Source organism: Capra hircus, assembly GCF_001704415.2.
Source record: "Capra hircus breed San Clemente chromosome X unlocalized genomic scaffold, ASM170441v1, whole genome shotgun sequence".
In the NCBI taxonomy this organism is placed as follows: Eukaryota; Metazoa; Chordata; class Mammalia; order Artiodactyla; family Bovidae; genus Capra; species Capra hircus.
The window spans coordinates 24,308,755-24,452,933 of record NW_017189517.1 but is presented as its reverse complement, the minus strand read 5'-3'; the positions used below and the strand labels follow the sequence as shown (position 1 = coordinate 24,452,933).

General features: G+C 46.3%; 1 protein-coding gene and 1 non-coding gene across 4 annotated transcripts; both read right to left on the bottom strand.

Moving 5' to 3' along the window:
* Nucleotides 1-24,564: 24,564 nt before the first annotated feature.
* TRNAC-GCA lies at nucleotides 24,565-24,636 on the bottom strand. Its single transcript has one exon. It is a non-coding gene; the product is annotated as a tRNA-Cys (tRNA).
* Nucleotides 24,637-55,313: 30,677 nt separating this feature from the next.
* On the bottom strand, nucleotides 55,314-114,503 carry BCORL1 (BCL6 corepressor-like 1). Of its 3 annotated transcripts, none has more exons than XM_018044196.1 (15): nucleotides 114,408-114,503; nucleotides 113,045-113,124; nucleotides 95,404-95,533; nucleotides 90,565-90,652; nucleotides 87,021-90,296; nucleotides 83,096-83,261; nucleotides 81,751-81,831; nucleotides 79,281-79,670; nucleotides 75,141-75,364; nucleotides 70,463-70,684; nucleotides 68,204-68,370; nucleotides 67,311-67,456; nucleotides 60,547-60,624; nucleotides 59,391-59,544; nucleotides 55,314-56,049 (listed from the first exon to the last, which is right to left on the bottom strand). In XM_018044196.1, the coding sequence occupies exons 3-15, from the start codon at nucleotides 95,487-95,489 to the stop codon at nucleotides 55,767-55,769; spliced, it is 5,361 nt and encodes a 1,786-aa protein (XP_017899685.1). In that variant the 5' UTR covers nucleotides 95,490-95,533; nucleotides 113,045-113,124; nucleotides 114,408-114,503; the 3' UTR covers nucleotides 55,314-55,766. The 3 variants fall into 3 exon arrangements, with proteins under 3 accessions (XP_017899685.1, XP_017899684.1, XP_017899686.1); XM_018044195.1 differs by lacking the exon at nucleotides 114,408-114,503 and adding an exon at nucleotides 113,686-113,877; XM_018044197.1 differs by lacking the exons at nucleotides 113,045-113,124; nucleotides 114,408-114,503 and adding an exon at nucleotides 112,045-112,597.
* Between the last annotated feature and the right edge of the window lie 29,676 nt (nucleotides 114,504-144,179).

Sequence of the window (144,179 nt, the reverse complement as noted above, 5' to 3'; positions counted from 1 at the left end):
GACCAGGTGCAAGCAAATAAGTAAAATTAAAAAAAAAATAAGATCTTGGAATTTTGATTGTCAGGCACTTCTGATTTAGACCTCCAAGGTTCTCATTATATTTGTTTGAATCAAGATCCAGTTTACATGAATCTGGTTTTTTAAAAAAGTTTTTCCCCTCAAACAGTTCATGTTGTTTCCATGCTAAGTCACTTCAGTTGTGTCCAACTCTGAGTGACCCCATGGACTGTAGCCCACCAGCTTTCTCTGTCCATGGGATTCTCCAGGCAAGAATACTGGAGTGGGTTGCTGTGCCCTTTTCCAGGGGATCTTCCTGACCCAGGGATTGAACCATGTCTCCTTCACTGGCAGGTGGATTCTTCCACTGAGCCACCGGGGAAGCCCCCTAGCCAGTTCATAATGTGAATGAGAAATGTCGCCTGCCATATCACTAAACGAAGGAGGTTGCAGTCATCAAGCTGACAGCCACTGCAGCCCTCCTGCGACAGTGCACCCTGAGGGGGTTCAGGACTGAGAAAAGCTGGACACTGGCCCAGATGGCTGAGGTGCCTTTCAAAGGAGTGATTTCCATAATCCAGGCTTCCCTGGTGGCTCAGATGGTAAAGCATCTGCCTACAAGGTAGGAGACCTGGGTTCAATCCCTGGTTGGGGAAGATCTCCTGGAGAAGGAAATGGCAACCCACTCCAGTATTCTTGCCTGGAAAATCCCTTGGACGAAGGAATCTGGTAGGCTAAAGTCCATGGGGTCGCAAAGAGTCGGACACGACTGAGTGACCTCGCTTTTCAGACTCTTGCATCGTCCCATACACAGAAAAGTGCTAAATACTTCGTTTTCTTGAATTAACAGTAATCTTTTGATATTCCAACTACCTGTTTTTTTATGTAGCTTGGCTCCTCCTTTACCTGTTTGGAGCCATCCCTCAGAGCTGTCTGAGAGACTTTCTGGCCTAAAGTCCTCAGTTTTGTCCACCAAATAAAACATTATTCCCAACTTTTAGGTTGTGCATTTTTTTAGTTGACAGTACCTTATTTCTGGGTTTCCTTGATGGCTCGGATTGTAAAGAGTCTGCCTGTGATGTGGGAGACCTGGGTTCAATCTCTGGGTTGGGAAGATCCCCTGAACAAGGGAACAGCTACCCGCTCCAGTATTCTGGCCTGGAGAATTCCGTGGACAGAGGAGCCTTGTGGGATACAGTCCATGGGGTCACAAAGAATTGAACACGACTGAGTGACTCTCACTTTTATTTGATCACCAACCTTACTATTTTGAAAGTTCACTGGCATGTATTCTTCATTGTGGAAAATTTTAGAAAGCAACACTACATCTAGAACTATTACTATTGTAATAGGCTGAATCTACTGCACTCCTTTATAAGATGATGCTTATATACAACTTTTTAGCCAAAATGAACATCTGCAAAGACAACCTACCTCAGTTCTCTGTAGTTGCTAGTAGCCAGTTTCTAAATATTTTTTTTAATTAATCCAGATTATTTCTTATGTCAGAATAATTGATTTCTGATCTATGTCTTTGGGATATTTGAAATGTACCTTGAGAGAAGTTCTCTTTGGGGCACTAATTAAATTGGGGGGTTAATTTTAGAAGACCTATCTCTTGGCAAACCTAGACTAAGGGTAAATTATTAGCTACAGCAATGTTTTGCTTATTTCTTTTCTTTTTAAAGACATATTTATTTATTTGGCTGCACCAGCTCTTAGTTTTGGCACGTGGAATCTTTAGTGGTGGCATGCGAACTGTTAGTTGGGGCATGTGGGATCTAGTTCCCCGACCAGGATCGAAGCTGGGGCCTCCTGCACCAGGAGCTCAGAATCTTAGCCAGTGGACCACCAGGGAAGTCCCTGTTTTGTTGATTTCTTATGCCTCATGCCACCTCTCTGCCTTAATTCATCTGGCATCTGAGAGAAGTAGAGACATGTTTTAAAAAAGAATGGAGACTTCACTGGCTGTTCATTGGTTAAGACTCCACACTTCTACTACTACAGGGGGCATGGATTCGATCCTTGGTAATGGAACTAAGATCCTGTGTGCTCCATTGCCCTCCCCAAAATAATAATAAAACTGTATGATAAAGATACCAGCGCTTACAGGATAGATATCCCCCCCCCTTTTTCTTTGTTTCTCCCAGGCAGCCTGAGCATTAAAAAAAAAAAGTGTTCTTCGTTAGTGTGTATCAGACTTGCTGTGAGTGTTGACTGGAGGATTTGTGCTGAGTATTCTCTGGCTTTCAGTCGCAGGTTGGAAAGGCTGAATGTGGTCCTTTCCACTGTAGCCAGAGTGGAGAAGGGCTTAGGAGTGGGTCTGACAGTGTCCTGAAGCTTTCTTGTACAGGCCCTGTAGTTTGAGGGTCCTTAAAGTACTGAGAAACCTAATGTTGAAAAAAGGACAGTGGTGGAACTTCCCTGGCGGTCTGATGACCAAGACTCCACATTCCCAGTGCAGGGAGCTGGGGTTCGATCCCTGGTCAGGGATCCGAGATCCAGCAGGCTGCAACTAAGACCTGGTGCAGCCAAATAAATATAAATAATAAAAAATAAAAAAAAAGGATAGTGGTCAATACTAGGAAATAAGAATTTTGGATTTCAAAATCATCTGGTGAGAATGACAGTGGGTATACATGGGAACATTCTCATAATTTCTCCCACTCCCAACAAGTCCTGATGTCTCTGGGTAGCAGTAACATCTTCTCTCTGTGGAGGCCTGACATGACAACCACTTTGTGACATTTGACACTCACAAGTGAGAAAAATGGTAAGACGGAATAAAAATTAGAGCTTGTTTAGTCACTCAGTCATGTCTTGTACAGCTCGTTCGTGTCCTTACAGCTCAGTCATGAACTGTAGCCTGCCAGGCTTCTCTGCCCACGGGATTCTGCAGGCAAGAATACTGGAGTGCGCTGACATTTCCTTCTCCAGGGGATCTTCCCGACCCAGAGATTGAATCCACTTCTTTTGCATCTCCTGCATTGGTAGGTGGATTCTTTACCACTGAGCCACCTGGGAAGCCCAAAAAATTAGTGGACACTGTGGCAAAGAGTGTACGCTTTCCTGAGAAAACAGTCTCCATGTGTGAGCACAGAAGTGCTGTGAAACTGGTCTTTGATTAACTTCCATGAGAGGAAATTCTGATGTAACCATAGCACCTTATCTGTAGTCACTGCAATCTTTAATCACTTTTAATATCAAACTTCATTTAAGGAGCCTCACATTACTAACGATTACTCAACAAGAAGGGTTCAGCTGAGAGGAAATTAATGCTTTTTGAAAAGTAGGCCTGGTTTTCACTCTCCTAAATTTACTTTCTTTCTTACCCTGGTCATTTCACACAAAGGAAACAATATGAATAAATTGAAGGCATGACCGCTTCTTTGCAAAGAGTGATTATTGTGGAGCACTGCTTAGGAAAACATCTCCTTATTCTTGCTTGGAGCACCATTAAACCGAGAGGTTCCCTTTTAGTGTTTAAGAGCAGAAATTGGATGTTGAAGGTGACAAAATAAATTTGAGGTTGTAATAGTACATCATGAGAAACGCTGGGCTGGAGGAAGCACAAGCTGGAATCAAGAGTGAGGGAGAAATATCAGTAACCACTCTTATGGCAGAAAGTGAAAAAGAACTAAAGAGCCTCTTGATGAAAGTGAGAGGAGAGTGAAAAAGTTGGCTTAAAGTTCAACATTCAGAAACCTAAGATCATGGCATCTGGTCCCATCAATTCATGGCAAATAGATGGGGAAACAGTGGAAACAATGGCTGACTTTGTTTTTTTGGGCTCCAAAATCACTGCAGATGGTGATTGCAGTCATGAAATTAAAAGACACTTATTCCTGGAAGGAAAGTTATGACCAACCTAGATAGCATATTAAAAAGCAGAGACGTTACTTTGTCAACAAAGGTCTGTCTAGTCAAGGCTATGGTTTTTCTAGTGGTCATGATGGATGTGAGTTGGACTATAAAGAAAGCTGAGCGCCAAAGAATTGATGCTTTTGAACTGTGGTGTTGGAGAAGACTCTTGAGTCCCTTGGACTGCAAGGAGATCCAACCAGTCCATCTTAAAGATCAGTCCTGGGTGTTCATTGGAAGGACTGATGGTGAAGATGAAACTCCAATACCTTGGCCACCTGATGCAAAGAGCTGACTCATTTGAAAAGACCTGATGCTGGGAAAGATTGAGGGCAGGAGGAGAAGGGGACGACAAAGGATGAGATGGTTGGATGGCATCACTGACTCAATGGACATGGGTTAGGGTGAACTCCAGGAGTTGGTGATGGACAGTGAGGCCTGGCTGCTGCGATTCATGGGATTGCAAAGGATCAGACATGACTGAGCGACTGAACTGAACGGAGCTGGGAAAGAGTGAAGAATATGCTTTCCCAGGGTGGTGGGGAGGGGAAAAAGAAGTGCCTTTTTCTGGCCTGATGAAGTCTGTTATGTTTCTTTTGAAGCAGCAGAACCTGTGTGCCAAAAGGACTCCTATTCCCCCATCTTCTTCCCAGAGAGGACAGTGAACAGAATTTGGAGCGCGTGGGATGAATGCTCGGCTATTACCTTCCAACAAATCCTTGTGAGCAGCCTCCTAAGGGAAGATGGCCTTAGGATTCCAGTGTTCAGCTTGAACTTGTCAGCATGAACAGAGCTCATCCCTGTCTGGAAACACCCTGTTCTCACACTAGGAACTCATCCCATTGTGCATATGTATGTGGTCCCAAAGGGGCAGGGTGGGGATAAGGATGAGGGTGATGAGAGAGATGGAGGAGAATATATGGGTCAGGGAAAACTCATCATGGGTGCTTGGGAAACTTCTGCAGCATACACAGGACCTACTAGTAGTGATTCCAGGATGTCACCTCATGGAAGGAGGCTGCCTTATCATTCTGTTGAAATGGCATTTCCTTAACAATTTTCACACATAACCCACTGGCCCCATTTGATACACAGAGTCAAATATATTGAGAATTTGTCTCTTTATTGCTAATACAAGTACAGAGGAGGTATGGGTGGCATGGGCAGCACAGGCAGCCCAGGTGTCAGTGGCACCAGAAGAACCCATCCCCAATATGGCTCCAGAACTAGGACGGGATCTTAGGACCCATCCAACAGGATGAGGTAAAGGCGCCTCATGGCAGCAGGTGCTGGAGCTTGAACCACGGCTGCTCTCTCATTTCTCCGACTCTTGGCTCTCCTGTTCTTAAACCAAACCTAGAATCAGAGGGGAGAAAATATTGGTTTAGGGTATTGAACAGTTAATGTTATAATACAAAAAGCATAGCTTGCAACTTTATATGACATTGAGATTTCCAAGGGCATCAGGAGATGCTATTTCCTTCTTGCTGAAGTACCTCAGGAAAATTAAACCACCACCCCCCGCCCCTTTTCAGCTCACTCTTAATGAGCTCTGCTGTGGGCCCAGTTCTGGCATAAGCTTATTATTTTTATCTCTCTTGACGAGATTTTCATATTCTAATTTTTTTCCCAAGTATTGGATGCAGGTTTAATTTATAAATCATTGTACTGGGTCCTTGCTATTGATAAAATGCCCAGTAACAAGATAAAGAATGGCCTCTATTCTGATGGCTGATCATCAGCCATCTGGCTACCTCCTGCCCTGTCCTCACTAGGGAGAGGGTCATCTTGTTGGGGGTGGATTTAGGCATGATAAGTAGTGGATCTATTTAAGGTCATACTGAGGGGAATGGCTCCCTATTTGAAAAGCCTATCTTTGGTGTGAAGTAAATAATTAATAGGAAGGAACTTGTTGGATTTTTAAACAGAAGGATGTCTAAGGGGTCATTAGTCCTCTGAAAGGTCTTGAGAGTTAGAAAGGTGGTCTGGCAAAGGAGCCTAGGGTGGGTTGTGACTTGTCTCACTGGGAAATGAGAGTTGCTGAAGCTCTGGACACTGCCTTGATATTTTAGCCTGTAGTGTTAAGTTGAGATCAACTCAACCCAAGTTAACAAAGACTCTTGAAAACCTTAGGCCACCCAAGAGTGTAGAGGAAAGAGGCATACCACGGTCACCACTGTCAATCCTGCATGTTCTAACCTACCCCACCCTACAAACCTTCCTGGGCTCGGGACCAGGGCAGCTCACTCTGCTCTGGCTAGAGTTCCAGGATCCTGGACTGGAGCCGCTGGTGTCCAGCATGGCAGGTTATCCTAGGCGCTGCAACTCAACCAGGAGGTCCCAATCCCATCCTTTATTCTTAAGGCAAGAAGGTGGAACAGGCATTTTTGGAAGATAGTGGACAACAATGAGAGCAAGGGATCATTAAATGGGTCCTCCCTAAATATCTGCCCATTATATATTAATATAGATTTTTTTTAATCAACATGGAATGCTCTTTAAACAAGCTATATTATTTAGGTGAAGAACAGTGTGTGTATAGGATACTATCATTTATGTTTTTTTTTTTAATTTTTATTTTTACTTTATTTTACTTTACAATACTGTATTGGTTTTGGCATACACTGACATAAATCCACCATGGGTGTACATGCGTCATTTATGTTTTTTAAAGAATATACACATAATTGCCTTTATATGCATTGAGTACTTCTGTTAAGATTTATACAAAACCACTTTGCTGTACACCTGAAACTAACACAATGTAAATCAACTATACTCCAATAAAAACTAGTGGACAACAATGAGAGCAAGGGATCATTAAATGGGTCCTCCCTAAATATCTGCCTATTATATATTAATATAGTTATTTTTAATCAACATGGAACGCTCTCTAAACAAGCTATATTATTAAGGTGAAGAACAGTGTGTGTATAGGATACTATCATTTATGTTTTTTAAAGAATATACACATAATTGCCTTTATATGCATTGAGTACTTCTGTTAAGATTTATACAAAATCACTTTGCTGTACACCTGAAACTAACACAACAATGTAAATCAACTATACTCCAATAAAAACTAAAAAATAAGATTTATATGAAGCAAAGAATGGTTGCTTTGGGGAGGAGAACTATAGTTGGAGGGCAGGGTTGAAACTTAAGTCTGTCCACTATTTTTGCAAACAAACCAACAAAACTGTCAGACTTCACTGTCTCTCAATGTCCTAGTTAATGGGGGTTGACACTGTATTTCAATCCTTTTGAAAGTTCCCAAACTGTAAAGTTTAAGTGACCCAAAGGGCCCTCTTTCCCTACCTGAGACCTCACTTTCATTCTTCTCTCTTAGGATTTGTAGTCTCTCTGCTGCACGGATAGTCTAAACCAGGCTGGTGTAACAGGGCTCATTTTAGGGGATGGGGCTCTAAATGTACCACCAGTGGTCAAATCTCTGTAAACAGAATCAAAGCCCAAAGCTGGTTGTGCCCTAGGCTCACATTAGGTCTGTCTTTCCAATACTGGTTTCACAAAATAGCTCTATTTGCAAGTGAAAGGTGGAAAATCGTGTATTACTGAAAATTCATGCTGTACGGTTTGGGAATACATGAGAATACTAAGTTTTCCCCTGATTTGTTTCCTGTGGCTCATATTCTCTTCAGAATACCACCAAAAGAGGACCATGTAAACCTAGGGAGGGAGAAAGCAAGTCACTAAACTTTTTTTCTTCTGCAAATGCCTGGGCAGCTTGAGAAAGTCTTACTAACCTCCTAACCTTTCTGACCTGAGCCAAGCCTGTGGGCCCAGGTTGGGGCGGTAGGATGCCAATACTCAAGAGGCTGACCGGTGGGCTGCTTTTCAGACACCCTGCCACTGGCTCCGCAGCGCTGGTCCCTGGCTCACGCATGCACTCTGTGGCAAAGTTAATAAACTCTCGTCCTGATTTTCTTTTCTTTTCAGGCAAATAAAGCTTTGATAAAAATTATGGTGTTTTTTGGTCACCTTTTGATTTCAAGACCCACAAATTAGTTATCACTGCCTGAGGGAATGAATAGTGTTTGAAATTAACATAGCTAGGAATCTACCGACAGGAGGGCCACCCACTCCTCACCAAACAAATTCCATAAAACACCTCTTCACCAAGGAGAAGGCGAGTGCAGGATGATATGAGAGAATAGCATTGAAACATTTGTATTACCATATGCAAAAGAGATGACCAGTGCAAGTTTGATGCATGAAGCAGGGCACTCAAAGCAGGTGCTCTGGGACAATCCAGAGGGGTGGGGTGGGGAGGGAGGTGGGGGGGTTTCAGGATGGTGGAACACATGTACACTCATGGCTGATTCATGTTGATGTGTGGCAAAAACCACCACACTACTGTAAAGTAATTAGCCTCCAATTAAAATAAATTAATTAAAAAAATAGTCCTACCAAAATGGGAAAAACATCCTTAGATGTTAGAAATTCCTCAAGAGAATACTCACTTATACATTTAGTAGATTCATAATGTTGAATTTGTGTAGTATCTGTAATTCTTCTCTAACCTTTTCATACTTCTTGGGTCAATTAATATTAATTCAATATTATTCTTTTTGCTGTTTTATTCTTTAGACAAATTTCCAAAGTTTGCAAACTTTCCCCCCATTCTCACCATAATGTGACTGAATAGCAATGTTTTCAGATTGATACATCCAAGTATTCTAGAAAATTAAAATTTAGGGCCGCCGCTCTCTATACTGCCATCCCAAACACTTAAAAACAAAAGAAGGAGGGCCAGGCAATTAGACTTTTAAACTATCTTCCCCTATCAGTCTCAGCTTAACTAAACATTTAATAGTCACTCACATAGTGTGCTCTGTGGATAAATTACTCCCTCACCCTGATATTTATCAATTCACTCATTTAGCAAAGAGTTTTAAATAATTTAGTACAGTTGACCCCTTTTACAACCTGCTCCTCTGTATATTAATTTAAATACTTCCAAAGTCAGGCTGAGCCCCAACATGACTCCACACAGAAGTGCTCCCTAGAGGATACCACTGTTAGAAGGACTTGAACCCTATTGAATATACACATATACATGTATGCTGCTGCTGCTGCTGCTGCTAAGTCGCTTCAGTTGTGTCCAACTCTGTGCGACCCCATGGACTGCAGCCCACCAGGCTCCTCCGTCCATGGGATTTTCCAGGCAAGAGTACTGGAGTAGGGTGCCACTGCCTTCTCCAATGTATACAGATAAACATATCTATGTTTGTAAATATATATATATTTAAATTTTATACACAGATTAGGGAAAGCATTTCATTTTTTCTCTTCCTTTAGGACATCATGTTCCCTCTGGTAAGACTACTAAAATCAAAACTTATTTGCCAACATAAAAAAGACAACATGAGAGTATTGAGAGTATCCAGGACAAGGTGTTCAAATCCCCAATTCAGTTTTAGAATGGCTGCCTTGCCAAGTTTTTTTCAAGCTTACTGACCTGCACTCTGGCATCGGTCACACCCAAGCGTCTCGCAATCTCCCTTCTGAGGAAAGAAAACCACAAGTGTTTAGTATTTGAGTTGTAGATAAAATGAAATATATAGATATATGTTTTATGCTTGTTTTAAAATTTGTATTCTCCCCTCTGAAAGAAGAATAGCAGTTATCAGGGACTGGGAGAAGGGGGAAACAGGCTGTTCCTATGTAATGGGTTCAGAGTTCCAGTTTTGCAAGAGGAAAAGAATTCTGGAGGTGGTTTGGTGGTGATAGTTGCACAATAAGAATGTACTTAATATCATGGAAATGTACGCTTAAAAATGGTAAAGGGGTTTCCTTGGTGTTTCAGTGGTAAAGACTCCGCCTGCCAATGCAGGAAAAACGGGTTTGATCCCTGATCAGGGAAGATCCCACGTGCCACGGAGCAACCAAGCTCGGCTCGAAAGCCTGGGAGCTGAAGGAACTGAAGCGCAGGTGCTGCAAACTACTGAAGCCAGGGGGCGCTCTAGCCCACGCTCCGCAGCAGAAGAAGCCACGTAATGAAAAGCCCGCCAAACGAAAAGCCCGCGAACTGCAACTGGAGAGTAGTGCGCTCCCCCACCCTGCCTGCCTCCGCCTCTAGAGAAAAGTCCTATGCAACTAAGACCAAGTTCAAAGATATATAAATGAAAAAAAATTTTAATGGTAAAGATAGCAAATTTTATATTATGTGTACTTTACTACAATAAAAATTCAGAAAAAATAAATATATTAGTTTTATAAAGCATAAAATGGGCAAAGGATTTGAATAAGCACATTAGAGGATGTTCAACATCACTAAACAGGGAAATACAGATCAACATCACAATGAGATACCACTTCACATTCATTAAGACGACTAATAATCAAAAAACAAACAAAAAAGCATTGGCAAGAATGTACAGAAATTAGAATTCTTGTACACTCCGAGTGGGAATGTAAAATGGTGGGGCCACTATGGAAAAGAGAACAATAGCTCAAAAGAAAACAAGAAAGCACACCCTAAAATCGGAATTACCATATGATTCAGCAATTCTATTTCTGGGTATAAACTTCAAAGAATTGAAAACAGTGAGTCGGTTATTTGCACACCCATGCTCATAGCAGCGTTATTCACAATAGCCAAAAGGTAAAAGCAACCCAAGTGCTCATTAGTGAAGGAACAGATAAACAGCAGTATCCACGTATAATGGAATATTACTCAGCCCTAAAAAGGAAGAAAATTCGACGTGTGCTCCAACATGGATGAATACTGAGGACATTATACTAAGTGAAATAAAGCAGTTACAACAAGACAAACACTGTACAACTCCACTTATACAAAGCACCCAGAGTAGTGAAATTCATATAAAGAGAAAGTAGAAAGAAACGCGGTCCTCGGGCTTGAGGGGTGGGGGAGGCAAATGGTGGCTTGCCTTCTACATCCAGTTTTAGTTTTGCAAGATAAAAAATCCTGCAGCTTGCTTGCCCAACGATATTAATATCCTTAACACTACTGAACTGGACACTTAAAATGTTAAAACAGTAAGTCATATGTTTACATACATTTTACCACAGTTTTTTTAAAAAACCACCATGGACCACTTTCCAGACTGGATCCATGTAACTAAAGCATTCCTACCCCCACCCCCATCCTGGGGTACAGGTTGATTTTTCCCTTTGGAAGGGAAGGAACAGTCCCGGCAGAGGGATAGAAGGGCTTGGAAATGAGCCCGAACCTACTGGGATCCAGCGCCCCCAGAGCCCGCCACGTACCTGGTGAGTATGTCCGGGTACTCAGTCTCCTGGAAGAGGTCCTCCAACTCCCGCAGCTGCGGGGCCGTGAACTTCCTGCGCCGCCTGCGACAGTGCGGCGGGCTCTCCCGCTGCTCGGCCTGGGCGACAGCCGCCGCCAAGCCTGGCTCCTCAGCTGGCTCCTCAGCTGGCTTCTTAGCTGGCTCCTCAGCTGGTTCCTCAGCTAGCTCCTCAGCTGGCTCCTGCTTTGGCTCCTGGCGGCCATTGTGATGCTGGTGGTTCCAGACGCCTCCTTGGTTCCAGTAGCTTAGGTTGAGGAGGTTCATGTAATTCATGTTACCCACGAAGCTCAGACCTCCTTCCACCGAGGAGCCTTCTCTGCCTTCTGGCACTAGATCCTCCACAAATGCAGGTCTTACATCCAAAGTGCAAGCTCTCAGGCAGTAGGGGCCACACTGGTGGTCCCCGGCCAGAGGCTCCATGGCTGGTGCGCCGTGGAAGCTCGGTGCCTCTACGAGCTCTGCTGAAGGCAAAGAGCTCGAGCGCCTCGGGCCTGTGCCTGGTACAGTATATAAAGGTCTGGGCTGGGGTCACCCCCCCACTCCGCACTCCGCCTTGAACGATCGCTATTGGCTCTCTTTTTACCGCTAGCCACTAGGGGTGAGACTTGCTTAGGCGCGAAAGCGGCTGGGGCGTGGCCCGCAAATGGGGACACCCAGGAATAGCAGTGTGCTGGTGGGAGCACGGGTGTTGTGGAATTGAGGCTTTGGTTTACAGTTCAGTTCACTACTCCCCACTTGCAGAGTGTCCACCCTGAGGAAGGGGCTATCCTGGGTAATGCAAGCTGATTTTGAGGGGAGGAGTAGGGGAAGGGTGGGAGCCATGAGACCTCACAGTAATAGCAGGAGCTCTTGTGGGAAAGTTTGCAGTCTGTTACCTTTAATATTTGGAAGCCTGCACATGGCATGGGCTAGTGATGAAGGTAAAACAATTAACTAGGGTACTGCTTGCTCTGAGTTTCTCCAGAGCACACCATGTTCCTCCCGTTGCTGGGAGCAAGATCTCACAGCTGGACTGCAAAGGATTCCAGGACAGATAAGCTCTGCAAGAAACTCCCTATAGTTGAGAAAATTTAAGCACTCCAGGGTTTTAGCAATGTATGTACATCAGAGTGCAGGTGTGCACCACAGCCCTGGGCTTAGTGTATCCAAGAACGTTTGCCTTGCACGGGCTCAGGACAGCACAGTGCAGTTAGCATCTGCTGCTGTGCTCCAGCCCAGCATCTCTGGTGCAGGTCTTCTGCTCAAGTTCAGTCTGTCCTGTGCTGAGCTCCTACTGGGAACCCAGGTGAATTTCCCCCTTTCCCCCTCCCTTTTGCTAGGAATAGCATTCCAATCTCTTGCTTAGGACAAAATTACATTTTATTTATTGTCAAATAAAAGAGATCCAGGCCAGACTGAGAACTCTATGATTTCCCCTTCAAGTTGTGTTTTGTAGATGCTCTGGGAGGTGTTAATATCCTGAATATTCAAAATAGCTTCTCATAATGGGCCCTATGCTTAGTGTCATATATGATTCATCCTCTTTTTACCATGACAACCACCATTGTCTTCAGCATCCTTTTATGAAAGAAATTTAATTATTTTTGTGGGATCACAGGGCTTAAGCACCTCATTTACTGTGCCTGATAGATAAGTGTCCCCTGCCTCATCTTTCTGAAGAATGTCTAAGAAATCATCTAAAAGAGGGCGAGTGAACAATTTACTTTAAAAAAGACGTCAAAGGATGGCAATCCTACAACCTCCCTGACTTTAACCAAGATATTCCATCCTCAGACTAACTCTTGCTGGATTATGCAGGCCTCCTCATCTCTTGGCTAGACTCTCTGTGATGAATTTTTGGCCTTGGAGCAGTTATTACGTGAGAGACCTACACAGCTTCTCCTCATGGTTTGCATTAGACTAGCTAGGACATCTATGACACTTCAGGGGGTGTGCATGCATGCATGCTAAGTCCCTTCAGTCGTGTCTGCCTCTTTGTGACCCTATGGACTGTAGCCCTGCCAGGCTTCTCTGTTAATGGGATTATCCAGGCAAGAATACTGGAGTGGGTTACCATGCCCTCCTCCAGGGCCAAAGGTGTCCTCCAGTGTTATCTAATCTCCAGTCACCCATGTATCCCAGGTAACTATTGCTCTGCTACTGCTGCAGCCCAACAGGCTCCTCTGTCCCTGGGATTCTCCAGGCAAGAATGCTGGAGTGGGTTGCCATTTCCTTCTCCAATGCATGAAAGTGAAAAGTGACAGTGAAGTCGCTCAGTCATGTCCGACTCTTAGGGACCCCATGGACTATTGCCCTACAGTCATGGTAATATTTTTATTTAAAAATTTTAAGTTAAATTTAATATAATGTTAATTTTAAAATTAAAAATTAGAAATGGAGCCACATTCTAAGTAAACGTAGATGGGAATCATGATCTGATGGAACCAATTTATGAAAGCAACGGCTCTGGAGCCAGAATGACCGCATGCATCTAAACTGTGGCTTTGTTCATTCACAGGCAAGCTGGGTAATCTGGTGAGCTGCTTATTCTTTGCCTTGGTTCAATTATCTTTAAAATGAGGATAACAGTTATAACTACCAAGTGAAATGAGGTGTTGTGAGGATCAATAGAGGCGGGAATAGTAAAACTTCACAAATGACCACACATTTCCTACTTCAATCACTTTTATATGTTTTTAACGAGTGCCCCACATAGGAGGTTAGGTGAAGAAGCTAAGAGTCAGGCAGGTTCATGCCTGGCCCACAGCACATGGCAAGTCAGGCTTTGGCCCTGCTCTCCTGATTGCCTCTGTTCCATTATTGGTGGTGTTTTTTTCTCCCTATAATGTGTATTTCTTCCTGTTTTCTTCCCCCCCCCCATCTCATTATTTTTTTTTCCTCCTTCCTCTTTCTTAACTGAGGATAGAACCCAAGGATCGCATTTAGCCCAGTGGGTGTCAGTCAGTTAAAGGGGCAAGTGGTCAAGTCCTGTTGTGCTGATGCCCTGGATGCTGCAAAGGGCAGGGGCCTTTCTCTGCTCTGGATCACCATGAAAACCGCGGTCTCCAGCATTGTCTCTGGTGAGCAACTGACTCAACTTGTCTGCCTCTCTATTTATTTTTTATTTCTTAAAACACTATTTTATTTTTTAAAAAATATTTATTTATTTGGCTGCACTGGGTCTTAGTTGCCACACTCAGGATTCTCCATCTTCATTGCAGCATGCGGGATCTTTTAGTTTCGGCATACAAACTCTTAGCTGCAGCATGTGGGATCTATTGATCATTTCCCCACCAGGGATCCGAACCTGAGCCTCCTGCCTTAGGAGCACAAAGTCTTAGCCACTGGACCACTAGGGAAGTCCCTGCTTCTCCATTTAATGTGCCAAAAACTTAAAAAACACAAACAAATAACTAATATCTGTAAATATATGCTGCTGCTGCTGCTGCTGCTAAGTTGCTTCAGTCGTGTCCGACTCTGTGCGACCCCATAGACGGCAGCCCACCAGGCTCCCCCATCCCTGGGATTCTCTAGGCAAGAATACTGGAATGGGTCGCCATTTCCTTCTCCAGATAAGAAGTGCATATCTGTTTAATTTTGGGGCCACACTGCCCAGCTTGTGGGATCTTAGTTCCCCCACCAGGGGCTGAACCTAAGCCCTCTGCAATGAGAATGTGGAATCTTAACCACCAGGGACTTCCCAAGAAATGCTTTAAAGAGAATGTCTTTAATAAATCTTGTCAGCCTCAAAAGAATTTAAAAATATTTTAAATAAATTATGTAAATTTTATATAAAAATTGTCATTGGGCACCAGAGTGGAGGCAATTCTTCCTGGCACCAGGGTAGATATTTTCACGCAGCATTGCAATGAATCAAGTGGCCAAAATTTGGCTTGATGCTAAATTTTTGTAAACAGTGTCTGATTCAAACCAAGGTCCTGATCAGGGCGAGGAGAGTAAGGCATGGCCAGTTGTCAAGTGAAGGGTCAGATCCTGTCCTGATTCAAAATTTTGATAATTTGTTCATTATAATTTTGATTTTTTAAAAATTGCAGAAGTATTTTTCCCAGCAGATATCATTATCCTCATTTTCTTTATTTTTTGAAATTTTTTTACTGAAGTATAGTTGATTTACAATGCTGTGATACAACAAACAAAAATATCATTTATCTGGAATCCTGAGTTTTGGGGTCCTTGAAATTTACTTATTTATCTGGGATCTTTAGTTCCTCGACCAGGGATCAGACCCATGCCCCCTGCAGTGGAAGCATGGAATCTTAACCACTGGACTGCCAGGGAAGTCCCTGGTCCCTTGAAATTTAATGTGGAGATACAAACATTACTAAAGCAAGGCCACGATCTGGATATTACAGAACAATGTAGTGGGGGTGAAGAGTTGTGGGACAGATATTTGAAAGTAAGCATGAGGATTTCCCTGGGGTCTGGTGGTTAAGACTGTGCTTCTACTGCAGGGGGCCGGCCAGATTCAATCCCTCGTCCGGGAACTAAGATCTTGCTTTGCTTCCCACCCTCCAAAAAGCAAACGTGAATGGAACATGGTGTATTTCATTTCATCTACAACTTCAAACACTGGATATTTGTGGTTTTCTTCCCTCAGAAAGGAATTTGCAAGATGCATGTGTGTGCGTGAAGCCAGAATATAGGTCAGTAAACTTGAAAAAATTGTTGAGACAGCCATTCTAAAACCTGCATCTGGACTTGCACACCTTTGTTCTAGACATTCTGAAATTGTGTGTTTTTGCTACCTTTTCCATGTTTGGAGAATAAGTTTCGAATTTTGGGTCTTTGTGAGTGGAAAGTGGTATATGTAAACTCAGCTTCTGGAAATTTCCTACTGCCACAGGGAACATGATTTTCCAAAGGAAAAAAAATAGAACTGAATCACTTCTTCTAGTCTATGTATACAATTAAATGTATATATATGGATAATTTATGAATAACATATAAATGTCTCATATATAATATAAATAAATATGTGCATAGGTATATGTATGCATATATATGAGGGAGAACTTCTGTGTGGAGACCATAAGATAGGAGTAATAGTGATATCTTTATCATAGAATTGAAGAGAGGAATAAATGACATAATGTACACAAGTACATAGCACAATGTCTAGCCACAGAAGAAGCCCTTCGAAATGTTCATTACTGTTACTCCATAATATATCCTCATTCCCTCCGTATATTACCTGTGGAATAGGTGGCATAATGGAAAGAGGTCCAATTAGGAATCACACATTCTGGTTCTTTCAGAGACACACACTGAAATATTTACAGATGAGATGATGTGATGTCTAGATTTGCCTTTAAATAATTCCAGGGCTGATGCAAGTGTGTTGGAGAATTGATTAAGGTGTTGATGAAACAACATTGGCTATGAATAATTGTTGACACCAAGTGATGAGTACTTGGGATTCATCCTAAGATTCTTTCTGCTTTTATGTATGTTTGACATTTTGCATAATAAAAAAACATGTTTTTGAATGATCAGAGTTACAAACTCAAATGCTGACAAAGCCAGGCTGGTACTATTAATATAACAGCAAGGAGCATAGGGACTGGCAAATGGGAGAAGACTGTTTTCCAAAGAAGGTGGTCAGTAGTTAGCACCAGCTCAGTGTTGCTGGGGAGAAGGCAATGGCACCCCACTCCAGTACTCTTGCCTGGAAAATCCCATGGACGGAGGAGCCTGATAGGCTGCAGTCCATGGGGTCGCGAAGAGTCAGACACGACTAAGCGACTTCACTTTCACTTTTCACTTTCATGCATTGGAGAAGGAAATGGCAACCCGCTCCAGTGTTCTTGCCTGGAGAATCCCAGGGATGGGGGACCCTCGTGGGCTGCCATCTGTGGGGTCGCACAGAGTCGGACACGACTAAAGCGACTTAGCAGCAGTGTTGCTTGGCAGGAATGTTGGGTCAGGACTGCTGTATTTTCCAGTTTTTCAATATTGGCCCCAAATTTTAAAAATTTTGATAGGTTTTTTTTTTTCAATTTTTTGGCTGAGCCACGTGGCATGTGGGCTCTTAGCTCCCTGTCCAGGGATCGAACTCGAGCCTTCTGCATTAGAAGAGCAGAGTCTCAACCATTGGATCACCAGAGTTGTCCCTCAAAATATTTATATGAATCCTTCCATTTTTAAAATGTTGGCAACTAACTGAAATATATTTTCTCGAAAAGTGTGCTGGCTAGCCAAAGTAGGTCTGCAGAATAGACTTGGGCTGCAGTTGCCAATTTGCCATCTTTGCTTGAGAAGCTAACATTAAAACAGTTTTCATTTTTCTGGAGCAGAAGAATATAACTGAAAACACACCTAAAGCTAACAACCACAGGATGCCACTGTTCTGCTCTGTTATTTCTCATTGTAAGTCCTGCTCCCAGACATGCTTTGGTCTCTCCTCTCTATCCCTGCCTGGGAGTTTCTCTAAGTTGATACTTCACTCTGCTTACCTAGTTCTGATCTCAAATTTATGACAAGTGAGGACTAAGACATCATGAGTGGCCAGGACAGGAAGTCTCATGGTAATGAACCAGGTTCCACTGACATGGTCATACTTGCTGTCACATCTTGTAGCTGTTAACCATGCATCTTGGGAGAGTTTTAAGAAACATTATGCCTCAGGGACGAGGTAACAACAGGCTGGAGAAGCAAAAGGGAATTTTATGAAACCCCTTTGGTCCCTCATGTGGTCAAGAACATTTTCCTGAAGTTCAGTAGTTCTTTCCATCTCCTTTGCTTCTTTTTCTTCTGTTAAATGAAGTAGAATTTAAATATAATACTCTTTATTTTGTATGTGGTATAATTCCAGTCTTAATAGATTCTCCTGCAACATACACAACCCCCTTCACCCTTTCTTCATCTTTGTGTGTACAGGGATGTCGGAGGGAAGGTTCATCAATATCATCAGCACTGATTATTTCATCTTCATGACATATGAGTAACTTTGTTCTTTTTATTTTGGACTTTTATGAATTCCTTGAATTTTCAAAATGCCAATCATCATTTTATGACTAAAACAAAGCATTACATAAAAGAACAAATATACAGAAATTTGAAATTTAAAAAATGCATCAACATTTTAATCTTGTTGATTTTGAACAATGGAAAATAAACTTACATTGGCAGATAAAATGCAGAACCTTGGCTTATATTTGAATTTTTTTTTCATCCTGGTTTTCTATTTTTATTTTATATTGGAATATAGTTGATCTACAATGCTGTGTTGGTTTCAGATGTTTAGCACAGTGGATCAGTTATACATATACATACAGCCACTCTTTCTCAAACTCTTTTCCCATATAAAATATTATATACTATTGAGTAGAGTCCATTGAGATATACAGTATATCCGTGTCATTTTTTTAAATTTAATTAATTTATTTATTTTACTTTACAATATTGTATTGGTTTTGCCATACATTGACATGAATCTGGCCCGGGTGTACATGTGTTCCCCATCCTGAACAACTCTCCCACCTCCCTCCCCATCCCATCCCGCTGGGTCATCTCAGTGTACCAGCCCCAAGCACCCTGTATCATGCATCAAACATGGACTGGCGGTTCGTTTCACGTAAAATAATATACATGTCTCAATGCCATTCTCCCAAATAATCCCACCCTTGCCCTCTCCCACAGAGTCCAAAAGACTGTTCTTTACATCTGTGTCTCTTTTGCTGTCTCACATACAGGGTTATCATTACCTTCTTTCTAAATTCCATATATATGCGTTAGTATACTGTATTGGTGTTTTTCTTTCTGGCTTACTTCACTCTGTATAATAGGGTCCAGTTTCATCCATCTCATTAGAACTGATTCAAATGTATTCTTTTTAATGGCTGAGTAATACTCCATTGTGTATATGTACCACAGCTTTCTTATCCATTCATCTGCTGATGGACATCTGGGTTGCTTCCATGTACTGGCTATTATAAACAGTGCTGCGATGAACATTGGGGTACATGTGTCTTTTTCCATTCTGGTTTCCTCAGTGTGTATGCCTAGCAGTGGGATTGCTGGGTCATATGGCAGTTCTATTTCCAGTTTTTTAAGGAATCTCCACACTGTTCTCCATAGTGGCTGTACTAGTTTGCACTCCCACCAACAGTGTAAGAGGGTTCCCTTTTCTCCACACCCTCTCCAGCATTTTTTGTTTGTAGACTTTTGGATCGCAGCCATTCTGACTGGTGTGAGATGGTACCTCATTGTGGTTTTGATTTGCATTTCTCTGAAAATGATTGATGTTGAGCATCTTTTCATATGTTTGTTAGCCATCTGTATGTCTTCTTTGGGGAAATGTCTGTTTAGTTTTTGGGCCCATTTTTTGATTGGGTCCTTTTCTTGTGGAATTGAGCTGCAGGAATTGCTTGTATATTTCTGAGGTTAATTCTTTGTCAGTTGCTTCATTGGCTATTATTTTCTCCCATTCTGAAGGCTGTCTTTTCACCTTGCTTACAGTTTCCTTTTTTGTGCAGAAGCTTTTAATTTTAATTAGGTCCTATTTGTTTATTTTTGCTTTTATTTCCAACATTCTGGGAGGTGGATCATAGAGGATCCTGCTGTGATTTATGTTGGAGCGTGTTTTGCCTATATTCTCCTCTAGGAGTTTTATAGTTTCTGTTCTTACGTTTAGATCTTTAATCAATTTTGAGTTTATTATTTTTTATATAAATTCATTTATTTTAATTAGAGGCTAATTACTTTACAATATTGTAAAATCCTGAACTAGGGGCTTCTCCTGATTGTTCGAGCTGAGTTAGGATGGGAGAGGGGATTGGGAATGAGACCTCAATGAGGCGTCCTGGTAGCCTGGGAGAAATGTTGGGAGAACGTCTCTCCGCCTGGCCCTCGATGAGCTCAGGCTTGTTGCCACTAGTTTCTCCCCACCCCCAATCCCCCGCCCCGGAGCGGGAGACGCAGAGATGGGACTGGAGAAACCGTGGGGCCCCAGCAACCCCAGCCGGCTGAGACGACAATCGTCCCCCCTTGTCGCGTGAGCTCTGAGAACGACTCCCCTCTGAGAAGTCGGTAATTAGTGGATGGGACTGTGATTCTGTTCCATTCGGTCTCAAAGTCCATGAAACGGGCTAGTGATAAAGACGGAAAGATTAGGTGGGAGCCTACTTGCTGGGTTTTTGCAATAAGGCACTAAAAGCAGAGCCCGTCTCGTTCCCTGGGAGGTACTGGGGGCAGGAAATTGGGGCTGTATTTGCAGAGCACACAGTGTCCTCGGATGCCTGCTGCGAGAAATCCAGCCTGTTCCTTGCAAATGCAACAAGTAATCCAAATTTGTACTAACCTACGTCAGAGGGCACGTGTAGAACACTGCGCGCGGCCCTTGCTTTGGCCCTGGACGCGATTATGGAGGATACAGCATCTGCTTTGCTGTGCTCCGCTACCGCGTCTGGGGCTGCGGGCCCTCTGCAAAAGTGCACGGGGTTCTTATGCCGGGCGCTGTGTGCACTGGGTTGCTGTTGTTTGGTCGCTCAGTCGTGTCCCACTCTGCAACCCCCTGGACTATAGGCCGCCAGACTCGTCTGTCCGTGGGATTCTCCAGGCAAGAAGACTGGCGTGGGTTGCCATTCCCTTCTCCGGGGGAATCTTCCCGACCCAGGGATGGAACTGCGTCTCCTGCATTGACAGGCGGATTCCTTACCGCCGAGCCACCTGGAAAGCCCCTGGACTTGGGTTAAATGCCTCTTTTTCTTCTTTGCCTCCTCTAAGGGTCGGACACGACTGAGCGACTTCACTTTCACTTTTCACTTTCATGCATTAGAGAAGGAAATGGCAACCCACTCCAGTGTTCTTGCCTGGAGAATCCCAGGGACGAGGGAGCCTGGTGGGCTGCCATCTATGGGGTCGCACAGAGTCGAACACGACTGAAGCGACTTAGCAGCAGCAGCAGCAGCAGCAGCAGTCCCCTCCTTGGCGCCCACCTTTCCCCTGCTCACCCTCCTCTTTCCCCTCGTCTCGCTCCCTTTGTTTGGGACCATCTTCCAGAACTCTTGTTCTCCACCCTACTCACCTCACCTACAATGAACGGTTTGGGCTTGGGATTAGTTATAACCGGAGAAACCTCTAACGGTTGTGATCCTGGTGTTCCTTAGCCTAGCTAGGATATCCGTTACAATTCAGGTCGTGTGACAGCTTTTTGTAATGTGGAAGCAGCCCTCCAAATAAACTCACCTAAGTAGGTGAAGGCAGGAAGCTGGAAAACTCTTTTTTGTCGAACTCAAAATCATATTTCTAATAGAATTAATAAGTTAGGACTATAGACAATTTGTGGTACCTAGGTAGCTACCTATCTAGGAATAACTGGAGACAACTAGAAACCTACTTGAAGTCAGGATGCTGAAAATATTCTTAAATTAATATTTCTTCTGGAAGAAATTATTTAAATGTAGGTAATTAGTGGTACCTATGTAAATATGTAACGAGAGAGCTATAAACAACTAAAAACCTACTTAAGACTTCAAAACTGAAAACTTTCATGCCTAAAATCTTTGTTTTTCTTGGAGGAATGTGCTATTACTATAAGTAAATAGTGGTAACTAGGTGTATAGTTAACTATGGATAACTAGAGAGAAGTAGAATAAGTTGTTAAAGGTGAGACCTGGAAAACGCCTTGGGGAATTTGAGAAAATTCCTTCTCAGTTATAAATGATTATTTTAGATAATGACATAGATATTTCAATAGTACTATAAGTCGTGAACTGAGATAACTGTGGAACTTTTGAACTGTGGTGCTATAGAAGACTCTTGGGAGACCCTGGGGATGGCAAGGAGATCAAACTAGTCAATCCTAAAAGAAATCAACCCTGAATATTCATTGGAATATATAACTTTTAAATAAATTAAATATTTATTTCTTTGGTATCTCTAATTTTCTTGAAGAGATCTCTAGTCTTTCCCATTCTATTGTTTTCCTCTATTTCTTTGCATTGATTGCTGAGGAAGGCTTTCTTGTCTCTTCTTGCTATTCTCTGGAACTCTGCATTCAGATGCTTATATCTTTCCTTTTCTCCTTTGCTTTTCACTTCTCTTCTTTTCACAGCTATTTGTAAGTCCTCCCCAGACAGCCATTTTGCTTTTTTGCATTTCTTTTCCATGAGGATGGTCTTGATCCCTGTCTCCTGTACAATGTCACGAACCTCATTCCATAGTTCATCAGGCACTCTATCTATCAGATCTCAGCCCTTAAATCTATTTCTCACTTCCACTGTATAATCATAAGGGATTTGATTTAGGTCATACCTGAATGGTCTAGTGGTTTTTCATACTTTTTTCAATTTGAGTCTGAATTTGGTAAAAGGGAGTTCATGATCTGAGCCACAGTCAGCTCCCGGTCTTGTTTTTGCGGACTGTATAGAGCTTCTCCATCTTTGGCTGCAAAGAATAGAATCAATCTGATTTCAGTGTTGACCATCTGGTGATGTCCATGTGTAGAGTCTTCTCTTGTGTTGTTGGAAGAGGGTGTTTGCTTAGATCTATGAAGCATGTCCTGGGTGCTTTCCATGCTCTGTTTAATTTACTTTAGAAAATCTATGAGGAAGGTGTTATCAACATTCGCATTTATACTTGAGGAAACTGAGGCACAGAAGCATTAATGAATTTAGTAGTAAGTGACAGACATGGTTCTTGGTGAGTGTACTTATCTGTACTTAGTAAACTTTGTGGGAAAGAGCATTGTCTATCTAGATTGTTGGGTAAATATACTTGATTTCAATTACGTATTTTTAAAAAATCAAAATTCAGTATGGTTACTTAGATCTATGAAGCAATGTCCTGTGTGTTTGTGTTTTACATGCTCTGGTTCATAAAATTAAATAAATATAGACAAGGTAGACACTATCAACATTCCCATTTCATAGATGAGGAAACTGAGGCGTAGAGGCATTAACGAAGTTGCCAAAGTGAATGAGATGCTTTTTGGTGAGCATATTTATCGGAACTTTGTAAACTTTGTTGGAAAGGGCATTAACTATCTAGATTGCGGGTGATATAAAACTCAATTTCAATTCTCTGTTAAAAAAAAACAAACTAAATGAAATGTATTGCTTAGCTCTACTAAGCAATGTCCTGGATGTTTTACATGCTCTGCTTCATTTAACTGAAAGGAAAAAAATCTACAAGTAAAGTCTCTTCAAAATGCACATTTTAAAGAAGACGGAACTGAGGCACAGAGACATTAATTAAGTTAATAGTGCTTCAGAGAGATGCTTTTTAGTAAGCGTATTTATCTATAGTTAGAAAACTTCATGGGAAAGGGCATTTTCTGTCTAGATTGTTGGGGGCAAAACCCAATTTCAATTCTATTTTTAAAATTAAATATGTTATTTACATCTACTAAGCAATGTCCTGGGTGTTTTACATGCTCTGCTTCATTTAATTAAAAAAAATCAACTAGGAATGTGTTATCAACATTCCCAAATTATAGATGAGGAAACTGAGGCAAAGGAGCATTAATGAATATACTAATAAGTGAAAGAGATGTTATTTGGTGAAGGTATTTATGGGGATTTAGTAAAATTTTCACAAAATATCACTGACTCTCTAGATTGTTGGTGAAAAAAACAAAATTTCAATTCAATGTAAAAAAATAAATAAGCTACATCAATCTACTATGCAACGTCCTAGTGTTTCACATGACTGGGTCCATTTAATTTAAAAATATATGTGAGGAAGGTGTTATCAACAGTCCCATTTGATAGATGAGGAAACTGAGACACAGAGGGATTAAAAAGCTAATAAGAAGTGAAAGAGGTTCTTTTGGTCAGCGAATTTATGTATACATTGTAAGGATTGTGGAAAGGGCATTGGCTATCTAGATGATTGGGGAAAAAAACTCGATTTCCAATCTGCCTGTTAAAAAAAAAAAGCAGAATTAAGTATGTTACTTGGAGAAGACAATGGCAACCCACTCCAGTACTCTTGCCTGGAAAATCCCATGGGCAGAGGAGCCTGGCAGGCTGCAGTCCATGGGGTCGCTAAGAGCTGGACACGACTGAGCGACTTCCCTTACACTTTTCACTTTCCTGCATTGGAGAAGGAAATGGCAACCCACTCCAGTGTTCTTGCCTGGAGAATCTCAGGGATGGGGGAGCCTGGTGGGAGGCTGTCTATGGGGTCGCACAGAGTCAGACACGACTGAAGCGACTCAGCAGCAAGTATGTTACTTAGATCTACAAAGCAATGTCCTGGATGTTTTCCATGCTCTGTTTAACTTAGTTTAAAAATTCTGCGAGGAAGGTGCCATCAACATTCCCATTTTATAGATGAGAAAGTGCAAGTGAGGTAGCTCAGTTGTGTCCATCTCTTTGCGACCCCATGGATTGTAGCCTACCAGGCTCCTTCCTCCATGGGATTCTCCAGGCAAGAATACTGGAGTGGGATGCCGTTTCTTCTCCAGGGGATCTTCCCAAACCAGGGATCGAACCTGGGTCTTCTGCATTGCAGGCAGACACTTTAACCTCTGAGCCACCAGGGAAGCCCTGGTAGATGAGAAAACTGAGGCACAAATGCATGAATGAAGTTACTAGTAAGTGAAAGAGAAACGTTTTGCTGAGCATACTCATAAAAACAAGTAAATGTTATGGGAAGACCATTCAGTTCAGTTCAGTTGCTCAGTCTGACTCTTTGCAACTCCATGAACCGCAGCACGACAGGCCTCCCTGTCCATCACCAACACCTGGAGTTCACGAAAACCCATGTCCATCGAGTCGGTGATGCCATCCAACCATCTCATCCTCTGTCGTCCCCTTCTCCTCCTGCCCTCAATCTTTCCCAGCATCAGGGTCTTTCCCAATGAGTCAGCTCTTTGCATCAGGTGGCCAAAGTATTGGAGTTTCATCTTCACCACCAGTCCTTCCAATGAACACCCAGGACTGATCTCCTTTAGGATGGACTGGTTGGATCTCCTTGCAGTCCAAGGGACTCTCAAGAGTCTTCTCCAACACCACAGTTCAAAAGCATCAATTCTTTGGCGCTCAGCTTTCTTATAATCCAACTCTCACATCCATACATGACCACTGGAAAAACCATAGCTTTGACTAGATGGACCTTTGTTGGCAAAGTAATGTCTCTGCTTTTTATTTTTTGATTTTTTTTGAAGCATCAACCAAGCATTTATTTTTTTACTTTACAATATTGTATTGGTTCTGCCACACATCAACATGATATGCTGTCTAGGTTGGTCATAACTTTCCTTCCAAGGAGCAAGCATCTTTTAATTTCATGGCTGCAATCACCATCTGAAGTGATTTTGAAGCCCAGAACAATAGTCAGCCACTGTTTCCCCATCTATTTGCCATGAAGTGATGGGACCAGATGCCATGATCTTTGTTTTCTGAATGTTGAGCTTTAGGCCAACATTTTAACACTCCTCTTTCACTTTCATCAAGAGGCTCTTTAGTTCTTCACTTTCTGCCATAAGGGTGGTGTCATCTGCATATCTGAGGTTATTGATATTTCTCCTAGCAATCTTGATTCCAGCCTGTGCTTCATCCAGCCCAGCGTTTCTCATGGCATACACTGCATATCAGTTAAATAAGCAGGGTAACAATATACAGCCTTGATATACTCCTTTTCCTATTTGGAACCAATCTATTGTTCCATGTCCAGTTCTAACTCTTGCTTCCTGAACTGCATACAGATTTCTCAAGAGGTAGGTCAGGTGGTCTGGTATTCCCATCTCTCTTAGAATTTTCCACAGTTTATTGTGATCCACACAGTCAAAGGCTTTGGCATAGTCAGTAAAGCAGAAGTAGATGTTTTTCTGAAACTCTCTTGCTTTTTCGATGATCCAGCGGATGTTGGCAATTTGATCTCTGGTTCCTAAGTATTTACTAAGTATTTATCAATACTTAGTAAAATGCGTGGCTTTGACTATCTATATTGTAAGCAAAATAAATCATGGTTTCAATTTCAATTCTCTCTGTTTAAAAAAAAAATTAAGTGTCTTAGTTAGATCTAAGAATGCCCTGTCCTGGATATTCTACATTCTCTGCTTCATTTAAATGAAAAAAAAAAAATCTACGAGTAAGGAGTTTTCAACATTCTCATTTTAAAGATGAGGAAACTGAGGCACAGAGGCATTAATGAAGTTAATAGCAAGTGAACGAGATGCTTTTTGGTGAGCGTATTTATCTATATAGAAAACTTGGTTGGAAAGAGCATTTTCTATCTAGATTGTTTGGGGAAATAACCCACTTTCAATTTTTTTTTTTTAGGTCCCAGCTAAACCTCTGATTTTATCTACTATTTCTTCATTCCCTTCAGCCTAAGCTGGCTTCTTTACTATACAGCAGACACACTAAGCCCCCTTGCCATCTTAAGCCTTGCTGTGCACACTGACTTAACTCTGTTTCCTGTTTTGGTTTTTTGTTTTAGTTTTTCAATTGAAGGATAATTCTTTTTTTTAACAGGATTTTCTATTTCAATGCTATCTATTTGAAAAAATTAAATATGTTACTTAGATCTACTAAGAAATGTCTTAGGTGTTTTACATGCTCTGGTTTATTTAATTAAAAAAATTCAACTAGGAAGGTGTTATCAACATTCCCATTTTATAGATTAAAAAACTGAGGCACAGAGGGATTAAAAAGGTAATCATAAGTGAAAGAGATTCATTTTGGTCAGAGAATTTATGTATACTTAGTAAAGCTTGTGGAAAGGGCATTGTCTATCTACATTGTTGGGGAAAAAAACCCTCAATTTCCAACCTATCAATTAAAAAAAACTGAATTAAGTATGTTACTTAGATCTATGAAGCAATGTTCTGGGTGTTTTGAATGCTGTGCTTAATTTAGTTTGAAAAATACTACAAGGAAGTTGTATATCAACATTCCCATTTTATAGATGTAGACATTGAGGCAGAGATGCATGAATGAAGTTACAAGTAAGTGAAAGAGATACATTTTGGTCAGCAAATTCATATATACAAGTAAACACTGAGGGAAAAGCATTATCTATCTAGACTGTTGCTGTGTGTGGGGGAATTTATTTCTACACTCTATTTAAAAAAGCAAAATTAGTATCTTGCTTAGTTCTACTAATCAATATTCTCGGTGTTTTCCATGCTCTGCTTTACTCAATTAAAAAGAAAATCTACCAGGAATGTATTATCAACATTCCCATTTTATAGATGAGGAAAGTGAGGCACAGAGGCATTAATGAAGTTACTAGAACTTGAAGAGATGCTTTTTTGTGAGCCCATTTATCTATACTTAGTAAACTTTGTGGGAAACGGTATTCTCTATCCAAATTGTTGGGGGAAAAAACTCATTTTCAGTTTTATTTATTAACAAAAATGAAGTATGTTCAGTTCAGTTGCTGAGTCGTGGCCAACTCTTTGTGACCCCATGGACTCTCAAGAGTCTTCTCCAACACCACAGTTCAAAAGCATCAATTCTTCGCACTCAGCTTTCTTCACAGTCCAACTCTTACATCCATACATGACCACTGGAAAAACCATAGCCTTGACTAGACGGACCTTTGTTGGCAAAGTAATGTCTCTGCTTTCTAATATGCTGTCTAGGTTGGTCATAACTTTCCTTCCAAGGAGTAAGCGTCTTTTAATTTCATGGCTGCAGTCACCATTTGCAGTTATTTTGGAGCCCCCAAAAATAAAGTCTGCAAACTGAAAGTGGTCAAACAGGAGATGGCAAGAGGCCTTGCTTTTAGTGAGCGTATTTAGCTGTAAAAGGGTAGGTCTGTCTAGATTGTTGGGGGAAACAGGCTAAAGGCATTAATGAAGTTATTAGTGAGTGAAAGAGATGCGTTTTGGTGAGGTATTGATTGACACTTTACAAAATTCATGAGAATGGGCTTTGACAATCTAGATTGTGAGGAAATAAATCTAGATTTCAATTTTCTCTATTAAAACAAAAAATTAAGTATATTACTTAGATTTACTAAGCTATACCCTGGGTGTTTTACATGTTCTTCTTCATTTAATGAAAATCTATGAGGAAGGTGTTATCAACATTCTCATTTTACAGATGGGGAAACTGAGGCACAGAGGGAGTAATGAAGTTACAAGGAATGAAACAGATGATTTCTTTGAGAGAATATTTATTTACACTCAATAAACTTTGTGGAAAAGGGCATTGTCTATCTAGATTGTTGGAGAAAAAAAATCAATTTCAACTTTCTCTTATAAAAAAAAGAAATGAAGTAATTTACTTAGATCTACTAAGTGACATCCTGCATGTGTCATATGCTCTGTTTCATTTCATTAAAAAAAAAAGAGCACTCCCAATTTATAGATGAGTAAAAAAAAATCAAAGAGGACGGTTACTTTGGCCACCTCATGCGAAGAGTTGACTCATTGGAAAAGACCCTGATGCTGGGAGGGATTGGGGGCAGGAGGAGAAGGGGACGACAGAGGATGAGATGGCTGGATGGCATCATGGACTCAATAGACATGAGTTTGAGTGGACTCCGGGAGTTGGTGATGGACAGGGAGGCCAGGCCTGCTGCGATTCATGGGGTCGCAAAGAGTTGGACATGACTGAGCAACTGAACTGAACTGAACTGAACGGAAGTAAACTTTCTGGGAGAGGACTATCCATATTGTTGGGGGAAAATACTTGTTTTCAATTCCATATATGAAAAAAGTAAACAAAATTAAGTTTGTTCCTTAGATCTACTAAGCAATGTCCTGGGTGTTGTACATGCTCTGCTTCATTTAATTCAAAATAAAATCTACAAGGAAGGTGTTAGCAACATTCCCATTTTACAGATGGGGAAACAGGCTTAATGAAGTTATTAGTGGATTAATGAAGTTATTAGTGAGTGAAAGAGATGCATTTTGGTGAGGTATTGATTGACACTTTGCAAAATTCATGAGAATGGGCTTTGCCAATCTAGATTGTGAGGAAATCAATCTAGATTTCAATTAACTCTATTAAAAAAAAACACAAAATTAAGTAGGTTACTTAGATCTACTAAGCAATGTCCTGGGTTTTGTACACATTCTACTTCATTGAAATAAAAACTATGAGGAATATGTTATCAACATTTCAATTTTATAGATGAGAAAATTGAGATCCAGAGGCATCGATGAAGTTACTAGTGAGTGAGAGATCCTTTTTTTTGAGAGCATATTTACCTACACTCAGTAAATTTTGTGGAAAGTGCACTGTCTATCTAGAATGTTGCGGGGGGGGGAATCAATTTCAGTTATCTCTATTAATAAGAAAAAATAAAAATTAAGTATGTTACTTAGACTACTAAGCAATGTCCTCGGTATTTTACACAGTCTGCTTCATTTCAAGGAAAACAAAATCTACGAGGAAATTGTTGTCCATCTTCCCGATTATACTTCGGGAAGCTGAGACATTAATGAAATTGCTAGAAAGTGAAAGATGCTTTTGCTAACCATATATATCTATACTTGGTAAACTTTGTGGGAAAGGGCATCGCCTACCTAGAATGTTTAAGAAAAAAACTTGATTTCAATTCTATTAAAAAACAAAATTAAGTATGTTACTTAAGGCTACTAAGCATGTCCTCAGTGTTTTACATGCTTTGCTTCATTTAATTCCAAATAAAATGTACCAGGAAGGTGTTATCAACATTCCCATTTTATAGATGAGCAAACTGAGACACAGAGACATTACTGTCGTTACAAGTGAGGGAAATACAGTCTTTTTGCTGAGCGTATTTATCTATTTAGTAAACTGTGTGGGAAAGGGCATTGTCTGGCTAAATTGTTGGGGAAAAAACCCAATTTCAATTCTATTAAAAACAAAATTAAGTGAGTTGCTTAGATCTTCTGAGCAATGTCTTGGCTGTTTTGCACGATCTTCTTCATTTAATCAAAAAGAAAATCTATGAGTAAGGTGTTATCAATATTCCCATTTTGTAGATGAGGAAACAGAGGCCCAGAGGCTTTAAGAAAGTAAGTAGTAGGTGAAAGATGATGTATTGGTGAGCCTATTTATCTATACCTAATAAACTTTTTTGATAAGGGCACTGTCTATTAGATTTTGGGGGGAAAATCTCAATTTCAGTGCTATTAAAAATTTAAGAATGTCACTTAGCTCTACTAAGCATGTCCTGGGTATTTGCCATGCTCTATTTTATTTAATTAAAAACAAAAATCAGTAAGGTCAAAGAAAATCTGCAGGATATGGGATAAAACTAAAGATTTTAACACTCTTAGTAAAAAACAATATTATGTATGTGAGATCTCCTAAGCAATGGTGGGTGTTTTACATTTTAAGCTTCATTTAATTTGAAAGAAACTCTACGAGGAAGGTGTTGTCCATATTCCCATTTTACAGATGAGGAAACTGAGTCACAGAGGCAGTAATGAAGTTACAAGAAGTAAAACAGATGATTTCTTTGATAGTGTATTTATCTACACTCAAACTTTGTGGAAAAGGGCACTGTCTATCTAGATTGTTGGAGAGAAAAACTCAAGTTCAACTCTCTTGTCAAAAAAAGAAATGAAGTATTTGACTTAGATCTACTAAGTAACATCCTGGATGGATCATATCCTCTGTTTCATTTAATTAAAACAAATCAAAGAGGAAGGTGTTATCAACACTCCCATTTTATAGATGAGTAAACTGAGGCACAGAGGCATTAATGAAGTTGCTAACAAGTGAAAGAGATGCTTTATGGTCAGTGTATTGATGGACACAGTAAACTGTGCAGAAATGGCACTGTCTCTAGAATGTTGGTGGAAAAAGCTCAATGTCAACTCCATCTATTAGAAACAAAACAAAATTAAGGATGATACTTAGATCTACCAAGCAAAGTCCGTCTTGTTTTACCTGCTTGTCTGCATTTAACTCAAAAGAAAAACTACAGAGAAGGTGTAATCAACGTTCCCATTTATAGATGAGGAAACTGAGGCACAGAGGTATTAAGTTACTAGAAAGTGAAAGAGATACTTTCTGGTGAGTGTATGGTCTATACCTAGTGAACTTGGTGGGAAAGTGCATTGTCGTTCCAGATTATTGGGGAAAAAACTCGATTTCAACTCTTTCTTCTAAAAAAAAAAAAAAGATTAAGTATGTGACTTACATTTCTAACCATGTCCTTGTTGTTTTACAGAATCTCCTTCATTTAATTAAAAAAATCTCCAAAGAAGAAGGTGTTTTCAACATTCCCATTTTATACATGAGGGCACCGAAAATCAGAGGTATTAATGAAGTTCCTAGTAAGTGAAAGAGATGCTTTTTGGTGAGCATCTTTATCTATAGTTAGTAAACTTTGAATGGATGTGAGAGTTGGACTGTGAAGAAAGCTGAGCACTGAAGAATTGATGCTTTTGACCTGTGGTGTTGGAGAAGATGCTTGAGAGTCCCTTGGACTGCAAGCAGATCCAACCAGTCCATTCTACAGGAGATCAGTCCTGGGTGTTCATTGGAAGGACTGATGCTGAAGCTGAAACACCAATACTTTGGCCACCTCATGCGAAGAGTTGACTCATTGGAAAAGACCCTGATGCTGGGAGGGATCAGGGGCAGGAGGAGAAGGGGACGACAGAGGATGAGATGGCTGGATGGCATCACTGACTCGATGGACATGAGTCTGAGTGAACTCCGGGAGATGGTGATGGACAGGGAGGCCTGGCGTGCTGCGATTCATGGGGTCTCAGAGTCGGACACGACTGAGCGACCGAACTGAACTGAACTGAACGGAAGTAAACTTTCTGGGAGAAGACTATCCATATTGTCAGGGGAAAATACTCGTTTTCAATTCCATATATGAAAAAAGTAAACAAAATTAAGTTTGTTCCTTAGATCTACTAAGCAATGTCCTGGGTGTTGTACATGCTCTGCTTCATTTAATTCAAAATAAAATCTACAAGGAAGATGTAAGCAGCATTCCCATTTGACAGATGGGGCAACAGGCTGGAGGCATGAATGAAGTTATTAGTGAGTGAAAGAGATGCGTTTTGCTGAGGTATTTATTGACAGTTTGCAAAATTCATGAGAATGGGCTTTGGCTATCTAGATTGTGAGGAAATCAGTCTAGATTTCAATTCTCTCTATTAAAAAAACACAAAATTAAATGTGATACTTAGATCTACTAAGCAATGTCCTGGGTTTTGTACACGCTCTTCTTCATTTAATTAAAAAGAAAATCTACAAGGAATATGGTATCAACATTCCCATTTTATAGATGAGAAATATGAGGTCCAGAGGCATCAATGAAGTTACTAGTGAGTGAAAGAGATCCCCTTTTTTGAGAGCATATATATGTACACTCAGTAAATTTTGTGGAAAGTGCACTGTCTATCTAGACTGTTGTGGGGGGAGAATCAATTTCAGTTATCTCTATTAAACAGAAAAACCAAAATTCAGGATGTTACTTAGACTACCAAGCAATGTCCTTGGTGTTTTACACGGTCTTCTTCATTTCATGGAAAACAGAATCTACGAGAAAACTATTGTCCATATTCCTGTTTATACTGCAGGAAGCTGAGACATTAATGAAATTGCTAGAAAGTGAAAGAGATGCTTTTGCTAACCGTACTTATCTATACTTGCTAAACTTTGTGGTAAAGGACATCGTCTATCTAGAATGTTTCCGAAAAAATCTTGATTTCAATCCTATTAAAAAAAAAACAAAATTAAGTATGTTACTTAAGGCTACTAAGCATGTCCTCAGTGTTTTACATGCTTTGCTTCATTTAATTCCAAATAAAATGTACCAGGAAGGTGTTATCAACATTCCCATTTTATAGATGAGCAAACTGAGACACAGAGACATTACTGTCGTTACAAGTGAGGGAAATACAGTCTTTTTGCTGAGCGTATTTATCTATTTAGTAAACTTTGTGGGAAAGGGCAAGGTCTGGATAAATTGTTGGGAAAAAACCCAATTTCAATTCTCTCTATTAGAAAAAAAAATAAGTGAGTTGCTTAGATCTTCTGAGCAATGTCCTGGCTGTTTTGCACGCTCTTCTTCATTTAATCAAAAAGAAAATCTATGAGTAAGGTGTTATCAACATTCCCGTTTTATAGATGAGGAAACAGAGCCCCAAAAGCTTTAAGAAAGTAAGTAGTAGGTGAAAGATGATGTATTGGTGAACCTATTTATCTATACTTAATAAACTTTTTTGATAAGGGCACTGTCTATTAGATTTTGGGGGAAAAAACTGAATTTCAATGCTATTAAGAATTTAAGAATTTCACTTAGCTCTACTAAGCATGTCCTGGGTATTTGCCATGCTCTATTTCGTTTAATTAAAAACAAAAAACAGTAAGGTCAAAGAAAATCTGCAGGATATGGGATAAAACTAAAGATTTTAACACTCTTAGTAAAAAACAATATTATGTATGTGAGATCTCCTAAGCAATGGTGGGTGTTTTACATTTTATGCTTCATTTATTTCGAAAGAAACTCTACGAGGAAGGTGTTGTCCATATTCCCATTTTACAGATGAGGAAACTGAGTCACAGAGGCAGTAATGAAGTTACAAGAGGTGAAATGGATGATTTCTTTGAGAGTGTATTTATCTACACTCAATAAACTTTGTGGAAAAGGGCATTGTCTATCTAGATTGTTGGAGGAAAAAACCTCAATTTCAATTCTCTCTTATAGAAAGCAGAAATGAAGTATTTGACTTAGATCTACTAAGTAACATCCTCGATGTGTCATATGCTGTGTTTCATTTAGTAAAAAAAAAAACAACGACCACTCCCAATTTATAGATGAGTAAACTGAGGCACAGAGGCATTAAGGAAGTTTCTAATAAGTGAAAGAGATGCTTTATGGTGGGCATATTTACGGACACAGTAAAATTTGCAGAAATGGCACTGTAGATTTTTGGTGAAAAAAGTTCAATGTCAACTCCATCTATTAGAAAAAAAACAAAATTAGGTATGAAACTTAAATCTACCAAGCAGAGTTTGTCTTGTTTTCCCTGCTTGCCTGCATTTAATTCAAAAGAAAACCCAATACAATATTTTAAAGTAATTAACCTCCAATTAAAAAAAAAAGAAAAAGAAAAATTACAGAGAAGGTGTAATCACTGCCCTCCTTTTATAGATGAAGAAACTGAGGCCTAGCGGCATTAATGAAGTTACTAGAAAGTGAAAGAGATGCTTTTTGGTGAGTGTACTGATCTATACTGAGTAAACGTTGTGGGAAAGTGCATTATTGCTCCAGATTATTGGGGAAAAAACTCGATTTCAACTCATTCTGCTAAAAAAACCCACAAAATTAAATGTTACTTAGACTGTTAGGCAATGTCCTCCGTGTTTTAGATGGTATGCTTCATTTAATTGAAAACAAAATCTACGAGGAAATTGTTGTCAATATTTCCATTTCTACTTCAGGAAGCTGAGGCATTAATCAAATTGGCTGTAAGTGAAAGAGATGCTTTTCCTAACCGTGTTTATCTATACGTAGCAAACTTTGCAGGAAAGGGCATCGTCCATCTAGAATGTTCGGGGGAAAAACTTCATTTCAGTTCTATTAAAAAAGAAACCTCAAATTAAGTATTAAATGAAACAGAGCATATGACACATCCAGGATTTTACTTAGTAGATCTAAGTAAAATACTTCCTTTCTTCTTTTTATAAGAGAGAGTTGAAATTGTGTTTGCTTCAACAACCTAGATAGACAATGCTCTTTTCCATCAAGTTTATTGAGGGTAGATAAAGACACTGGCAAAGAAATCATCTGTTCCACTGCTTGTAACTTCATTACTGCCTCTGTGCCTCAGTTTCCTCAGCTGTAAAATGGGAATATTAACAACACATTCGTCGTAGATTTTCTTTTGAATTAAATGAAGCTTAACCTGTAAAACACCCACCATTGCTTAGGAGATCTAACTAACATATATAATATTGTTTATTTAAGAGTGTTAAAATCTTTATTTTTACCACACAGCCTTCTAAATTTTCTTTTAACTTACTGGTTCTTATTTTCATGAAAAGAAACAGAGCATGTAAAATATCCAGGACATGCTTAGTAGAGTTAAGTACCATACTTAATTTCTTTAAGAGAATGGAAATTGAGTTTTTTTCCCCAAAAATCTAATACACATTGCCCTTATCAACAAAGTTTATTAAGTATAGATAAATAGGCTCACCAATACATCAACTTTCACCTACTAATTTCCTTCTTAAAGCCTCTGTGCCTCAGTTTCCTCATATATAAAATGGGAATTTTCAAAATCCTTTACTTGTAGATTTTCTGTTGAATTAAATGAAGAGGAGCGTGCAAGACAACAAGGACATTGCATAGAAGACCTAAGCAACTCGCTTAATTTTGTTTTTAATACGGAGAATTGAAATTGGGTATTTTCCCCAACAATCTAGCCCCACAATGCCCTTTCTCACCCAGATTACTAAATAGATAAATACGTTCAACAAAAAAGCATGTATTTCCCTAACTGGTAACGACAGTAATGTCTCTGTGTCTCAGTTTGCTCATCTGTGAAATGGGAATGTTAATAACACCTTCCTCATACATGTTCTTTGTAATTAAATGAAGCAGAGCATGTAAAACACTAAGGACATGCTCAGTAGAGTTAAATAACATACTTCATTTGGGCTTTCTTTTTAAATAGAATTGAAATCAAGTTTTTCCCCCAAAACATTCTAGATAGACAATGCCCTTTCCCACAAAGTTTACTAAGTACAGATAGCAAAAGCATCTCTTTCACTTACTAGCAATGTCTTTAATGCCTGAGCTTTCAGAAGTATAAATGGGGAAATATTGACACCAATTTCCGTGTAGATGTTGATTTCAATTAAGTGAAGCAGACCGTCTAAAACACCTAGGACATTGCTAAGCAGTCTAAGTAACAAACTTAATCGAGTGTTTTTTCTAGTAGAATGAGTTGAAATCGAGATTTTTTCCCCAATAATCTGGACCGACAATGCACTTTCCCACAAAGTTTACAAGTATAGATCTGTTACCTGAATAGAAAGCATCCCTTTCACTTTCTAGTACTTCATTAATACCTCTAGGCCTCAGTGTTCTCACTTATAAAATGGGAGCATTGATTACAGCTTCTGTGTAGTTTTTCTTTTGAATTAAATGCAGGCAAGCAGGTAAAACAAGACAGACTCTGCTTGGTAGATTTAAGTATCATACCTAATGTTACTTTTTTTCTAATAGATGGAGTTGACATTGAGCTTTTTTCACCAACAATCTAGAGACAGAGCCATTTCTGCAGATTTTACTGTGTCCATGAATACGCTCACCATAAAGCATCTCTTTCACTTATTAGCAACTTCCTTAATGTCTCTGTGCCTCAGTTTACTCATCTATAAATTTGGAGTGCTTTTTTTTTTAAGTAAGTGAAACACAGCGTATGACACACCCAGGATATTAGTTAGTAGATCTAAGTAAAATTTTTCATTTCTTCTTTTTATAAGAGAGATTTGAAATTGCATTTTTTCCCAACAATCTAGATAGACTATGCCCTATTCCACAACATTTATAGAGGGTAGATAAATACAGTGTCAAAGAAATCATCCATTCCACTGCTTGTAACTTCATTACTACCTCTGTGCCTCAGTTTCCTCATCTGTAAAATGGGAATATTGACAACAATTTCCTCGTAGAATTTCCTTTGAATTAAATGAAGCTTAACATGTAAAACACCCACCATTGCTTAGGAGGTCTTACTAACCTACATAATATTGTATTTTTTAAGAGTGTTAAAATCTTTATTCTTACCACACAGCCTTGTAGATATTCTTTTCCCTTACTGGTTCATATTTTTCATGAAATGAAACAGAGCAAGGAAAATACGGAGCACATAGTGAGTAGAGTTAAGTAACATACTCAGTCTTTGTAAGACAATGGAAATTGAGATCTTTTCCCAAAAAATCCAATAGATGGTGCCCTTATAAACACATTTTATTCAGTATAGATAAATAGGCTCATGAATATGTCCTTCACCTACTAATTTATTTCTTAAAGCCTCTGCACCTCAGTTTCCTCATATATAGAATGGGAATGTTCAAAACCATTTACTGGTAGATTTTCTTTTTGATTAAATGAAGCGGTGCGTGCAAAAGAACCAGGACATTGCTTAGAAGATCTAAGCAACTCGCTTAATTTTGTTTTTAATACAGAGAATTGAAATTGGCATTTTTCCCCTACAATCTAGCCAGACAATGCCCTTTCGCACACAGTTTATTAAATAGATAAAAGTACTCACCTAAAAGCATGTATTTCCCTAACTGGTAATGACAGTAATATCTCTGTGTCTCAGTTTCCTCATCTATAATATGGAAATGTTGAGAACACCATCCTCAAACTTGTTCTTCGTAATTAAATGAAGCTGAGCATGTAAAACACTGAGGACATGCTCAGTAGAGCTAAGTAACATACTTCATTTGGGGTTTCATTTTTTAATAGAATTGAAATCAAGTTTTTTCCCCCAAACATTCTAGATAGAAGATGCCCTTTCCCACAAAGTTTACTAAGTACAGATCAATATGGCTAGCAAAAGTATCTCTTTCACTTACTAGCAATGTCCTTAATGCCTGAGTTCGAGAAATATAAATGGGGAAATAAAGACAACAATTACCATGTAGATGTTGATTTCAATTAGAGAAGCACACTGTCTAAAACACTGAGGACGTTGCTTAGCAGTCTAAGTAACATGCTTAATTTGGTGGTTCTTTTTTCTGGAGAATGAGTTGAAATCGAGTTTTTTCCCCAATCATCTAGACCGACAATGCACTTTCCCACAAAGTTTCCTAAGTATAGATCTGTACGCTCACCCAAAAGCATCTCTTTCACTTTCTGGTAACTTCATTACCACCGCTGGGCCTCAGTTTCCTCATCCATAAAATGGGAACGTTGATGAACAGCTTCTGCGTAGCTTTTCTTTTGAGTTAAATGCAGGCAAGCAGGGAAATCAAGACAGCCTCTGCTTGGTCGATTTAAGTATCATACCTAACGTTGTTTATGTTTTCTCATCAATGGAGTTGTCATTGAGCTTTTTTCTCCCACGATCTACAACAGTGCCATTTCTGCAAATTTTACTGTGTCCATAAATATGCCCACCATAAAGCATCTCTTTCACTAATTCGAGACTTCCTGAATGCCTCCGTGCCTCAGTTTACTCATCGATAAATTGGGAGTGCTCTTTTTTTTAAATTAAATGAAACAGAGCATTCGCGACCTCCAGGATGCTCCTTGGTAGATCTAAGTCGAATACGTCATTTCTTCTTGCAGTAAGAGAGAGTTGAAACTGAGTTTGCTTCTCCACCGTTCTAGATAGACGATGCCCTTTTCCACAAAATTTACTGAGGGTAGGTAAATACAGCGTCAGAGAGATCACCCGTTCCACTGCTTGTAACTTCATTACTGCCTCTGGGCCTCAGTTTCCTCAACTGTAAAATGGGAATATTGACACCACCTTCATCGTAGAGTTTCTTTTGAATTAAATGACGCTTAACATGTAAAAGAGCCACCATTGCTTAGGAGGTCTCGCTAACATACGTCATATTGTATTTTTTAAGAGTGTTAAAATCTTTATTTTTACCCCAGAGCCTTGTCGATTTTCTTTTACCTTACTGGTTCTGAGTTTTCATGAAATGAAACCGAGCAAGTCCAATACGGAGCACATGGTGAGTAGAGTTAAGTAGGACACTTAGTCTTTGTAAGACAACGGAAATGGAGATATTTTTCCCCCCAAATCCAATCGACGGTGCCCTTCTAAGCACATTTTATTCCGTCGAGATAAATAGGCTCACGAATACATCATCTTTGCCCGACTAATTTCTTTCTTAAAGCCTCTGCGCCTCAGTTTCCTCATATATAGAATGGGAATGTTCATAACCCTTTACTTGTCGATTTTCTTTTTGATTAAATGAAGCGGTGCGTGCAAAAGAACCAGGACATTGCTTAGAAGACCTAAGCAACTCGCTTAATTTTGTTTTCAGTACAGAGAATTTGAATTCGGATTTTTCCCCAACAATCGAGCCAGGTAACGCCCTTTCCCACACAGTTTACTAAATAAATAAATACGCTCACCAAAAAGCATGTATCCATAGCTAGTAAGGACAGTAATGTCTCTGTGTTTCAGTTTCCTCATCTGGAAAACGGGAATGTTGAGAACTGCTTCGTCATACATGATCTTTGTCATTAAATGAAGCAGAGTATGTAAAACACTGAGGACATGCTCCGTAGAGTTAAGTAACATGCTTCATTTGGGGTTTCTTGTTTTTCAGTTTTTTTTCTTTAAGCCGAAAATATATTGTTCTTTTTTTTTTAAATTTTTAGTTTTACTTTCTTTTACTTTAGACTACTGTATTGGTTTTTCCGCAGGTTCTTTTTTCATAGAACGGAAATCAAGTTTTCCCCCCCAAATTCTAGATAGACGAAGCCCCTGGCCACAAAGTTTACTAAGTACAGATCAATATGGCTAGCAACAGCATCTCTTTCACGTCCTAGCAATGTCTTTAATGCCTGAGCTTCCAGAAGTATACATGGGGAAATACTGACAACAATTTCCCCGCAGATTTTGATTTCAATTAAGTGAAGCAGACCGTCTAAAACACTGAGGACGTTGCTTAGCAGTCTATGTAACATACTAATTCCGTGTTGTTTTCTGTTTTTTTTTGCTTTTTTTTTTTTTTGGAGAATGAGTTGAAATCGAGTTTTTTTCCCCAGGAACCTGGACCGAAAATGCACTTTCCCACAAAGTTTCCTAAGTATAGATCTGTACGCTCACCCAAAAGCATCTCTTTCACTTTCTGGTAACTTCATTAGCACCGCTGGGCCTCAGTTTCCTCATCCATAAAATGGGAACGTTGATGAACAGCTTCTGCGTAGCTTTTCTTTTGAGTTAAATGCAGGCAAGCAGGGAAATCAAGACAGACTCTGCTTGGTCGATTTAAGCATCATACCTAACGTTGTTCATGTTTTCTCATCAATGGAGCTGACATTGAGCATTTTTCTCCCATGATCTACAACAGTGCCATTTCTGCAAATTTTACTGTGTCCATAAATATGCCCACCATAAAGCAACTCTTTCACTAATTCGAGACTTCCTGAATGCCTCCGTGCCTCAGTTTACTCATCGGTAAATTGGGAGTGCTCTTTTTTTTAAATTAAATGAAACAGAGCATACGCCACATCCAGGATGTTCCTTGGTAGATCTAAGTCGAATACGTCATTTCTTCTTTCAGTAAGAGAGAGTTGAAACTGAGTTTGCTTCTCCACCGTTCTAGATAGACGATGCCCTTTTCCACAAAATTTACTGAGGGTAGGTAAATACAGCGTCAGAGAGATCACCCGTTCCACTGCTCGTAACTTCATTACTGCCTCTGGGCCTCAGTTTCCTCAACTGTAAAATGGGAATATTGACACCACCTTCATCGTAGAGTTTCTTTTGAATTAAATGACGCTTAACATGTAAAAGAGCCACCATTGCTTAGGAGGTCTCGCTAACAAACGTCATATTGTATTTTTTAAGAGTGTTAAAATCTTTATTTTTACCCCAGAGCCTTGTCGATTTTCTTTTTACCTTACTGGTTCTGATGTTTCATGAAATGAAACCGAGCAAGTCCAATACGGAGCACATGGTGAGTAGAGTTAAGTAGGACACTTAGTCTTTGTAAGACAACGGAAATTGAGATATTTTTCCCCCCCAAATCCAATCGACGGTGCCCTTCTAAGCACATTTTATTCCGTCGAGATAAATAGGCTCACGAATACATCATCTTTGCCCGACTAATTTCTTTCTTAAAGCCTCTGCGCCTCAATTTCCTCATATATAGAATGGGAATGTTCATAACCCTTTACTTGTCGATTTTCTTTTTGATTAAATGAAGCAGGTGCGTGCAAAAGAACCAGGACATTGCTTAGAAGATCTAAGCAACTCGCTTAATTTTGTTTTCAGTACAGAGAATTTTGAATTCGGATTTTTCCCCAACAATCGAGCCAGGTAACGCCCTTTCCCACACAGTTTACTAATAGATAAATACGCTCACCAAAAAGCATGTATTTCCATAGCTAGTAAGGACAGTAATGTCTCTGTGTTTCAGTTTCCTCATCTGGAAAACGGGAATGTTGAGAACTGCTTCGTCATACATGATCTTTGTCATTAAATGAAGCAGAGTATGTAAAACACTGAGGACATGCTCCGTAGAGTTAAGTAACATACTTCATTTGGGGTTTCTTGTTTTTCAATTGTTTTTCTTTAAGCCGATAATATATCGTTCTTTTTTTTTTTAATTTTTAGTTTTACTTTCTTTTACTTTAGACTACTGTATTGGTTTTTCCCGCAGGTTCTTTTTTCATAGAACGGAAATCAAGTTTTCCCCCCCAAATTCTAGATAGACGAAGCCCCTGGCCACAAAGTTTACTAAGTACAGATCAATATGGCTAGCAACAGCATCTCTTTCACGTCCTAGCAATGTCTTTAATGCCTGAGCTTCCAGAAGTATACATGGAGAAATACTGACAACAATTTCCCCGCAGATTTTGATTTCAATTAAGTGAAGCAGACCGTCTAAAACACTGAGGACGTTGCTTAGCAGTCTATGTAACATACTAATTCCGTGTTGTTTTCTGTTTTTTTTTGCTTTTTTTTTTTTTTTTGGAGAATGAGTTGAAATCGAGTTTTTTTCCCCAGGAACCTGGACCGAAAATGCACTTTCCCACAAAGTTTCCTAAGTATAGATCTGTACGCTCACCCAAAAGCATCTCTTTCACTTTCTGGTAACTTCATTAGCACCGCTGGGCCTCAGTTTCCTCATCCATAAAATGGGAACGTTGATGAACAGCTTCTGCGTAGCTTTTCTTTTGAGTTAAATGCAGGCAAGCAGGGAAATCAAGACAGACTCTGCTTGGTCGATTTAAGTATCATACCTAACGTTGTTCATGTTTTCTCATCAATGGAGCTGACATTGAGCATTTTTCTCCCATGATCTACAACAGTGCCATTTCTGCAAATTTTACTGTGTCCATAAATATGCCCACCATAAAGCAACTCTTTCACTAATTCGAGACTTCCTGAATGCCTCCGTGCCTCAGTTTACTCATCGGATAAATTGGGAGTGCTCTTTTTTTTAAATTAAATGAAACAGAGCATTCGCCGACCTCCAGGATGCTCATTGGTAGATCTAAGTCGAATACGTCATTTCTTCTTGCAGTAAGAGAGAGTTGAAACTGAGTTTGCTTCTCCACCGTTCTAGATAGACGATGCCCTTTTCCACAAAATTTACTGAGGGTAGGTAAATACAGCGTCAGAGAGATCACCCGTTCCACTGCTTGTAACTTCATTACTGCCTCTGGGCCTCAGTTTCCTCAACTGTAAAATGGGAATATTGACACCACCTTCATCGTAGAGTTTCTTTTGAATTAAATGACGCTTAACATGTAAAAGAGCCACCATTGCTTAGGAGGTCTCGCTAACATACGTCATATTGTATTTTTTAAGAGTGTTAAAATCTTTATTTTTACCCCAGAGCCTTGTCGATTTTCTTTTACCTTACTGGTTCTGAGTTTTCATGAAATGAAACCGAGCAAGTCCAATACGGAGCACATGGTAAGTAGAGTTAAGTAGGACACTTAGTCTTTGTAAGACAACGGAAATGGAGATATTTTTCCCCCCAAATCCAATCGACGGTGCCCTTCTAAGCACATTTTATTCCGTCGAGATAAATAGGCTCACGAATACATCATCTTTGCCCGACTAATTTCTTTCTTAAAGCCTCTGCGCCTCAATTTCCTCATATATAGAATGGGAATGTTCATAACCCTTTACTTGTCGATTTTCTTTTTGATTAAATGAAGCGGTGCGTGCAAAAGAACCAGGACATTGCTTAGAAGACCTAAGCAACTCGCTTAATTTTGTTTTCAGTACAGAGAATTTGAATTCGGATTTTTCCCCCAACAATCGAGCCAGGTAACGCCCTTTCCCACACAGTTTACTAAATAGATAAATACGCTCACCAAAAAGCATGTATCCATAAGCTAGTAAGGACAGTAATGTCTCTGTGTTTTCAGTTTCCTCATCTGGAAAACGGGAATGTTGAGAACTGCTTCGTCATACATGATCTTTGTCATTAAATGAAGCAGAGTATGTAAAACACTGAGGACATGCTCCGTAGAGTTAAGTAAGATGCTTCATTTGGGGTTTCTTGTTTTTCAGTTTTTTTCTTTAAGCCGAAAATATATTGTTCTTTTTTTTTAAATTTTTAGTTTTACTTTCCTTTTACTTTAGACTACTGTATTGGTTTTTCCGCAGGTTCTTTTTTCATAGAACGAAATCAAGTTTTCCCCCCCAAATTCTAGATAGACGAAGCCCCTGGCCACAAAGTTTACTAAGTACAGATCAATATGGCTAGCAACAGCATCTCTTTCACGTCCTAGCAATGTCTTTAATGCCTGAGCTTCCAGAAGTATACATGGGGAAATACTGACAACAATTTCCCCGCAGATTTTGATTTCAATTAAGTGAAGCAGACCGTCTAAAACACTGAGGACGTTGCTTAGCAGTCTATGTAACATACTAATTCCGTGTTGTTTTCTGTTTTTTTTTTTGCTTTGTTTTTTTTTTTTTTTGGAGAATGAGTTGAAATCGAGTTTTTTTCCCCAGGAACCTGGACCGAAAATGCACTTTCCCACAATGTTTCCTAAGTATAGGATCTGTACGCTCAACCCAAAAGCATCTCTTTCACTTTCTGGTAACTTCATTACCAGCGCTGGGCCTCAGTTTCCTCATCCATAAAATGGGAACGTTGATGAACAGCTTCTGCGTAGCTTTTCTTTTGAGTTAAATGCAGGCAAGCAGGGAAATCAAGACAGACTCTGCTTGGTCCGATTTAAGTATCATACCTAACGTTGTTCATGTTTTCTCATCAATGGAGCTGACATTGAGCATTTTTCTCCCATGAATCTACAACAGTGCCATTTCTGGCAAATTTTACTGTGTCCATAAATATGCCCACCATAAAGCAACTCTTTCACTAATTCGAGACTTCCTGAATGCCTCCGTGCCTCAGTTTACTCATCGGTAAATTGGGAGTGCTCTTTTTTTTTAAATTAAATGAAACAGAGCATACGCCACATCCAGGATGTTCCTTGGTAGATCTAAGTCGAATACGTCATTTCTTCTTTCAGTAAGAGAGAGTTGAAACTGAGTTTGCTTCTCCACCGTTCTAGATAGACGATGCCCTTTTCCACAAAATTTACTGAGGGTAGGTAAATACAGCGTCAGAGAGATCACCCGTTCCACTGCTCGTAACTTCATTACTGCCTCTGGGCCTCAGTTTCCTCAACTGTAAAATGGGAATATTGACACCACCTTCATCGTAGAGTTTCTTTTGAATTAAATGACGCTTAACATGTAAAAGAGCCACCATTGCTTAGGAGGTCTCGCTAACATACGTCATATTGTATTTTTTAAGAGTGTTAAAATCTTTATTTTTACCCCAGAGCCTTGTCGATTTTTCTTTTACCTTACTGGTTCTGATGTTTCATGAAATGAAACCGAGCAAGTCCAATACGGAGCACATGGTGAGTAGAGTTAAGTAGGACACTTAGTCTTTGTAAGACAACGGAAATTGAGATATTTTTCCCCCAAATCCAATCGACGGTGCCCTTCTAAGCACATTTTATTCCGTCGAGATAAATAGGCTCACGAATACATCATCTTTGCCGACTAATTTCTTTCTTAAAGCCCTCTGCGCCTCAGTTTCCTCATATATAGAATGGGAATGTTCATAACCCTTTACTTGTCGATTTTCTTTTTGATTAAATGAAGCAGTGCGTGCAAAAGAACGCAGCTTAATTTTGTTTTCAGTACAGAGAATTTGAATTCGGATTTTTCCCCAACAATCGAGCCAGGTAACGCCCTTTCCCACACAGTTTACTAAATAGATAAATACGCTCACCAAAAAGCATGTATTTCCATAGCTAGTAAGGACAGTAATGTCTCTGTGTTTCAGTTTCCTCATCTGGAAAACGGGAATGTTGAGAACTGCTTCGTCATACATGATCTTTGTCATTAAATGAAGCAGAGTATGTAAAACACTGAGGACATGCTCCGTAGAGTTAAGTAACATGCTTCATTTGGGGTTTCTTGTTTTTCAATTTTTTTCTTTAAGCCGAAAATATATTGTTCTTTTTTTTTTAATTTTTAGTTTTACTTTCTTTTACTTTAGACTACTGTATTGGTTTTTCCGCAGGTTCTTTTTTCATAGAACGGAAATCAAGTTTTCCCCCCCAAATTCTAGATAGACGAAGCCCCTGGCCACAAAGTTTACTAAGTACAGATCAATATGGCTAGCAACAGCATCTCTTTCACGTCCTAGCAATGTCTTTAATGCCTGAGCTTCCAGAAGTATACATGGGGAAATACTGACAACAATTTCCCCGCAGATTTTGATTTCAATTAAGTGAAGCAGACCGTCTAAAACACTGAGGACGTTGCTTAGCAGTCTATGTAACATACTAATTCCGTGTTGTTTTCTGTTTTTTTTGCTTTTTTTTTTTTTTTGGAGAATGAGTTGAAATCGAGTTTTTTTCCCCAGGAACCTGGACCGAAAATGCACTTTCCCACAAAGTTTCCTAAGTATAGATCTGTACGCTCACCCAAAAGCATCTCTTTCACTTTCTGGTAACTTCATTAGCACCGCTGGGCCTCAGTTTCCTCATCCATAAAATGGGAACGTTGATGAACAGCTTCTGCGTAGCTTTTCTTTTGAGTTAAATGCAGGCAAGCAGGGAAATCAAGACAGACTCTGCTTGGTCGATTTAAGTATCATACCTAACGTTGTTCATGTTTTCTCATCAATGGAGCTGACATTGAGCATTTTCTCCCATGATCTACAACAGTGCCATTTCTGCAAATTTTACTGTGTCCATAAATATGCCCACCATAAAGCAACTCTTTCACTAATTCGAGACTTCCTGAATGCCTCCGTGCCTCAGTTTACTCATCGGTAAATTGGGAGTGCTCTTTTTTTAAATTAAATGAAACAGAGCATACGCCACATCCAGGATGTTCCTTGGTAGATCTAAGTCGAATACGTCATTTCTTCTTTCAGTAAGAGAGAGTTGAAACTGAGTTTGCTTCTCCACCGTTCTAGATAGACGATGCCCTTTTCCACAAAATTTACTGAGGGTAGGTAAATACAGCGTCAGAGAGATCACCCGTTCCACTGCTCGTAACTTCATTACTGCCTCTGGGCCTCAGTTTCCTCAACTGTAAAATGGGAATATTGACACCACCTTCATCGTAGAGTTTCTTTTGAATTAAATGACGCTTAACATGTAAAAGAGCCACCATTGCTTAGGAGGTCTCGCTAACAAACGTCATATTGTATTTTTTAAGAGTGTTAAAATCTTTATTTTTACCCCAGAGCCTTGTCGATTTTCTTTTACCTTACTGGTTCTGATGTTTCATGAAATGAAACCGAGCAAGTCCAATACGGAGCACATGGTGAGTAGAGTTAAGTAGGACACTTAGTCTTTGTAAGACAACGGAAATGGAGATATTTTTCCCCCCAAATCCAATCGACGGTGCCCTTCTAAGCACATTTTATTCCGTCGAGATAAATAGGCTCACGAATACATCATCTTTGCCCGACTAATTTCTTTCTTAAAGCCTCTGCGCCTCAATTTCCTCATATATAGAATGGGAATGTTCATAACCCTTTACTTGTCGATTTTCTTTTTGATTAAATGAAGCAGTGCGTGCAAAAGAACCAGGACATTGCTTAGAAGATCTAAGCAACTCGCTTAATTTTGTTTTCAGTACAGAAAATTTGAATTCGGATTTTTCCCCAACAATCGAGCCAGGTAACGCCCTTTCCCACACAGTTTACTAAATAGATAAATACGCTCACCAAAAAGCATGTATTTCCATAGCTAGTAAGGACAGTAATGTCTCTGTGTTTCAGTTTCCTCATCTGGAAAACGGGAATGTTGAGAACTGCTTCGTCATACATGATCTTTGTCATTAAATGAAGCAGAGTATGTAAAACACTGAGGACATGCTCCGTAGAGTTAAGTAACATGCTTCATTTGGGTTTCTTGTTTTTCAGTTTTTTTCTTTAAGCCGAAATATATATTGTTCTTTTTTTTTAATTTTTAGTTTTACTTTCTTTTACTTTAGACTACTGTATTGGTTTTTTCCGCAGGTTCTTTTTTCATAGAACGGAAATCAAGTTTTCCCCCCCAAATTCTAGATAGACGAAGCCCCTGGCCACAAAGTTTACTAAGTACAGATCAATATGGCTAGCAACAGCATCTCTTTCACGTCCTAGCAATGTCTTTAATGCCTGAGCTTCCAGAAGTATACATGGGGAAATACTGACAACAATTTCCCCGCAGATTTTGATTTCAATTAAGTGAAGCAGACCGTCTAAAACACTGAGGACGTTGCTTAGCAGTCTATGTAACATACTAATTCCGTGTTGTTTTCTGTTTTTTTTTGCTTTTTTTTTTTTTTTTTTTGGAGAATGAGTTGAAATCGAGTTTTTTTCCCCAGGAACCTGGACCGAAAATGCACTTTCCCACAAAGTTTCCTAAGTATAGATCTGTACGCTCACCCAAAAGCATCTCTTTCACTTTCTGGTAACTTCATTACCACCGCTGGGCCTCAGTTTCCTCATCCATAAAATGGGAACGTTGATGAACAGCTTCTGCGTAGCTTTTCTTTTGAGTTAAATGCAGGCAAGCAGGGAAATCAAGACAGACTCTGCTTGGTCGATTTAAGTATCATACCTAACGTTGTTCATGTTTTCTCATCAATGGAGCTGACATTGAGCATTTTTCTCCCATGATCTACAACAGTGCCATTTCTGCAAATTTTACTGTGTCCATAAATATGCCCACCATAAAGCAACTCTTTCACTAATTCGAGACTTCCTGAATGCCTCCGTGCCTCAGTTTACTCATCGGTAAATTGGGAGTGCTCTTTTTTTAAATTAAATGAAACAGAGCATACGCCACATCCAGGATGTTCCTTGGTAGATCTAAGTCGAATACGTCATTTCTTCTTTCAGTAAGAGAGAGTTGAAACTGAGTTTGCTTCTCCACCGTTCTAGATAGACGATGCCCTTTTCCACAAAATTTACTGAGGGTAGGTAAATACAGCGTCAGAGAGATCACCCGTTCCACTGCTCGTAACTTCATTACTGCCTCTGGGCCTCAGTTTCCTCAACTGTAAAATGGGAATATTGACACCACCTTCATCGTAGAGTTTCTTTTGAATTAAATGACGCTTAACATGTAAAAGAGCCACCATTGCTTAGGAGGTCTCGCTAACAAACGTCATATTGTATTTTTTAAGAGTGTTAAAATCTTTATTTTACCCCAGAGCCTTGTCGATTTTCTTTTACCTTACTGGTTCTGATGTTTCATGAAATGAAACCGAGCAAGTCCAATACGGAGCACATGGTGAGTAGAGTTAAGTAGGACACTTAGTCTTTGTAAGACAACGGAAATTGAGATATTTTTCCCCCAAATCCAATCGACGGTGCCCTTCTAAGCACATTTTATTCCGTCGAGATAAATAGGCTCACGAATACATCATCTTTGCCCGACTAATTTCTTTCTTAAAGCCTCTGCGCCTCAGTTTCCTCATATATAGAATGGGAATGTTCATAACCCTTTACTTGTCGATTTTCTTTTTGATTAAATGAAGCGGTGCGTTCAAAAGAACCAGGACATTGCTTAGAAGATCTAAGCAACTCGCTTAATTTTGTTTTCAGTACAGAGAATTTGAATTCGGATTTTTCCCCAACAATCGAGCCAGGTAACGCCCTTTCCCACACAGTTTACTAAATAGATAAATACGCTCACCAAAAAGCATGTATTTCCATAGCTAGTAAGGACAGTAATGTCTCTGTGTTTCAGTTTCCTCATCTGGAAAACGGGAATGTTGAGAACTGCTTCGTCATACATGATCTTTGTCATTAAATGAAGCAGAGTATGTAAAACACTGAGGACATGCTCCGTAGAGTTAAGTAACATACTTCATTTGGGGTTTCTTGTTTTTCAGTTTTTTTCTTTAAGCCGAAATATATTGTTCTTTTTTTTTAATTTTAGTTTTACTTTCTTTTACTTTAGACTACTGTATTTGGTTTTGCCGCAGGTTCTTTTTTCATAGAACGGAAATCAAGTTTTCCCCCCCAAATTCTAGATAGACGAAGCCCCTGGCCACAAAGTTTACTAAGTACAGATCAATATGGCTAGCAACAGCATCTCTTTCACGTCCTAGCAATGTCTTTAATGCCTGAGCTTCCAGAAGTATACATGGGGAAATACTGACAACAATTTCCCCGCAGATTTTGATTTCAATTAAGTGAAGCAGACCGTCTAAAACACTGAGGACGTTGCTTAGCAGTCTATGTAACATACTAATTCCGTGTTGTTTTCTGTTTTTTTTTTGCTTTTTTTTTTTTGGAGAATGAGTTGAAATCGAGTTTTTTTCCCAGGAACCTGGACCGAAAATGCACTTTCCCACAAAGTTTCCTAAGTATAGATCTGTACGCTAAGAGAATCTGTACGCTCACCCAAAAGCATCTCTTTCACTTTCTGGTAACTGTTTCTTTCCTACTCAAAGTGTTAAATTAGCTAAGCTGATAAACTAACCTGTGCTGATGTAGTTATGGGAGAGGGCTAGAGGAGAGCCTCAGGAGATAGGTTCATTTCAACCAGGGTCATGTAGCAACAGCATCCCTGCCTTTGCAATAGTTTGATGGAGTCAAGAGACTGGCTCCTTACCCCCAACAGCTGATGCATTACGCCCTCCTCTGAGCTCCCACAGCACTTTGTATATACCTCTTATTGTAGCACTTAGCACATGGTAGCGCCTTAGCTATGTGTTTATGTATGTTTCCCCTCCGATAGACTGTGAGCTCCTCAAGGACAGGGACTGTGTGTTAGTCACTGATGTATCCCCAGCGCCTAGCACAGTGCCTGGCACACAGTAGGTGCTCAATAAACATTTATTAAAAGAATGAATGAGTCCTGTTTCTAATCATGGAGATTTCAGTGCTATACTAAGGCAGGCCAGAGAGACCAGGAAAGGACTCCCACACTTGGGGCCTACCATGGCTTTCGACCGCTAATAGAGCATGGCAAGCAGCAGCCTCCCTTGCCCGTGTCTGCGGCCACCCCAGGACAATAGGGTCCACGAGGAGCCCAGGGCTGCTTCCAGCAGTGCCTTGCTGTCACTAGGCGCCCGGGGTGACTCTGAACTCCTGCCCTTCGCTGCTGCCCCCTTCCTGGGACAGACTCATCGCTATTTCCTCATACCTGGGTGGAAATGTCAGGCCCGGTGGGAAGGACGGAACAAGAAGTGATCCTCACTATCGTCGTTCCTCTGACCCCATCATGTATTTTTAAAGAGGCGGTTGCCTCCGGCTCCAAAGCCGCTGGATCCGAGGTGAGTGAACTCATTCCCCAGCCGCTCCCAGGCCAGGCAGGCCAACGCGGTCGCTCCTTGAGAGCCTCGGCTTCGGCACGCCAGGCGTGCGGCCGGCGTCCAGCAGGTGGCGCTATGGAGCCGGCGCAGGCGGGCGTGTGGCTCAGCGGAGCCCGGGAAGGGAGAGGCGGTCAGGGCGGGGCCTGCCGCTCCCGGTGGAGGCGGCCACAGCCGGCATCTTCCTGTCCCTCTGTCCTGACTCTGCGCCCCAAACTGTCCCTGGGCGGCTCTGGTTCCCAAGCAGGCCTTCCATTGCTCCGGAGCTTGGAACTTTACCCCCAGCCCCCGCCCCCTCCACTTTCCAGGGGGGGATTTAACAGTCGAATAGCCTCTCCCCATTGGCCGGTCGCGCCCTGGCCCCGCCCCCGTCGCCCCCCCACCCGTATCCTCCGGGACTAGCAGGTGAGCACGCGGCGGGTCTGGCCTCGGTTGCCGGCCTCCACTCTCTCCCAGGCGGCGGGAGTGAGCCCGAGCCGCAGCCGCCTGCCGCAGGGCTCCCGGTCTGGCCCACCTCCCACCGCAGACTGCCTTTAGCTACAGTTGCACGCAGCACCGCTTTCAACCTTGAAATCGGAGAGCAACTGAGGCTCCCGCGACAGCCTTCTGCCCGCGGAGGGCCCCAACCGCCCGCGGCGAGACCCCGAGCTACCGGGGTGCCGGCGCGCGGCCGAGGAGGCATCCGAGTCCGGTTGCCCAACGCTGCGGCTTTGCCAGTCCGCCTCGCCGGGGAAACCAGTGGTCTAGGGGAACACGTGGAGCACGCCCCGCCCCGCCCCGTGGCGGGGTCCAGAAGGCCCGAGCACTTGGCGCCTCCCGCTGGCTGCTAAGCAGACTGCCCTTGGGGCGGACTCCATCCTCCCTAAACACACACACGCACTTGTCTTAGCAGGGAACGTGAACGTGAAGTCGCTCAGTCGTGTCCGACTCTTTGTGACCCTATGGACTGTAGCCTACCAGGCTCCTCCGCCCATGGGGTTTTCCAGGCAAGAATACTGGAGTGGGTTGCCATTTCCTTCTCCAGATCTTCCCGACCCAGGGATTGAACCCGGGTCTCCCGCATTGTAGGCAGATGCTTTACCATCTGAGCCACCAGAGCAGGGATGGGACACAATAAAATGCCCAGCAGTCTTCCCCATCGTGGGTTAAAGTATGCAAGGGGCAGGAGTTTGCCGCCCAATTCGCCGCCCTCCCCCAACCCAAATAGGGCTGCTGTGAAAACGGATCATCCTTTCTCGGAGTATGGAGACTCCGAGAGTCTCCCTCTTAACCCAGCACCTCAAAGAGGAGCACTCTGGTAAGACCATCAACTGTAGGCTCGTGACCTTGGCAGTCGGAGGAACTAACTTCAGCTAAACAGCTATGGTTACTCAGTATGTTTTTCTTCCATTGGCGGTAAATTGGGCCCCATTTGGCAGATGGAATAATGAAGGCTCGAAATACTAGGTTCTCTCTCACCGGCTATCAGCCTAGGTGGGAAGTGGCAGGCTGGCTCTTTCCCTGAGACCGCACTGAAAAGGACTAGATCCTTTAATAAGAGGCGATCGTCCTCTCCCCAGTCCAAACCAGGGAATGCACACTCACCTCTTGCTTTATGGGATTCACAGCCCATTCCTCCATTTTTGGTCTTCCCACTCTGGCAGAAGAGCAGTGAGAGGGCTCCAGGAAAAGTGTGGAGAAGGGAGCCCAAAAGCAAGGAAATAAGAAACTGCTGTTTGGTGTGGCTTTCAACTCTCTTCCTTTCTCCAGATAAATAAAGGGGTGTGTGCATGCCCACACACTCAAATGGCCAGGGCTGTCCAGGAGTCGCAAAGGACCATCACCTATTCCTTTGCCCACTGCGTCTCCATCCTGCCCTAATTGGAAATCTTTATACCCCCTAAGGCTCTCCCTTCATCTTTTGTTCTGAATCAGGCAATCACCTTTTTTCCCTCCCTCTGCCTGTCCTACCTCCAACATATTTTACCAGTGTATTAAAAGAAAAAGGAAAAACCTGTCACTCCCTGGCTTAGAGTTTCCCTGGTTCCCCATCATCTCAGGCAAGAGTCAAAGCCACACTCCTTGGCATGGCTGGCAGGGCTCCTCCACTCTCCTTCCCCACCTGTACCTTCCAGCTGCAGTGACACTGAAGTGGGCTGTAGTTTCCTGCACTTACTACCCTTCTTCTTTGTCTCCAAGCCTGTGCTCAGAGGTCCCCTTATTTCAAGGGTTCCTCCCTGCCACCCCAATTCCCATTTTCCTACTTGTCAACTAGGCGTCACTTCCGACCACCCCTGTGCCCTTGCCCATCCAGCTGAGCTCCCAAAGCATCCTGGGCTTAGCTGGATCCTCACATTCACCACATGGCCTCAGGTGTTGTTTGGGAAGCCTTGAGGCCTCAGGATCAGGAGGTGGGGAATGAAAGCCAATTGGGAGGATTAATGCTGCTCCTCCATCTAAGCAACTCAAGGGTCACTCCTGGGGCAGGATGGCTGGATTCCTGTTGGCCAGACAGACAGGCCCCCTGGCTGGTACATGACACAGCTCTCCAGACACGGCAGCCACAGTGAGAGATCCTAAGAGCATAGCTTACAAGGGCCTCATCCCAGACCTACAGACATCCCTTCCCTTCAAACAGTAACAGGCTCATTCTGGAGCCAGCAGTCACCATGTCACAATCATACTTTCTACTGCTGGTTTTCAGAAGTGAGAAAAGTTGTAAAGTCTAGGATGGGCATCTTGCCTCCAAAGCTGGTGGGTCTTAGGAAAGCAGATCCATGGAAGGTCTGTACTATGTAGGGGGGCAGAGGGGACACCGGCAAGACAGTGAGGGCAGTGAGTGACAAGACCATGAAGTCTGCGGCTCACACAGGGCAGGAAGCAGTGCTGACAGGCAGGTGATTTCCTTGAGTTAAAGAGGCTCATCCCTCACAGCCACCTCAGAGGGCCTCTCCCTCTGACCATACTCCTCTGGGGATCGAGGAATGTGTGCACACGTGCGGGGACACGCCCACGCAGCCTACCAACCGGATGCAGGTACTCAATTCTCCCCAGGATTTGTCCCTGCCTTTCCCTTTCTTTCCAGATCTTGCCAAACTGACCCAAATCCTCACTGGTCACTCTACCTGTTCTCAATTGCTATGCCGATAGGGACCCCAAACTGCAAAGGAGGGTGAGGGCTTTCCCCACTGACTTCATAGGGATACCCATCAGTTTTTAACTACAGAAAAGCCAATACGGGGAGCAGAGAAAAGAGACAGGAGACAGAAGCCCTGACACAGGTTTTTCAGTATGCAAGTGTTTTTGACTCCACAGCCAGTTGCTTAAATGAAACATAAAGGGCAGCCAAAATACACACCCAAATGCAAAAAAGTAAAGGCAAACATAAAATAAACCACACAATACCATGAACCCCAACAAAACCAGAAAATTAAACCCAAAAAAACCCCTCAACTTTATATATATATATATATATATATTTTTTTTTTTTAAAAAGGGAGAACAACTGTTCAAAACCAACTGGGCAGTATGGTGGAGGTGGGCAGCAGTCCTACAGAAGGGGGCCTAGAACTTCCCCCTGGGAACAAAGAACAAACACAATACAAAGAAAATAACCAACGATCCTCCTGCGAGGGTCAGGAGTCTCCAGAGAACAGATTGTCCCATCCTCAAACTGGCTTTTTTTTTTTTTTTGCCTTTTTTTTGTCTTTTTTTTTTCCATTTTCTTCTTTTGTTGTTGTTGTTTTAGCACCTGTACAATAAAACTGTACCATCTCCAACCAGAGCTGGCCGTAGGGAGGCCCTCCTGCTTTTGGATGGTACATACTCTCTACAAGGATTGTTCGGAAAAATAGCAATTGGTAGAAAAATAAGAACAAGAGTGGGAAAGACAATGCCACAGAGGGGGCTGGGGCAAGGAAGCAGCCCAAACCCCTCCTTCTCTCTCTCCACCAACAAACCCAGCGCTGAGAGGGAGACCTGGTAGGGCCGGGCCCGCAGCCCCCCCCCGTCCCCAAGCAGGAGTGGGGCCTGGCGGGAGACCAGTCTCCTGCCCTCACCTACAAAACAGCTGAGGCCTGGGTTCAACATCTGGCAGGAAATCCCAGAGCCCTCTGGGAATACCAAAGAAGAATTGGGGGAGTGGGCAGAGGGAGAAGGAGCTGAGGACAGAGAGAAGAGAAAGGGATGCTTCAAAGGCAAGAAGGAGAGATGGGGACAAGCGCAAGAGGGAGCTGAGAGGCTCAGTATCCAGGGAGGGCAAGGCCCGGGTCGGGTAGGGTGGCCAGGGGTGCAGGGGAAGAAACTGTGGAACAAACCTATATTGTGCACTCTGAGGGCAGTGAGGACGGTGAGGAGGAGGCGACCTTCAAGACCCATTCTCAACTCTCCATTAGAGTAACCTATTAATAACCCCTTACTCCCACAATCCTCCCCTCCCCCAGTAAACAAGCATCTCCAAACAGCAGGGCTGCTGCAAAGGGCAGGGGGGATGAACGGGGGTCGGGGGGTGGGATTGGGGGGGTGAGCACCAAAGCCTCAGGATTCACCCCCAAGCCCCCACACCTGGGCCAGCACCAACCACCTTCATTAGTTTTACAAGTCAATGGCCCCCACCCTTCCCTGCCTCCTCCCCAGTGGTGGAAAAAAACCTGGGAGTAACTTTTTCAGAGGGAGGAAACAGCTTCAGAGCTTGATCAAGAAAGACAAAGAAAGGAGGTGAAGAAAGTCCCTCAATACAACAAGTTGTCTCAAATCGTCACAGTGATACAGACTTATCAGAAACCAATGAAACAATACAAATTAAATACTAATAAAATAAATACTATGGAAGACAAAAGAACACAGGGGAACAGAGGGGGCGCTCAGAGATTTGGGCTTTTCTCATTTCTCTTCCGGACAGGCCGTGGCCACCCAGGGCCCTGGGTTTGGTCTTGGTCACACGCAAGGAGGCCAGTCCAAGGGACCCTGGCGCCACCTCCCACCACCCCTGGGACCTCTTGTCCTCAGACGTGGAGTTCAACTTTCCACCCCCATCACCAACCACAACAACAATGACGATGACAGGGAGATGAGAACTAACTGTAACCAAAAAAAAAAAAAATCCAGTCACTAATGCTGGCATCGATAAGGCGGCTTCTTGTTGGTCCGTATTATTGCCTCTTTCTGCAGTCTGGTGCTCGGTGGGGGAAAAACATGGGAGGTGGGGGAGGGGTGAACTTGGGAGGAGAAAGAAGAAAAGGGAGGGGCTATTTTCCGGGTCAACTGTTCCAAGGCTGGAACTCTACCTCGGACCCTAGGAGCCGAAGCAGCTCCACCTCGTACCGCACCAGCTCCACAGTCTCAGAGGAGCCCGGGGCAGAGGTGCCATCCATGCCTCCAGGCCTCTCGGCGGGGGTCAGCAGCTGACTGGAGGCCACTTGCCGGTAGAACTCAGCCTTGGGCAAGGTGGCGATTTCAAAGTGCGGGAACCGAGCCTGAAAGATCCTCGAGGAAAGCTTCAGCCTCTTCAGGACGTCGGTAAAGAGAAACCAGTTGCAGGGCCTGGAAAAGGCAAGAATGAGAGTTAAGGGAGGGGACAGAAAGGACAGGGTGGGGGGTGGGCACTGGGCGCTGGCCTGGCTACCCCTCCGCTAAGCCCCTGACTGCTTGGGTGTCGCAGAGCTGACAATTTTCTCCTGTCCCCTATGCTGGCAGGCCCCGGGCTTTTAGCTCAATGGCAAGCACTCAACCCGTGCCTGATCCCTTCCAAAAAATGGGAATAGGGGGTAAGTGGACCTTCCAGAACCATAAACCCTGAGCAGGCGCCCCAGCCCTCGCAGCCCAGGTGACCTGGGATTTACCCTCTGTGGGGACCAGTTCTGCCCCCCAGCAAGCCCTGCCAGCCTGTCTGCTTTCCCTTTGCTTGCTCACCCCTGCTTCCCCTGCCTCCTTCTTCTCCAAGATCTTCCCCAGCAGAGGGGGAGCCGTGGAGAAAGGCCTAAACTGCGGGTAATCCAAAAGGCATTTCTCTTTGGCTCTGGAATGCATTAGACAAGTTTTTTCTCCAGCAGCAGCACCAACGTTTCTGCAGGGCTGCAGCTCACGTTACAGCTACAGCTAGTCTGACTTTGCTGAGCACACCCGACTGGGCGGCAGCCTGGGGACAGCTGGGAGGGGGGCTGCGAGGCCGCCCAGGGCCAAACGCTAGCTTTGACTAAACCAGGAAGAAATGCTGTGTCCCCATGTTAGTGGCCCCTGTTTCCAAGGCTGTCTTTCCTCGCCATCCGCCATTCCACTGTCCCACTTCCAGCCTTTGCCACTTTTAGCCTGGACTATATTGCATCAGCCTTCTAACTGGTTTCCCTCTGCCAAGAGTCACTCTTCCACACCCCCCACCCACCCTCACTGGATCCTCAGTTACTCTTCGTTTTCTAAAAAGAAAATCAGACCTTTTCACTCGGTCACTAAACCACTTTTAACAGATCCCTAGTATCTCCAGCAAAAAACTCTTCAAACTCTTTAGCATGATTATTATGCAAGACCTTCCAAACAAACCTCACTCAACCCCTTTGGCCTTATCTCCACCCAAGCTCTCTCTCTTACTCACACACAGACACACACACACAGGCTGTATACCCCCACCCCACCAAGTACCAGCCATTTAATGCAGGACTAGCCCTGTTTTCTGAACTTGAATGTCTCAGTGCCTTTGCTCATGCCATACCCTCCATCCTTGTCTCCTCGGCAGCCCAGTGCAGACACCCTGTCACCCGTGAAGCCTTTCTCTGATGGAACTGGTTGCTTGTCCCATCTTCCACAGTCTCCTGGCACTTGATTTGTACCCCTATTATAATCCGGTAACAGAGCCCATTTCAGAAAGAATATAAAAGAAATGCAAACTGTGGTTCTCTCTGTGGTCCAGGAAGGGGAATTTGGGGGTGGACTGGAACTTATATTTTTCCCTTGACACCTTTCTGAACTGTTGTATTATTAACAATAATAAATCTGCTTAGGAATGTGGTCTTTTATTAGAGTTCATGGTATGCTTGTCTGTGCCCTATACCAGACTGGAGAGTCTTTGAAGGCCAGAGCTATATTCCAGCACTCTGGGTTTGACCTGGTGCAACTGCTTAAGACATGATTCTGGATTGACTATTCTGTACACACCTAAAAATTATCCTCAGACCCACAGTCCTAATCTTAAAAGGCAGCATTTCTTCCAAATGACAGTGACCTCTATCATCTCACACAAGGAGGGAATGGGGTGTTCTGGGTTAAGAGAAAGGGGGTTCAGATGCCAGATCCTTGGACGTCGCTTTCAAAGAATGGAGGAAAACCCCCTCAGAACACTGACAGTGGTGATCAGAATTCAGTCTTGCTTTGATGAGCCAGCAGGCACTTCTGAAGCCCACAGGGCCTCAGAGTCATCAGTATATAACACCCCCCCGCTTTGAAGACCATTAATTCTTACACGGTGCCACATTTGTGTGGAAGGGCAGATTCAGAAGCAGTGCTCGAGAATGTAGCATCAAGAAAACCAGCTCTACTGGGACCAAGCTCTCAACCAAATACCCACCTGCCACCCAGTTTGCTTACTGACGCTCAGCCCCTGGTTGCCCCTGTTCTGTCTGCACCTAAAGCACACTACCCTGGTCCTTTTACCGCCTGCGGCCCAAGATCCTATTTCAGAGAAGGAGGTGCTGAATATGTTGGAGGAATTAATTAACTGTGCAATACTATATCCCAGAGGCCCCGCCCCGCCCTCAGGGATCAGCTTATGCCCAGAAGAATAAGGACCAAAAGCCCCTGAAACTTGAGCCCTACTAGTGTCATCATAGAGGCTATTTTTATTCTTATCAGGCCAGGGGGGAAGGGATGCAAAGAAACTGTGGTCTAGTGGTTAGAGTCGCCAAGTGAGGGGCTCCCTCAAAGGGTTCCTATTTCATTGCCCACCGCCCCCATTGTGTGCACTTCATGTGCTTTCACTTAAAAAAACACAGGGTCTGATATTTCAAAAACAGATATCAAAGAAAAAGCCTACTTAAAAGTGTTTGCAAAGGTTTTGAAATATGTGAAGACACCAAGAAGAGGACACTTAATGATGGAGGCCAAGATCCCTGGAGGAGGGCATGGCAACCCACTCCAGTATTCTTGCCTGGAGAATTCCATGGACAGAGGAGCCTGGTGGGTTACAGTCCATAGCGTTCCACGGAGTCAGACACAACCGAAGCGACTTAGCACTAGCACAAGAACAAAAGGACAGTGTATTCTGTATCCTCCTAACCAGCACAGCCATGGCCCTGCAGGCTGCTGAGCTTTCTTCTGAATCATCAAATAAAGGTGACACTGGGTCCACTCTAATGCTAAGTACCACATATATTCCAGTCTCTGAAAATGGGTGATCCTCATTATAATATGTGTGGTAATCTGAGAGGACAGCAGCAATGCCATCACCTCACCACTGTTAAGGCAATGAGCAACCAGCCTGTGGATTACTTAAGGACCCCAGTGGCCCCACAGCTATGGCAAGCATATGTCCTGGCTTTTCCAAGAATCTCAATTTCAAATATTCTGTCTGGCTGTCCCCAGAAACCACAAAAATGTTTCAGAGATTCTAATAGTTCACCAGCCCAAATGTCTCCCAGATCATCTGTTATACCCAGAAACAGCACAAAAATTCTTCAGAGTGAATCTAGATTTTGGTTTTGGAAAACACACATAGTCAATGCACCTAGAGCTATTCTGAACATATCTAATCTGGGCTGGAGAGTCAGGCTGGACTGGTCATATTTTCTCCTTCCTGTGCTCTAGCATTCGTTCTCCAGGTCTCAGCTTCCTGCAGGAGAACTCCATCCTTCCCAGGATCCTAGCACTCGGTCCCCATAGACCACTCAAACACTTACCCGCGGGACACTGACACTTGGAGGTTGTAGCAAGGGAGAAGAGGCTTATCTGAGAGCTCAAACATAAAATTATCCTCTTCCACATCATCTCCTTCTTGATCAGAGCTCCCAGGAGGATTATGGAGGAGGTCACAGGCAAACCCGTCTTTTTCCTCTGTAAAGACATCATATAGGGAATTAGTACTTAGCTACATGCATGATACCACAGAAAAGAAAAGCTCAACAAGATACAGATCCCTGGGTGGGGCCAAATGTCTCTGATCCTTGGGAGGGCATGTGAATGTTCTAGACCCGGGAGGTAGTGCTTAGTGGCCACAGATTCATTACACTCCTCCACTTTTCAACTGGGAAAAAAGCAAGGAGGTGTGAAGGATTTGCTGCCCAACTGCTGGAGACAGAAGCCTGAAGATACCATCAGCAGTCAGAGGCAAAGGAAAATACTTGCCCTTCAAACTGCAGCTTTGAAAGCTGCCCGCCTGCCTGCATGGGTCCCCAGAAACCCAGTGGCAGGGACTAGGCCTCTGACCTTTCCTAGCTGCACATTCGGGTGTGCCCTGTTCTCCTGCTCCAGCTTCCCCCAAACTTAGGAGTGGGCACCTTCCTCAATCTGGGTGAGCGCTGGATGACAGCCACGGGGAAAGGCTCACTACTCTTTTGACAGAGGAGGGCTCAGGCCAGAGCTAAGGACTTGGGAGCTGGCAGCTCTCTCAGAAACTCTGTGTGCATCCTGGGGAGAGGGTAGGGAGGGATGGTAGCTGCCAGATTGGGGGCTGGGTCCCTTTTGAGTGTGAGCAATACCAGAAGAGGCGACAGTGCACATGGGGGCTTCCAGCAGGGTTAGGACAAGCAACGGAGGAGAAAGGGAGCTTGGGAGAGAGAGAATTTACAAAGTACCCAGGGTGGGGAGTGGTAGAGGGCTAATGACGGATGGCTTTGTCCAAATCAATGGCATCTCTTGATTTTGGCCACCAAGTTCTGAGTCTGAGAGAAGCATGGGCTGGAGTTGGGGGTGAAAGGGTCTGTAAGCTACTAGCAGGTGAAGAAGGGCTACCTCCATTGGGTCACTCCTGTCTTTGAGAAGAATCAGTGATACCCAAAGCAGATCCCATACATCTGAGACATAGACCAGGGTGGGAAGCATCCACTTAAAGCTTACCCAACACAGAACTGCTGTAGAAGTCCCAGGAAACGCCAGGATCACCCTCTGCCCGGCCCTGGAGATCTGAGAGGTGATCTGATGAAAGAAGAAAGGGCAGTGAGAACAGGGGGTAGACTAAAAGAGGAATCTAGAAGCAAAGTATATTCATCTGGCATTAGGAGAATGGGCGATGGGAAGGAAGAACCACAAGAGGGCCAGGAGCGACCCCAGAGAGATCTGCTATCCATCAGAGGCTACAAACTAGTGCCAAGAGCCAAATCTAGCCCAGTGACCACCTGGGTTTTGGCCCAGTGTTTTAAACCTCCACAATTTAATTTAACTTCTAACATTTTAAAGTTGGGAGATTTCACTTAAAAATTCGGATTTCCAAGTTTCCTTGGGAAAAAATCAAGAGCTCTGGCAACATTGTATCTACATTACTGCATGTCATCAGCTGGCTGGAGGGAGAGGGGACATGTGTGTTCTCCAGTTCAGCAGGCCCCACCCAGCCTGCCTGCTCTCTAACATGATCAGTCTGAAGGCATTTAGGCCTGGGACCCCTTCTTCAAATGATGTAGGGCATTACTCTGCAAGCAGAATCCTAGATCCATCCCAAGATTTAAGTCCCCTGCTGGTCACAATGTTCATATATCCAATCGTCATCTTGCCAATTCAAAGGAAAATAAAGGAAGCATAATTCCTTCTGTCTCATCCTTGAAAACATGGAATGGTGGGGGGGGATGACCAAGTTTATCCTCATGAAAACCTATTGCTTCCACAGCAATACCCAAAAGAATTAACAACAGGTATTGAAACAAAAACTTGTACATGAATGTTCCAGAGCAGCTCTATTCACAATCTCCAAAAAGTGGAAACAACTCAAATGTCATTCAACTGATGAAGTGAGAAACAAAATGAAAATTAACACAATGGGATAGTAATTAGCCATTAGGAGAAATGAAGTACTGAGACATGTTACCTACAACATGGATGAAACTAGGAAACAAGGAGACTAAGGGGTTAGGACTTAGCGCCTTTTCTTTTTTGGGGGTTCGTGGCTTACAGGATCTTAGTTCCCCAATCAGGGATTGAACCCAGACCCTGGCCTAAGTTGGGTTAAGCTCCAAGTTCTAACCACTGGACTGCTGAATTCCCTCTCCCTAAAAAACCATTTCAAACAACCTTTTGCTTACACAATCTGAGAACTGACATGAGGCTACCTCTTAGACTCCCTGTTTCCTAGCTAAGCATCTAGATGAATTGTTTCACCTCTTGGCTCCATGTGGACAAAAAGCAGGATTCCATGACAAATTTAACTGTATCATCTGTGGGCACATGGCCCAGTGGTTGCCAATGTGCCACACAGTACAGGTGGCAAGTTGATTTAGCTGTGTATGGTTGCCACCTGCCCTCAAGTGACACCTGAGCAATAGGACAGGAGAGAGTCCAAAGGGCACAGGTTGGGTGAGGTGTCCCCTGAAAAGCAAAGCCCAGGAGGAAGTTGGTAGCTACTCTTAAAGGAGCAGAGCTAAGTCCCTGGATAGAAGGCACCACCACATTCCAGGATACCTTCCCTTTGGGTCACACATTCTATCAGCAAAAGTGCCCATCAGCTGTTGTGAGCTACTGAAAGAAGTTTGTTTTTTGGCAACCCCCTAGGAGATGAGGAGTTTCTTCTGAGAGGAAAAGACAGTCAGAGAGAAGCTTCAAAGTAATCGCTGAGGAGCCAGAGTAGAAAATCTTTCATCACATATATGAGATCTTTTGAGTATTCCATGAAAAACTCTTGAGGTCCCAGATGCCAGCTTATCTCCTCTTCTGTACCCTGTGCCATTTGCGAGTTGGAAGTAATTTCTTCCAAAGGCATCTGTCAAGTAGGTGACTATATTTGGTGCCTTGCCCTGCACTAGGTGTCCTGGAGACAAAGGAATGAGATTGTAAGTTCCCCAAAGTCAGGGACTACGTCTATCCTGCTCATCACTGTCTCCCCAGTTCCAAAGCGCAGGTGCCTGCACAGTAAGAGCATAATAAACACCATGGGGGAAGTAAGAGCGGGGAGAAACTACTACAAGGCGAGACTAGAAAGTCAAGGGCTTGTTTAGCCTGCGTGCTGGCACATAAGCATTCAAGTGACTGCGGTCACCAGAGGACTCCAGCAGAGCAGCCCTCGCTCACCATACTCCCAGGGCTCCTCTCTCGGACCTGCCTTTGGAGGCCCCCAGAAACTCATCTAATTCTCCTCACATTTGCCGGTGAATGTGCCTTTTGAGATAGCCCGAAGTCAACTGGCACAGACAAAGATGCCAAAGTCAGAACTGGCCCACAAGTGGTGCACAAAAGGAGCCGTCGCAGTCTGCTTGACAGGGCAGCTTCGAGGCACGTTTCCACATGTGTCTCCATGTACAGTCAGGATGAAGAGGGAGTCCTTTTCCTTGATTTTCCCTTGTCCTCCCTGTAACTCTGAGTTCTTTTCTCTTATCCTTGCCTTCAAACAGTACCCTCAGCCCAGCAATCCTGCTTCTAGGTATATACCCCAAAGAATTGAAAACTTGTATTCAAATATTTGTTCACGTGTGTTCACAGCAGCACTAGGCACAGTTGCCAAAAGGTGGACACAACCCAAATGTCCCTCAACTGATGAATGGATAAAAGAAAATGTGATCTATCCAGAGAGGGGATAGTATTCACCATTAAAAAGATGCCACTAGGTGGACAGACCTTGAAAATATGATGCTACATGGAGAAAGTGAGCCTCAAAAGGCCTCATATTGTGTGATTCACTTTTATACGAAATGTGCAGAGTGGGCAAATCCAAAGAGACAAAGTAGACATGTAGTTGCCAGGGGCTGGGGTTGGGTGTGGAAAACAACTGCTCAATGGGTATGGGGTTTCATTTGCTAACTGCTAAGCCCCTTCAGTCGTGTCCGACTCTGTGCAACCCATAGATGGCAGCCCACCAGGCTCCCCCGTCCCTGGGATTCTGCAGGCAAGAACACTGGAGTGGGTTGCCATTTCCTTTTCCAATGCATGAACGTGAAAAGTGAAAGTGAAGTCGCTCAGTCGTGTCCGACTCTTAGCAACCCCACGGGCTGCAGCCCACCAGGCTCCTCCGCCCATGGGATTTTCCAGGCAAGAGTACTGGAGTGGGGTGCCATTGCCTTCTCTGGGGGCTTCATTTCAGGGGGATGAAAATGTTTTGGAGCTAGACAGAGGTAGTAGTTGTCCAACATGATGAACACACTAAATGCCACTGAACTGTTCACTTTTAAATGGTTAATTTTATCTTACATGAATTTGGCCTTGATTAAAAAAATATTTTTAAGTATTCAATGTGAGTGGTGGCCCTGGCAATAGAAGTTTCTGTATTTCCTAGGGTCCCATTGTACCCCTGCCCATCTCCTACAACCAAGTCACCAGCTGAGGGACATGAAAGGGGAGAAAACAAAAAAACAAACACTCATCGACAGGGGGTCATATGGCCAAGGTCTCTGGCAGGAAAAACAAAAACCTGTGATTCAGTGACCTCAAGTGGTAAACTACTAACCCTTTCATTGGTGGAAGGAAAAGCAGTCCTGAGAGTTCCTCCAATGCCCCAACCCAAACTGCAACAACTCCCCCCAGCTCCCACATTCTTTCCGACAGAGGATGAAAAACCAGTCTGTTTTCCCTTGGTTAGGCTGCATATTATTCTTTTCTTCAAAGGGTCAAAGGGAAATCAGCCACATGCCTGCCTGTAATCTGGCCCAAGAAGGAGCTCTTCCAAAGGCCTCTTGGAAGGTTTGGATGGCTTGGTTCTCCAAGGACAAGGATGAGAGACAAAGGGTTCACTGTCTGACCTCTAGTACCCAGAACTGTACCTGAAACTTAACAGGTGCTCTATAGACACATGGGTGAATAAACACATGAAGAAGCTGCACTATACCCTTCAGGGTCTCAGGAGACGTGGGCCTCATGCTAAGCAAAGGCAATGGAGGAATATCCACATTGTCAACCCACACGAATCACCAGCATCTTCTGCTTTACAAAAGAATTCACTACAGGATACCACTCCTCTGTGTATTTAAATGAGGATTTGATTCCTCGAGTTTTCCAGGAGAGGAGACTTGCACAAAACGAGAGATGCTCTACATGAGGCACAACCCTGATGCTGGCACCGTTTCCGCCCTTGACACCCTACAGGGATTCGCCTTCATCTGCTGCCCCGTGGGATCCCCACTAGGGGAGGAAGAAGACAATGAATCTGTGGGGAATTTGGTCAGGCAAATGCTTGGGGATGAACAGCAAAGAGCTTTTTAACTACCTCAGCCAGACAGGCAAGGTAAAAAGAAATCCAGAAGTCCACACTGGTGTGTTGAGGTGTAGCAGTTGGGGAGGTAGGCCAGAGGAGGGAACCGCCTCCCCAACCTTCAACCTCATGGCGCTTCCAGCAGCCACTCTACCCAGTCATTTCCTGAGATTCGGGGCAGGGGAGAGGTAGGGAGCTGATACGAAACAAGAGAGACACTCCATTGGAAGAACTGAAAAAGCTCCTGGTGATGGTTACTCAACACTGTGAATGTAGGAAAAGCCACTGAATTGTTCACTTCAAAATGGTTCTGTTAGGTGAGTTTTCCTCAACCTTAAAAACCCTAAGTGTTAACCTCTTATCCCCTCACAACAGCCTTTTAGCTCAAGTCCCCCCTCCCGGAGCCTACTGACTGCTGCCAGTGCCTGCTTCCCTGGCTGCCAAGGTCCTAACCAGCTTGAGCACTTTCCCTAATGGCCAGTCAGAGCTCTGCCTTTAACTGGCACTCAGTACTTGCATGGAAAAGAGGTGGCCCAGTTTTAACACTCCTTTCAGCTCCTGGCCCCCATTATGAAGTTATAGCTCCATGCCCATAAAGTTGAGAAACAATGTCAAGAATTGAATGAAGGTGTTCAGCCTGGAGAGGCTAGAAGTGCCAGAATTCAGGAAAGTCTTCTCTTGCGTCCACAGCACAGACTAGAACTCGAGTTAGTTTAAGGAGGCATCAAAGGCTTTCCAGTATTTGGGATTAGCTAACAGACATGAGAAAAGAGAAAACTGTGTTTACTTCTCATTTTTTAACTACTTCAAATGGTTTCAACATTCAAACTCTTTGGGGATTTTGGAGAAGGAGTCCACGAAGAAAAGACTTTGTGTCCACGGAGGTTAGAGACAGCCCTCAGGAGAGTGGTCTCCAGCCCAAAGAAGCCTCTGGATGAGACCTGCTGGTCAGAGGAGTGCTTCACGAGGCGCTTTTATCATGTTGAGATGCTCTGGGTGTTCCTGCGTGCCAGCTTTCCCTGGGAAGTAAGTGGAGTGCAGACAACACACGTTCGTGTGGAGGAGAGTGCAGAGCGGTGTGTGGGAAGAAGCCACAGAGGGTGGCCTGCTCCGAGCCTCACGCAGCCCAGTGATGGTCCAGCTAATCTGAACAAGAGTCCTCGCTGGCCCAGAGCAAATGCCTGAAGGAGTGTCCCACGTGGCTCTGCCCTCACAGACAGGCCTGGGCCCCAGAGCCGGTGGAGGAAGGAGGCAGTCCTCCTGCCTCAGCCGGAGAGGCTGAGTCCGGCTGTGGGGCGGAAGCCTGGCTGTGGACTGGATGGGGGCAGCCAGGCAGAGGTCAGGGCCTCCCTCACAGTGTCCCATCACTCCCCTTCCTTCAATACCTAGAAGGCCCTTCCCACCTAGTCCTCCTTCCACGGGGACCTTCGGCTCAGGCTACTACTTTGTTTCCTCCTCCATCATCAGCTGCCTGGTTAACCTGTATTCCATAAACAAATGAGCTTCTGCTTGGGAGCCTAGGACTGTACCTGATGGTGGGGGTGGGGGCGGGGTATGAACTGAGGTCACAGTCTTGGAGAGAGGAAACAGCCTTGGGCAAACCCTTGGTCCTGCCAGCTTCCAGCATAAGAGGGGCTCTATCATCAACATCGAAGCCTCTGAAGAGGATCAGTGACACAACCTCCAGCTGCTCCATCCACCCAACTGCACTTAGGCAGGCTGAAGAAGTCACTGCTGGAGCAACAGCCAAGCTGTAATATCACACAGGAGGTGGGGTTCCTTTATTCAGAGGTCAAGTCTGAGGAGATTTCCACTGAGCATGCCCAAGCCAGACTTCCCTCCTCCCACTGCCCAACTCCGTAGAGCTATCTAACTGCAGACAAACACCTGTCACCCACTAACGAGAAAACAAATGCAAGTTGGTTTGTGGTGCTTGCCATGGGCCTTAACACTACTTTTCCAGAGGGGGCAAGTGAGGGAGGAAGAGCAAAGAACAGGAGGATGCACAGGGAACATCACAGTTACCACAGGGTGTGAGGAATAAAGCTTGTGGAGGGGTCCCAAGGGTTGAACTTTGATCACCAACAGAGATAAAGTGCAAGTGCAAAAACAAAAGCAAACTGTTAAGTGTCACCTCTTTGCAACTGGCAGACCATTCAAAGCACAGGTCCACACATTTTGCCCCAAACTCAAACTTCTAGTGGGGCCACTGTCCCACAGAGGGGCCTACCTCACACACGGAGCGGGAAAAGGGGTCCCCAAGGGCAACCAGGGCCCTGAAGAGGATGCATGCAATGACACTCACAGTATGGGGACAAGAGGAAGCTGCCTGCTGACTTTTCAAAGTTCATAGAGATTTCTGAGTTGCCAAAAAGGAACATGTGAGGAGAGCCGATGCCCCTTGTAGGAGCTGCTTGAAATGAGTTAGATGAAGGGTATCTCGGGAACTCAGAGTCAGAGCCCCGGTAATGAGGTTTTGAGTCTGGGTCATACTCACCACTGAGAAAGCGCTTCATGGTGTCACTGCTGGCCAGCTTCATGGCTGTCTGTCCTGAGTAGGTAGCCAGCGTGGGGTCAGCCCCATAGGACAGCAAAAGCCAGATGGTCTCCAGGTTGTCATTGACCACTGCATCGTGAACTGGCCTGCAAGGTGACACAGGTGAGAGCAGCAGGGCCCAAGTGGGAACCGGGGTGTCTAGGCCTCAGGCCACCTTGGCAGGGAAAGCAAGTGAGAGGAGCCCAGCGTAACATGGGGAAGAGGGCAGGGAGCCACTGCTGGCCTGCCCTGCCCTCCATATTTCCCTGCCTCTTTCTCCTCCCTCCCAGTTCTCTCTCTTACGTTCCCCAATGGCGCTCTGCTGGTTGTTCTGGAGCTCAGGGGAGAATAGGCCCCTAACTGAGGATAAACTTAGAGAAGATTCTGGGGGATATGACTGGAAAACCCAGATGACTGCCCCAGAGCTGCTTCGCACACCCAGCAGGTAGCCCAGCAGAGCCCACAGCCTCTGATCCAAGCACCCCACCACCACTTGGTATGCAGCTCAGGGGTCAGTTTCGCCCAGGAAGCAGGCCCTCGCATACAGCACAGGAGAATGGGTGCGGTTTCTTTAAGACATGGCAGGTGTCCCTTTTTTAAGTATATAGAGATCAACTCAAGAATCAAATCTGGGATGTTACCTCAAGATCAGCCTTCCGATTCCTAAAGCCTGAGATTCTGCCTGAAGACAGTGCCAGGGATGATCCCCAGAGAACCCCAGCCTCCCATCAGTGGGCAACGTGGACTGGCCAACCAAGGACTCATCCAGCCTGGCCTGAAGTGGGGTGGATTCTCTTGAGGGAGGGGCTGAGCAGGGGAGAGGGGTGGGGGAGACGGGAGGGCAGCCTTCTTGCCTGGTGCCATCCTGTGCGCTACAGTTCACATTGGCCCCGTGCTCCAGCAGGATGTTCAGGATGTCAGTCCAGCCCCGGGAGCAAGCCTCATGCAGGGCCGTGTAGCCTGCATTGTCGCGGTGATTCACATCTTCACTGTCTTTCTGGAGGCAGTAGAGGACAACGTCCTGTGGGGATAAGGAGGGTGCCGTGAGCAAAGAGAGGCCGAACTCTTTCAGTCACCTGAAGCTGGGTTAGGTTTGAAGCTCTCCACGTGTCCGAAGAGTCTCAGAACATGCTCTTTAGTCCAGGGACTGATGGGCAGATCTCAGAATCTACTGTCAACTAAATCAGTCCTGAGGTGCCAGCTTTGGGCAGTGTCCTCAGCAGAGCGGAGACACTTCTAATGGCTGACAACACTGATCAGGGTGTGGGCTGTGGGTGTAAGCCCCTCAGAGAGGCTCACCTGCCCACCCAGAGCTCACACCCTCAGGCCTCCATGGTCTGACTGCCCGTTCCCTCGTCCGGGGCTTTGTGAGACGGCCCCAGACCAGAGAAATGAGACTTGTGCTGGCAAACACCACCTCTGGCAGTTATTTGAGAACAAGGAAGAAAGAACTGGTGTAAGTACCATCCCTGGATGTGTATCCCAGGGCAGTCAGTTCCAGCCCTCCCCTCAAATGAAGACTGTTCTGAGCATCATCCAGGGTGGTCAGTCATCCATAGTAATGATCAGTGTCCCTGGGCTGAGATGACAGGACGATAAGTGGGACTCCAGGCTGAGAAGCAGCCTAGCTAGCTGTGGTGGATAAGCTGAGGCAGAAGGAAGAGGCAGTCCCTCTTCTGAGGGAAAGAGGCTGACAGCAGCTACCAGCAGCTTCTCGTCAGCTCCTCCAGGCCCCGGTGAGATGGGACTCAGCCGTCCTGACTGACAGCTAGCACACCGGCTGGCTGGCTCGAGCCTGTGTGCCTGCGTGGGGGTGCTGCCTTCTGGACACGGAACTTCACACTGTCTCTACCCAGGGGGTCACGAAGCCCCCACCCTTCCCACCACTGCAGATATCACCTCTTTGTCCTGGCCTCAGACGCCTCCTCCTTCCCTTCCTCCTGTCACAGGCTGTCCAACCTGCCCTTGCCCTGTCCTGATTGGTTCACCTATGGTCTCCTGCTACCTGCTTTGGCCCCAGGTAAAAGAAACTCACTTAAAGGGCAAGGGTTGGTCATCATTTTTTCTTTAGATCTCCCTTGGCAGCTATCCAGGCCCCCACACCAGGTGCTTAAGACAGATAGGTGGCTTGCCAGTGAGACAGTGTCAAGGTGGCTCTCTTATGCCAACCCACCTGGCTGGGAGTGCAGCTGTCTTTAAATGAGTCAGTTATGGGTACTGGAAGCCTTAAAAGAAAAGGAAAAAAAAAAAGGAAGACCTACTCTATAGCCCAGCATTTCCACACTTCAGAGCAAATCCTGGGGAAATAACTGGTGTGGCTGGCAAAGGCACATGGTCAAGGAGCTCATATCCACAAAATACGCTCATATCAACAAAAATGTCCAGCAATGTCATTGAATGAATCTGGCTTCTGCCCCTACCCTTTAGGAATCAGAAAGACGCTGGTGTGAATTCAGACTCACATATACATAGCGCTTGAGTGACTGTGGACACATCACTTAACATGGCTAACCCCTGATTTTCTCACCTGTAAAACAGGGTTAATCAAACCTACCTCCATAGGCTTACAGTGAAGATGAAAGGATATGAGGCAACGAGAGCTCTTAACATGACCAAAGAGGTGCTCAACAAACACCAGCTTCCTTTCCAGTCCATAGGGAAGCAGCAAAAGGTGAGGGTGAGCGCAACTCTGCCCCTCCAATGTACTCGACCCCTCCACTACTGGAGGCCAATAGGAGGGGAAGCTGGAGGGAGATATAAAGAGTGAGCGATGATCACCCCCATTCCTCTCTGAGTGGGGAGCCATGGCACAGGGAAATTCAAGATGACATAAAAACCCCCAAATCCCATCTCTGGCCTATGAAGGTACTGGATGATATTGTCTTACCATTTCAGTGCTATTCATCCTCAGTTGACATCCAATCGGGTTTGCAAGCTCACACAGCACGTCGTGATGAGGCAGCCCCATAGGCCATATACACAGTAGGAGGGGGCATCCTGCACTTAGGCCCCAAACAAAGGCCTGGCCAGGCCACAGAAGAGCCAAGGGGGAGAAGGTTATCCACAGATGCTGGGGCAACAATATCCTGTGGAAATGAGGGGGTGTTCCTTACCTTATACCCAAGGCGGGCCGCCCGCTGTAGGAGGGTCTCGCCAGCATTTTTGTTCACTATGAGACGACGAGCCTCTGGGGGAATCTGCCGGGCTGTGGGTGACTCGGAGGCCTCCTCTGGGCCAGCACTTCGGGACTTAGAGGGTGTGCATGGTTCTGTGGGCTTTGCTGGGGTGGGAGATTTGGGAGGGCGTGTCTTCTGCTGGCTCCAACGCCCTTTGCTCTGGAAAGCAGAGACACAGATCAGGACAACTCACCTCCACATTTCTACCCAGCGAGCAGATGCAGAATGGCTCAAGTCCTCAACCCCGAAAACCAAGCAACAATGAAGGGATTGCTCACAGAGCTCGAGGGGATATGCCAGCTTCTCTCATACACTCTGCATGCCTCTTTACCTGCCTTGATCCCCATGTGTTGAAGTTTTTAACTAGTCACCTCAATAAATAAGCAGAAGCAAATTCTCAGGGTGAAGAGAGGTGGAGACAGCTCACTGTGATGGAAGAGGCACAGCTGTGGAAGTCTTCACTCTGTTGCAAAAACCTTCCCCCAACATCCAACCCTCACCAGGCTTTCCCTACCTCCTAGCACACTGTCCCCCTGGATCACACTCATGCCCACCTGGGCTGGTGGAAAGTGCTCAGGCTCTCGAATCGAACAGACCAGCTTTTGAATCCTGCCTCTGCCAGCTACTAGCTGCAAGACCTGGGGCAAGACCCAACTTCTCAGAGCCTCACTTTCTCCCCAACAGGGTCTTTGAGATAATGAGCTAGAGCAGCAACAGAACAATGCACACAGTGGGTGCTCACGAAACATTACAGTCCTTTCCTCATGAATGACCCGTGCTTGTCTCCTTTCTTCTCCCATTTTGAACTGGAATGTCCAGAACAGGTTCTCGTGTCTGGCACACCATGGTTTACTGAGTCCATAGGGGCAGGTTATTTATCTCTTTCAGATGAGAGGAAGGAACTTCAGACAGAGAGGAACTGTGTTTGAGGAGCTGTACGCAAGGAACCAGACCCAAGGTGCTTCATGTTCACCTGGACCTAAGTTTGATGATGAGATTCTAAACTTGGAGTTAATGCTGTAAGTGGACAAGACTTTGGGGGAGCCATGGCAGAGGAGGGTGTGACTTGCACGTGGAAGAACATGAATCACCGGGGGGTCAGAGGACAAGAATGCCTCCATCAGACTCTAAGATGACTGTATTGATCCCCACCTCCTGATATTCATGCTCTCGTGTAGTCCCTTCTGCACAGGAGAAGGCAGAGATGATGGTGTGTGGCCTCCAAGGCCACGGCCTAAAAGATAATGTGGCTTCTGCTTTGCTCTCTTTTGAATCACTCATTCAGGAGGAAGCCAGCTGCCAGGTCATGAGGATAGTCAAGCATCCCTTAAGAGGCCCAAGGGACAAGCAAAGGAGGTCCCCCACCAACAGCAAGCCTCGACTTGCCACCTATGTGAGGGAGCCACTCAAGAAGCTCCTCCAGCCCCAGTCGAGTCTTTGCATGAATGGAGCCCTGGCTGACACCATGACGGCAACCTCATGCATGGGAGACCCCAAGTCAGACACAGCAAAGCTGCTCTTGAATTCCTGACCCCGGAAACTATGAAATAATACATGCTTATTGTTGGGTTAAACTGCTAAATCTTAGGGTAGTTTGTTGTGAAGTGCAATAGATAACTAGGAGGGCTTCCCAGGTGGGTCACTGGTAAAGAATCTGCCTTCCAATGCACGAGACCCACGTTTGATCCCTGGGTCAGAAAGATCCCCTGGAGATCTCCCCTGGCTACCCACTCTAGTATTCTTGCCTGGAAAAATCCCATGTATAGAGGAGCCTGGTGGGCTACAGTCCATAGGGTGGCAAAGAGTCGGACACGACTGAGCAACTGAACACAACAGATAATGAATACATCCTACTTACCCAAATCCCCGAGAGCATCAAGGGCTCCCTTAAATCCTGTTGTCTACAACACTGTGGTTCCCACTGCCCTTTTTCTACACACCCAGAACACCTAGTCTGAATCACATAATCCAACGCCTTATGTCTGACTGTCAACTTCCTTCTGTTGTTTCATGGGCAAGTCTGGCCTCCCCTGCTACATTTTAAGCTCCCTGGGGTTAGGGTTCATATTGTCGTCATCTCTTTTGTTCCTTACAGCAATTAATTTGGGGTTGGGCATGTCACTGCAACAAACATTTGTTGACTTGATTCAAGCCAGCTATACATAGAGCCCTGGGCAGCCAAAAGAGTTGCCTAGAAAGACACGAAGCTGGGAAAGAAATGGCACCAGGGAAAAGACATTGACCCAGGGCATTTGTTTCCTCTGGTAAATTGCAAGAAAAGAGCTGCTCTCTATCCACATCCAAAAGGGCAGAGAGGTATACCAGCTAGCAGGAAGGCCCTGGCTATGAGGGTAGAATGTGGCTTTTTTGCCAGGAGGACAGAGGTGTACAATGGCAATACTGGAGGATGCTGGGTAAAATGCCCAGGTTGTTGCTAAGCCAAGTGAGGAGCCAAAGGGTGATTCCCATCAAGGGGCCAGAGCTGGCAGAGAAAACAGAGGCTGCCAGAGAGAGGGAGGAGCAAGACCCCCCCTGCCCTGCCCCCCTGGCTTGGAGCCCCTGTGGGAAGAAGCCTTTGGCTGATGCGCCAGCTTCAGTGTTGCAGGCACGTCCCCGCCCTCCCCCGCCTTGCTTCTCACTACAAAGCACTGTGCCATGGGGGCAACTGGAGCAGGTGGCGGTGACTGGGAAAGAAAGAAAGGCGGGAGGGAGAAAAGGAGGCCCTGGGAAGGCACAAAACCTCTCTGGGAGAACATTTCAGTGGACACACCGCCTGGCAGAACTACCAGACAGAAGCATCAGCATGTGCTGCTGAGTGGCTTGTCACCTTTGTGTGGGATGGAGTCACGTGAGTGGGAAAGAGCAGGGGATGAGGATGTCCACCTTTCACCAGAGCTGCTCCGGGTGGCAGCGTCTCCCTGCCCAGCCTCACCCTACCCCAGTGTCACCTGAATGCAGACAGAAGCCACCCATTCACAGGGTGGAGGCATATGGAAAGGGTAGGGGGTGGAGGTGCCCCAGGGGCAGCCAGGCCTGCCTCATGCCCCAGGTCTGTCACTCGGACCACTGAGTAACCTCGAGCAAGTCCCTGAACCTCCCCAAACCTTGGTTTCCTCACCATAAAATGAGGACAAGAAGGCCCACCTCTGACAGCTGCTGTGGGAACTGAGTGATCGTGTGAGCAGAGCACCTGGCCCAGAGCAGACGCCCCGATTCCTGCCTTGGCCCCTCCGGAGTCTCCAGGAGCCAGCCCTGCTACCTGGCCTTCCTGTGTCTCTGTCCCCTCATTCTTGCCTTGGTCTGAAGCTCAAGGGTTTACACCAAACTCAGAGACAGCACTTGACCATTATCAAAGCCTTTCACATCCATTGCCTCCTTTGTTCCCCTAAGCACCCTTGTGGGATGGAAAGGCCTGGAAGTATCATCTCCTTTTTTTTTAAAGATGAAGAAATAGGCTTGAGCACTTTGTTTGTGCTGAAATCAGATTCCAGAACAAGGATGGGGGACTTGAGCACTTGGGTCTCCTACCTTTTGCCAGTGCCACTCAGGGACCCTGCTCTAGAGCTAGAAAGAGCCATTAGAGTCACAACCACCTAAACCAGCCCAATACGACCTTTTGATTTTTGGTTGTCAAGACAAACACATATTACAGGCATACATTTGAACCTGCGCCTCGCATCTCTCAAACATCTTTGCACCTCCAGGATGACGATCGTGTGATTTTCTTTTTTTCAATTGTATAGTATGGAACTGAACACCAATGCCATGAACATGAGAACCCAAAGAGACATCAGTTTTAAACAGGGGTTCTAGTGCCCTTGCTTGGCTATGGATTGGTAGGCACTCATGAGAAGCACAGAAACTGAGGAGTGGGGTTGGGAAAGTACAGCATGACCAGTCCAAGTGGAATTCCTTCAGCCCCACCCTCAGGCAACCTTTGTCTGGAAATCAACATCCTTGCTTCTACAAATTGTTTTCTACCTTGATTGACTCAGAAAACTTCCTGATTGGTTTCCAGCGAGTTAAGCCCAGACAAAAGCTTCTTGATTGGATGTTAACAAGCTATTCAGGCTAACATTCTGCCATATTCTCTAACTCTTCCCTAACTCTAAGGAGATCCAAGGATTGTTGAGGCAAATTCATCCTGGGCCAAACTCTACAGTTTGTAGATGCTTATTATTAGCTCTGACTTCAGTTCCATTCTTCAAATCTACAGGCCAACCCTTCTAGAATTAGTTTAAAACACTGTAATAAATATGAGTTAATTCAATCCCCCTATGCACCCACTCGGGCTTCCCTGGTGGCGCAGACATTAAAGGATCCGCCTGCAATGTGGGAGACCTGGGTTCAATCTCTGGGTCAGGAAGATCCTCTGGAGGAGGGCATGGCAACCCACTCCAGTATTCTTGTCTGGAGAATCCCATGGACAGAGGAGCCTGGTGGGCTATAGTCCATGGGGTCGCAAAGAGTTGGACATGACTGAGAGACTCACACTTTTACTTTTTCTGTTCATGCACTTACTCACTCACTCAGAAGACTGTTCCTCAAGGAGCTTATGGGAAACATGCCACCCTAGCCCAGTCTCCAGCCCCAACTTCCCTGGTTGATAACATACCTTTGCATCTTCTGAGACCGTCACCATGTGCTTGGTCTTGCACTTTCGTTTTCCTGATGGCTTTTCTGAATTTTCAAGGCAGGCTGGCTCCTCAAGGTTATTTGGGAGGAAACCATTTGGTGAATCTGAGATCCCCTGGGCTTTGTTGGGCAAGAGAAGATTCCTGTTCCGGAGGCGGTGCTCTGGGCTCTGGGAGGAAGTCTTCTGCTTACGGGCCTTTAAATCTGCAGGAAAGAATGGATGTCAGGGAAATGGCACACAGAAAAGCAACGCCTTCCTCTAAACTGAATCAGAGGACTTTGGGGATTAGAATCTCAGGACAAAGTTGTGTAACTATTCCCTACCAGTATCTCGTGCGGGGATGCCTATTCCACTAGATGCTTCTCTAACAGACACTGTGCGTCTACATCAATGTCCCTCCCCTCCAAGCAGAAGACAACTCCCAGCCTTGCTAGCAGGGGGCGGCCCATCATGCTGTCCCAAAGATGAGGGTCTATTTAAAAGGAAATCAGAACTTTCCCAGCATTTCGCCCCTTTGTCTCTTTATCCACTCCAATATGAAGCAAAGCTAGCAGCTCTCCTGAAGTGAAGCATGTAGTATACTAGGGGCGAGTAAACGGGAGAAGGCATCCCTCACAGCCTTAGCCCTACCCGCCTGTCTGCCCTGCTGGTCTCTCTCCAGGCACTCAAAGATCAAAGTGGCACAGAAACTCCCTGAAACCAGAAGCTGCCACGGGCCAACTTAACAGAGGGGCAGTCACAGAAACCTGCTGCCCTTCATAGCTGGAAATCAAGTCACTGGGACACACTGAGCAACATCTCTAATTCTAGTCATAGCTCACTGAACAGAGCACATTCCAATTTCCAAAAGGCCTGCTGGGAACTCCATTACCATGAGCTTCATCCAGCAGGGTCAGTCCTAAGCCCTATGGGGTTGGGCAGGACAGATTGAGTTGATCCTTATCTCTTAACATGACTGTTACATGGCATGGCCACTAGCTGTGTGGTTGCTGAGGGCAGGTCATAATCTCCCGGAGCCTAGTGTCCACGTCTGTAAAATGAGGAGGATAGAATCCACACCACCTTTTTATAAAGTGTAAGGCATCATTACTGTGTTATTTAACTGTAAGCTTTTAGGCAGGACCATGCCCATGTAGTCTTTATCTCCCTGCCAGGACTGGCCACCATGCCTAGTGAACAGTGAAAGATGACTATGTCTCTGAAGTAACTGCAGCCTCAGTTTCTCCAAGTTGTGAAATGAGGGGGTTGTACAAGATCCAAGAGTTCTCAACCCGCCTCCCTTGACCTTGGCTTCTCTTACGTGTGACATTGCCAAGGGCAGATCTAGATGGAGGAGCCATTACGCACAGCTCTCAAAAGGCCAGCTGTCACAGCCCCCCATTCTCCTAACTCTCTGTAGTCCACCAGTGGGTCCCCACCTCTGCCTAAGAACAACCTAGATGTCCATCAGCAGACGAATGAATAAGAAAGTTGTGGTATATATACACAGTGAAATATTACTCAGCTATTAAAAAGAATGCATTTGAATCAGTTCTAATGAGGTGGATGAAACTGGAGCCTACTATACAGAGCGAAGTAAGTCAGAAAGAAAAATACCAATACAGTATATTAACCCATATATATGGAATTTAGAAAGATGGTAATGATGACCCTATATGCGAGACAGCAAAAGAGACACAGATGTAAAGAACAGACTTTTGGACTCTTTGAGAGAAGGCAAGGGTGGGATGATTTGAGAGAATAGCATTGAAACATGTATATTATCATATGTGAAACAGATCACCAGTCCAGGTTTGATGCATGAGACAGGGTGCTCAGGGCTGGTGCACTGAGATGACCCTGAGGGATGGGATAGGGAGGGAGGTGGGAGTGGGGTTCAGGATGGGGGACACATGTACACCCATGGCTGATTCATGACAATATATGGCAAAACCCACTACAATATTGTAAAGTAATTACCCTCCAATTAAAATAAATTAAGAAAAAAGAACTGCTGTGCTGGATGGCTTCTAATGGCACTTCAAGCCAGCACATTATCAACCAGCCCTTTTAATGTAACCAGTTTGGGCTGAGGCAAAAGAGGAAGGAATAGAAGCAAGTCTTGTGAAGACCTCAGGAAACATGGGGAAGCCATATTACAGCATTCAATGCCGCAGGAAAAGCAGCAGCCCCTTCCCCATGTACTCAGGGCAGGGTAGGCTCTGGAGTTTATGTGACACTGGTGGAGCACCCTCATGGTAGCACCGAAGGGAACTGGGAGTGAAGGTAGCAGGTATGTGAGTGGCAATGGTTCTTCTTATCCCATCTGCAAATCAAGGAGAGAACCAAGCCCAGGATGAAAAGAAAGATCATGAGGCTCACACAGGAGTTGTCTTGTCTAGTTTGGTCTCTGCCTGACTCTCTGATGTCAACCTGAAAGAGGGTAGTAATAGGAGGAATTGGAGCTTCTGGAGAAGAGAAATGTTTGCCAGGCAATTCCTTCAAGAAGAGTTAGCATCAGATCTGGAGAAGATCATAGGCCAAAGCCAACTGACTTAACTCAAAACCTGTAGACACACACACAGAGGGAGAATGATCTGGTTTCCAAACACTGGAGGTGACCCCACAATCAGCAGGATGCCTTGCCGAGTGGCACTCCCATGCTCCCGGAGGTAGTTATGTTGAAGCTGTCAAAGAGTGCTGTGGTGATACAAAAGTAAAGTGAAGTTGCTGAGTCATGTCCAACTCTTTGCGACCCCATGGATTGTAGCCTACCAGGCTTCTCTGTCCATGGCATTTTCCAGGCAAGAGTACTGGAGTAGGTTGCCATTTCCTTCTCCAGGGGATCTTCCCAAAGGAGGGATCGAACCTGGGTCTCCCACATTGTAGGCAGATGCTTTTACCGTCTGAGCCCCAGGGAAGTGGTGATATAAAAGCTCCTCTTTATCCTAACACAAGTGGCTGAGGCCAACTGCTTGACAACTCACTCCTGACCAATCCATCCTGGCTCTGGCAGAAAAATGGGAAAGTCATCCCCACTCTCACACGGATGACAAAAACTGGCTCAATTACTCTCTTAAGTGTGGGGATAGATATAATATACATCTCTACTTAAACAGGGCCAGAGATGAGGGTTAGCCTTCTTGGCATTATAGCAAACCCAGAATATACTACCTACGCCAACATGGTTGTTCAGTTTTCACTAATAATGAGATTGCAGATATTTACTAGCAGCTCAGGATGAATACATTATAGGAGACAATCAATTGTTGCTTCAAGGGCAGAGGTCAGAGAAAGAGAGTGAAAGACAGAAGTGTTTTAACTGAACCCAGAGATGTGCTTTTTGCTCATCTAGAAATCCACTACAGGAATGGGCCTGAAGAGCACTTAACAGAACAAACTGGTATCAGCCTTGGTGACAGTCTGTGCCTCCATGATTGCGAATCATAGCATCTGACGTGGCCAAAGAGAGCCTGGTGTTCTCCTCGGGCTCCCCACTTTTCCAGCTCAGGTCCAACAAAAATGATGCCACCTTGGGTCATGTCAAAGCTTCACTCTGCCTCAATATCCTTTGTGGCTTTAATCAAGAAAGCCAAGTTGTGCCTGCCTCTATTTGAACTTCTTACATTGGGTTGAGGAAACCATTGTACTTCTTTTTAACTTTAGGGGCTAGAGGCATCCCAGGAAAGGCAGCCAATGCCCTCTTTCTTCTCGAACTTAGGATTCTAGGAGAGAAAACCCAACCTCCCACGAGACTCGACTCCCTCAAGCCAACCAGAGAACTGCCTGGTAACCAAGGACATCACTGTGGCCATGCCCACACGTTCAGATTTACACACACACACACACACACACAACTGGAGGGCTTGGGCATACATGTCCTCAGCTCATCTGCAGGTCAGTGGGAACTCATTCAATCTCAACCCCAAGCCAAGACCTTGGGACTGCAGTTGAGTGACCCCCTCTGGCAGCTGGGGATCATAGCACCAGGTTTCTCTGGGTGCAGAGGCCTCGGCAGGTGGAGAGAAGGCAGGGGTGGGAGTACCCACGATGCCTGAGGGTCCCCAGAAGCTGGGGTCACCGTGGCTTGGGGACGGGTGACAGCAGCTGCCTGGGGCAGCAGCCCCCAGCCAGCCTTACCTGCTCTCCCTTTCCGCCGCTGCTCTTCCTCCTGCTCCGTCAGGTACTCCCCAGTCTGGTATTTTCGGCTCTTCTGCCGTCTCCGTTTCTTCCTCTTCACCAGGCCCTCCTCCTCGTCTTCCTCCTCCTCCTCATTGGTGTCCCACATTTGCCGGGCAGCCTCTGTTCTCCAGGGCATCTCCCGGGCTCGCCATAGGTGCCTGCGGCCCTGGCTCAGCAGGGTCTTATCTTGGGCATGGTGGCTGCGATACTGGGTGTCCCGCTGGGTCTTTCTCACCTTTCGACGCTTGGCCGGGGTGGGAGTCACTTCCTCTTCCTCCTCTGTGGGGAAGACTTCCTGGCATCCCATGTCACTGTCTGCCATACCAGCAAAGGAGCTACAGATGCTTCCTGCGGGTGGGATGTACAGAGGACGGTCATGCATCCCGTCAAAGGACTAAGAGTATGGTGTCGAAGCAAGTGCCCTGGATCAGGAGCTAGCAGGTCTGGGTTCGAGTTCAGGCTCTGCCAGTTATTGGCTGTATGCTCTGGGAAAGTTCCTTCACTTCTGTCTCCTTGTCTATAAATTGAGAATACTGTTCTGAGCCTTACTGACTGACCTCACAGGACTGTTCTGAGGCTCAATTGAGATAATTCACTCCAAAGCGCTTTACACAGTCCAATAATTACACAACTGTTGAGTATCCAAACCACACACCCTTCCTCATCTGTGCTGCCCTGCCACTTTCATTCATTCCACAAACTCTTAGTGCTTACGAGGTGCCAAGAGTTGTGTGAGGGGCAGGAGAGGGCCACGGGGTTTAGTAGAGGGTAAGGGAGGGCAGACTGACATGGCACCCCACCCCGGCTCACTATGTGACCCCCAAACTTGCTGACAGATCCACCCTGCGCAAGTCGAGTTGTCTCCGAAGGCTCTCAGGAAAAGTGAAGCAAGGAGCCCCTTTCCTGTCACAGCCTGGCTTAGGCCCGCCCAAATGCTCCAGAGCCAGGCCCTCTTCCCTTACATTGACCCCACCTTCTATTGAGCGGCCACGAGTCCAGGGGTGGAGCTTTCTCCCCAGCTCAGCTCCACTCCCCACCCCGCTGCAGCTGCGCTCACCGCTGGGCAGGCACTTCCTCTCCTCTCACCACCGCCCCAGGACGATGGGACCTTTCCTGCCCTCTTCTGCCACTGGCCAAGAGGCCATTTTCCTCCCCACTCCTACCCTCAACTCTGCTGACAAGAAGCACAGTCCTAAGCTGGCCCAGCTCAGCGGTCCAGGAGATCTGACATCGTCCTTGGAAGTGGCTCTGAGACACCATCAGTTTTCTCTTAAGACCCAGCTATTAACTCGGCAATCCCCAAACCCAACTGAGGTCAGCAGAAGAGAAATAGTTCGAAGGAATTCCCGGGTGGTCCAGTGGTTAGGACTCCAAGCTCTCACTGCTGAGGGCCTTGGTTCAACCCCTGGTTGGGGAACCACATAGAGCAGCCAAAAGAGAAGAAATGGTTCAAGGCAAACAGAGTGGCACTGGACCAAAGCTTCAAGTCCCTCAGTCAGACCACTTAAAGACAGCAAATGTCCAGCAAACTTTCCATTATACAGACCAGCCAGGGAACGCAGTGTTCTAGTCAATCTAATATTCTGGTTAATACGAATCACCATAGAGATCACCCAGGGATCACCAATTTCTAAAGAATCAAATACACTATGCTGTGTTTAACACTAAAATGGCAATGGCTGTAACGTAATGGCTCTTTGATGATTCAGAGGACACTTCAGGATTTGTCAAGGCCTCCAGGCTGTCATTACGAACCCCAATTACCACAGTGCTCTCCATGTGCTGAGGTGCTCATTAACAGAATGTCAGATAACTGAGTGTACACTGTGCCCTGCTTCTCCATTCCATTCACTTTGCCTGGATATCTGGGTGAGCCGGGGCAACCATTTCTAGCGCTAAGTACCAACTTGGAGGCTAGCAGACAAGAAGAGTGCCTGGCAAGAGCCATCCTTTCTTAGACACTGGGGGTTGACTAGTACAAATTCAGGGGACCAAGTGTGATTCTGCTGGCCCTGATGACTCAATAACTGTTTCCGATTTTGATGATGCTTGTCAAATGGGGCAAGAGGAGAGAGGCCCAAAGATTAAAATGTCTGTGCCAGTAACTGGCCCCAGTAATCAAGAGATGCCAAAGCCTGGAGTAGAACCAGTTTTCCTGAGTGGCACAGGCTTTTCCTCTTTCCACCACTGGCTGCCAATAAGAGGTGTCAAATCCCTGTTCTGAAAAGCTAAGCAAATCGTCCAAAAATCATGGGCAATGACCCAGCTCCTACCCTAGGCTCTCTTGTCTCTGCAGGGAGCTGGGCATCTTGGCACAATGAATGAAATTCCCACCTCTCCACTTAGGCCAATGGCAAAATGGCTCCACCAGATTTCTACCTCTCTGCAGAGAAGTACCAAGATGGGCCTCAGCCTCAGACTCACTCACCAGACTGACTGCGCGTCCGGGTGCTGAGGACCACGGGGATGAAGTCACGGAAACTGCTCTTTGCTTTCTTCTCTAAGGAACCTGGAGTGGTGTGCGGTTTCAGGGCAGAAGGCAGAAATATCACAATCAGAGGCTCAGCACAGGAAAGCCCCCCACCCTTGCCCTGAAAGGCTCAGATGGGAAGCTCAAGGGAGGGTTTGTGTTTTGCCTGCATTACATTTATTAGCTCCCCTATGCTGCTATCAGGGCTTCCCTGGTGGCTCAGTGGTAAAGAATCCATCTGCCAATAGAGGAGATGTGGGTTCGATCCCTGGGTTGGGAAGATCCCCTGGAGAAGGACACGGCAACCCACTCAGTATTCTTGCCTGAAGAATCCCATGGACAGAGAAGCCTGGTGGGCTATAGTCCATGGGGTTGCAAAGAGTTGGACACGACTGAGCACACACACATGCTGCCACCATTTAAGTATCTCTTTTAGAAAAGAAGCTTTTCCTGGTGGTTTTTGAAAACTGAGGGTTGGGTCATTTTGGCTGACACCAAAAAAGGCAGTGTATGGCATCAATGGGCTGGCACACCACAGAGTGGAAGGCCTGGCTGCCTGGACAGCTGTGAGGCTGCTGCACCACCACGAAATTCTAACTGAGCTAGAATAGGTCCCAGAGAACGGATCTTGGGGGACTGAGCAAGGCAGGAAGATGGGAGCAGGACGCGGCGGATGGCAGAAAGCTGCTATATAAGAAGAGACTATAAAGGGGCAGGCCATCTCAGACAGGAAGGCTGTGAACACAGGCTACTATGGGCGGGACTACGCGGGCTTCTCTCTGCAGAGGGTGCCAAGGCACTATCACTGGCATAGCGCATGCATTACGTACACACCTCCCTGCCCCAAACATCCTGTATGTCCCTAAATAATAAGGGTTTAGGATTTCTCTAGCCATGCTATCTGGTTAATTTTTTAACCTTTATAATGGGAGTTTCCAAATATACCAAAGGTAGAGAAACAGTGTAAATAATCCCCCTTCGGCCTCAATCCTCATTAAAGCCGTTTCTTCTCTGAGCCTAGACCCACCACAGGCTAATAGGCTGGCTACTCTGGGGTTGGACTGACCCTTGTGTGTCTGAAAAGCACCACTTCAGAGTGTGCCTTACTCCAGCAACCAGGGTGAGCAGCCCTGCTCCTGTCTCTCTTTTCCTTCCACTTTCAGAGGTGTTAATGATCTCTCTCTCCTCGAGTGAGCAAGCCCCACTTTCCTGGTCAGTGTCAGAGGCCCTCCTCCCCGCCCCAGTCTGCCATAGGGATCACCCTGCAGCCCAGAGAGAGGGCCAGGACACGCGCAGGGCCTACCTTCCTCATGGCCGTCGGCTCGTTTTCCTGGAGACTGGGACTCCGGCTTTGTTGGCTTCCGGTGCTTGTGCTTTACCCTGACTCCATTGTGCTCTTTTCCTGAATCTGGAGCCCCCCTGGGGCTTTTCTTGGTGGGTTCCTGGGGGTCACTAGGTGGCTTCCGGCACTGCGGAGAGGTAGATAGTATCAGGTCCAAGGTCAGCTTCCCATCTTAAGAATGTTCTCTTAATGTTGAGCCCTGTGCCGATTCTGAAACATGGACATGAGCTGCCCAGGCATGGGCTGGGGGAAGGGGCAGTCCTCTGCCTTCCACAGTGGGCTACAGAGGCTTTTTGGACCCAATCCAGTGCCCTAGCTAATCCCCATAGACATCCATATCCCACCATTTTAAACAGGTCCACAGAGTCCGCATTCACAAGCCAAATAAACACCCAAAGTTATTTGAAAAGGTGCAAAGTCAGGCCCCATACTCTATCTGAACAGCAACAGAGAGACCGACAGAAAACAAAAATGCCTCTTCTGCAAGTTGGGTGACTACATTGTTCAAATAACTTCACTGTGAATAGTATCGACACCAACAACTGAAAATAATTCTCGCATGGGCCAATTCAAGAAAAATTATCTATTTTCATGTATAAATTAATACTAGAAAAAAGATTCCACTAAGGCAAGAAAAGTCTGCCACGGGAGCCATTCTAATCTCCCCGTACTTAGGAAAGACACTGAAAAGGCTCAGGCATTTTCAACAATGCCCCCTTACACTTTGCGGCCCTTTCACCTTTTCCAAACACTCTCTCTACCATTCGATCTGTTATTCTTAACAACCCTGCAAGGAAAAGCTAATATCACCCTTAGTGAAGAGATGAGGAAACTGAGCCTCCAGGGTAAGAGGTTAAATCATTTGTCCAGGGCAACACAGCCCAAGGTGTCCACTTGCCTCAGGGGCCACCAGGAACCAGGCCAGCCTGCAAGTTAGCTGGTGTGTGCCTGTGGTGAGAAAATGGCCAAGCTGGGACCAAGACCCAGGGGTCCTAGCACCCAGGGCAGGTCTCTTCACCTCCGTTCTCATTCCTCTCCTCTTCTTCCTTCTGGGCTTATGTCTCCACTGACTATGCTTGGCTCCACTCATACCTACTGCCTGGTGCCTGGGACGGTCACAATGGTCGTGCTTATGCACTGTCAGGATACTCTGAGCCTAGCAGTCACATATTCTCACAAGCTCTGAGATCTCTCCACGCCATCCAGCAAGAAATAGGGCAAGAGAGGGACTTTCAGTATTGCAGTGTCCAGGGAGTGTGGAATAAGCAAACCATTTTAACAATGATGTGAGGAAGAAAGGCAGAGTGGTTTTCCCCTTAAGCAGAACTGCACACCACCTTCTAGAAGGTTATCATGACCCAGCTCCAGCTAAGTGGATGGCAGATATCTTACTGACGGAGCATCTTCAAGCAGGGGTTGGCAGGGGGACTCCACAAAGTCACCAATCCCCGTCAAAGTCCAGGGAATCCTGCTATCCCATCAACTCCTCCTGCCTCTTACCCAGTGGAGGGCTGAGCTGGGAATTCAAGTGCAGTTTCTCCCTTCACTTGCTGCAAGTTCCTACAAACCAAAGTGTTAGGAGAAAGAAAGACATGGGGAGGAAAGAAGACGGGCACCAGCTGCTTCAAGTGTGCCCTTCAGGTATAGTCAGAAAACAACTCCTTCAGGTCATGGGGAATAAAGTTCAATGCACATCAATTTGAACATGTCCTATTTATTTCTGTATATCATTTTTAGCTGGCTCTTTCAAGTACAGATCATTAACCTTTACTTCCTAAGATAAGACAAAAACAAGCAAAACAGAACATCTAGACGGGATTCCTGTCTGCATGTTCTGCAAGGGCACACTTCGACTTGGGCAAGAAGTTGGGATGGTGAGGAGACCATCTAAAATGAATGTTCTGGTCAACAGAGTGTTGAAGGGTTTTCTAAAGAACTTTCCAAATGATGAGGAGACCACCAGCACCAGACTGAAGGAGAATTTTCTGATGATTCAGAGGTCCTTCAGAAGTCTCAAGGCCTTGGGGTAGGTGGTGTAGGAAACAGGAGACTATGTTGTTTCTTTTTAAAAAATAACTTTCTTTTCTTTTAGGTCACATTGGTTTATAACATTGTATAAGTTTCACACACTTAACATCATATTCTTACTTCTGTATATACTCCAGAGACTATTCTGATTCTTGGCCATACCCTGAAAGGGGCTGTTTTGAACTGACCCCTGATTTTAGTTTTGCTAATCAATGGTTTCTTCCTCAGGAAGATGGAACATAAGAAAAGAAAGAGCCAAGATATTTGCTTTCCAGACAAATGGACATTTACTAAATCATTACAGGCAGTTGCCAAGGGCTGCTTTGAGGCTCCTGACCCTGTAACTTTATTCTCTGCTCTCTGCATCTGTCAGTGGGCCCTGTGAACTCTTCATTTTATATAGGAAGGGGCGGTGCCTGTCTGCCAGTGAGACATAAGCTCAGGAGGGCGGGGACCACATCTATCCTATTTGTAATACTAACAATATCAATAGCAGCCACCAACACTTCCTGAGCACTTAACTATCTGCCAGGCACTGTTCTAAACATCTACATATATCACTTCATTTAATAATTTTTTAACAACAGCTTTGTTGACATAATTTATTGAGATATATCATATATTTGTAATGTTTGTAATTCAACTGTTTTTAGTACAGTCACAAACATGTGTAAGGATCATCACTATCTAGTTCCAAAAGTTCTTTCCTCACCCCAAATGGAAACCCTGGACTCATTAAGCCATCCCCAGTTCCTCGTTCTCTCCAGCCTTAGGCAACCACTCATCTATATCCTGTATCAATTTGCCCATTCTGGCCAGTATACATCACCATTGGGTGAGAAAAACCCACCCAAACTCTATCCCTAGGGTTCTCAACCTGGAGTCCATGGGTGGGCTTTGGGGCACGGGTTGGGTCTGTGAGCCCCTGGAAACTATTGGCAAAATTATGAGGTCATGTTTCTGAGGGCAGGGTCTGCAGCTCTCATTAGCTTCTCAAAGTGCTCTATGGTCCAACAACAACAACAAAAATACTAAGAACTTCTGCATAGACAAATTCACGGTGCTCTAGCTAGAAATCTATTCAACATCCAATTTGAAGACTTGTTGACATAACCTCAAATTGCTCCATATCTTGAATAAGCCCTATCCTCAACTGCTTCTAGAATCTCCTTGATCACTAGTGGCTTGCAGATACTTTTTGGAGGAACACTGGATTCAGGTCAAGTCCTCTTAGCCCCGCTTTCTGCCTAGAACCCTGCCATCCTCCTTAACCTGTTAAGAACCCAGATCCAGATGCTTTGGACATCAAATCTCCAATGGGCTGAAACCCAAAGCTGCCACCCCAAGCATTAGGGGGATAGGAAACTGGTGGATGAGCCCAGAAGCTGAATTGGCTCTGGCCCCACAAAACTCCAAGCTAATCCTAAGGTTTACCCAGTGGTGCAGGGAGCAACCCTGTCAGGGGCCCCTTCCCTCCCTGGGTCCCAAATTCTCAAGGCTAGCAGTTATCTTAGAAAAGGAAGAGGAAGAATGACTATGCAGCAAAGGGCCTGTTATTAATTTCCCTCCCTGTATCGTATCATACTCTTCTGCTTTTCATCCTCATCTGGGACAATGGCTTCCTCAGCTGCAAGGATCATTTCCCACAGCCTACAAAATGCAAACTCTGCCCCCACCACACTAAAACATTCTATATGGAGAATGTGCCTTGGTTAAAGGTCATGATTCACTTTGCACAAGCTTTGCAATCACTTTGCTTCACAGACCTACTCAAGAACACTGCATGAGGTTGATGTCTGCAGGACAAAGCAGACCACTGGTGTCTTGGCCCTGCCCTCAAACTCAGCCCAGCACTCACCTTGGGTCCATGGGAACTTCGGACCAGGACCTTGGCTTGTGGCTGCTGTTCCTCACCATCCTTCTCTTTGCCACATTTCATTTTCTTGGGTGGTGGAGATTCGGACGCACCATCGCTCACCACAGAGTCTGGCTGCCACTTGTTCTTACAAGCAAAGACACCTATACTCTCCTGTTTCACTCGAGCCTGCCCGGCCTTACTCCGCACTTCCGCTTGGCCCCTCGGGGTAGCTGCTGGGAGGCCATCGGTCCGGAAGCAGGTGGCTAAGTTGAAGACCACATCACCATCCACCTTCTCCATCTTCACCCGGCCCAGGTCCACCTGGCTTCCGAGCTGTGGAAGCTCTGTGCTAGAGGCCCTGGCACTGCTGGGAACCACGTCCAGGATGAGCTCCTTGGGGCGGCTGTCATGAGGTAGCAAAGGCAGCTCGGGCATCTTGTGCAGGTTCTGGGGGGTGGCCAGGACCAGCTCGTGGGACATGTAGGTGGCCAGCACTTGGTTCTTAGGCTTTGTCTCTCCGGCCAGCTTTAGGCCACAAGCCCCCTGGGGGCCTTCCAGCTTAGGAGTGCTGTCGGGGCAGAGGTGGCTCTCCGGTTCCCCAGGCCCCTGAGTCACTCGCAGGTCCCCACTACTAGGCTGCACAGACAGCGCCAGGGTCCCTGTCTGAGGGCTGAGAGTCAGGAGGACAGGGTTCACTTGTTCCTCGTAAGGCTTGGCAGCAATGCGGCAGGTTTTGTTCTTTGTGCCCGTATCCTGCTCGGGAGCAAAGGGGCCCCCGGGCCGTGGTGGCTGCCCCTCAGGAAGCCCATGCATGGCCTCACTGGGGCCGAGGGATGGCACACCAGAAAACTCAGAAACGACGCTGGTGGGCCTGATGGGCACCCCCTGGCTGGGGGTCAGCTGCCCAGCACTAGAGATGCCGATGGAAAGCAGAGACGCCTGGTGGTATGGTGACCAGCCAACAGGCAGGACCTGGGTGCTGGTGGGTTTCCCGTTGACTGAACACCGTGGGTAAATGTTTGCTGGCCCTGTGGGCTTCCAGAGTGAGAGCTCCTTGCTTTGGCACCCTGGCAGCCCAGGGGCGATGCGGGCAGGGGTGTAACGTTTGACTGTGCTTGGCGGTCCCTCAGTCCCAGCCTGGCTGCTCTTCTTGCTACAGGGGGCACCAGTGCTCTTGGGCTCGCCCTGATCAATGATGGAGATGGGTTCCTGCTTGGGGAGATGGCGGGGGTCTCGGGTGAGGCCCAGGTTGGGGTCTTTGTTCAGCAGGAGGGAGGCGGGCACCGGATTGGCCACGCCCACATAGGTGCCCGGAATGGTGCTGATGAGTGCAGTGGAGTTCTTCACCCAGGTACTCGGGTCCCCGTTCCTCACGATCTCAGGGAAGATGACAAAAGGTGAGGAAGTGGAGCCCAGGCATGAGGTGACACTGCTGCCAGCAGCTTGGGTCGTGCGCTGGGACCTAGACAGGACGGTGGAGAGCAGGGCCTTGCTGCTGGTGTGCACAGGGGTCAACACAGGCATGGGCGGCGTCTTGCGCTGGTTCGGCAATGGGAGCTTCTGTCGGTTGGACTTGGAGGAGAGGTCGAGGGGCATCTCACTGCACTCAGGTGGAGAGGCCATCTCTCGCTCCAGCTGTGGAGGTGACTTGAGGGGAGAGAAGGTGACGGAAGTCCCTTCTGTTTGCTGCTCCACGCTGCCTGGCATCTTGGTGGGATGCGGTGGGGCTGAGCTCCCGCTGGGGGCTGGCAGCAGAGGCTGTGGCGGTGGAAGCACCTTGGCAGAAGCAGTAGACAGGGATGTGTCTGCCAAAGGCCCAGGGACCCCATCGGGCGCAGGCTGGGTGCTGGTGCTGCCCGATGGGGAGGCGCAGGGGAGCCTGTTCACCTCCAGAGACACCAGCTTGGACTCTGATGTTAGGGGCCGGGCCACAGAGAATGCATACGGGTAAGACCGCAGCTCTGGGGAGGCCAGCACCCCGGGAAGACACCTGTCCTGCAAGTAGGATGGCAGGACAGGGAGCGTAAGCGTGGAGGAGACTCCCAGGGTGGTTGGCAGTGTAGCCACGCTGAGTGGCTGCCCACAGCTTGGAGGCGGGATGTATACCAGCGGCTGGCTTGGGGTCAGCACTGTCCCTGGCTGAAAGGACAGGGGGACTTTTTGCATAGCTGGTGCCTGAGCTGCAGGGAAACACACTCGACTCAAACTGAAGGAGGCTGGGATGGGGGCCGAGGTGGGAATGGCAGCAGGTGTGGCAGGCGGCATGGGCGTGGGGGCTGGAGTGAAGATTGGGGCGGGGGTGGGTGCGGGCACTGGTGTGGGAGCAAAGGCAGGGATGAGGGTGGGGGTAGAAGGCGGGCCAGAGGACGGGGTCGGGGTGGGCATCGGCACCGCTGGAGGGGCAGGAGCTGCCGGAGGGGTGGACGCTGGCATGGGGGCCAGAACTGGAGTGGGGACAGGCGCAAGGACCAGGGTTGGAGCCGAAGGGGGCACAGGAGCTTGGATCAGAGCCAAGGGAGGAGCCGAAACTGGGACTGAGAGGGGGGTTGGGGCTGGAGCCGACATGGGGACGGGGCCCGACGGGGGGGCAGAAGCGGGCACAGGCACCAGGACTGAGGCTGAGACCGAAAGGGGGTTCGAGTCAGAAATAAGCGTGGGCACTGAGGGTGGTGCTGGGGCCAGAGCCGGGACTGGCGCTAAGGGAGGGGAAGGAGCTGGGACCGAAGCGGCAACCTGGACGGGAACGAGCCCGGAGTGGGGGACCGGGGCGGGGACCGAGAGGGGCACCTGGAATGGGTCTGGAACAGACGGGGGTACGGAGGCTGAGCTGGGCGCTGGCGGGCAGATGGGGGCTGGCAACGGACTGAAGTTAGTGGTCACCAGAGGCAGGGTGCTCTCCACAGGGACGCCAGTTCCCAGAGTTGCCAGAATGAAAGTATTCTTCTCCCCGACACCATGCCTCGAGTCCAGAGCCTTGGCCCCAGCTGGCGAGCAGTCCACCTGTTTGCTCATTTGGCTGCTAAGGGGAGTCCAGGAGCAGTCAGCAGTGTCATTGCCAGCCTCGGGGCCGTCAGGAGCAGAAAGCTTGAGCCCGTCTCCTGGGCTGCTCAGGGACACCAAGGGGCCCCCTGCCTCAGCCACACTCCCAGTATAGTCCATCTGGGGCTGGGCGTCGTCAGGCCTGTCTTCTGACTTGGGCCCAAGTTTTTCTGTTGCACTGCCATCTGGGTCTGCCCCCCGGGCATTACTGCCACTTCCAACTGTCGTGAGCTCCACCTGCAATGACAAAGTAGAAAGCCTGTCTTAACTAGCTCTCTGTAGGTCGTGCAAGGCTCCTGAGGCCTGGAAGGGGCGACTGCTGGTCCTCTTTGCAACTTGGCAGAAGCAAAGTGCAGGGGGCTGATTTCTGTCTCACATGCAGCAACTCCTGGGAACCACCCTGGTCCTGCCTGGCCCCCTTCGGGGAGGGCAAGCTGGCCACCATGCTTGGGCGGTTCAGCTCCACCCTTCAGCAGGTGGCATGTGGCTCCGCATGGCCCCTTACCTTGGAAAAACTGCTGACACAAAACTCCTGAGATCCAAAGCGCTGGCAGTCACCTGTCGTGGACTCCTCATCAGAAAGAGGTGCTCTTCTAGCATGGGAGACACAACCAGAAAAAGGACATGAGGCCAAGTCTTCAGGCCACCACCACCTGCCCCAGAACACCCCCTGCCTGCCTGGGTTCACAGAAATCCTTCTTGTCTCGCTTCCCTTGTTGGCTTGGGGGAGATCATGATAAACCTGGGGGGGTGGTCCAGGCTGCAAACCAGAGCCTCCATGCCCAACTTTTCAAGTTCCTACAAAGGAAAAGTCCTGATCTGACCAGACTCCCCTCTCTGGGCTGTGTGTCCGGTTTTCCAGGGCTCTCACCAGCAGTGTGACCCCAGCACCTCCGCCTTGTTCCTAGAGCTTATCCATCAAGGTGACCGTGCAGAAAGTACTGAGCAGTGCCAAGAGGGGAGAGATGTAACTCACAGGAAATCTCAAAAGGCACGCAAAGCGCTTTTCTCATAAATGCAGTCTTATTTTAAGTCTGTAAGGAAAGCTGGCTGCAGGCATCATAAGGGTAACCCTTTCCTAAAACAGATAACCACCTGCATTGTGTTTCATGTTCTAAACCCAACTCTCACCTGTCCACCTGATAGGCTTGCCTACAGCAGATGCACGTATATTAGCACACATAATGACACTGATTCGAGGCAGGTCACTGGCGTGTCAAGGGGCATCTCAAGGGCATGACTTCTTTCCCTCTAGGATACCGGTGAACTCAGGCCAGCACACTCCTTCCTACCTTTCTGCTCTTGCTTGCGTCCCATTCCCCAACAGCTTCCCCCTCTCCCCTTGGCCTCCTAGCATCACTGTATTTTCTCTCATCCCAAAGGGAAGAAAGCCTTCAAGACAACAGACCCCCAAATTCAAGCTGGTATACTGCAGAGGGAAATGCTCAAGGCCAGAGCACTGGTTCCCAAAGGAGGAAAACCCCACTGTACTCCCACCTTCTAAAAAGTCTTCTCTAAAATTTGGGTAAGAATCTTAGAAAATGGGCTTTGTTGTTGTTCGGTTGCTCAGACATGTCTGACTCCGCAAACCCATGGACTGCAGCATGCCAGGCTTCCCTGTCCTTCACCATCTCCTGGAGTTTGCTCAAACTCATGCCCATTGAGTGAGTGATGCCATCCAACCATTTCATAGAAAATGGTATATCCTGACCTCCTCCCTGAAAAAAGGTCAGCCCGGGAGGGTGACGTTGGAGAGAGGATAAAGCCCACGGGAAACTTGGTGTCTGAAGTACAGAATGTGCCTCTGTTGCCCCAGGGAAGACACTGATGGGGCAGGGGTGGGTGGAGTGGGTGAGTGGAAGGCTGAGGTGCAACAACAGAGCTCTAGCACAAGGACTATGATACGGTTCCTAGGGTGCAAACACAGGAATGCTCTGTGCATCTCTGGGGAGCCAGACTGCCTTGGGGTTTGCCATCCTCCTATTCCAGAGCCTCTTCCTGAGCTCTGCCACAGCCAAGGAAGAAGCCAGCGCCTGCCTCACCAGCCACCCTAACCAAAGGGCAGTCAGGGTGTCCCCAAGCCAAGCCTCACAAGAACTAACTCCTTCCCTTGTACTGGAACAGGGAACCATTGACACACCCCCAAACTGTACAGGGGCAAGAGGAGCAAAAAAGGCAAGGGGGTCAACACAGGCTTCTCCCCATCTTTTCAGGGCTGCAGAAGGGACTAACTGAGGGGAAAGGCTTGTTCCCTTTAAAAGGCAGCTAGGCTGGCAGAAGTGGGAGGGTTTCACTGCTGGCAATGGACTGCTGGTGACAAATAGCAAGGATCAAAAGGAGAGACAGGGCTGGAGACACAGTCGGGGGTCTCGAGGAAGGCGAGGAAGGGGGAGCCTGAGGGAAAGGGAAAACATGCTTGGACATCAACCCCTGAGAGCCCAGAAAAGCAAACCCAATCCCCAGCTTCAGGCCAGGGGTGAAGCAGGGTTCCAGGGCTGGTTCTGCGGGGCCAATGGTGGTAAGGGAAAAGGAGCGGCAGGGACCCCCACTTGGACAACCCCTCATAAGGTATCACAGAGAGGACACAAAATTTCCATATCCCCCCTGCTGATGATACAGAGGGGAGCTAAGCTGCATACTCAGTCCTGCTTGCTCAGCTTTCACCCTATATAAAATCACCCTGAAAGTAGAAACCCTGCCTTCAAAGATAGCCACCAGAGAAGTGTGGAGCCACTGGCCCAGAGACTCTCAAGGTGGCCACAGCAACAGCGATCCTGGCTACTCCAGCCATACCTACACCTGAGCCGGCTGCCAAGGCTCTGGGAAAATGTCCTGCAGCCACGTTTCAAGCCTTCTGAGGAGAGGAGTGTGTAAAGCCAAGCAAATGTTAAACTGCTCCATTGACAGAAGAATGTGGGACGGGGGAGGGGGTGCAGGGGAAGAGTCAGGTCAACCAAGCAAGATTAGGAGGGTGCAGGTGGCCGGGAGAAGAGAACAGGAGTCAAAGCAGGCTTCAATCAGGACTGAAAACTGATCCCACCGTTTCTTCCCAACAGAGATGACCCTAGGCTGTTATGCTCAAGGCTTTGTTGAACTTAAACCAGAACCAGCCATAACCTTTTAGGGCTGTCTGCCTAATTATTAAGGGCTAGCACCAGTGTCAAACCAGACCTTTTTCAGTTCCTGTTGGGCCTTAACTACATGGGTACATATCTCGCTCCTTGGATCCCAGGTCCTGCAGACTTTCCCTGACTCAAATCCCATCACACCCCAAGACTGCCTTTATTCCAGCCAAAGTTCCCCACAAACACATGGTGTGACAAACACCAGCCCTCACCTGAAACTCCTACTCATCCCTCAAGCCTTGGCTCAAATGTCACTGCCTCTGGGAAGCCTTCCCTTCTTCCCCCAGGAAGCTTTTGATTCTTGCCTTTAGACTCCCACTATACACGCCACTCGACACTTACCACCAATGTCCCATGACAAACGGTTTGCTCTGACTGAGTTTAACAAATGTTTGGTGAATGAAGTCATGAATGGGTACAAGAAAGGAAGCAAGCAAGAAACAGAGGGATTTAGCTGGAGGCTGGTCTAGAGTTAGTCACCTAAGGCCAGCAGAAAGGCCCTGTCCCCTGTTTCTACAGTCCCCAACTATATCTGATGGAGCTGGGTGGGCTTCTCAAACCTAACTTTAAGAATTAACCCCCAGATGCAGCTTTACATTCCAAATAGCTAAGTTCTACAGGTGGTAAAGGCCTGATGAGGAAGATGGTTTTAAATAAGGTGAGATCACCTTTTGGAAATTAGCTGTAGCATGGCCTAGGCTGGAGCAGGAAGGCAACAATAATGGGTAGACGAGGTCAAAAGTGACAACACTTAAAAGGTCATCTTAACCATGTGGCATATTTGGTAACTGAACATCCCAAGAAAGGTCCATAAGAAGTGAAAATCAAGTTTGGTTCCAACTCATGGTCCTTTTTCAGTGGGGATTTAGAATGGACAGTAAACCCAAGTAACTTGTCCATTGATATTTTGAAGGCTCTAGTTGAGATCTCTACATCAAAGTCTCATCTGCTTATAACTAGTTGCCAATGAATACTCATACAAATCAATACCACCACTCTGCCTTCCCCACATCATCTCTTAATTATTATCTAAGGACACACCTCATATGCAAAGGAAAATATCTTTCTTGCACAGATCCTCGAAGAATTTTGTCTTATTTTCCTTGAACTTGACTTTTATATTCTAAAATTAAATTCCTTTTAAGTCCATCTCTAACTCATCCCTCTGTGTAGAGAGCATTAAACCATCAAACACTAATGGCTTCAAAAAAAATAAAAAGGTCTATTCTTCTAACCTGAACCTCAGACAAGTACACACTTCTCCAGTTAAGAGCAGAAGGAAGATAGCTATCCCTTTTCCTTTCAAAATTACCCACACCCCCTCCATGCACACACCCATGCACACACCTCCAAGATTTCCCCAAGGAAATGCCAGATCTTGAATCCAATGAAAAGTCATATTGTTCTGTGTTCTAGGTGATTGATTTGACATATTTGGATTTCAACAGTCAATATATTGAAACCAGCTAGCATGGGGGAGCCATACCTTCTCTAAAAATGGGAGAGGCATTGCAACCAACACACACAGCTCTTTGGCCAAGAGTTAGGAAAAGTCAAATGTAAAATCTGAAGGCCATTTTGAGTGCTCATCGTATGGGGCATGATCAGAAATGGCACAGCTTGGTCAACTCAGTATTTTGGTGAACAGAAAACTGAAAATGCACACAGATCCAGCAGGCATCACCAACTTTCAGTTTCCTACGAAAACTACGTTAAGCAGTCTGATTGTCCTTTGATACTTTATAAGCATCTCACTGCAAATCATCACTAGCCTCGTGAGGCCAGAACGTGCTGATCGCCAGAATACCCACTAACCATTCCCAGTATAAAGCTGAATGATAAAACCACCTTTCTTCCAGGCTTAGATCAAGGACCAAAAATATCTTACATGTATCCTTGAGCACAGAACATGGATGCAGCAAATAAAAACTGCAATTGCCTGAGCATCCCTGTATTCCACAATCTGACAGTTCTTAACGAGTAGACAAATACTAGTTGGCAAAAGGTCATCTGTTGGCTTCCTCACTTTCATCTGAACAGGGACGGCATGGCAGAGCAGGCCACTCTTGCCGCCCAGCCCCAGCCCACCTCAGGAAAATCAGAAACAACCAACAGTCTCCTTCCCAAGGTTCTTCCTCTGGCCCTCTCATAGCTACCCTGCCGGGGAGCAGGGACAACTCACTGGAAGCTGGCCACAGCCACCTTCCCAGCCTCCTCACCTCTCCTCGTTGATGCCACACATGCGAATCCGGTCAGAACTGGTCCAGTTGTGCACGCCGCTGTAGAGCGGTGCTGTAGAGATCATGACAGCCACTCACCACCAGCTAGGACCTGCTGTGGCCACTCCCCCTGGGGAAAAAGAACTCCCAAAAATCAAAACTTGTAACACAGACGGTGCTTTAACCACCTTTTACGCGGAAACACTGCAACAAATAAAGGTAATTAGAGTGCCAAAACATTAAAGCCATCTCTCTCACAAGCCTGACTGCTGCGGAAAATTAAGGTCCAAATGGGGACGAGGGAGCACCAGCTTTCCAGGAATCCATAGGTTTCAGGATGGAGATGAGGATGCTGTTAATCACCTAGAGTGATTTTTAAATTATCTGAAAGACAGATATGCATGAGTATTCGAGGAAATTCAATCTATTTCAGACAAGTGAGATGACAGTATATTTTTCTACACACATTTAGCCTAACCAACTACAATTAGAGGGTCATTCCCATATACAAACAGTGCATTGAAAGACTACTGGGGAATCTTTTTCTCGTCAACTCTCTAATCCATGAGTACTGAAGTATTTGAGTGACATTGCCAATTTAAGCTCTCCAGAGGAAGCACATGCTTGCTTTATAAGCCCTTCCAAACTATTCTAATTTCAAGTTAGGAGTCATATAGATATAATGCATATACCTAAGCTGGTTTAAAGCGCCCTTCAAATCAGATAACATACTCCTTGTGCTCTGACCACAAACAAGCAGACGGAAAACAATGCTCCATTAAGAACTGCACATGTCTGTCCTTGTCTCTCCTATCAGTCTGTCATCCCTATGACCTACCACCCCCTTCCTCAGCCAGTGTTGGGCTCTCACTACTGACGACCAATGCAAAGCCAATTCACCTTGCAGAGAAATTGAGGCATCAAGAGAAAGATGTTTATCCAATGAGCTTGTCTTGAGACCCTCAAATTCGAGTTAACTTATTAGCTAAAAGCCTTATTCATCAAAGCTCAACTGAACAAAACCCTATGGTGATCAGAATTTTATGCTGTTCTCCACTGTTTAAAGAAGTAAATCATAGTAAAATACAGCTAACTCAGGGATTTGTTTCATTTATCCTTTATATGGGCTTCCCTAGTGGCTGAAATGGTAAAGAACCTGCCTGCAATGCAGGAGATCCAGGTTTGAACCCTGGGTCGGGAAGAGAGTCCGGAGAAAGGAATGGCTATCCACTCCAGTATTCTTGCCTGGAGAATTCCATGGACAGAGGAGCCTAGTAGGCTACAGTCCATGGGATCGCAGAGTCAGACATGACTGAGCAACTAACACAGAAATAACACATCCTTTATACAACTTTTGGAGATTGTCCATATTCAACACAATATCATTTATTCAAAAAATATTTTTCAAGCACCTACTATGTGCCACCACTGTCCAAGGTACCAAGGATTCAACAATTAACAAAAAAGACAAGAAATCCCCGTGTTCATGGAGTTTATATTCTAGTGGGATGAGATAGCCAATAAACATGTTAAATGACTATGTTACAGGATGTTAGAAGGTGATATAACAGGCTAAGGAGCAAGGCAATAGTGGGGGGGCAAGGAGCAGAATGGGCTACAATTTATAAGTGGGTGATCAGAGTAGGCCTTGCTGAGGAGACATTTAAACATCCTGAAGGCAGCAAAGATGCGAGCCATGTGAACATCTGGGGAAGTGCATTCCACAGAGGGAACCAGCTCACACAGGTCCTTAAGGCAGGGGGTGCCTGCTAAGATCAGCAAAGAGCCCAGAGGCTGCAGGGCTGATGCAGAGGGAGTAGAAAAGGGAAAGAGTCAGTGAGAGGAGAGCAGGGCCGCATCCTCTCCTTGGACTTCCCCCTCCTCCTGTCCCTGTCGCACAGGATAGCATAGGACACTGCTGCTTCGCCCCTTCCTTTATACTTGCCCCTTGCCTGGCTTTACAGACCCTGCACCTGCGGGCTTCTCTCCTGCCACCCCAGAAACCTGGCCCTCATCTTACTAAGTCTCTCCTCACCTCTGCCATGTTCTCCCATCCCTTCCCCTTCCCTCCCTCTCTGTTTCTACTGCCTCCTCTCTCCCTTCTCCCTCCTCTCAATCCCACTCTCCCATTTCTCTCTATTCCTCCTCATCATTCCCCTTCCCCCATTATTCTCCCGGCTGTCTCTCTCTCTTCCCCTCTCTTCTGCTTCTCCTCTTCTCTCTCCTTCAGTGCTCTCCCCTCCCCTCACATCTCCTGCCCCAGTCCTTCCCCTCCTTTATCTCACCTTCCTATTTCCCCTTTCCCCCTCCCCACTGCCTCTCCTCCCCTCTACTCTTAGTCCTCCAGCCTCAGCCTTCAGTCTCCCTCTCTGTCCTCCTGTCTTCCCTGCCTCTCCAGCTCAAGTCTGCCTCTCACTGGCTCTCCCCAATCCCCCCTCGCCCTGTCTCCTTGTGTGTGTGTGTGCACATGTGTGCACACACATGCGTGCCCCATCCCTCCTTCTCTCTTAGCTCAAGACCTCCCAGTTTCCATTCACCCCTTGGGCACTGATGACTCCCAAATCTGTATCTCTAGCCTGACCTCTCTCCTTAGACCCAGACCAGAATTTCCAGCTGCCAGCCACTTGCTGTTAATTAGATGTCCACCAAGCCCCTCAAACTCAGTGTGTCTCAAACCGGACTCATTATCTGTTACCAAGAACCTGCTCCCTACCCCCCATGTCCAGCATGTTTCCTATCTTAGTTAAGAGCACCACCATCCCCCAGCCTGGAAATCTCAGTGTTCAACTCCTCTCCCACACTACCCACATCCAATCAGGAGTCAAGCCTTAATAACACCATCTCTGTCCTCTCCTTCTAGCCCTCTCGCCCCTGGCCTGATGTGGTCCCTCATCATCCCTCACCCAGAATATTACAACAGCCTCTTAACTGGTCCCTCTGCCTCTAATCTCTTGATTCTACAATCAATTCATCTTCTAAAGCACCAGTTCGATCACATCGCCCCCTCTGTCTGCCAGAGCTTTCAACAGCTTTCCTCTGTCTTCAGAATCGAGCCTACATTTCTTAGCACAGCTTTCAGGGCCTTCCAGGACTTGGCCTTTAGCCTGTCTGGCCACATCCTGCACCCTCACCACTCGATTCCTGACCCTTCCCTGAACAGACCATCCAGTTCCAGGCAGGTTCCTCACCCTGAAATGGCCTCTCCTGTGTCCCCCCTTCCCCTCTGTCCCCCATCAAAGCCTAGCTTGAATGTCACCATGTCATCTCCCCAGCCCCCGTCCTTGGTCAGTTAACTACTCCGTGTCTGGTCCTCCCTAAACATTTCATTCCCATACCTACCACAGTACAGATTCTTGGTCCCTCTGCTGTGTGATTAATTGGGCATATGGCTCTGGTGTCCTTCCCCCACTCCCAGACAATCAGCTACTTAAGGTAAGAAATACCTTATTTTCTGTCTCTGGTTCTTCTGCAATGTCTTATACATAGTAAGTACTTCGTAAATTTGTGTTATGTGGAAGTGAATCTTGGGTGAGAATTGAGGTGGTGACCCTGAGAAATTATAAAAGGCAAAAGAAACCCCCCAAAAAAGTACTCACCATGCTTACTATTTTTTAGAAACTGTACTTTAACAAAAAAACTCTGCCTTATCTACAGCATACCCTTCCAAGCTGCCTGATTCTAGCCTGGTTCATTGTCTCTGAGCTCTTTTGCACCTCTGTAAATTGCAGGTAACTGATGGATATGCAAACTGTGTCTTGTCCCCACGCAGTTTGGATTGACTTCCCTCCCCACTGTGGAAAAACCAGTTTTGCCTCCATCTGCAATTCAATTCCTTTACTCCATATAAATTTGTGCTTTTGGGACCTTTTTCTTTGAACCGACTATAAACATCTGTCTGGTTCCCTTGTTGATTAATGAGTAAAATAAAATCTTTAACATGTGCTCATTCTTAAATCTGTAAGAGACTCATGATTTTACCTTTCCATGAAAATTATCTTTAACATTTCTAAAACAGTTACATGGATTCACACATAACTTTAGAGAGATTTCAGCAAGGGGGTAAGACATCTCAGTTCACTAGGATCCCACTCCCTAAACATCCTGGTTAATCAAGTTTTGACTGTTTCTTAGGGTATCTTGGAATACCCTACTTTAAGGAATAACAGCTCAGTCTGTTGGCTGATCATCTTTTTTCATCTGTTCTCTCTGTGAGGCATTAGAAGACTCAGGCAATGGAACGGGCCATTCTTGTCATAGGACAAATTTTTAACACGAATTTTAACGCACGTTTTAGTGGCTACCTGAATTTTGTAGGCAGTGGATATGTCAGTCACCACGGCTTTTTCACCCTTAGGTTAATTTTTCTTCTGTTTAGAGGGGATTAGTAGTCTGTAGGACTTGGGACAGAAATCAAAGGAGAGGATCCTAGCATTTGGAAACAGAACAAGGTATAGAATATCATTACCTAGATAAGGGAGTTTGTAGACGGCCCCAAGTTCCCAAATAACAATAAGAAAACAAGTAAAAACCAAAATAATTAGCATAAAATATATATTTTATGACTACTTAGAGGGCAAACCTGATCCTAGAGACCTCCACTTGCACAAGATCCTGAAGATAGAGCATCAGCTTAAATCTCAGCCTCCCACTCCTCTATTATGATTTTGTCAGAGCAGTGCCCCTTCCTGTGTGAAGTCCTGTGCTGCTAATTAATAGTAGCCTTTGCAGGGGTGGGGAGGGAAGGGGAAGGGTGGAAAGCGCAGTCAAGAGAGCATCAAGCTAAATGGTCTACACAAGAAGGCAGGAGAGTAAGCAAAGGTAACTTCTAAAGAGGTACTGATGGTGTCAATGCCCACACAGGACAGGAAGAGTCAAGACGGACCACGCACACCAATATTTTTCACGTCAGAATCACCAAGGTGCTGGTTCAAAAGACAGATTCATAGGTCCCAGCCCTCGAGATTCTGAACCAGGAGACTGAGGGTTCTGTTCTAAGTCCCATCAAGTTAATAACCACTCAACGGTACACAACTTCTCAGGAGAGGTGAGCACAGAGGGAAAATCTTACAGACATGTCACTCTTGGCAGGCTCCACTGGTGTACACACTTGGGGCCCAGTTTGCTTTCACTCATAGTGCCTGCACTCATGTGTGGTGTACAATTCTCCATCGGTCTCTCACTCCCTCTCTGATGGCAACCATCACATCAAAGGTGAAAGGCGAAGTTCCTGAAAGGAACTTGGAAGAAACCTGGTAATCTCAAGTGACCCAGGAAGCACAGGCACAAGGATACAAAATACCTCAAAGGATTTTCCCAGATGTCACAACCATGTAATTGTTAAGAAATGAACAGCTGCAGGGCCACAGAATCAAATGCAGCAGGACCACGGCAAGCCGTCCCCACTTTGGGAGGGGGAGACTCAAAAGGCACATCCAACTTGTGGTGAGAACAAAGAACACATGCTCCACCAACCTGAAGTGCTAAGCAGTGCTGAAAAAATAAAGAAAAATGTCTAGATTTAGCAGGCACACGTACACATAAGTAGAAGGACTGACCAAAATCCGAGGGACTGAATCCAACAAGCGGGCAGCAGAAAGCAGGTAGCCAGTCAGGATCACCACGCTATGAAACAGGGGAAATCAAAGAGAAAATGGATGATGGGAGAGCAATGGCCTTAACATGGTGAGAACAGCAGCTAAGCTTAGGGTGAGCAGGGAGTAGAAGAAAAACTGAAATGAGGTAGAACGCTTTCCCCAAAAAACTCCAAAAGCAAGAAAGAAAAACAAAACCCTCGAAGACAAGTGCAGGTATAAATGTCATAAAAGAGAAGCCCATAGCAAGTAACAACCAAAAAGGAAAAAATGAAATAGGGGAACCTGAAATATTTCACCATCGTGGGCCAAACTGAAACACTGTGGGGAAGCCCTGAAGACAGACATATCAGAAAAGTTTAGAGAGAATATCTTCTCAAAAGGGGAAGAACATCAAATTGTAGCCCAAATTAGGGCTGGGGGAGTTGGCAATAGGGGACAGGCAGCGCTAAAATCTCCAAGATCCTATAGATTGGGTAGACTTTTTTGGTTCGGTTTTGAAAGGGAGATGCCAAAACAAGGAGATTTCACAACAACTACAAGCAAGAGCATGGTCACCCTGCATAGGAGGAAGATGAGGATGTGACAGGAGGTAACAGAGCATCTGTCTGACATTTTTTTAAATGAAGTAGACATTGTTAAAAACTTTTCGTTTCCACCGTTGAAAATGACCAGACAGGTTGTTTGTGAGGCTCGTGGACAAGTTCCCCAGAATCATGTGGCTCCTTCTGTGGTCAAAGACCCCTTCCACGAAGAACAACTGCTGCTGGCACCGCGTGTGACACAACCAGGGACCTTACACACAGCAGGAAACCTGCCCACTTACTCCTGCTTGGACTCTACCACCAAGACAGCAAATTAGAAACTCGAGACTAAGAAGGCCTCAGTTAAACTAAATCTGGTAGTACTCCCCCAGGACTCTTGGTTCACACTGCCTTGTGACCTGGAAGCAATTACAACCTTAAAAAAAATGAAAGAGCCGGAAAATATTCATCTTGAAGCCTGGCCCTGAATCTGTCCTCAAGAGGATAGGCGTGGCCAGTAGACAGTTAAAGAAGGAGGGTTGGGTCAGTGATGACTAATAAGTAAAGAAAACCAACTTTGGGACCTACTGCTCCAATAGAAATTCAGAACTTTGGGGAAAGTTCCCGTAAGACAGAGAGAGAGGTATTCACATTGTGATTTCACTGAAGCAAAGGCAAGGCCACCCCACTCCGCACTTTGGGAAAAGTGACATCTAAGATACCTGCCCCCCACCCCCACCCCAAGGAGACCCAAGAGCTCACTGGCATTGAGATCCCAGGGAACATGAAAAGGCCATGACTTCACCCAGTCACTGAAGTGCCTTTAGAGAGATGTCAAAATGTCTCAAAATCATTGTTTTCAATAGGAAAGTTTACACACATCCTTCAAGGATAACTTCACCAGGCTTTAGATATGGAACCCCTACCATGGGTCTTACCCTCCTTGGCCCTCTGCCTTCTTTCATGTGTAGGACTAACATTCCTATTTCCCCCACTTAATATCTGAAACCTCAACCCCAATGAGGAAGTTCTTCCAACTTACATTCTTCTAATTTAATGATTCTCCATATAAGGATATTCTAATATTCTCCTCTAGCTTTTCCCTCAAAATCTATATCCCCTCATCTTTCCCTACCATTAACCAAATACCACTCCTTGGAACTCAAAGGGTCCAGTAAACATGCCCCAATCACTTTGCTTTCCTTCATGCAAAACAGGTTCCTCTACCACCATATACCACCACACACAAACATACACACAGATGAAATCAACTGAAAATAATCTGCTGGGCAATTGGAATGAGAAAGGGGTCCTTTCCCCTATTCATCCCCTTCTTGTATTCTCACATTTCCTAGTTACCCTGAGGTTTTTGTTTTTTTCTATCCAAAAAGTTCCACCAAGTTCTACTCCAAGGCATCAGTCCTATAAGGGACATGGCATCCTGTTCTCAGATACATTCATTCCTGTGTTTACCGAGAAAGCTGAGGCGTTGCCTGCAGACAGCTCTAGCAGAGACACCTTCATAGACTCCTTAGGTACCTCTATATTTGAAAATTTCACCTTATAAACATTTATGAGACTTGGATACAAAGGAATGTTAACTATCTTCTAAATGCATAAGAGCTTACTCACTCAAATGTCATTACTTCCAAAATAGTCACCTTGGGAAGCTAGACATTGATCTCGAAGGATTGACCAGGGCTTGAGGTCTGGATCTTGATCTCCTTTGACATTCACAGCTGGTTGAATCCAGGGATGCGAAACTTGTGTGGCTGTGGAAATTCCTTTCTACTCTGCCATTTCGCATCAGCGACTTGAGAATTGCGGGATCTGATATCCATTTTGACATCCGAGGAGGTTCCTGGAACCACTCACCTATAGATACCAAGGGACGACATACTCTACTACCCAAAGCCTCAACTGTGGGGGAACAAACTTGGAGGGCATTTTCAGCGCCTACTTCTCAATTATCTGAGACATCTTACTCTTGTCCAATTACAATGTCATCTGCAAAAGTTGAGAATAACACAAAAGCACTTGAATGGACCAAAGGTAATCAATTCCAGCAGTGAAGTAGGCAAAAGTAAAATGTTTTAATCTCTCACATACATTTTCATACCACCAGATCATTTTAGTTTTCCACTCACTGCCAAGATATTGTTTTTCCTATTATTCAAATAGTACTCACTTTTATTTCCTACTGTAAGGACATTATTTTACTCCATTTAAAGAAAATTCCTCAACTCATCATAGCTTTAAACTGGACCTAGGCTCTAGGAACAAGATTTTATACAACTTCTAGATGTCACAGATATCCAAAAAACCTAAATATCAGGAAATTAATCAATCCTTTTCCAAATGCAAACCACCTTAAAATGTCACCCTAAGTAACTAGGGTCATCCTTTGAGCACCTCTCGTTTCACTAGATCAAAATAAATAAATAAATAAATAAGAGCTGGCTTTCCTCAATTTGGTCTTCAGCAGGACCATGTGAATATTGCAGGTGTTTTTCACACTCCAAAGTTGAATCAATGTAACCTGAGACTTCAATCCCTTTTGTGATGCTTTTGGGTCCTCCCTGCAATAAACTGTGACAGTGGCTCTCAGGTTCTTCATTTCAGTATACAGCATTCAAGATATGGAATTTTTCACTTAAAGGTTTCCTCCTCACCAAGCTTTGGCCTTTCTTAAAAAAAAAAAAAGTCTCCTGGACCTCTTACACAAATATTTGGAGAGGCCATGTCAGCCTACTTTTTTTTCCCCTATTCTCTCACCCCAGACTATGGGCTTAACTCATTTTATAGACATTACTCATCCAAAAGTATACACATACATACACACATTTAGCTCACAGAATTTCAAACTCTCAATATTGGCTCAATCTGCTATCTATCTGTAGAGTTTTCAAGGCTAGGAAGATTTTCTACCTCTTTTAATAGCTCCTCCCAATAGTGCCTAGCACGATACAAGGCATGCAAAATGCACTTGATAATTAAATACTTGCTAAACTATGGGTAAAAATGGAAATCCCCACTACCCACTACCCCATACAGAAACCAAGAACAACCCCATGTAAAAAGCATTGGGCCTATGAATTCCTTTTACTTCCTGTGTTTCTCTCATAAACTTTCTCTTCTTTCTTCTCCTTACTTTCATGATAAAGAAATCACAGAAATAAAATAAAATTGGACTGGAGCAAAATAATAAAGTCAACTTCCAATTATCTGAGGGTGGCTTAGCCACAGCTAATTTTTAAACCCAGCCAACTTATGGACTGCCTTCTGCCACTTATAGTACATGTGTGCTCAGGGAACAACTCATTTTAATATTTGCCTAAGCAGAATATAAACAGGAAGGTAAATCTGCTGGGGAGGGGGACAGGCAGAGAATAATGCATTTCCAAAGTCAAACAGAAATCATTCATTTGTTCACTGATCTACTATTTTAAATTGTCCTGATATCACACTCTCCCTATATCGGCATAGTTGATTGTTGGCATCAAAATCCACTTTGGCTGCAGAGAGGGACTATAGTTTATAGCTCATCATTTTCCCTGCCCAGAACTTTGGTTTGGGGATACCTGAGCTATTTGAGACGCTAATCTCTCCCATTCAATCGCTGATGAACATCCTTGTCATAGAGCCATCCCAGACCCAGGCTCTATCTATCAGCTCTTGTAGAAATTCCAGATGTCAGAGACAGCTGGAAAGCCCAACGAGTCATAATTAAACACGGCAGCCCTTTTCAGAAAGCAATGGATTTTTAAAATGTCATCCTGGTAAACTACTTTTGGGTCATTTTTAAACCATGGCCCAAAATGTGCCCTGAAGTTTCAACTGGATATACACCCTTCAGTTCCTGCCCTGAAACACTGAGCCATGTTACAGCACAGCTGTTAAAGAAGCTGCCACTTCCACCTCAAAGGTGGATGCAACAATGCAGTAATGAGCCAAGCTATTTCTTCCTACCACGTCGTAAATGCTAAATATGTCCTAATACAACAGGAATATGGAGAAAGAGCACAGAGCATCAAGATATAAGAGGAGCACTCAGGAGCTAATGACAGTTTTCTTTCTGCCACCACATTTACCATAGCATAATAAAAAAGGTAATGTTATAGGACACAATTGAATAAGAAAAACTAGTTACACTATAATATGAGATTATACTACTAGATTATACTGTAATACCAAATGCCATTATTGGGCACTTGCTATGGACCAGGCACTAGAGACACATCATCTTGTGTAATCCTCACAGCCCTGTGAGACTGGGATCATCATCTCCATTTTATAGATGAGAAAACTGAGGCTCAAGAAAGTTCCACACAACTAGGAAAGAGAAGAATGAGGACTCTAACGTAAGGCTGTATGTCTCCAAAGGCCTTCAGGTGAAGGCTAACGTCTGAGAACCACCGAACCACACTAACTTGTGTGTCGTGCCACCAAGTCCTGCTGAGTAAACCTCCGTCATGGTAAGATACCTAGTCACCTCTCAGGTCAGGTGTAGGGTGCGTCCACTCATGCTGGGTTCAGGGTCGTGTGTAGAACACTTCTCGAGAGAACTTGGAAAAATGAAAACCTGCTTGTTTTCCTTGTCCCTGGACACCAGCATTATAACAAAACTTAACTGTACCCTTAAATGGCACTAACACTAAGATTTCTAGGCATACGTTAGCAATGAGGTAACCAATTTTTGTTTCTTAGCAGACAGTCAAAGAAGCCTGAAACACAAAGCTTTGCCTGCCCCTCAGTACTCTCGATTTTTTACGGATACTTAGCCTAAAGTCTTCTTAAAATCCAAATGAAGATGTATCCTGATGCATACTCTTACGAATAAGCTGAAAATTACCCTATTTTACAAACAATAAACCATCTCTCTTCAAATTCATCACAATTCATTGACCAGGGAGAATATGACCTTGACACGCAGCCTGCAGCCACTTTTTAAACAATGATCCACTTTTTAAAGTTTTATGGGGAAAGGGTGGCTTCTGCTTTAAAAAAAAAAAAAAAGAGGGAACCAGAACAGCATATTTGAATTATGGGGATAGAAACAAAGTTAAATTTTACTCTTGACCAGAATTCAACATCAGTTCACCAAAGAAAGTTTTCATCATAAAAGAGTGCTTTTAAGTCATGAACAGTAGGAAAGCGTATGATTTAGAAAGAGAACAGGTTCTACGTTATTTTAAGGATGACCATTCAAAAACTGGCATTAATAAAGCCTAGTTTGTATGTGAGATTACATAAAATACTGTATAGCATCCTACTGCAATGGCGCCCCACTCCAGTACCCTTGCCTGGAAAATCCCATGGATGGAGGAGCCTGGTAGGCTGCAGTCCATGGGTCGACAAGAGTCAGACACGACTGAGCGACTTCACTTTCATTTTCCCTTTCATGCACTGGAGAAGGAAATGGCAACCCACTCCAGTGTTCTTGCCTGGAGAATCCCAGGGACGGGGGAGCCTGGTGGGCTGCCGTCTACAGGGTCGCACAGAGTCGGACACGACTGAAGCAACTTAGCAGCAACAGCATCCTACTGGCCGAAAGGTAGATTACTTTTTATTACCTCCCTCTTTGGCCAGTCAGACGCTAAACCTTCTGGCAAGCAGAGACTCACATCCAACTAGAACATTAGCATTAAGAAATTTCCTCTCTTGGACTTCCCTGGTAGTCCAGTGGCTAAGACTCTGCCCTCCGAATGCAGGGGGCCCAGGTTCAATGCCTGGTAAGGTAACAAGATGCTGCAACTAAGAGTTCATATTCTGCAACTAAAAATCCCACATGGCACAGTTAAAACCCCAGCTAAAATCTGGCACAGCCAAATAAACAAATAAATAAACAAATATTTTAAAAAGAAATTTCTTTTCCTTTTGAAAACTCAAAGGTGTAGGGTCTTCCTTCTGCCCTTAATGTAGTCATCAGTGGCTTCTCCCTTTCACTGTCTATTTTACCCCAACAATTTCCACTTTCCTCAGCACTCTTTCCATTCCACTCTAGTGTTCACTTTCCCACCAAACTCAACCATGAACTTCTCTTCTCTCAATCCCGGAATGCTGGTTGATGTTGGAAAACAGCTCTCTACCATCTGAGGCCGTTCTAGCCCATCTCAAACTTAGCTCAGCCTAGAAGCAATGAACCGCTCCAGCTGTCCAACCCCAAATTAACGCCTCTTCTCCCTGCTCCCACCCCGCCCTCCCATTCTGGCCCAAGGCTCTCAGGCCACTGTGCTTCATCCTGTTTCATTCTGGAATTTCCATCATTCACCTCCCTATATCTAGGATTCCGCCCACTTGCAGACTGGAAAAACTGGTGTATTCCCTCTTTCTCCTTCTTTCAAGGCCATTCTACTAACAATGGTGAATTCCTACCCCCATTCTGTATACTTACCTTAGTTGAGATTTTATAATTAATGCCCAGACTTGTAAGCCCTGGATCCCAGCTAACCTCTGCTTCCTGGGCCCTCCCAGGGCAGCGGCCATCAAAGCAAGTTTTTATGTTCCTCACATCAACTCCAGACGATATCTGAATAAACACCTTCCTCCTCTGGCTCATTATCCCACCCTCTTTCTCTATTCGGCATTTTTCAGTCTGTATAGTATCTCTAAACTTCCTATTTCCTTATGTGTAAATATATTTCTGTTTCTTCCCATATATCAGTTTTTCTCCCTAGCCCTACTTTTACTCAAGATCATCCTTCTCTCATGGGGTCTCAAAGAGTCAGACATGACTTAGCAACTGAATGACAACAATATCCTTCTCTCTCACCCAAATCTTACTTATTCTAGCATGAAAGTTAAGAGTCTTAAAGGGTCTTCAAACTTTACTTTGGAAACATTATCCTGGAGATTTTAAGGTTCCACTTTTTCCTAGTTGGCCCTAAAATGGGACCAGTGATAACCACATCTCTTCCCTCTTCACTGCCTATCCAACCCACTTCTGACTTCTCTTCTTGCCTTCCTTCTTTCTAATATTCAAATCCTTTCCTCCTATAATTCTGTTCCTCTAAAAGAATACGCTCTCTAAAACCCATAATCCAGATTCATCATGTTGAGAATCTTCCCCCCAACTCCCATGTAGTGAACTATAGCACGAATAAGGCAAAGAGATGTCTGGAGGAACCCCTTTTGCTTCCCAAGAAAGTTTACACTCCTGAGAAAGAAAGGCATCCTCCTTCCCTCCCTATCCTCGCCTGGTAAATCAATACAGCCAAATCTACAAGTGCCCTTGGTACAGCCACCATTTCCTGTGGAACTGCCTTCCACTCTGCCCAATCCAGATTCCAACTGCGGGGCTTGACAGGGACTCAGCTTTCCTCTGCCCTGGCCTGACAATCTGCCATCTCCTCCTTGTGACCTAAAGAATGAGCCCTCCTTAACCCAGACATCAGAGTCCACCCCACTTCCTCCATCAGCGACTTCTCAGGGCCAGAACATAAAAAAACCTACCTACCTTTGCTGCAAATCTAGCGATAGGGTCAGCCCTCTTATTAATGATGCCAGTGTGAGTAAGGCTCTGTGCCCCATGGCCTGTGCCTCTTGTTCCTTACATCCACCCCCAGGGCAGCTGTCTCACTTGCTGTGTCAAAAGATGAGTCTGCCTAGCAATGTCCACATAGCTCAGTCAAGAGGGCCATGTCCCTCCTCAACTCCATCAGCCTTCAGATTCTCTTAACTTCCATAACCAAGCCTCCTGCTTCTCCTAGCTCCCCCAGTCTTTCCTACTAACTTTGCTGCTCCATCAATATTTAACAGGTTCCTCACTCTACATTTTGCTTCTATTTGGAGTCCCTGGATGATTTTTAGGATTAGGTTACCCCCATTTAATCCCCAATGGAATCCTCCAAATTTCTTTCCTACATAACTGTCCTCTTCAGTACTACATGGTGACATCACCATCCAATTTAAGTACCCCTAAACTCTGCTCCATTGTGCTGCCTACCGTGTCTCCCAAAATAAAGCTTCCCCTCTCCCAACATTCAAGGACAGGACAGGTAAACAGAAAATTAAGTGGCCTTTTAAGTCCTTTGCAATGCTGTAATTTTATCATCAACCTAATCCACTCCCAACCCCAAACGCATCCTGCATTCATTTCCCCTGAAATACGTTTCAGCGGAGTGACTTTGAGAAATAGCCTTCTAAGCTGAAAGACCCACGGGCTAACCAGGGTAGCACAAACCTACCAATGCACCCAAGAAGTGTCACCAAACATTTTTGCAGTTGTACTCCACCTCTGTGCCCAACCGCCTGGAGAGAATTCATTCGGCTGTCGCAGAAGTTACCAGGCTCCCTTCCCACGCTAGCATAAAGAGCCCCTAAACTGGGTTAGACTCCTGGACTAGCCTCATCCTCACCAAGATACGCTTGTCCTTACTGTCTACTCCAGGAGACACCAAGAATGAGTAAGTATCACCGCATCAACAGCTTCATTCAGACAACGTCTAAAATTTTCAAAACAATAAAACAAAAACAGTGCTTCCACCGCGGGTGGGGTGGGAGGGTGGAACAGAAGCCCCCACCCCCTACACCGGCCTCCGGGGTTTGCAGTCTGCTTGCCTCGTGCCTTTCCCTTGACCACGTCTTTCCCTACAACGATCTCCCCCACCTCCATAACTCGAAATCCCCAGCTGAGGTGCGGCCGGCTCCTCCCAGCCTTGCCCCGGACGTCCCTCTGGCCCAGGCTTCCTCTCGGCGGGACCCCGGCGAGCAGGGCCCCCTCCATCGTCCAGTTCACCTCCTGGTCCCTCTCCGGGCCCCTGGGCACCCCCGCAGGGCTCTGTCCCGAAGCAGAACCTCGACGAGCCAAGCCCACGAGGCCCGTCGCGGGACCCACCCCCCGCTTCCTTCTCCCAGCACCTCGTCCTCCATGCACCCGGCCCCCGGGGCTCTCCGTCGTCTTCGTCCGGGCTCGTACCGCCCCCCGTCGGGGACTCCACCCCCCGCCTGCCCCCGCCCCCAGGCCGGCCCCCTCCCCACCGCGCGCCGCCGGCGCCCTCTGCCCCGGCACGGGACTCCCTTTGGCCTCCGTTCCCCGCCCAGAAGCGGTGGCGGCGGCGGCAACGGCGGCGGCGGCCCCAGCAGGAGCAGCAGCGGCGGCGGCAGCGGCGGCGGCGGCAGCAGCGCCGCCCCGGCCCCGCCCCGCCGCCCGCCGGAGCCCCACGCCCCGCCCGCCCGCCCCGCCGCGGGACTGCTCCCCCCGAAGCCCACCACTAAGCCCCCCCGCACTCCCCAGCCGCGATCCGTTCGAATCCAGCTCAGCCGGGCCTGCTGTCCGTTCCTCACGCCCCTCAGGACCCGGGGTGGGGGAGCCCTGGGGTTCGTGGCCATCCCTCTCCCTCCTTCCCCAAGGGCTGAGGGATTGCCCCTGATCCCGAAACCCGGCCCCGTAACCGGAGCCTCCCTCCTTGCAGCCCTCGGCTTTGCTCTCAGACCCCTGGTCTTCAGGCCTGGCGCGAAGCGGGTGGAGAGCTTGCACGCCGGGATCTCCCCCTTGGCTTGCCGGGGCCAGTATGAATTACCCCCATCTCATCCTCCTTCAATTTAAGCCCCCTCCCCGCCGCGCCTGGCCCGGCGGCCCCCGCCCCTAGAGCGAGGGCAGCGGAGCCAGGGCGCTCCGAAGTCATCCCCCGCCTTTTTTCCAGGGACTCAGATAATTGCCCCTGCCCCCATCACAGCACTCCCACTCCCGAACCCAGGCCCCGCCGCCACCTAGGGGTACCCCTTACCCTACGGTTCCTGCACCCCGACACCAGGGAGAAAGCAGCCCTTCAGAGCACCCGTCGCACCTCCCCTCTGAGGTTGGAGGGTATTTTCTCCTGGTCTCTTCAGGACTTCATCACGGACAGCCCCCCCCTCAAAAAAAAAAAAAAAAGCCCTTTCTCGCCCTGCCCTGCTGGTCAGCCTCCCTTCGGATCGTCGGATCCTCGGAGCAGGGGGTTGGGGCCAGGTAGTTAACAAGACCGATGCCTCCACCTCCCTTTCAGAGGAGTGGGGTAATTCCAACGGTTTCCCCCCCAGGATCAACCCGACCCCCGTTTCCATGGAGACCCCCGCCCAGCCGGGAAGAAGACTCTCGGATCGTGGTGAACAAGTCTCACCTGGCTAAGGGAAGAAGGGGTGAGGAGGGGGTAGGGTAGGGCACGGATGGGGTACGAAGGTGGGAAGTGGAGGGGAGCTGTCCCAAAGGGAGGGGCGAAGGCAGATTGAGCTCCAGGGAGCGCTACGTCCGGGGACACGAAGAGGACGGCGCCCCCGGGGGGCAAGCAGAGCGGCCGCGGGGCGAAGAAGGGACAGGGTTGGGGAAAAGCGTGAGGTAGAAAAGAGCGGGTGGGGGATATGAGAAAGCTGGGGAGTCAAAAGGGGTGGAAGGGTTGGGGGAGAGAAAAAAAAGACGCACCTGTTCCCGACTCGGCTCCGCGGGAAGGCTCAGGCCGCCACCCGGACTCCCTCTAACCCCTTCAGAGCCACCACCCGCCTAATACTGCCCCGATCTGATGCCCCCTCCGCCCCTTATTGCCACCGACCTCCTTCTCCTCTCTCTCGGCGGCGGCGGCGGCGGTCGGACTCTAGGAACTGAGAGGAAGAAGGGAGGGCTCAGCAAAGCGGAGGAGAGACAGAGCCACACACTGGCAGCAGCCGCGGCGAGCGAAAGAGTGAGGGGGAGAGCGGTGTGTGTGTGTGTCTGTGTGTGCGAGCGAAGCCTGGTGGAGTGGGTGCCGGTCGCAGGGCTCGACGGGAAGTGGAGTCCGGCCGGGTTCGCGGGTGGCGCCGGCCCTCACTCTGCGGGACTACAACTCCCAGAATGCCGCCTGCCCGGGGGGAGGAATAGGGAGGAGGAGGCGAAGGGAGGGAGCAAGCAAGAGAGGGAGGGACGAAAGCAGGGAGCAAGCGGCGGCGAAGGGGGCAGAGCCAAGCAGCCCCGGTGACACTGGGAGGGGAGGGGAGGAGGAGGGGATCGCTGCGAGGACCGAGCGGATTCCGGAGAGGGAGGCAGCGGTAGCTGCAGCAAGCCGGGCAAAAAGCTAGACTCCCAGGAGAGGCGAAGGTGCTCAATTCGAGGGGCTGCAGGAGCCCCACGCCCCCCCACCGTACGCTCCACCAAGGGGGAGGTTGAGGAAGGGAAAAGATCAGTGCACCACGGTCAGGGGTTTCTCTCTTTCTTCCAACGCTCTCCACCTTATGCCCCGACCTGACTTTCTCAGGCCACCGGTGCTGGATCCAATGTGCAAATCCGGAGACCCCCGATCTCCCCTGCCCAGCAGCACGGAGCAGACGCATTCAGTCCCCTTCTCCCAGGGGCCTGAGGGAGGCTCCCCTTGCTGGCAGGGCGTGACTCCCCCCTTCTTCCCGCCCCCCTCGTCGCCACCCCTCATCTCCCTCCCCGGAACCCCTCCCTTGAAGCCGGGGCTCGCGTCTCCCTCCCCGCCAAGAAAGGGAGTCCCTCGGGGGCGACTACCCAGCCCCCTCCCTTATATTGGGCCCTTACCCACCAGTATCCCCTTCTTTAGCGTTGCCCCCCCTCACCTAAGTAATAGTGGGGGCGACCCGAGTTGGACTGGTGGCTACTTTTCCTCCGAGACGAGCCGTCCTTGGCCACGCCGACCCTGTGTAGAGACAGAGAAGCACATTAATACTGCCGTTCCTCCCCTCGAGTTCGGATGCCCGTGGAAATGGCTCACAAGGAAAGAGGGATTGGTAGTGGAAGTGAGCTAGGGGTGAATCCCAATCCTCAAACCTCATCCCACGCGTGGAAATCCAGAGATTCGTCCTCTTCCTTAAAAGCCATCAAATCGCTTGGGGAGGGGGGGCGTTAGTTGGGGTAAATTAGCTAAACCCCAATGTCCATGCGACTCGAAGTGACGCTACATGTAGGAATAAAGATAGGAACTAGGCTGCCGCCACGAGAGGAAAAGTATACCCACCCCCCGCCGTCGTCCACCCCCAAACACACACCCCTAGAAGAGTCAGATGGCCGAGTAAGGCGGGGGAGGCGGTGGGAGTGCTGGAGAGTAAAAAGGTTGTGGCGGGGAGGGTCCGCGGCCCCCTGAGAGCAGAATCCAGATGCTAAAGAGGTTGGGGGGGGTACGGCATAATTGCAGACAGTGTCTCTCCGCGCTTTTCCCGGAATCGCCGCCGAACACCGTCTAACACTCGTAGTTGCTTACCAGTCAATCCCCTAGCCCCATTTGTGCGCGTGAGGCGGCCGGAGCCCGGGAAGCCCGGGCACAAACTCCGCGGAAGCTGGCCTTCGCCGCCGCCGCGCTACCACGGGCCTCCCTCCCTTTGCTGGCGGCCCCGCCGATCTACCTTCGCCCCCGGCCGAGGCCAGACCCCGCTTCCAACTCCACGCCCCTACTCCACCCCCAGGCCCCCTCCCCTCGCCCTCTCCCCGCGAGTCGGGCCCAGCCCCTAGCACCGCCCCGCCCTACCGCTCGGTCCCGAGCCCAGCAAGTGCCCCGAACTCGCCCCCCGCCCCCACGCCCAGGCCAGTCCGGCCGGGCCTGGTTTCCCCCTCCCGCCGCGCCCCGCCCCCGAATCCACGTCCTACTTCGCCACCCAACTCGGCCCGGTCCGGGTTCGGCCCGCGCCCAGGCCACTGGAGTCCCCGGTTCGGTCCGGTGTACGGCCACCCACCCCGCCCTTGCCTGGGTGCCGGCCTGGCCCGCTGCCTGCGCCCGCCGAGCCGACTCGGGCGCGCGGTCCGGGTCCCGGTCCCGGTGCCGGCCTCGGTCCCGGCGGCGTTGCCGCGTCTCGCCACGAGGGCTGGGTCCACGCAAGATCCGAACCCGCGCGGGGTGGGGGCGGCGGAAAGCAAGTTTCTTTATCTCCCCTCCGCCCCCGCCGCAGGGCCGCGCCGTCCCCCCCCCTCCCACGGCGCCCCCTTCACCTGGGCAGAGCCCCTCGCCGGCTGTCGCAACTTTGCTCTTCTCCACGCTGCCGGGGAAGCGGGCGAAGCGCGAGGAGGAGGGAGGTGGCGGGGGGTGCTGGGATCAGGCCGCTGGGCTCTGGGAGGACACGTGGGGGAGGAGGGGAAGGAGGAGGAGGAAGGGGGGGCGGGCCTGCAGTTCTCGGGGCTCCCCCTGCCAGCCCCGGGGAAGCCGGAACCTCGCCAGGCAGCCGCAGACCCCGCACTGGCCACGGGGGAAGAACGGAGCCACCTTCCCCGGCCAGCCCTTGGCTCCAGGAAGGAGGGGGGGGCGAGCAACGCCGCTCGGGGTCGGAGAGCAAGCGTTTTCGCTCGAGCTTTCTGTGTGACTCTCTCTCTCTCGGTTTAGCCTCTGTGTAAGCGGGTGGTGGTTAGGGTCTTGCGTGCGCGGGGTGGGGGGCGCCCCGGCCGGACGCCCCGCCCCTCCCCCGGTCCCCCACTTCCCTAACCCGGGCGACCTCGGTGCGTGGCTCCGACGCTTGGGCACCGAGGCCGCCCGCGGGTGCAGCCCCAGCCCCGGCGCCGAAGTGGGACAGGTGCTGGGGAAGGGAAAATGCCGGGGCTCGCTGCCTCGCTTCGCGTCTCCGGGGCGTCCCACCCTTCGTGGCAACCGCCCCGGCTGCAAACCTCCCTAGGCAGACCTCAAAGGGCAGCCCCCGGCCTGGGCGTGGAGACATGTTGGGGGGGGGGGGGCGAGAGCGAGAGTGAGAGGCCCGAGGGAGGAAGGAGGAGGGGGCGAAAGGTCTGTAAAGGGGGAAGCCTGCACGACTCGGGCCAAAAACCTGGGTCGAAGAGGATTCAGCTTCTGCCGGATTCTCTGGGCTCCTCAGACACCAAACTGAACCCCTTGACCCTTACCCTTTACCCTAACGACTCCTTTCCTAGCTAAAGGAATAAATCCTCCTACGTGTTTACATCCCAGGCTATCCCTGGGACTGAAGGACTGAGAAGACTGCGGTCCACACTGGAACTCTGATGACTTTACATTAACTCTGAGGAGGAGAGCAGCTTGCGATGGATCTCAAGCTGCCGGCCTTCTTGCTTTCAGTCTTTGGGTGTTTCTTAGCAGTTCCAGCCCTGAGTCCCTGGTGGGGACTTCAAAGGCATGGCCTCAACCTAGAGGGTATTAGGGGAGGTGCCCAGCAGTTCCTGGAGGGTTCAGGGCATTATTGTCAACGGAATGTGAAATGAATGGCAGGAATTTGAAAAAAATCTTTATGTGCAGATATATTGATATTATTTATTATATATTTATCTATACTAAGGAAGCCAGAGGGTGATTTGGACTAAAAGGAAGCCCAGCAGGATTAATGTCTTCCTCCTCTTTCTCCCCGCCCGCCCCCACCCCCGCCTTTGTCCTAGGCCCAGAGGTTCCATCCCTAAGCTATAGGGTGTCTTCTCTCCTTTGGAAGGACTTTAGAGATGGCAGTTGTGACTTGCCTGGTATGTCTGCCTCACCTGGTTTGAAGGATGCGCGTGAGTACTATGGAGGAAGGCAAGCCATGAAGGCTGCAGTGGTTTTGCTTTTGAGGCCTGGCGTTCTGCGACCCCTCTTGCTTGTCCTCACCAACCTCAAAATCTATTGCCAGCAGTGAGGACAGACTGCTTGCCATTTTACTTTGCTTGGGGAGCCTCTTCACTAGCTGCTTTACTTGACCGCTCCCATCCTGCCATGCACCCCATGCACGTACATTAAAAAGTGCTTGGCCTTAGTTGCACCAAGGGAAAGTGAAGATTTGGAAATGATTTGTTTAAGCTAATCAATATATGAACTCAGAATGCATTCTTAAAGGGGGGAAATTGCCTCTATCAGGCCTGATAACGCAGACCCCACCAATTCTGCTTTGATTCACATTGGCCGTCTTCAGTGATTTTAATTAACCTGGTAATTACTGCATCTCCACGTCTCTTAAGGCCCGTAGGGCTACTTTGCTCCTTGGTTTGAGGCTGAGATGGATTTTGGACATCTCCATTCCTGCTCGTTTGTGTCTCACCATTTGGCTGCATCATTTATCTGGTGAAATGAAGGTTGGGGCAAGATGGTTATTTCCTGGCTGAAGCTCTAGCTTTTCTGAGCCCTTTCCTGTTGAGGGCCACACTTCCTGCCCTACAGGAGATGATGGGAAACCAAGGAGCAGGGTAGGGAGAGCTGTGGGAAACCTTGTAAAGAATGTAGATTTAAATGATTGTTTTATTTGAGGCCAGAACCACAATATCATCATCGTAATACCTTAGCTTTGTACAACATCGGAGTGTTTACAAAGCCCTTTAAGTTGTGTTATTTCATTTGTTTCTCACTACAGCTCTTAATTTTGTAATTGAGGAAACTGAGGCCAGGAGCAGCTATGAATGGCTAGCTGAAGGTCACATGGCTAGTGAGTTCCCGAACCAGGATTCAACCTCAGTAATCCTGTTTCCACATATGGAGCTCCTTTTAATATGGTATGGGGCCTCCATTTCATGTCAAAAATATTCCCTTTCAGGCAGATTTGTTTTTCTAGTTGTTTCTCCCATCAATAACAGCTGGACTCAGAGAGGCAGCTTGTTGTAATGGAAAGAGGATTGTTTGGAGAGTTCTAAGAATCCCATCCCAGTTCTGTCTTGTTGATAGCTAGCAGTGGGACCTCAGGCAAGCCCTAGCATTTAAGCAGTCCCAGCCTTGTGCCAGGTAATGTGTTTTGGGTCTTCCCCATGCTCTAAAATATAGAAATCAATGCACCTGTCATACCTCCCTCACAGGGACACACCTGAGCATCAAATGAAATAATGATGGGAAAGAATTTTGTACACTGTCAACTACTAGGCTCATACAAGAGTTATTATTATTATCGTTGGCACCACCAGCCCCCTTAGATGTGGCACAGAGATTTAGGGGTGACACTGGCCTGAGCCCTGTCTTCGTGAACTGACCAGACAAAACAAGGCATTGGGGGTTGGTGTCCCAGGGTAATTTAGGCCCCAAACCAAACCTCTGGCTAAATTCATAGGATAATTGCTTCAATTCTCTGCTTTGTTCTGCAATCACAGGCCTTGTCTCTCTGGTAAAACAGCCCAGTCCTCTGACAACAACAACAATAAAATCCCAATGGTTTAGATCTTAGAGTGTCAGAATGAAGCAGATTTGCAGCTTCTGGTCATCTCTTCAGTCCCTGCAGTTGAAGGTGAAGTCAGTTGAAGGTGAAGTCAGGTTTGGAATCCAGGGTCTCAAGCCTGTCACAGGACTTATGCTAAGTCACCCTACTTGAAGGTAGACCAGAGGAGATCAGGGTTCAGAAAGAGACTTGCAAATATGGGGAAAGAATGGGGCTGGTACTAGACTGACTGTGAGTTATACACACTATGTGCTCTCCAGTGTTTCACTTCATCTCCTAGGTAGGGCCACAGAGGGCAATTCATTGCCAGTATTCGTATAAATTTCAAATGCACCTTATTGCTGCAGGATGCTGCTGGAGATGCGTTCCAACAGCTCACTGCAGCTGAGGAAGGCCTGGTCTCTGCCCTCTCAGAGCCCGGGGTCTAGATGGGGAGACAATGTGTCTGGTTAAACTTAACTCTGTAAACAACTAACAACCTTTCTGGATTTTATAGCTGCAGGGGGGGAAATGAGGAAGGGGGCTAAAATCACCCCAGAGCCCTCTCCAGGTCAAGCCTCCTCCCTTCCTGAAGACTCCTAGGCACTTAACAAGGTTCTTAATCAAACAGACAGTGTTAGAGGTAGAAGGAACTCTAAGAAATCAACTGACCTCCTGAAAAACTGGCTGTGACTGCAGGCTGCCAACAAAATCAAGTCCATGAGTCTTCACCTAACTTTCAGGGCCCACCCCGATTTGATTCCAGCCTTCTTTCCTTCCGTGTCCCTACAGGGCTTCTGTTCTCACCAAACTGACCCTCTTGGCATTCCTTGGACAAGATGAGCGCTTGCTTGACTGTTCCCTCAGCTTTATCTATGCCCTTCTCAGCTTGTTGAAATGGCACTCAACCATTACTCAAGCCTGCTCTTTCCTGCCACCTCTTATCCCCCACTCCCTGACCCCACAGTACTGAATTGGTCCCTTTACTTAGCACTTCTATGCTCTGCCTATCTATCTTTCCAACCAGATTTTCCCTTCCTTGGATGAAGGAACCCAGTATTTCTCATCTGTGTATCACAGCCTCCGTCCTCCCTTACCAGCGTTGTCCACCCTTGCATGGAGTTGGCCCTCAACAAGTGTTTGTTAAGTGAATGAATGAATGGATGATCTAATCCAACCTCTTTATTTTATAGTGGAGAAACTGAGGCCCAGAGTTAGTTTTCTTTCTAGCCAGTTATTAAAGACTCAGTTTTAGCAGAATTCTCTGGTGGTCCACTGGTAGAGTTACAAGCTTCCACTATGGGGGGCATGGGTCCGATCCCTGGTCTAGGAACTAACATCCTGCATGCCGTTCAGCCAAAGAAAGGAAAAAAAAAATTAAAGACTCAGTTTTAAATCTTGGTCCTTTTTAGTCTTTCTCTTCCCATTTAGTGGTTTCATACAGTCTCTGAAGTTAGACAGATGTGGTTTGAATCCTGGCTCTGCCACTTCCTAGTGATATTACTTTGGACACTCCACTTCCTTCTGAGCCTCAGTTTCCTCATGTATAAAATGGGACCTAATAAATATCTCCTGAAAATGTTCCAAGGGTCAAATGAGTTCTTGTGTGTTAAGTACTTCATAAAGTGCCTGACGTCCAGTAGACATCCCGTAATAGTTTTCTGGCTTTTGTGTTTAACGTGAGGAGTTTTTAAAGAGTTCAGAACTTGGGAGCACCTGCTGAATTCAAGCCTGGAAATAAAAGCCACAACCTGAACACAGAGAAAAAGAGAGGTGTATTTTTGAAGAGGAGAATGGAATACAATTTAGCTAGACTTTTCAGTCAGTCAAACTATTACCTCTTCCTCCAAAGAGGTGCAGGAACAGTTCTCAGCCCAGTGGCTGACATTCGGTGGGAACTCCCCAGATTCCAGTTCCTGGAGCAGTGCATTCCTCTGGTTGTAGTGGCGATTCTGTGTTGGCTTGGGGATGCTGACCCAAGATGGACGTGCCCTACTGAAGCTACACATGCTATTCTCACCCCTGTCTGTGTGCCTACAGGACACCCTTCACCTGGCCAAATCCTTCAAGCCCCGTTTCCATGAAGCTTTCTCTGAATGCTTTTGCCTTTGAACTCTTGACCCCATAGGTAAGCCCTGCTTTGCAGTTAGTTCTTTCCTGTGTTCTGTGCCTTAGTTCTACCTCTCCATCTGAGGGCAGGCACCTTGTCATAGGCATAGAAGGTGCATCCCTCACAATGCCCAGCAGCACTCAAGGAGGTAGCACTCCAGGAATACTTTGGGATTGTTTGACCGTAGGTGTTCAGTGGGGGCATGGGACCCTTCAAGTCTCACCCACACTCTATCATTTCCCACCCCCTCCAACCTACCCCCCTGAACACCACACTTCTCAAATCATCCACCCCCAGGATACCCCAACATTTTCGGTAGCCATCTTCTCTCTTAGAATTTGCAAATATCTGGAGGGCAAGGGCCATGTGTTACTATGTCCTCTGCACAGCCCAGCATAGCACTTCCGACATTAACAAACTAGGGTAAGCACATGGTTTTGTTACTATAGATAACTTGGTAAAGATACCATGCTTATTTCGGGACTGTGTGTTTATATGTATTCTTGTGTGTCTGTTCTTGCTCATTAAACTTCAAGGGGCTCCAGAGGAAGAATTGTCCATTTTGGGAAGGCAGTCACAAGATAAAAAAGACAAGTTGAGACCTGGGATTTAGATTTTTTTTTTTTTAAAGCTAGAAAGCCAGTGTTCTCTCTTCAGTACATACTCAGTTTAAATGCTCATACGGGGACTCCTCCAGTGGTCCTGGTGGTCCAGTGGCTAAGACTCCATGCTCCCAATGCAGCAGGCTTGGGTTCGATCTCTGGTCAGGGAACTAGATCCCATGTGCCACGACTTCACATGCTGCATCTAAAAGGCTGACATAAAGAACAGCCTTTTGGACACAGGACGAGAAGGAAAGGGTGGGATGATTTGAGAGAATAGTATTGAAGCATGTACATAATACCATGTATGTGTAAAATAAATAGCCAGTGGGAGTTTGCTGTATAACTAGAGGAACCCAAAGTGGGTGCTCCATGACAACCTAGAGTGGGGAGGGAGGTAGGAGGGGTTTCAGGAGGGAGGGGTCACATGTATGCCTATGGCCCATTCATGTTGATGTATGGCAGAAGCCATCACAATATTGTAATTATCCTCCAATTAAAATAAATAAATTTTAAAAAGAAATGCCAAATACAGTTCCTAAATATGTCTCTAAAAATAAATAAATAAAAGATCACAGGTGCCACAACTAAAAAAAAAAAAAATCCCGCATGTCAAAACTAAGACCCAGTGCCACCAAATAAATATATATATATATATTTAAAAATACCAACACCAAAATTTCTCAAATTGAATATACACAAGTCTTGTGGGCAGTGCTGTCAAAATTCAGATTCCAAGGCACCCACCCACCTGGGCTCTAATTGGATAGCTCTGAGGTGGAGCCTCATACTCTGAATTTCCAATAGTTGCTACCGGGAAGTTGGAACCAGAGGATTCCTAGATGACCCCTTGAAAGACATTGAGCACTCTTTCCATTTTCATTTTCACCCAGTCAGTCAGTTCAGTCGCTCAGTCGTGTCCGACTCTTTGCGTTTTCACCCAGGGGCCCCCCAGATTTTCACTGCCAAAAGTTTTATGAATTTTCCCCTCACAGGCCCCATTTTAAACACATGTAAATTAGTGTGTGCTATACATTGTTGCAAGGATTTTACAAATAGTAACTCAGTATAACTTATTTTTTTTAGTTTGCTTTTTAATTTTTTTAATATAAATTTATTTAATTGGAGGCTAATTACTTTACAATATTGTATTGGTTTTGCCATACATCAACATGAATCCTCCATGGGTGTACACGTGTTCCCCTCAGTATAACTTCTTAAGGTAAATATTATCATTTTCTCCTTTTACAGATGAAAAAATTGAAGTGCATAAAGGTTCAGTGACTTGCTCAAAGTTGCCCAGTTAGTAACTTTTTTTTTGACCACCCCCCATGCCATGTGATACCTTAGTTCCTTGACTAGGGATCAAACCCATGACCTCTGCATTGGAAGGCAGAATCTTAACCACTGGACCACTGGTGAAGTCCTAGTAAGTTTTTTAAATGGAGGTCAAATTTACATAACATAAACTAACAACTTTATTTTATTTTACTTTTTGGCCACACTGCATGGCATGCGGGATCTCTGCAGTGGATGCCCAGAGTCTTAACCACTGGACCACCTGGGAAGTCCCTGAATTAACTAATGTGTGCAATGCAGTGCAGAGGGGGGAATAAATTAGTAATTAGGGATTAACATATACACACTACCAAATGTAAAATAGGTAAACAGCAAGGACCTACTGTACAGCACAGGAAACTACTTAATATCTTGTAAAAATCGATAATGGAAAAGAATCTTCAAAAGAATATGTATATATGTGTGTGCATAACCAATATACTTGGTGTACACTTGAAACTATCAAAATACTGTAAATTACCTATACTTCAGTAAAAAAAAGAATAAATGAATGTTCTATAAAAACATTCCATATTAAAAAATTAAAAATCTAGAAAATATTTGTCAATGTTGGCATTAACAATAAATTCAACACTGAAAAATAATACAGTATGCAATTGCCTGGCATTTATTACAGTCACAGTACTGTGCAACTACCTCCTCTGCCTAGTTCCAAAACATTTTCATCACCCCAAAATGAAACTCCATACGTGTTAAACAATTGCTCCTCTTTTGACCTGCCCCGAGACTCTGGTTACTTCCCATCTGCTTTCTGTTTCAACAGATTTCCCTATTCAGAATATTTCATTTATGTGAAACCATGTAATATGTGGCTTTTTGTTTCTGTCTTCTTTCATTTCAGTATCATGTTATTGAGGTTCCTCTGCACTGAAACATGTATCCTCATTCCTTTTCATGACTGAATAATATTCCATCGTATGGATGCACCACAATTTGTTTATCTACTCCCAGCTACTAAGTTTTGAAGTTGGGATCTGAATCCAGGCAGTCTGGTTTCAGAGTCTGTATTCTTAACCCTCTGTATTCAAAATATTTATCTCCTGGTGGTCCAGTGGCTAAGACTGCATGCTCCCAATGCAGGGAGCCTGAGTTTGAGTTCTGGTCAGGGAACTAGATCCTACATGCCACAACTAAGAGTCCTCATGCTGCAACTAAATATCCTGCATGCTGCAACTAAGACCCACCCAGCTCAGTCAAATAAATAAATAAAATAAAAAATATTATGAAATTATCGACTTAAATGGGATATATTTTAAGTAATAATTTTTCATTGAATAATGTATCAGATACATATAAAATTGGGCCAGAACTTCAGATCAGCCCAAGCTAGTCACACCAAGGTCATTTAATTCTGGCCAAAGCCAAAAACACTCTTGTTTGTAGTTAACCTCTGCAACCACCTGCTGGTATGTTTCACTAGACCTTATGAAATACCAGCGTAATTCATTGATTCTCTCTCAGGCTATTATGGGTTCAGGGACCCCAGTTTGGGATTCACTGATTGCAAATCCCTGTAAGACACCCAGTCAATGGAGAGATTTTATTGAGTTGCCTATTAAACTCTACTGACAATCTAGGAAGTGGGCTCATACATGTCAGAAAGGTTTTCCACACCAAGAAGCTAAATAAGAAAGGAGTTGAAAATTAACTTTTACTAAATTGGCAAATTTCGGGTTTCCCTAGTGGCTCAGTGGTAAAGAATTCGCCTGCCAATGCCAGTGACACGGGTTCGATCCTGGTCTGGGAAGATCCCACATGCCATGGAGTAGCTAAGCCCGTGCACCACAACTACTGAGCCTGTGCTCTAGTAGAGCCTGGGAGCCGCCACTACTGAGCCCACGTGCTGCAACTACTGAAGCCTAGAGCCTGTGCTCCACAACAAGAGAAGCCACTGCAAGGAGAAGCCCGCACACCACAGGTAGAGAGTGACCCCCGCTCGCCACAACAAAAGAAATGTCCTTGTAGCAATGAAGACCCAGCACAGCCAAAAATAAATAAATAAATAAAATGTTTAAATTGGCAAATTCCAAAATCCAGAAAATCATTCTGCTTCTATGTTCTAGTTAACTAACTAGAGTTTCCCCACCAAGGGTGCACATGGCTATGTACTGGGGACCAATAAGACAGCCCTTTAACTGCCCCCACCGAATGCAAACTAGTATAGCCACTATGGAAAACAGTGCAGTTTCCCTAAAAAACTGGAAATAGAACTGCCATATGACCCAGCAATCCCACTGCTGGGCGTACACACAAAGAAACCAGAATTGAAAGAGACACGTGTACCCCAGGGTTCATCACAGCACTGTTTACAGTAGCCAGGACGTGGAAACAACCTAGATGTCCATTGGCAGATGAATGGATAAGAAAGCTGTGGTACATATACACAATGGAGTATTACTCAGCTATTAAAAAGAATGCATTTGAATCAGTTCTAATGAAGTGGATGAAACTGGAGCCTGTTATACAGAGCGAAGTAAGTCAGAAAGAAAAATACCAATACAGTATATTAACCCATATATATGGAATTTAGAAAGATGGTAATGATGACCCTATATGCGAGACAGCAAAAGAGACACAGATGTAAAGAACAAACTTTTGGGCTCTGTGGGAGAAGGCGAGGGTGGGTTGATTTGAGAGAATAGCATTGATACATGTATATTATCATATGTGAAACAGATCGCCTGTCCAGGTTTGATGCATGAGACAGGGTGCTCAGGGCTGGTGCACTGGGATGACCCTGAGGGATGGGATGGGAAGGGAGGTGGGAGGGGGGTTCAGGATGGGGAACACATGTACACCCATGGCTGATTCATGGCAATGTATGGCAAAACCACTACAATATTGTAAAGTAATTAACCTCCAATTAAAATAAATTAATTAATTTTAAAAAACTGCCCCCACCAAAAGGTGACAGCCTAAGCTGGACTTCCCAGAAAGACCTTCCAGACCCAGAGTGTCTGCTCTGACAAAACCTGAGGTGAGAATGCTGTTCCAACACAATGCTAATCGCATGATTTTTCTCCTGACTCTTCAAGGCTGTGGACAAAAAAAAAAAAAAAAAAAGAATCAGGCTTGCATCTCCTCTGGAGGTTTGTGATACCTGGGCCACGTGTCTGAGAGCCCATTTGATGTTCTGAGCACTGCCCTCTCCAGAGGAGCCCCTTGTTGCCCAATCAGAGACCCAACAACCAGGGCTGGATTCAAAGCCATTAGCCCTGGCTTCTCTCTGCAGAATAAAATGAACAGCAAGGAAAGCCTGAAGGGGTAAAGATGCTACAAAACATGTTGCTTATAAGGCAAGAGGTGAATGGTGAGCAATGAAGGCTTCTTCATTTTTGTTGCCCCAGAGTCTAGCAGAAGGCCTGGCACTGATGGGAAAGCACTCAAAAACTGTTTGTTGATTGAATGACTGACTGAAAGAGAGCCTTCTTCTTGGTCTGGAGGTCATTATGGAAGCATTGTAGAGCCGCTCTTTGGGGTCAGAGAATGGAGGGAAGTTGGCATGGGTCTCACACACCCTGCCAGGACGTACACAGACTATGTTTTTCTCTGCCTGAAAATTTCTCCCAGGCAAAGTTCTCAGAGCCTGCAAGTCTCAAAAGTAGATTCCTTGGAGCTCACTGTGTGCTTTATTCTGCTGAACTCAAGTCGGAGGGATTTAACAGTGCCATAGTGTTATGCGGAGAATCTGATGAGAGCACCTATATAGAAGTATATTGAGAAAGACAGAAGGCCAGGGAATTCTTGTGAACATACCAATATGGCTCTACACAGTCTAAATGACTCTTCATATTACTTGGCCAAGTAGGTTTCTATCTGTGGGTCTTATCACTGAACATGCACTTGTGCAGACACCCCCCCCCCAACACACACACACATACACACACACACATTTTATAATGTGGTAAACACCTGTTTGCCAAAATCCAAATAACTACAACCCTTGAAGTGTCAGAATGCTCTTTATGAGATGTAATGCAACAATCCCTTACATTTGTAGAGGGCTTCGCAGGTCACAAAGTGCTTCCCCATCCATGATCCCATTTGTTTTTTGATTGATGTTCAGAATGGTCCTGACGCTTTGCAAGAGCCTGGGAGAGGGTTGAGAGTGATGACGCGTAGTGCCAGTGGCCTTGGCTGGGTGCAGGGCCTCTGAAGACCACGCCCCTAGTTGAGGCAGCGACATCAGGGGTACAGTGACTGTCACAGACTTGCAGGAACATACCAGCGCTTGGGGGATGGGCTGGTGGACATGACGGCTAGAGCTGAAAGCTGAGACTCTTCTGCCCACAATCAGCACTAGGACACCAGAGGAGGCAGAAGGATGAGTGCACCCATCACTCTTTCCTTCCAGCAGCCTTTCCATCACTCAGAAGGAGTTTGTTCTGGGTGTTGAGAGTACAGAGATGAACAAGACTTGTCTCCTATGGCACTTCCCTGGCTGTCCAGTGGCTAAGACTCCCCACTCCCATTGCAGGGGGCCTGGGAACTAGATCCCACATGCTGAAACTAAGAGTTTGCAGGCTGCAACTAAAGATCCCACATGCCACAACTAAGACCTGCTGCAGCCAAATAAACAAGTAAATAAAATATTGCTTTAAAAAAGTAGGTGCATTCATAACACAAAATAAGATGTGTCTCTTGGTTCTCCCTGGCCATGTGATTTGTGAGGTCTTCTCCCCTTCAAATTGCTCCTCATTCAGTAGAACCCTAGCTTTCTAAGAGAAAATGTTGAGGGAAGTTCCACCCAATCACTCCCTCCCATTTCCCTCCCTCTCTGTCTCTGAATCTCTTTCTCACACACACACACACACACACACCTTCACTCAGGGCTACAAAAGCCTCAAGGCTAACCTGGCTGTGTCATGCTCCTCTATTAAGGAGAGAGCACTGAATAAATCAGATCCATGGGAGCAAAATGAAAATTCATAATGCATAGTAACAAAAATAGTAATCCCTCATATCTATATAGAACTTACTAGTTTACAAAACACCTCCATCTTTATTCTTTTATTTGATCCTGTGTCCAGTCATCATCTTTCATATTCACCTTCTGATTTTGATCTCCATCTACGATTGAAGCAAGACTAAGGCAGGGCTGAGTCCCTCTGCCCCTCACCTCCCTAGGTAATGAACCTGCCCCCTCGGTTTGTCTTTTTGCACGTTTTTCATTTTCTCTTCCCCCTTTCTCTTGCTGTGTTGTCTGTAGAGCATGAAGTTGCCTATGACTCAGCTTCCCAGTCTCTTGGGAGCCTGGAACCCCATGGGAAAAGGCTGCTGATCAGTAGCCCCTCAAATTGGTCCACAAAGACTTTGGATCCTGCCAGGATGGGTGCGATGGGGAGGGGAGACCCTCTTCTTTGGGTAATTCCCGGATGAGCCCTAAACTACCTCAACGGACTGGGCAGCCTGGCCTGGGAGAGAAGGAGCAGTTTCCAAAGAACAAGGAAAGGAGGATGCTGTGAGGTTTTCAGTAGGATGTAAAGGGAGGCTCTGAAGCTGAGAAGGCAGCCACTGAGTGCCGACATACAGAAGGAACCTGCTTCGTGCAGGAGAAGATGCTAGTGAAGGGGGAAGAGGAGCCCCCATTGCATCCACTGGGTTTTTAGGCCTTTTCTTTTTTAACCCTAACTAGTTCACTCACCCTCGTTCCCTCCCATGCTGCCATACTCCCTTCATTTCTCCAGTCTCTTCACTGACCCGGTTCTCCCTCCATTCTTCTCAGGCAGCCCCAATTCGCTGAGCTAAAAATGCCCTCAGTGAAAGCCCACTCCAGGTTGTTCTGAAGCTGTCCCAGCCACACATTCTGGCACTCTCCCATCCCTCTCTCTACGTGGTACTTAGCACATGGCTCTGGCCACACCAGTCACACCCTCCACCTGGCCAAGAGCCAGCCCCCGATGGGAATGCCCGAGAAACTAGGGAGGAATAGGGGGTATAAAGCCACTATGCTCTGGTGATTTGCAGCAGTGGAGGATCAAAGCCTGTCCTCCCCTGGTAGGAGGGGTCAGGGCCGTCAGTCCTGGCGGTTGCAAGCAGGGGGCCCAAACAGCAGGGGAAAGCTGCTTTTAGCAAGTGGCCAGGTTTAAAAGGGACGTTTGTGCCTAGTGGTTGCCATGCTGGGATGGGTACAGAGACCCACGATCTCCTCCCTTCAACCCTGGATGTGACTAGGAGTCAGTTGAGGCTTCCAGCCTTGTCCAGCCTTGGAAACTCCCTTCCTTCAGGAAAGGAGATTCATTCCAGCCCAGGAGCCCCTGGCCGAGCCCTCTTCCAGCTCCTACCCTGACGTTTGGGGCCGGCCGAGTTAGCATTGTCGCTCCGGCAGTGGCAGCCAGTGCGGGGCGGGAGTGTGTAATTGCAACCACTTCCTGCCCCAGCTTGCCCTAGGGCTGGCCCCGCCCCTGAGGACAGTCGGGGCGGGGCCCAGGTACAGTGAAGGAGTCCGATTGGTGGGGGGCTGGGGGGAGCTGCCGAGGGGGGCGGCCCTCAAGGGAAATCAGCTGAGACTCAGAAAGGCCCGAGGGGGGTGCGAGGGTGGGGGGACGCCCTCGGTTTGAGCCTGCCGCACGAAAAGGGCTGGGGCCTGGGGCATTCTATTGGCACAGTCCGTCCCTGCAGAGAAGAATCCAGACAACAGTCCTTCTTGAACTAGTATACGACTAGCTCCAATATTAGCTTTATTCATGAGCACTGCTTTCTCTGAGCAAGTTGGGAGTGAGAAGAGGCAACGGATGGGGGCTGCTGAAAAGATTTGGGTGGTACACAACACCTTGGTCTGCAAGAGCCTCTCCCTTCCTGGAGCCTCCAGGATTCTCTGGCTGCTGGCATCATCAGTCTGTCGTCTACGATGACACCCACTGTGTGCAAAGAACACCCATTGTGTGCAAAGTCTGTGCTATATCGGGTACCCTAGAGGTCCAAAAGAAGCAGAAAGGCATCTCCTTCTCAGGGAGCTGGACATTAGGGTGGCAGAGTGGGCAAAACGTGCCTTTGATAGTCAAAGATGCGCCATCCTCATGTATTAGCTATGTGATCTTGGGCAGGTGCTTATCTTCTCTGAGCTTCAGTCTCCTGATGTGTCAGATGAAGCTAGGGGTGGTGGTAAAGGTCAAATAAAACACACTTTGAAAGCTCTAAAGCACCCTACAAAGGCAAGGAAGGGATGCTCACGTTAAGTGGGGTGGAGGTGGGAGAGATGACCCTGATGGGGGAAATGAATGGGCACCAATGATGAGGGCACAAGCTATCCACCGGAATGTTAAAGGAGCTTGCTGCAAGGGGGCTAGCAGAGGCAGGCGAGGGTGCGGGGTGGGTTAAGTCCTACCCAGGTTCCACTTGGAGGTGGGTCTGAGAGGAGAGCCCCCTAAGAAAAGGTGGGCAGGCAAGGTGGAGAAAAAGCCATAATTTCTCTCCTTTTGAAAAGGGCTTGCGATGGTCCTTGTTGCCTTAATCATGCCCATGTGAAGAGAGGCCAGCAGTGGGTGAGGAGTTTTGTCTGGGGGGAGGGGGTTGCCTGTCAGCCCTCGAAGGCAGCAGCTGGAAGCGCGCCGCTTGCTCGCATACCACGCCTGCAGCGTGCACACGGCTCGCTGGAATGAGCCCGGAATGTCTCCTCTCCTCGCCCTCTGCAGACAGAGGAGAGCCGAGGGGAGCCAGGCACGCTAATGGCAGCTGCAGACCTGTAGGCTTTTCGGTCCCCTTGGAACTCTGGTGAGGGCTGCCTAGGCCCAGATGACCCCTGCCCTGCCTTTTTTGCTCAGAAGCCACTCAGAGGTGGGGTCATCCTTGTTTGCTAGGTGGGTGTTGGGGGGAGAGTGTACCCGGATATAGCTAGTGATGGCACGTGTTTCAGGGATGCACCCATCCTGTGCATGTCGTGTCTGCAAACAAACATGTGTCATACATGTGCACGCTCCAAGTGGCATGAATGTGGGATTGCCATTTCTGCTCCTGTCTGACTTTGGACCTTCTCAGCTGTAAAATGAAGAGACTTGTAGCAGAGCCTCTCAGAGGGCCCTTTCAGCTCAAATGTTCACTGTTTCTGCATGTAGGGCTGTGGCTGCTTAAAAAGTCAGGAAGGGCAGTGAAAAAAAATCAGCCAAACCAGTTGTGATGTCGGTTGCTGACACTTCAGATGTTTAGGTTTGAAGATTCAACTTTCAAAAGGCTAGTTACTTGGCATCATGTAGCGCCTGTTCGCTTTCCAAGGAGTGGTCTTACACTCACACCCGGACTGTGGCATGATAGTGTTTGTCGATTTGGTCTGTGTTTACATGTATGTGAGTGTAACTATGGGTGCGGGTTTAAATTGCATCACAGAATATTAGATCCTGGAGGTCATCTAGTTGAATCTCTTCCATTTCTGGTTCATTTATTCAACAGCCTTTTTGAGCCAGGATCTGTGTGGGGAGCTGCAGAGATAAATAAGACATAGTTTCTGCCCTCCAGGAGCTCACAGTCTAGCAGGGGGGAGAAACATGTAAACAAATAGTTACAATACAATGTGATAATAGAGGTATAAATCCTACTCTATGGGAGCCCAGAGGAAAGACCAATTAATTCTGCCTGGAGGTGTCTGGGGCAGAAACTGCAGTGACAGTCTCACAATCATTCTACATCCAATGAGTTTTTACCTTCACTTCCAAAATATTCATCCTTGTTCTCCTAACCAGCCAGCTTTCTTCTCGGGAAATCTAGGAACTCCTAGTGAGCTGGGAGAGAGAAGTTCCCGGCTGGGAGCATAAGGCTATGAGAGGAGAAAGAGCACTGCGGGCCATTCTAATGGCCCATCTGCACAACCAGAAAAGGATTGGCCAAGTGGCATGCTAGGGTCAGTACCGCCCACTGGGAGCCACTGTGACACACCCCTCTCAGCTCTAGGCCAGGGAGAGGCTCAGGTGGGGATAGCTGAGTGAGGAGATGGGTCAAGGATGGGGACTGAGTGGGAGACCAAGGGCACTGAGACTCCAGCCTTTCTTGCCTGGCCAAAGCGGTATGTGGATGGAGAGCGCCTTCAACAGGGTGTGCCCTTCGCCTTTTCTGCCTGAGGAATGGGGCTGCGCTAGGCATCCTCTCCCTGGCCCCAGGCGGCCCTGATGAACGGCAGTGCACGTTACTGAGATGGTTGCTAAGGATAACGGGGCAGCCTTAGTCGGTGCGGAGGGCAGATTAGAGAGAAGCTAACTGGCGGAGGGGAGGGGAAGACCGTAACCCTGGTTCCAACCTCTGCCCTACCTGCCCAAGAGATAGCTGCGGGAGGCTAATCTCCAGCCCTCAACCTCCACCCCACCTAGCGTCCTTCTCCATCTCTGCGGGCAGAAGACAAACCACCCTCCGGGCCTACCACCACCCACCCACCCGCGGGGCGGGAGCACTCCCTCCCGCTCCCACCCTTGGATCCCTAAAGCCTGGAGATGCTATGGCGAAGGAACCCTGGGAGTGCGCCTTGAATGACCCCCAAACACATCTGGATTTTTGGAGTTCAGGCCAGCCCCCGAAACGGACCCCAGGGAAGTCGGCCAGAGGGAGGGGGCGGGGTAAGGGAGCGGCAGAGCTGAGCAAAGGGCCTGGCGTTTAGGACTCCCGGCCCCACGACTAGGACCGTCCCAAACTTCCTGTTTCTTCCGGCCGCTCTGACCCCGGGGCTGCAGCTCCGAGATAGCTCGGGGCCTGGAAGTGCATGCTGGGTAAGCGCAGACGGACGGAGTAGGCGAGCTGCTCACTGTCGCTGTCGCTGTCGCCGCGGCGCAGGGCCGGTGTGGGCGCTCGCTCGCCTGCCTTCCCCGGCGGTCACGCTTTGCATGTGGGCTGGGCAGCGGGCAGGTGGCAGGGAGGCCCCCGCGCCCAGGGCTCTGGGAGGAGCCTGAGCCGGGGCGGGGGTGGAGGGGGAAGGGGAGGAGGCGGCCGGTGGGGCGGGGGTGTGGGCCGGGAGTTTCTGCATTTTAAAGGGAAGCCGAGTCGGCAGCTTCGGAGGCCGAAGTTCCAGCCGGCCTCGCCGCGCCGAGTACACGGACTCCTGGAGGGGCCGCGTAACCGGCTCGGCCCCGGCCGGGCCCGAGGCTCTCACTTCCCCTGAAGCCCTGGGGGGGGGGGTCGCTTAGGACGAATAAAAGGAAGTCCTTTACTCTGCAAGAAGGAAATTTAACGGAACGGGTGACCACCCCCGCCCCCCGCCCCCGCAAGATGAGCCAGATTTATGAACAAATACCTGACTTCAGAGAGAAACCTAGGCGATCCCAATCGTGGCAGGGTGACGGCAGGAAAGGACAAGATTTTCCTCAGTGCCTGCATCCTCAGGCTAGACGGCATGAAGTGGGAGGGGGGGGCTGAAACAGACGACTGCTATCCTGAGGCGCCTTCTCCCCAGCAGCTCCACTCTCCTCCCCGATGCTGCTACCTAGCTCCCGCTTCGAGATGCCAGGGCAGAGGAGGCACCAGGGAAGGATCGTTAACTAGGTAAAGATGAGATTAACACCCCCCCGCACCTGAACCATCGTTTGTGGCCAGACCCTCTGGATGCCATCGCATCTCCCACTCCCGTCACCTCTCAATAGTCCCCACTCTCTGGATCCGCCACAGATCTGCGTGGCACGTCGATGAAATTGGTAGTTATGCTCTTGGTCTGGAGTCGAGGTTGGATATAGGACGGGTCAAGGTGGGAGGTAGGACACACAGGGGCCCACTTCACAGATTATTGCTCCCATTATGAAGATAAAGAAACTGAGGCAGCCCAGAGAGCTTAGACCTTTGCTGAACTCACACAAGGAATTAGTAATAGAGGTTAAAACACACGTTGGAGATGGGGGGGGGGGTGATGTTTAAGACTCCGATTAGGCAACCAACGAGTCTCTCCAGACTCCATGTCTCCCATAGCTGAGTGCTGCCTTAGCAATCCTCTCTTAACCTCTCTGATGGCACAACGCACTTAGGGTTTTTTTGTTTTGTTTGTTTGTTTTAATCACGTTTCTGTCACCCATGCTATGCTGGACTATGAGTATCTCAGTGACAGGATCTTGATATGTATTATGTTATCTCAGTGCCTAATAAAGTGCCTGGCACATGGACATCATTCAATAAACGTTTCTTTCTTGAACAGTAGAAATCAGGAGTCCAGACTCCCAACTCTTTTCGAGTGAGAATGCTCTCTTATCTACCCATCTACCTACACACCTGGCTTAGAAGTACTCCTTAAGGGGTAAGATCTTTCTATTGTCACATACCCCTGATGCTGGAGTCTGCACTTAGAGGGGCTTTCAAAAGTAGACACAGAGGGTGGCTGGTTAGCTCACCTTGCCAGGGGCAGGCTCAAGCTGCCCAGTTACAAATCTGTTATGTATGTTCTGTACTCCGGTGCCCTTCTCCCGAATCAAAATATACCAGGCAGTGCAAACATTTATGCAAATGAGCCAAGAGTCCTGCTGCTTTCAAAAATAAATGATGGAGCTCGTATCAGTAGTTGCAGTGTGTCTTGGCAGGGCTTGGAAGGGGCCCTGCCCGCCCCTTGCTAGTTCTCTCGGGAAGCCAGCACAGTGAGAAGCAGTGTCCCCTACCCCTGTAGTTTCCCCCTCCTTTCCAAAACTACAAACAGCCACAAACCACATGGCCCACAAGCAACAGAGATTTGTGGCCTTTGGAACCTCCCAGGGCAGGGGTCAGTCAGGAGGTCAAAGGGGGTGTAGGCATCACACAGTCCAGAGTCATTACTCTAATGCCCTCTGGGAGAGTTTCAAATCAATGGACCTATTTGTCCTCCCTCCAGGGAGGACTGGGGGTAGGGCAGTGGGGGTCCATTATCATGCCCACCCCCACCCCCATAACACTGCCTCCATGAAGCTCACTCCAGGCCTGGTATCCTGCAAATCTCCCCACTACCAGAAAAAGCAGAAACCGGAAGTGGGACAATTTCTGTGGGGATGGGCAGGCAGGATGCGTTCTTTGGATTCTAGGTTTAGGAATCTAAGAGTCTGGACTTTTATTTGGGAGTCTGTCGCATTTGAAATGGCAGTGAGGTGACCTATGGGCCACTGTTGACCTGCCACATTTTTGTAGCCAGCCAATTTCCAGCAAGATTGTGCCCTGGCCCAATGATTATCCCTGTTCCTTCTGGGAGAGTTTTAGAATCACTCCCTGTAGGAAAGAGGTGAGATAGTACAGTGAATGGTTGAGGGCCTGAACTTGGGCGTTGGCCAGACCTGGATTCCAAACCCAGTGCTGCCACTAACCAGCTGTGTGGCCTCTTCAAGTTACCTTCTCTGAGCCATAGTTTCCTTATGTGTTAAACCAGGATAATAATAGTACCCACTATAGGAGACTGTTATTGGGTTAAATATGATATGTACTGGGCTTCCCTGGTAACTCAGAGGGTAAAGAATCCACCTGTAGTGTGGGAGACCTGGGTTCAATCCCTGGGTTGGGAAGATCTCCTGGGGGAGGGCCTGGCAACCCCCTCCAGTATTCTTGCTTGGAGAATCCTATGGACAGAGGAGCCTGATGGGCTACAATCCATGGGGCCAAAATGAGTCGGACACAACTGAGAAACTAAACACAGCACAGCACATGATGTGTACTATGCACTTGGCAATTTCTTTTTTTAAACAAAAGTTATTTATTTTACTTTTGGCTGTGCTGGATCTTGGTTGCTGTGCAGGCTTTTCTCTAGTTGTGGCCCGTGGGCTCAGCAGTTATGGCTCGCAGGCTCTAGAGCACAGGCTCAGTAGTTGTGGCACACGTGCTTAGTTACTATTCAACATGGGATCTTTCCCAGACCAGGGATCGAACCCCTGTATCCTGCATTGGCACCGGGATTCTACCACTGAGCCACCAGGGGAGCCCTTGGCGCTTTCTTAAACGCTCAATAAGTTGTAGCTGTGGTGACCATTCTTATTTAGTGTTGTTGTAAGTAAGCAATGTTCTGCCTGTTACGTATCAGACCTAGGGCATTTCTCAAGTCACTCCCTAAGATCCTGGAGAGATGAAATTGCTCCAGGCACCCCTCCCTTTCCAGCATTTGCGTAATCATTATCAGGATTGACTTGGGATGTACCTAAGATGCTGCCAGGATGGCATTGGCCACAGGTAATATCCTCTGAGGGAATTTAGCTTTGTTGACTAAAATGGTTTTAAGTGGTCAGCTGGGGGCTCAGGGGAACTTTCCCTCCCTGGGCTCTAAAATACAGATCCGTGGTATCTAGGGCCAGGCTAGTACCTCGGCTCTAGGCACCAGCTAAGTGTGTATTTACAATGAGGCAGCTTTGAAAATGTTTTGCCTGATTTACTTGATAACTTCGATCTTTAAATGGTCTTTGTTTAAAAATTTACCCTGGTGTGGAGTGAGAGAGAGAGAGAGAGAGAGAGTTCACTTTTAATTTCAAATTTTGGAGGCGGGCACTAGTAGGCCGGGGAGCAGCGGCTCCCTCCGTGCTGGCCAAGATGGGCAGGGACACACAATCTGGTTCTGCCAGAAGTTCAGGAATATGTAGCTCCAGCGCTGCTTTTGCAGGGCACTTTCATGACACTTTTGGATTCATCCTTTTTTTTTTTTTTTTTTTTGGTGAGGTTGTACTGCAAAGGGGAGGGAGACTGAGTCCCACCAGCCTCTAGCTCCCTGAGGTTGGAGACCTTGTCATCAACCCCCATAGGACCAGGAGCCTTCCGACGGCGGGGTCCTAGTCTCCCCAGTTAGGCTGGCGGTTCCCCAGAGTGGGAACCGAGAGCCGCAGCCTCGGTCCTCGGAGCATCTTCCCCTACCGGCGTCCGGTGCCCTTGTTGGTATTCGAGGCGCCCCGAGGCTCAGCACCCGCGGCAGAGCAATTGGCGCGAACGAAGCCCGGAAAGGATGATGCCTCGGGGGCCCTAACTCCCCAGACCTCTGCTGGGGAGGGGAGAGGGGAGCTGCACGCCGCCCGCGGAGGGAGGGGCCACGTGGTGGGGAGCTGCAGAGGGGGCGCCCCCGGAGTCCGTCCAAGACCTTTTGTCTGTCCCCTGCGCAGAAGCCCCCTCCCCAAAGAGGGATGGCATCGGGGAAAGAGGGAGGCAAGGCGGTGGCGGGGTGAGGGGGAGGCGGGGGCGAGAGGGGAGGGGAGAGGAGCGGGAGGGAGCACCATGGGGGCTGGGAGAGGCTGGAGGGGTGGAGGGCCGGAGGCCGAGCCGAGAGGAGCGGCCGGAGCTGCCCCAGAAGGCAAGGAGGAAAAGCGGAGGAAGGAAACCCATCCTGCCCCCAACCCCCGAGTGTCTCCTGTTACCAACCGAAAGGTGCTGCCTCAGGAAGAGGTGATCGGAGCCGTTGAGAGCAGTCGGTCACGTGAACCGAGCCGAGAGAGAGCGAGAGGGCTGGAGAGCCAGTGCGAGAGCGAGCCGACAGACAGACCGACCGACAGACAAAGAGCCCGAGAGAGAGGCCGGCGGGGACCGCGAGAGGAGGAGGAGCCGGAGGAAGGGCAGCGCGGCCCCGGGCCTCCCCCTCCCCTTCTCTCTTCCTCCGCAGCCTCAACTCTCCGGTCTCCCACTTGGGGAGCCCAGCGAGCGAGGGAGGCAGCCCTTATTCCCCTCGCTGTCTCACTCTGCCCGTGCAGCTGGGCTTGACGCTTCCCATTCCCGGAGCGACAAAATCAGCTGTAACTGGGCCTGGTAAATACTCCTTTCTAGATTGCAAAATAAGGGCAACTCCCTGTTATCCGCAGGGGGGCTTCCCAGGGGATCTGGGAATCCGGAATCTGCTTCCCTGCTCCCGGGAAAGTCCGTTGGGACCCCGCGGGGTGGGCACTGTTGTCCATCGGCAACGAGAAATGAGGCTTGGGTGAGGAATCCACTGCGCCGGGCATTGTGCTGGGTCCAGGGGGCCGCTGAGATGGAGAAGGCTGTGCCCTCCCTCCTGGGGAGTGCCTCCACTCTAGAAGGAGAGGGGCTCAGAGTGGGACAGTCAGAGCTGACCCTGAAAGGGGCTTTAGGCAGCGCTAGCAAAGAGCTAGAGGGAGTATGGAGGAAGAAGTGACCGAGGAACTGCAAAGCTTCTTGGAGGAAGGATTTGAACATGGCCTTGAAGGCCAAGGAGGGGTTTGGGGGATGTAGGTACAGGTGGAGGAATTATTCTGAACAGAAGGGCTGGAGCCAGGCTGGGTCCTTCTAGCAGGAACATGCACTGGTTCATAATTATAAAGGTAAATCTGCTGTTTTAAAACAAATTGGATTGTAAACATTGCTATTTTTTTTTTTTATCTAATTGCAGGCCCTACTGCTGGCCCCTTGTTCATGCTGATTACAGGGAATTGGCTGTAATTTTTACAAAGTGCTACCAGTTCAATGAAAACTTTCCTTAGCCCGATTTTTCTATCGGGGAAGCACGGGATAGGAGGAAATGAAGTCAGTATCCTGTTCCCTGTCCCCCTGCCCCACAGGGCTCCTAGGTGGCCACCCACTGACAAGTCTGGACCAAGGGCACAGAGGGATTTGCCTTGGCCTGCCCTCACCTCTCACTGCCCACTGGGCCTCACCACTGGGCTCACTGGGCAGGGATTCCTGGTCCTCTGAGCAGCTCTGGTGGTCCTTGGCTATCCTGGGCCTTTCTTATTGGTATATTAATCATGTAAATTCCTTTATCTTTTTTTTTAGCTAGCAAAATGCAGTCAACTCCCTGTTATTCTCAGGGTCTTCCAGGATGCTCTGAGATTCCAGTATCTCCCTGACCTTAGACCCCCTCCCAGGTCCAGCCCGCTAGGAGCTGGGGCCTGAAAAATACAGGGGTGTTTTAGTGGAAGGAAAGATGTGGTAGCTACAAGCCTTGGGTGGCAGGCCCTGTACATGAAGTTCTCAGGATTAAGTATATCACTTGAGATATGGCTGACTGGGTTGCTCAAGGCAAGGGGACCCAAGTCTCATAGGAAGGCTATGGTCCTAATGGCATCCTCAACATTCCGGTGAAAAGGCTGTCCCTTCCCCAAGCGCTTTGCAGACACAGGGCATTTACATCATCAGCATGATGAACTTTTTCATGACTGTTACTCATTTGTTCCTTCATTCAGTCCTTTATTCCACAAACATCTCTTCAGCATCTGTGTGCTCCTCTGTGTTCCGGGCTGGGGACCGAGTCCCTCCCCAATGGGAATTTCTGCTCTACTGACAGAGAGATCACAAATTCTGAGAACAGGAGAGAATGTGTCCCTTTGTTCCTGATCTAAGAAGGATTAATTAGTCGAAGAAAAGGACAGTTGGGGAAAGGTAGAAAGCACATGTTCTTTGTAAAAAAAAATTTGGAAAATAGAGAAAAGAAACATAACTTTTATTTTTAAAATACTTTTTTTATTTATTTATTTTTGGCTGTGCTAGGTCTTCCTTGCTACACGGGCTTGTCTGTGATTGCAACGAACGGGCCTACTCTCTGTGGTGTGAGCCTCTCATCGTGGTGGCTTCTCTTGCTACAGAGCACAGGCTCTAGGGCACGTGGGCTTCAGCAAGCTGCAGCACGTGGGCTCAGTAGTTATGGCTCCTGGGCTCTGGAGTGCAGTAGTTGTGGCACACGGGCTTAGTTGCTCTGTGGCATGTGGGCTCTTCCCCGACCAGGGATCCAACTGGTGTCTCCTGCATTGGCAGGCAGATTCTTTACCACTGAGCCACCAGGGAAGCCCAGAAACATAATTCTTAGCCAGTAACTTTATTATACTACTTCTGAGCTGTATGGCATTGAGTCTCTGGGAGACTAAATTTTCTCATCTGTAAAGTAGGAGTAAATGCCTCACAGGGTTGTTGTGTAAAGACATGTGATAATTTATCTAAGTAGAATGCCAAGCCCAGGCCTGATATTTAATAGGTCCTTGATAGTTTGCCTGTACCTAGTATTGTTTTTAATATTCATTTTAATTTATGTATTTATTTGGCTGTGCTGGGTCTTAGTTGCGGCGTGTGGGATCTAATTTCCTGTGTGCTGGTGCTAAGTTGCTTCCGTTGTGTCTAACTCATTGCACCCCTATGAACTGTAGCCTGCCAGGGTCCTCGGTCCATGGGATTCTCCAGGCAAGAGTACTGGAGTGGGTTGCATTTCCTTCTCCAGGGGATCTTCCCAACCCAGGGATGGAACCTGGGTCTCCTGCACTGCAAGCGGATTCTTTACCACTGAGTCACCAGGGAAGTCCCATTGTTAAGTAACTACCATGCGAAGACAGTTAACTGTGGTTAACATTTTGGTGCATTTTCTTCTAGTCTTTTTAAAAATTCATAGTTTTCCCACACAGTGATTCAACTCAATATACCATTTTATAGCTGGCCTATTTTTAATTTTACTTTAAATTATAAGAATTTCCTCATGTTATTAGAAAGCTCCTTGTAAATATCATTTTAGTGGCCATGTAAAAGCCCATTGTGTCGAGTCCTGTTGCTTTTTAAAAGCTATCAGGTTATGTGTCAATTATTTTCAATAAAGCTGAGAAAGAGAAAATAAAGAAAATAAATGAAAGCTCCCAGGCCTACTGACTCCTTTATCCTTTACCCATGACCAGCCCAGCAACACTGTGTCTTTGCTGAAGACAATTAGGAACCACCTGTTTCCCACCCCTCACATTCAGATCTAGTTACTTCCTGTGACATGTATTGGTCCTTCCACAAGTGTTTGTCCTTCCATTCACTCATTGGCAACCAGACATTCTCAGGCCTTGTGGTACCATGTTGTCAGTCAGCATAGTCTCTACCTCAGAGGACCCTATCTTCTTCCCCCTCACCACCTTTGCCTCCCCACTCGAGACTCTCTGGATGTCAGTTCCATTTTCACCCTTCCAGCCAAAGATGACATCTTCACTGCATTACAACCTCAGTTCCAGGTTTTTTTTTTTTTTTTCTTTTAAAATTTTATTTATTTATTTATTTTTTGTGGCCACATGTCGCAGCTTGCAGGATCTCAGTTTCCTGACCAGGGATTGAAACCCAGTCACAGAAAGCCCAGAATCCTAACCACTGTGATACCAGGGAACTCCCTACAACCTCAGTGTTGATGTCACCAAGAAAGTAGGCCAGGAGGCAGGCACTGTAGCCACTGGTCCCCTTCTCTCCTGGGCTGTGCTGGAATACAATTATACAGAATAAGGAGCCAGTGGTTGGAGGGGAGTGTGGAATGGGGAGTTGGTGCTTTTTTGGGGCCATTTATTTTTTCATTAGGTAAGGCCCTCTAACCCCTCTGAGTTTCTCCAAATTGGGGCTGGAATCATCAAATTGATGGCTTGCTGTGGGGAGACCTAAAGTCAGCAGATGTGTTTCTTAATGCAGTCCTCCAGCTTAAAAACATGGACATTCTTAGATATCCAGAGTATTTAGTATAAAGCAGGCAGTCTGGGGTTCTAAAACAGGAGACTTCCCCTGGGGAGAAGAGAATGAAAAACTCTCTAGGGTTCTAGGAGAGACAAGGAGTTGTAGCCAATGAGAGAGTTTCAAGGGCAAGGGCTCACTCAGTGAAAAATCTCAGGCATTTCAAGTTGGTGGGAAGAGAATGGATTATTTAACAAATGATTTGTGGATATCTGATTATTTGGAGGGGGAAGTTACCACCTCATGCCATCTACCAATGTAAATTTAATAGTTAAATTGTAGTAGCCTGATGAGTCAGGTTCTTAGTTGCAAACCACATAATCTGATTCAGGAAAGGGGTTTGTTGGAAGGCTGTTGGGAATCTCACTGTGACTGTGTTAAAGAACCAGCCTCAGGAAAAGGGTAGGAAGCAGGTGAGGCAGGCTCGATCGGGATCATGCCACAGGACAGGCTTGCTCAGGATGCTGTGACTGCATGGTCACAGGCTTGCTGCTCTTCTGGATGTCTGGGTGCTGAGACCTCCAGGAATAATTGCTGTTCTCCCCTGCAGTGCTGTATGCTCAAGTTCCAAAGTCCAGGGGGAGAGAAGGCATCTGACTGGCAGATCCTGGGCTGCATCCCTGCTACCTACCTGCCGGTGGGTAGAGAGATGGAATATCTCCCTTCATGTGTCTTAGAATTTGTTTCAAACCATCAATGCTTGTATACTGAGCAACTAAAAGAAATGTCCAAATACAGTTGCTGATGTTGCTTGAGCGTTATCAATTTGCTATACATATTCCCCTCACCATCTTTGCCTCTCCCCACTCCCTAACCCGCCCTCTAAGCCTGGGATGGGGGTTCTTTAAGGACTGTTTGGATGCCAGTCTCATTTCCATTCTTCCAGCCAGAGATGGCACTCTCGTTGCTCTACGAATTCTTTACATATACTTTTTCATTTAATCCTGAAAACCACCCTGTAAGTTGAAAACTATTATTATCCTCATTTTATAGTGGAGGAAGCTGAATATGTCCTTGGTCACAGGGCTAGTAAGTTGATTTTGGTTCCAGCTCCATCTGACTTCTGAGTCAATGCTTGCACTACCCAGTCTGCTCCAGAGTGGAAACGAATGGCGAACAATAAGACCATAAGAAATCTAGAAGAAAATAGGGGAATATTCTTCTGGTCTTGAGAATAAGGAAAGTCTTTCTAGGCATAAAGGTAAACGAAGATACAACAAAGATGTGAAAATATAGATTTTGTTATATGTGAGATGTATGTAAAAATGTAAAGCTTCTGTATTAAAAAACTAATAACACCACAAGGGCTTCCCTCATAGCTCAGTCAGTAAAGAATCTGCCTGCAATGCAGGAGACCTGGGTTCGATTCCTGGGTTGGGAAGATCCCCTGGATAAGGAAATGGCAACCTACTCAAGTATTCTTGCCTGGAGAATACCATGGACCGAGGAGCCTGGCAGGCTATAGTCCATGGGGTCACAAGAGTCAGATACATCTTACCAACACCACAAGCAAAATTAGAAGGCAAAGAATATTTACAATATATGACAAAGTTTAAGAATCTCTGGTGGAGAAGGAAATGGCAACCCACTCCAGTGTTTTTGCCTGGGAAATCCCACGGACAGAGGAGCCTGGCAGGCTACAGTCCATGAGGTCACAAGAGTCAGACGCGACTGAGCAATGAGCACAAGAATCTTTGATGTATAAAGAATTCTTACAAATCCACATGAAAAACACAAATACTTAGTTAGAAAACCAGGCAAAGGACATGAAGTGGCAATCTGCAAAACAAGAAATACCAATGGCGTATAAACTAGGAAAAATATTTAATATCGCTGAAGAAATGCAAATTCAAATTCAAATCCTGGTATATCAACACAATATTTTACCCATATAAATGTTTACATTTTATTTTAATAATATTTATTTCAATAATACACTGCTGGTAAGAGTTAAGGGAAGCATGTTTTAAAAATCTGCCTGATTGAAGGATAATTAGCTACAATTAATGTCCATTTAAATTGTGTAATTTATTGAGTTCCAGTATGTTTCCTGACCCTGAAAGTGGCTCAGTCATGTCTGACTCTTTGCAACCCCATGGACTGTACAGTCTGTGGAATTCTCTAGGCCAAAATCCTGGAGTGGGTAGCCCTTCTCTTCTCCAGAGGATCTTTCCAACCCAGGGATCAAATCCAGGTCTCCCGCATTGCAGGTGGTCTCTTTGCCAGCTAAGCCACTAGGGAATCCCAAGAATACTGGAGTGGGTAGCCTATTCCTTCTCCAGCGAATCTTCCTGACTCAGGAATTGAACTGGACTCTCCTGCATTGCAGGTGGATTCTTTACCAAATGAGCTATCAGGGAAGCCCTATCAGTATATATACCTACCCATAACACCAGTGCCACAATCAAGATACAAAACATATCCATTGCCCCCCAAATTTTTCTTTTTATAGTCCATCTCTTCCCATACCTCTCTCCCCTGCTTTATGTCACTATAGTTTTGTTTGTATTTTCTGGAATTTCATATAATTATACAGTATATAGTATTTTAGTCTGATTTCTCTCAGTCAGAATAAATGTTTTTGAAGTTCATCAACATTGTTACCTGTATTGGAATTTATTCCTTTGCATCGCTGAGTGGTATTCCATTATAATAAATATACCATTAAAAAATTATTCACCTGGTGATAGTTATTTGGGTTGTTTCCAGTTTGCAGTTGACTGTGTTATTGTGAATAAAGCTTATCTGAACATTCTGGTGGGAGCCTAAACTAGTAAAATCTTTTAATAGGTCAATATTGTTCTGTATGTCAAAATATTAAAAATATACCTACCAAAATTACATGATGTACAAGATTTGCTTCTAAATAATCTCCATTGGGAGGAAGAAATAAGAAAAAATATTAGTCATCACTTGATAATTATTAAAAAGGGGAGATGGGTACATGGGGTTTGTTAAACTATTTAACTTTTACACATGTCCCAGTCATAAAATTTTAACATGCATACCTCTTGTCATAAAGTCACACATGCACAAAGAATGTTCATAAGAGATTATATTTATTTAATTGAAAAAGCTGAACAATCTATACACCTAACAAAAGAGTGGGTAAATAAATTATGGCACATTCACTGAACAGAATACTATGAAGTCTTTAAAAATCATGTTTAAAAAAATATGTAATGACATTGAAAAATATACATTTTATATAAAAATATAGGTTACAGACCAATTGTATATAGCATGATTCCATTTTGTTTAAAATAAAATATATTGTAAAATACAAAGGCTGAAATGTTAGCAGTGGTAGGCTGTGTGGTAGGATTATGAATTTTTTTATGATCTTTACAGTTTCCTGTATTTAAAAAATTTCTACAATGAGATGTGATACTTTCATGAAGTTTTTAATGGAAGAAAAATAGTATTTCATTTTTCTCTGGTATTTTGCATTCCTTCCAGTTCTTTCTCCCTTCATTGTCTTATTTTTAACCCTACAAGATCAATGGTGGTGGTTTAGTTGCTAAGTTGTGTCCGACTCTTGCAATCCCATGGTCTGTATCCTGCCAGGCTCCTCTGTCCATGGGATTCTCCAGGCAAAAATACTGGAGTGGGTTGCTATTTCCTTCTCCAGGGGATCTTCCCAACCCAGGAATCGAACCTGGGGCTCCTGCATTGCAGGTGGATTCTTTACCCACTGAGCTATGAGGGAAGCCCAGAAGATTGATAGAACAGCTTTTTTTTAATACTCCCACAGGCTTGAAGTAGTACATTCTCAGAACTAGATGGAACCTTAGAGACTAAGACTGATCCTGTTTTTTTTTTTTAATGAAGAAACTGAAGGTTAAAGAAGGGAAGTGGCTTGTTTAAGGCCAGCCATACAGAAAGTGGGTATCAGAACCAGGACTAGAAATCAAGCCTCCTGAGGCCAACTCTAGGGACTTTTCTCTGCCTCCTCGAGGAAAGGATCCCAGTTAAACCCAGCTGCTGGCAGAGAAGGACTAGGCATTCTTTAACAGAAGGCTCTAAAAAGGAGACACCTGCTCTGACTTCTAACTCTGGCCCTAATGCTGGCCGCAGACTGAACCCTCCCCCATTATTCCAGGCCTCAATGGACCTCCCAACTCCACACACTGACCAATCCCCATAGCCCTTGCCAGAGGCTAAATTAGGATCTGTTCTGCAGGTGGAGACTTCTGTCCACTCCCACTTCCCAGTATACAGATCCGTCTGATGGAAAGGTGGACAGGGGCGGAATAGGGGTGAATCCATAGAACATCCTCCCTTCAAGGGTCAAGGGCAGCAC

Excerpts from the sequence above, each read along its gene's own strand:
- BCORL1 (XM_018044196.1), bottom strand. The coding sequence starts at position 95,489 with ATGATCTCTACAGCACCGCTCTACAGCGGCGTGCACAACTGGACCAGT. Across the intron at positions 90,297-90,564 it reads GTGTCAGCAGTTTTTCCAAG|GTGGAGCTCACGACAGTTGG; the intron begins GTAAGGGGCCAT and ends TTGTCATTGCAG. Across the intron at positions 56,050-59,390 it reads CAAGTGTCAGTGTCCCGCGG|GCCCTGCAACTGGTTTCTCT; the intron begins GTAAGTGTTTGA and ends TGCCTTTTCCAG.